General features: G+C 50.3%; 5 protein-coding genes and 1 long non-coding RNA gene across 16 annotated transcripts; 1 reads left to right on the top strand and 5 right to left on the bottom strand.

Moving 5' to 3' along the window:
- The first annotated feature begins 784 nt into the window (after positions 1-784).
- On the top strand, positions 785-18,798 carry ZNF12 (zinc finger protein 12). Its single transcript, XM_066273421.1, has 6 exons — positions 785-912; positions 7,822-7,886; positions 10,027-10,153; positions 10,411-10,506; positions 13,952-14,056; positions 14,162-18,798. Exons 2-6 carry the CDS (start codon positions 7,872-7,874, stop codon positions 15,799-15,801), a joined length of 1,983 nt encoding a protein of 660 aa, XP_066129518.1. The 5' UTR covers positions 785-912; positions 7,822-7,871; the 3' UTR covers positions 15,802-18,798.
- Positions 18,799-23,312: 4,514 nt separating this feature from the next.
- Positions 23,313-30,317, bottom strand: LOC136333786 (uncharacterized). 2 transcript variants are annotated; one of them, XR_010731089.1, is made up of 3 exons: positions 30,122-30,317; positions 24,468-24,608; positions 23,313-24,167 (listed from the first exon to the last, which is right to left on the bottom strand). It is a non-coding gene; the product is annotated as an uncharacterized lncRNA (long non-coding RNA). The 2 variants fall into 2 exon arrangements; XR_010731088.1 differs by lacking the exon at positions 30,122-30,317 and adding an exon at positions 29,407-29,531.
- Positions 30,318-34,342: 4,025 nt separating this feature from the next.
- ZNF316 (zinc finger protein 316) lies at positions 34,343-48,941 on the bottom strand. Of its 2 annotated transcripts, none has more exons than XM_066273416.1 (6): positions 48,741-48,941; positions 43,277-43,680; positions 42,924-43,042; positions 41,991-42,117; positions 41,355-41,468; positions 34,343-38,446 (listed from the first exon to the last, which is right to left on the bottom strand). In XM_066273416.1, the coding sequence occupies exons 2-6, from the start codon at positions 43,650-43,652 to the stop codon at positions 36,114-36,116; spliced, it is 3,069 nt and encodes a 1,022-aa protein (XP_066129513.1). In that variant the 5' UTR covers positions 43,653-43,680; positions 48,741-48,941; the 3' UTR covers positions 34,343-36,113. The 2 variants fall into 2 exon arrangements, with proteins under 2 accessions (XP_066129513.1, XP_066129512.1); XM_066273415.1 differs by lacking the exon at positions 48,741-48,941 and adding an exon at positions 47,957-48,095.
- A 5,741-nt stretch (positions 48,942-54,682) lies between these two features.
- Positions 54,683-60,598, bottom strand: ZNF853 (zinc finger protein 853). Of its 2 annotated transcripts, none has more exons than XM_066273414.1 (3): positions 59,965-60,598; positions 59,067-59,189; positions 54,683-57,032 (listed from the first exon to the last, which is right to left on the bottom strand). In XM_066273414.1, exons 2-3 carry the CDS (start codon positions 59,149-59,151, stop codon positions 55,165-55,167), a joined length of 1,953 nt encoding a protein of 650 aa, XP_066129511.1. In that variant the 5' UTR covers positions 59,152-59,189; positions 59,965-60,598; the 3' UTR covers positions 54,683-55,164. The 2 variants fall into 2 exon arrangements, with proteins under 2 accessions (XP_066129511.1, XP_066129510.1); XM_066273413.1 differs by having other exon boundaries at positions 59,067-59,184.
- A 6,985-nt stretch (positions 60,599-67,583) lies between these two features.
- Positions 67,584-80,282, bottom strand: INTS15 (integrator complex subunit 15). 2 transcript variants are annotated; one of them, XM_066273397.1, is made up of 6 exons: positions 79,757-80,282; positions 79,022-79,243; positions 77,585-77,750; positions 71,781-72,305; positions 70,574-70,613; positions 67,584-68,386 (listed from the first exon to the last, which is right to left on the bottom strand). In XM_066273397.1, exons 1-6 carry the CDS (start codon positions 79,946-79,948, stop codon positions 68,185-68,187), a joined length of 1,347 nt encoding a protein of 448 aa, XP_066129494.1. In that variant the 5' UTR covers positions 79,949-80,282; the 3' UTR covers positions 67,584-68,184. The 2 variants fall into 2 exon arrangements, with proteins under 2 accessions (XP_066129494.1, XP_066129496.1); XM_066273399.1 differs by having other exon boundaries at positions 79,787-80,282.
- Positions 80,283-81,244: 962 nt separating this feature from the next.
- Positions 81,245-93,697, bottom strand: ZDHHC4 (zinc finger DHHC-type palmitoyltransferase 4). Of its 7 annotated transcripts, none has more exons than XM_066273390.1 (8): positions 93,627-93,697; positions 92,980-93,084; positions 92,261-92,384; positions 90,646-90,719; positions 89,766-89,944; positions 87,087-87,212; positions 84,627-84,871; positions 81,245-81,694 (listed from the first exon to the last, which is right to left on the bottom strand). In XM_066273390.1, exons 2-8 carry the CDS (start codon positions 93,036-93,038, stop codon positions 81,404-81,406), a joined length of 1,098 nt encoding a protein of 365 aa, XP_066129487.1. In that variant the 5' UTR covers positions 93,039-93,084; positions 93,627-93,697; the 3' UTR covers positions 81,245-81,403. The 7 variants fall into 7 exon arrangements, with proteins under 7 accessions (XP_066129487.1, XP_066129491.1, XP_066129489.1 ...); XM_066273394.1 differs by having other exon boundaries at positions 84,627-84,760; XM_066273392.1 differs by having other exon boundaries at positions 92,954-93,084; positions 93,627-93,679.
- Positions 93,698-117,595: the final 23,898 nt, after the last annotated feature.

Genomic DNA, 117,595 nt, shown 5'->3' with positions numbered 1-117,595 from the left:
GGAGACGGGAGAAACCGAAGAAGTGAGGAGTGACATCATGGGGTACTCCCAGGCCACTGGAATAGTTCAGGAGATGCAGACATTCAGGAGCTGGAAACAGCTCTGTACACGTAACTGAGTGGAGAGAAGCCAGAGAGGAAACCTGTCTGTATTCGGGGATAGGTTTCTTTTTCCCAACAGGGGGAAGGAAGGCATCCCAGAATAACATTCTAGGATGTTACCACAGGACTCTACTTACTAATACTTAATTAAATGTCGCACTTACGAGCATGATACACCCCTTTCTCTAATTTATCAGGGTTGTCTGTGGTCACTGTATGCCTAAAGCTCTCAAGGTAAGAAACTGGGGCTGCGGGACACCAGGCTCAGGGTGAAGTTACAGACGTTCCTTTAAGACGAAATTGGAGTCCCCATCCCAGCGCGAGTTCCTTCTGCACAGCGTCTCTTACCAGCCGAAAGAGGGTCCTAATTTGACGTTCCCTAACTTGACGGCACATAGACTCATGGGAAATAGAGTCCTGGTATTCGTCCCGTTATCCCGGGCGGGCCCTGGTAAAACGATTTCTGGCGGCCTCGCGCGCATGTGCACCTCAGCCTGTGCGCGTGTGGGCGCAGGCGCAGTGCCGCCGCGCTGCTGTCGCTTCCTGTCCGTGCCCAGGTCACCGTTGGCCGTGCTTCCCAGGCTTTGGCCTCTGTTGGGCGAGGATCGCGGGGCCTACGGGGCTGGACGCTGTCCGGTGTGGCCGCCACCCAGCGTGCGCGGGGCTGTGCGGGCAAGGGTTCGCGCGGGCGGGCGGATCTCGAGCGGGGACCGCCGAGGCGACCCCGGAGCCCGCGGGCCAAGCCCAAGGAGCTGGGCGGCGGCGGCGGGGTCCGGAACCGGCCCGTCTGCATCGCGGCGAGCTGGCCGAGGTGCGCGGACGGGAGGCCCCGGGAGGGACGTTCTCCTGCGTGGGTTTGCCCTGTAGTGCAGAGCCGGCCCCTCGGGGACGCGGCCTTGGGAGGCGCAGCGGCGGGGACCCCGGGAGGGAAGAGCCGGAGGAGCAGCGGGGCCCCGGAGCCTCGAGAGCCTTGGGGCGGATCAGCGAGTCCCGCCGGGGTAGGTCGTGCGTGTGCAGCCCCTGGGCCGTTCTGGGTCATCCCGCCCGCGGTGAGCAGGACTAGGGGACTCGCCCCGACCGAGGACACGAGCGAGTGCACGGGGTGTTGACCGCTTCCCGAGGTCCGCGTGTCTGGGCTGGCGGGCAGCGGCAGGCTGCCCCGGAGGGGACGCTTCCCTGGGACTTGTGCATTCTCGGTCTCCGGGGAGAGTCGGGGAGAGGGGGTGGTCACAGCCTGGGCTGCGGACGTGCGTGTTCCCACCTCCCGACACACTCAGCACCCCTTTCTCCGCCTCTCGCCTTCCCCAGGTTCCACACGTGTCTCTAAATGTCCGTCAGGACCTTTGTTCTCTGAGCTAAGTGTGTGCCTATTCCCCTCGGCTCTGCCCTGTGCAGTCACAGTGCAGCTCAGGATAAGGCTGCAAGGTTCTGTCCTGTGGCCTCGGTGACCGAGATTGAGCCTGAGAAGGTGGTGGCTTGTCCCGGGTGTCTGGGTCAGTAGTTGGGATTTCTAACAGGGCTCAGAGTCCTAGGCCAAGCGTTGTGTCCACTGTATTACAATCGAGTCAAAGTCTCTGAATAAACCATCCTTTGGGCTGCACACTCAATTTTGTACAAATAATTTAAAGACTCGGTCACGCTTGTGTATGTGTATGTATCCCTTTACTCAGAGCATCCTGTGGACTTCCAGACCTTAACTTGTTCAGAGAGTAGGAAATAGATGCCTATAACAAAATTCCTTTTTTATCTTTTTTGTTTAATGATGGAGGATTATGTCAATAGGTTTCTTTTTTTTTTAATTAATTAATTTATTTATTTTTTAATAAATTTTTATTAATGGTAATGGGATGACATTAATAAATCAGGGTACATATATTCAAAGAAAACATGTCTAGGTTATTTTGTCATCAAATTATTTTGCAAACCCCTCGCCCAAAGTCAGATTGTCCTCCGTCACCCTCTATCTAGTTCTCTGTGCCCCTCCCCCTCCCCCTAACTCTCTCCCTCCCTCCCTCCCATGTCCTCCCTCCCCCCCCACCCTTGGTAACCACCACACTCTTGTCCATGTCTCTTAGTCTCATTTTTATGTTCCACCAATGTATGGAATCATGTAGTTCTTGTTTTTTTCTGATTTACTTATTTCACTCCTTATAATGTTATCAAGATCCCACCATTTTGCTGTAAATGATCTGATGTCATAATTTCTTATGGCTGAGTAGTATTCCATAGTGTATATGTGCCACATCTTCTTTATCCAGTCTTCTATTGAAGGGCTTTTTGGTTGTTTCCATGTCTTGGCCACTGTGAACAGTGCTGCAATGAACATGGGGCTACATGTGTCTTCACGTATCAATGTTTCTGAGGTTTTGGGGTATATACCCAGTAGAGGGATTGCTGGGTCATAAGGTAGTTCTATTTGCAGTTTTTTGAGGAACCACCATACTTTCCTCCATAATGGTTGTACTACTTTACAGTCCCACCAACAGTGAATGAGGGTTCCTTTTTCTCCACAGCCTCTCCAACATTTGCTATTACCGTCTTGTTGATAATAGCTAATCTAACAGGAGTGAGGTGGTATCTCATTGTAGTTTTGATTTGCATTTCTCTAATAACTAATGAAGCTGAGCATCTTTTCATATATCTGTTGGCCATTTGTATCTCTTCCTGGGAGAAGTGTCTGTTCATGTCCTCTTCCCATTTTTTTATTGGATTGTTTGTTTGTTTGTTGTTGAGTTTTATGAGTTCTTTGTAAATTTTGGATATTAGGCCCTTATCTGAGCTGTCGTTTGAAAATATCAGTTCCCATATAGTTGGCTGTCTGTTTATTTTGATATCAGTTTCTCTTGCTGAACAAAAACTTTTAATTCTGATGTAGTCCCATTCATTTATCTTTGCCTTCACTTCTCTTGCCATTGGAGTCAAGTTCATAAAATGTTCTTTAAAACCCAGGTCCATGATTTTAGTACCTATGTCTTCTTCTATGTACTTTATTGTTTCAGGTCTTATATTTAGGTCTTTGATCCATTTTGAATTAATTTTAGTACACGGGGACAGGCTGTAGTCGAGTTTCATTCTTTTGCATGTGGCTTTCCAGTTTTCCCAACACCATTTGTTGAAGAGGCTTTCTTTTCTCCATTGTGTGTTGTTGGCCCCTTTATCAAAGATTATTTGACCATATATATGTGGTTTTATTTCTGGGCTTTCTATTCTGTTCCATTGGTCTGAGTGTCTATTTTTTTGCCAATACCATGCTGTTTTGATTATCGTGGCCCTATAATATAGTTTAAAGTCAGGTATTGTAATGCCCCCAGCTTCATTCTTTTTCCTTAGGATTGTTTTGGCTATTCGGGGTTTTTTATAGTTCCATATAAATCTGATGATTTTTTGTTCCATTTCTTTAAAAAATCTCATAGGGATTTTGATGGGAATTGCATTAAATTTGTATATTGCTTTGGGTAATATGGCCATTTTGATTATATTTATTCTTCCTATCCAAGAACAAGGAATATTTTTCCATCTCATTGTATCTTTTTCGATTTCCCTTAACAATGCTTTGTAATTTTCATTATATAGGTCCTTTACGTTCTTTGTTATGTTTATTCCTAGGTATTTTATTTTTTTTGTTGCAATCGTGAAGGGGATTATTTTTTTGAGTTCATTTTCTAATATTTCATTGTTGGCATATAGAAAGGCTATGGACTTTTGTATGTTAATTTTGTATCCTGTGACCTTACTGTATTGGTTTATTGTTTCTAATAATCTTTTTGTGGAGTCCTTCAGGTTTTCGATGTATAGGATCATATCATCAGCAAAAAGTGATAGCTTTACTTCTTCTTTTCCGATATGGATGCCTTTTATTTCTTTGTCTTGTCTGATTGCTCTGGCCAGAACTTCTAGCACCACGTTGAATAAGAGTGGAGAGAGTGGACAACCCTGTCTTGTTCCTGATTTAAGGTAGAAAGTCCTCAGTTTTATGCCGTTTAATAGGATGTTGGCTGATGGTTTATCATATATGGCCTTTATCATGTTGAGATATTTTCCTTCTATACCCATTTTGTTGAGAGTCTTAAACATAAAATTGTGTTGTATTTAATCAAAAGCCTTTTCTGCATCTATTGATAAGATCATGTGGTTTTTGTTCTTTGTTTTGTTGATATGGTGTATTACGTTAACCGTTTTGTGTATGTTGAACCATCCTTGAGATTCTGGGATGAATCCCACTTGATCATGATGTATTATTTTTTTAATATGTTGTTGTATTCGGTTTGCCAGTATTTTGTTTAGTATTTTAGCATCTGTATTCATTAGAGATATTGGTCTGTAGTTTTCTTTCTTTGTGCCATCCTTGCCAGGTTTTGGTATGAGGGTTATGTTGGCCTCATAAAATGTGTTTGGAAGTATTGCTTCTTCTTCAATTTTTTGGAAGACTTTGAGTAGAATAGGAACCAAGTCTTCTTTGAATGTTTGATAGAATTCACTAGTATAACCGTCTGGGCCTGGACTTTTATTTTTGGGGAGATTTTTAATAGTTTTTTCTATTTCCTCCCTGCTGATTGGTCTGTTTAGGCTTTCTGCTTCTTCATGACTCAGTCTAGGAAGGTTGTATTGTTCTAGGAATTTATCCATTTCTTCTAGATTGTTGTATTTGGTGGCATATAATTTTTCATAGTATTCTACAATAATTCTTTGTATATCTATGATGTCTGTGGTGATCTCTCCTCTTTCATTTTGGATTTTATTTATTTGAGTCCTGTGCCTTTTTTCCTTGGTGAGTCTTGCCAAGGGTTTGTCAATTTTGTTGATCTTTTCAAAGAACCAGCTCCTTGTTTTATTGATTTTTTCTATAGTTTTTCTGTTCTCTATTTCATTTATTTCTGCTCTGATTTTTATTATCTCCTTTCTTCGGCTGGTTTTGGGTTGTCTTTGTTCTTCTTTTTCTAGTTCCTTAAGGTGTGAAGTTAAGTGGTTTACTTCGGCTCTCTCTTGTTTGTTCATATAGGCCTGAAGTGATATGAACTTTCCTCTTATTACTGCTTTTGCTGCATCCCAGAGATTCTGATATGTCGTATTTTCATTTTCATTTGTCTGTATATATCTTTTGATTTCTGCGCTTATTTCTTCTTTGACCCATTCATTTTTTAGAAGTATGTTGTTTAGTTTCCACATTTTTGTGGGTTTTTCCCCCTCTTTTTTGCAGTTGAATTCTAGTTTCAAGGCTTTATGATCAGAAAATATGCTTGGTACAATTTCAATTTTTCTAAATTTGCTGATATTGTCTTTGTGGCCCAACATATGGTCAATTCTTGAGAATGTTCCATGTACACTAGAGAAAAATGTATACTTTGTCGCTTTGGGATGAAGTGTCCTGTAGATGTCTATCATATCCAGGTGTTCTAATATTTCGTTTAAGGCCACTATATCTTTATTGATTCTCTGTTTGGATGACCGATCTAGAGCCATCAGCGGTGTATTGAGGTCTCCAAGTATGATTGTATTTTTGTTAGTTTTTGTTTTAAGGTCAATAAGTAGCTGTCTTATATATTTTGGTGCTCCTTGGTTTGGTGCATATATATTAAGGATTGTTATGTCTTCTTGATTCAACTTCCCCTTAATCATTATGAAATGACCATTTTTGTCTCTGAGTACTTTTTCTGTCTTGTAGTCAGCATTATTAGATATGAGTATTGCTACGCCTGCTTTTTTTTGGGTGTTGTTTGCTTGGAGTATTGTTTTCCAGCCTTTCACTTTGAATTTGTTTTTATCCTTGTTGCTTAGATGTGTTTCTTGTAGGCAGCATATAGTTGGATTTTCTTTTTTAATCCATTCTGCTACTCTGTGTCTTTTTATTGGTAAGTTTAATCCATTTACATTTAGTGTAATTATTGACACTTGTGGGTTCCCTACTGCCATTTTATAAATTGCTTTCTGTTAGTTTTGTATCTAGTTTGATTCTTCTCTTTTGTTTTTCTATCATTTGTTTTTGTTTGTTTGTGTTCCATACTTCTTTCCTCTGTTGCTACCTTTTTTAAGTCAAGTGTTTTTGTGGTGGTTTTTTTAAAGGTGGTTACCATTAAGTAATGAAAAGGGTACCTACCATATTCATTGTAGTACCCTATCTTATAAGTATTTCTGCACTTCATCATCCTTTGCTACTGTTAATCTCCATCCTCTCCCCCCTTTTTTTCCTTTGTTGTCACAGTTTAAGTTTGGTTTTATTGTGTTCTTGGTGGAGCTGTTACTTGTGGTGTTGTTTTCTTTTGTTCTTTGAATCTGGTTGGAAAACCCCCTTTAGTATTTCCTGGAGTGGGGGCTTTCTGTTGATAAATTCTCTCATCTTTTCTGTATTTGTGAATGTTTTTATATCTCCTTCCTACTTGAAGGATAGCTTTGATGGGTATAGTATTCTTGGCTGAAAGTTCCTCTCTTTCAGGGCTTTAAATATTGGGGTCCACTCTCTTCTAGCTTGTAGAGTTTCTGCTGAGAAATCTGATGATAATCTAATAGGCCTTCCTTTATATGTTGTACTCTTCTTTTCCCTGGCTGCCTTGAGAATTTTTTCTTTGTCATTGGTTTGTGTCATCTTTATTATGATGTGCCTTGGAGTGGGTTTGTTGGGGTTAAGAAAACTTGGTGTTCTGTTTTCTTCTTGAATTTGAGGCTTTAGTTCCTTCCACAGGCTTGGGAAGTTCTCGTCTATTATTTGTTTGAGTATATTCTCCATTCCATTTTCTTTCTCTTCTCCCTCTGATATACCTATTATTCTTATGTTATTCTTTCTGATGGAGTCAGACAATTCCTGTAGGGCTTTCTCGTTTTTTATTATTTTTGAGTCTCTTTCTTCTTCTCTCTGTTGTGCCTCAAGTTGTCTTCTATTTCACTAATCCTATCTTCAATCTGGGCTGTTCTGTTAGCTAAGCTTGTTACCTTGTTTTTCAGCTCGTGAATTGAGTTTTTCATTTCTGTTTGATTTGTTTTTATAGTTTCGATTTCCTTGGTAATATATTCTTTGTGTTCATTGAGTTGTTTTCTGATCTCCCTATATTGCCTTTCTGTGTTTTCTTGTATATCTCTGAGTATTTTTAAGATTTCTATTTTAAATTCTCTGTCATTTAGCTCCAAGGCTTCCAATATGTTAAGTCTTTTCTCCATAGATTTTTCCACATCTATTTGTGTTACCTCTCTTTCTTTTGTATCCATAATATTCGATTTCCTCTTTCTTATCGGCATCTGAGGGTGGTCTTATTGATAGCACACAGGCGCACTTCCTTGCGGTTTGAAAGAACGTCCCTGTGGTAGCTTCCTCCACACCCTCGTCTCTCAGATTCAAGTGATAACAGTCCTTTCGCTATCAGTTTGTGTGGAACTCCGGAATGCTCCGAGGATAAATTTTTCTGTTTCTAGTTGATAAATTTGTTGTGATTTAGGGGAGAGCTGTCGGACGCGCTGCTCACGGCGCCATTTCCGTGACGTCACTCCGTCAATAGGTTTCAATGTTCATTCACTAATGAGAAATGTATCCCCTCAGTCACCATATAATTGTGTGGGAGTTAATACAGGTGGGTGTGGCTACCTTCTTATCATCTTCCTGTCACTGCTGATTGTTTAAAGGGATAGCCTCCCATAGGTGTCTTTCATGGAACTTTGGCTGAGTTCTTATCAAGAATGCTTCCTTAGCAGGCCAGATCACTCATGACTTCATTGCCTCCTTCTCCTTCTCCAGGTCTGCCTCCACTTTCACAGTCCTCCACTCTTTTCCAAGAGCAGCAGAAAATGAATAAATCTCTGGTAAGTTCTTCTGGTTATGTATTTATTACCTAGTTTATTTTATAATACACCTTAGGAGATGACTAGTTCAAACTTTAAAATGTGAAAGTAGACCAGATAAAAGACATACTCAGACAAAACACAGAGCAGCAGATCTGCACAGGGCATTTCTGTCACGTTCATATGTGTAGATGGCATGACCCTGTAGAGTTCTTAAAGCCAAAGTACAAGTATGTCTCGTGTTGACATTCATTGTAAAAAAATGACAAATACCATCCATTTCTTGACTTATGCTGACCAGCCGAAACTTCTGTTTTCTCATGGGTTTTAAACACTTCCTTGACAATCTCACTGTAATTGTGACTAGCCTCCCTAAATGACAAGCCCTAAGTTATTACTTCTGGTGCTTTGTACCTCTTGTAAGCCAAGGGCACACTGCCCAGGAAGCACGCGGTGCTTATAACTTTGTTGGTGATTCAAACATTGTTGTCCCGTAAACATATTGCTTTTACTCCTTGATTCAGGGGGTAAACTTGGACCATCTGGAGGAATGGCTATTTCACTCTTCAAATAATTCTACCCAAATTTCTCTCCATTCGTTTGTTGGTCTTGCACAGCAGACTGTGTAATGATGTCTCTGGCAAAGATTCCTTATTTCCTATTCACATTTTATCCTTCACCCTACAGTCTTGGTTCTGCTTTCCCATTTCCTGAACCTGACATGGTAGAAGTCCCCTGTGACCTAGCATACAAACCCGGGGAGATTTGCCAGGCCTAGCCTCAGACCACTACTGCCCTGCCATCTGCAGTCTCCTGTTGGTTTCTGTGACAGATCTCTCCTTGGATGTGATTTTAAGAGGCAATTCTTTTTCCCAAGGAACTTCTATTCTCCTTGGAATAGGTAACTCATAGAAGTAATTGTGGGGACCCCTTCCCTGCGGTCAATACAAGGGGAGCTAATGCAGTGATGGTGAGCACAGTCTGGCTGTAACTGTCCTGTTGGAGTATGTGGCTCAGTCACTTAGCAAAGGGGGAGGTGGAGGTTGGATGAGACAGTTTATGAGTGTCCTAAAATGGCCAGAGGGGAGATAGAGAGACAGGCTCCTGCAAGCACTCCAACTGGGATCCACCCAGCAACCGCCATGTGGGGCTGATGTTCCAATCAACCAAACTATCCTCAGCACCTGGAGTTGACACTTGGACCAACCGAGCTATCCTTAGTGCCTGGGGCCAGTGCTAGAACCAATCGAGCCACTGGCTGTGAGAGGGGAAGAGAGTAAGAAGAGGGAGAGGGAGGGGGAGAGAAGCAGATGGTTGCTTCTCATGTGTGCCTTGACCAGGGATCAAACCTGGGACATCTGTACACTCTGTCCACTAAGCCAACGGGCCAGGACCTAGTCTTCCCCTTTCTTGTGCTGGAATGCCACGTCAGTCACTGTTTTGGGGAAGGCCACACAGGGAGTGAACTCTCCCCTGAATCGGGAGGTTTTGCATGTCTGAGAACGTCTGTCATTTTCCCTGATGTGCAGAAGGACTCTTGCTGGGCTGAGGACCCTTGGATTGCAGTCTTTGGCCCCAGTAGGCTCTCACTCCCAGGGATGCGTGTGAGGTCTCTGACACACGGAGCCCATGTGTTAAACTCCTCTTGGGTCTTTGTCACTGACAGTCCTCTGCAGGGTTCTTCTTCTCTCAGTCTTTATTCAGTGGCATTCCAGTGCTTCCTTCCTTTCCCAGCCAGTCATGCAAGGCCTCTCAGGAGGGAGAGGAGCCGGTGTTCTCGCTCTCCCGACTGCAGGAGAGTCAGCCAGCACTGAGCAGGGCAAGCCCGGGAGCAAGAGCAGAACCAACTCTGTTCATGTTCCGGAAGCAAAATTGTGTGTGTGTGCATGCTTCTCAGGGGCAGGGGTGGGTCTGCCCATCTTTGTGTCCCCAAGAGCCAGAATTGTTCCCTGCTTGCAGTGCCAGATGGCATTTCTGGTTCTGGTGTATACCGAGTGAGTGAGCCCCTCTCAGTGTCTGTCTGGTAGCTTTGTTTTCCTTCCGCAACCAGTAACATAAAAGGGTGCGCAGTGTTCGTAGTTGACTTTACCAGGGAGCTCGGCAAACTCTTGTCCCCAGATGCCTTATCTGCGTCACCCAGTCCTCATCACTGCTGTTACAGGGGCCAGTGTCATTCAAGGACGTGGCCGTGGACTTCACCCAGGAGGAGTGGCAGCAGCTGGACCCTGAGCAGAAGACGACCTACAGGGACGTGATGCTGGAGAACTACAGCCACCTCATCTCTGTGGGTGAGGAGAGCTGCTTTCTGAGCCGCTAAGATGTATGGGATCCCCCTCTCATGTTGACTTTGAATTTGAGGTGACAAATGTGAGTAACGTGTGTTGGGCACCAGGCAGGACATTCGGGCCTTTACTTCCCCGGCGAACGGTCCTAATTTTGACACAACTCCGATGGGCTGTGTTACTCGTAAGGCAGCACCTTCCTCAGACGGCAGAGACCTGGAAGCCCGCAGCCAGGCTCAGTCCTCTTTCATTTCTGTTAACAGGGTATCACATTATCAAACCGGAAGTTATCACCAAGTTGGAGCAAGGAGAAGAGCCATGGATAGTAGAAGGAGAATTCCTACTGCACAGTTACCCAGGTGTGTTAGTGGAGGCAGCGAGGAGCCTGTTGGGAACTTGGCAGTGTTTCTCCCAGAAATTTCTAATGGTCCAAACCTTTAGGAGTGACTGGGGAGTCACCGTATGCTTCCGCTGCCCGACTCCCCCAGCAACGCCTTTGTCCCCACAGAAACTTACGTTCGCAGAGCTTTCCCTGCTTCCCTCCCGGAACAAAAGCCAGCCCTTCCTTCTCCTCTTCAATCTTGGGTTTTGCATGCTCTTGTGGCATTTTCAGTAACCCCTTGTCCTAAATTCTTTTTGTTTTTAGGCATTCATAAGTCTATTATTAACAAATAACTTACGTGACCCTTATGTGCTTAGCACCCTCCTTTCTTGTTTACTGTGAGATGCCTCAGTTTCTGCCCCCGTTTCATTCTTCACTTCTCTTTGAGGTGAGATTCCAAACACCCGCCTGTGCTCAGCCAGTACGTTCTGTCCACCTGTGTTGTGGCGTGACCTTTGCTGGTCATTATTCCCCGGCTCCAGCCCTTCTTAAGTTCGGTGGCAGCAGGAACTGGGTCTCTCTCTCTTCCCAAATGCTGCTTCCTCTTGTCTCTCTTATTCACCGTCTGTCCCGTGCCTTCAGCAATGTCCTGTCATAGCAGGTGCTCGATCAGTGTGATGTACAGAAGGAAGTGTGACTTACGCACCCTCCTGCACCCTCCACACGTGGGTCTGGTGGGTTGCCTCCTCCTCCAGCGGTTTGTTCTGTGAAGGGCTCCTCCCGTCCCAGGGCTCTGGGCTATCGTGCCTCTGGTTTACGTGTCCTGCCCGCCTTGTCCTCCAGCCAGTCCCTCCCAGCACAGCACCCCTTCGCTCTCCGTGGATCTGCACGCTGGGTCCACCTGAAGTTCCAGTTGGTCGTATCCCTCATCTCGCAGCATAATCCTGCAGCAATTCCGTTAGCTCTGAAAGGGAGCTTACATTCCTTGTCATTTAAGAATCATAAGATCAGCCCTGGATTGCCTGGAAAAGTTAATTTTTGGTTGTTTCCCAAAATGCTGCTAAAACCTCTCTAGTCCTTGTTCCTAAAGGCGTTCTTTTCACGTGACTGTTGTCCTCACAGCTTCGCATGTCAGTGAGGTGTGCTTCATCTGGCCGGATTCTTTAAATCTGAGCTCAAATTCTCAAACCCTTCCATCCTTGAAGTTTCCCCTCCAACTTTTATCCTTATTTTAATCTCATCTTTCTCTCAACCTTGCCCCCATTCATGGTGATATCTTAGAAAATGTTAGGTCTGATCAGGAATCTATTATTTGATAGTATATATATTTTTACTTTAATTTCTTTCCTCCCCTGGATTGTAACACTATAAAGAGCATGCTCTTCCTCGCTGTAGTAACGTGTAGTACACATTTATCTGATTATCTGAGGAGCCAGGCAGGTGGCAGATCTTTCTTGTCCATCATTCAGAAACAATTTACAGGTAGTTCTTTCTGAGTATGCATGTCTAGGTCACATCCCCATCTATTCTGCAGGTGCTTGAAAGATACCCACATGGTTCAGATTAAGAACAGCTTCTCTGATTTATGTTTAGGGAATCAAAAGAAATAGAAACTAGTCATACTTTCTAAGAGGTGAGGTTTGGGGAGGACAGAACAGCCGCCTGGAGTGATAGGAAACCCAGCACTGCACACGGGATGTTCAGGCCCCAGGAGTGCCCCAGTGCAAGGCCAGATCACTCGGCGCTAAAATGATTGGTTAAATGGAACGTAATTCGTTTCAACCTTTAAAGGAAAATGGAGCTACTTGAGATCAGAAAGGATTTGAGAAGTGTTTTGTTAAATAACCGAACCCCCCGAAGAGGTCGGTTTTGAGTAGATCAGGGAAACTGGGAGGGCAGAAGCAGGAGTTGGGGCAGAAAGGAGCTGGGTGTCTCGGGCTGAGCTGGTGGGCCATGCCTCAGACCGTCCTCCGTCTCTCAGATCTGACATGAGTGTGCGGTCTAGAGTGCTGACCACCGCCTCCAAAACTGGCCACTCTGGCACCGTATCTCACCGTCCTCTCTGTCCAGCAGAGGTTGACTTTCCTGGAGCAGGGGTCCCTGGAGCAGATGAACATGCTCCTAGTTTGCATTCTCCTTGTAAACCCAGGGGGTGAACAATGTTCTTTACCAGATTTTCTTCCTGTCATTCTATCTGTTGTTGTATTGACTGGGCTCATAGGTTTTGATGCGGGTGGCAGCAAGTGTCAAGTTCATCTAAAAATTTGTAAGATAAGTAAAAATAAAAATAAATGTCCAAATTTAGGAGCAGGTTGAGGAACCTAATTTTTACTGTGTGGATACTCAATGAAACTCAAGAGTAGAGAAGTGCTATCCATGTTTTGGATTAAGTGACAGTGGTATGTCAAAGACCGGACGACAAGTTTAAGGAAAATGTCAGGAGATTGAAAATGGAAAAAATAACCGCTAAACTTATTGAGCATGTATTTTGTGCCAAATGCTGTCCTGAGCACATTATATTTATTAACGTAAATAATCCCACAACAACCCAATGAAGCAGTTACTGTTGTCTCCATGTTACCAGTACATGATGCTGAGTCAGAGGACGGTTAAGTAACTTGCCCCGGGTCACCTAACTAGAGTTCATACTACATTGTCCAGAGTTTCATGGTCAGAATGAGTTCGGTTTAAATCATATCATCATTAGAATAATTAAGAAATCTAAAACCTTTGAAAGGATGACATGCTGTGTGGTCTATTCTGTACTTCCTGTTGGACATATCTGCTCCTGGGACTCTCCTTTCAAGAGGAACAGAATTAAAGTTAGAGCCCTGGTTACAGGACTGTCACTGTAAACACGAGTTAAGTGTCAGTTTCCTTTGCAATACCGTGTGGCATGTGAAAAAGAATAAAAGGCAAAACAGTTTGGAGGTATCTAGACTAGTCAGACTGCTTCCACAAGAACCCGAGCATAAGGTGACAGACAGCATCTCAGACTCTCCCAAGTTGATAATGTGTGATGTTCTGCCCTTCCTCCTCCAAAAGCAGTCTGTTCTTGGGGAGATCTTACGCCCCTCCATCCAGCAGTACTCCTTGTCCCTGTCACTTCACCCCATTTGCTGTGAGTCCTCATGTCTAGCTTGTCAGTCAGTCACTTGGCATCCTGTCTTCGGATCATTGCTCTGTTTCTGTTTTACCGTCTACATCCAGTTTGAACAAGATCAAGTAGTAAAGATGAAAGGTACTTGTGTTTTTGTCAGTTTATTTCCCCCTTTTGTCACCACTGGATAAAAAGAGAGAGAAAGAGTGTGTGTGTGTGTGTTTATTCCAAACCAAAGAATAAGTGGGGAAATTATGCCTGAAATTGTTTTCATCTGTCTGTGAAGCTAGCTTCTAAGCCAAATGAAGTACTTGTGTGTGTCTCATTCCATGTATTATGTAGGAAGACATACAAAATTTGGTTAACTTTGCCTCTTTTTTAGAAGAAGTCTGGAAAGTCAGTCTGACGGAGCGAGTCCAGGAGAGTGAAGACAGACATGCGAGGCATGTTGTGTCCATCAACAACAAAACCCCTGCTGAAGAGAGAGGTAATGTTCTCGGTAAGATTTTTAATGTAGAGACAAACCCTCTTCCTTCAAGAAAAATATCCTATAAATGTGACTCATGTGAAAAGAGTTTAAAATCCGTTTCAGAATATATTAGTAGTGACGGCAGCTATGCAAGAATGAAGCCGGATGAATGTAGTGCATGTGGGAAATCCCTTCTCCATGTGAAGCTCGAGAAGACTCGCCCAGGAGAGAAAGCCTACGAATTTAATCAAAGTGGGGAAGCTTGTGCCCTCAGTGAAGCAAGTATTTATCAGAACATTCATATTTTGGAGAAACCCTTTGAATATATTGAATGCCAGAAAGCCTTTCAAAAAGACACGGTTTTTGTTAATCCTATGGAGGAGAAGCCCTGTAAGTGGAACGAATCTGAAATAGCCTTTCTCCAAATGTCAAACCTCAGTGTACACCCACCGTCTCAAATGGAAATGAAGCCCTATGAATGCACTGCATGTGGAAAATCCTTCTGTAAAAAGTCAAAGTTCATTATACACCAGAGGACTCATACAGGAGAGAAACCTTATGAATGTAATCAGTGTGGGAAATCCTTCTGCCAAAAGGGGACCCTCACTGTGCATCAGAGAACACACACAGGGGAAAAGCCCTATGAATGTAATGAATGCGGGAAAACCTTCTACCAGAAGTTGCACCTCATTCAGCATCAGAGAACTCACTCAGGAGAGAAGCCCTATGAATGTAGTTATTGTGGGAAATCATTTTGCCAGAAGACACACCTCACACAACACCAGAGAACACATTCAGGAGAGAGACCCTATGTTTGTCATGACTGTGGAAAAACCTTCTCCCAGAAGTCAGCACTTAACGACCATCATAAAATTCACACAGGTGTGAAACTCTATAAGTGTAATGACTGTGGGAAATGCTTCTGCCGCAAGTCCACTCTCACCACACATCAGAGGACACACACAGGAGAGAAGCCCTATGAATGTAACGAGTGTGGAAAATTTTTCTCTCGGTTGTCATATCTCACTGTGCATTACAGAACTCATTCAGGAGAGAAACCCTATGAATGTAACGAATGTGGGAAAACCTTCTACCTGAATTCAGCCCTCATGAGACATCAGAGAGTACACACCGGAGAGAAACCATATGAATGTAATGAATGTGGAAAATTATTCTCCCAGTTGTCATACCTCACTATACATCACAGAACTCATTCAGGAGTGAAACCCTATGAATGTAACGAATGTGGGAAAACCTTCTACCAGAATTCAGCCCTTTGTAGACATCGAAGAATACATAAAGGAGAGAAGCCCTATGAATGCTATATATGTGGAAAATTCTTCTCGCAGATGTCATACCTCACTATACATCATAGAATCCATTCAGGAGAGAAACCCTATGAATGTAATGAATGTGGGAAAACATTCTGCCAGAATTCAGCCCTTAATAGACATCAGAGAACGCACACTGGAGAGAAAGCCTATGAGTGCTATGAATGTGGCAAATTCTTCTCTCAGATGTCATATCTCACTATACATCATCGGATTCATTCAGGAGAGAAACCTTTTGAATGTAACGAATGTGGAAAAGCCTTCTCTCGAATGTCATACCTCACTGTGCATTACAGAACTCATTCAGGAGAGAAACCCTATGAATGTAATGAATGTGGGAAAAAATTCTACCACAAATCAGCCTTCAATAGCCATCAGAGGATCCATAGGAGAGGGAACATGAATGTACTGGATGTGGGGAGGCTTCTCTGAAGTCAGACCTCATTCTGCATCGAAGAACCCTTTCAATGTAACGTATGAGAAACTCCTACCATTGTTGAGTCAGCCCACACAGGGAAATGTGGACTAGCCTCTGTGTGTTAGTTAGACTCGCAATCTGAAAATTCACAGGGTAGAAACCACAACTGCAACAAGACTTGTTGGATACCAGACCATACAGGAGTAAAATTTGTTAAACATGTAGAATGTATATACATTTCTTTGGGTTCAAACTGTTTTACATATCAGGGAATTCATATCAAGGGGAACCTGTCATTTTAAGGAATGTAGAAAACATACTCTTTTGCAAGTTATTACTAAAAGTTACATTTCTGATATATCAAGCTTTTTGTTAAAACATATATATATATCTGTTGTGAATAAATGTACTCCTTGTGTAAATAGGAGCTGTAAAATCAGACAGCTCATCAAGATAGCAACACAGCCACACTGAACTCATTTGAGTGTTTCCTGAGAATGCAGGACTCTGCTTGCTTTTTAGTGTAGTATGTTAAGAAATTGTATGTTCATTCTGAATCATTTGAAAAAGCAGCGTATCCTTATTGGAATAATGTGTTAGACATCTGGTAAGGTTGCACATTTTGAGTAGTTCCACCATGAAAGTACTTAATATGCATTGCCAGTGAACTAATATTTGATTGGTATAAGGTATGCTTCTTCTTGTACTCTTCCCTGGCACTTATAAATGTATCTCACCATTAATGAACTAAATCTTCCATAGATAAATCGATGTGTTCTATGTTTTCAACAGTATCTGAGTCAGCAAGAGATAGAAATGTATGCATAAAATAGAAAATTGCATAGGTAATTTTAAATTGTTAATGCCAGAAGTCTCCAGTAGTATGAAACAACTGTAGTATTCATTGAACTCTATACCGTTTGAAGATGTACTTAGAATAGTCCCATTTTTATCTAATTTTTTCACCTATGATCTTTATTTGGATGCCTACACAAATATAAGTGTACAGACCACCATACTATTTAACTTTGGAAGTATCTGTATTTTTATTTGAATGATGGATATTTTTAAACTTTGTGCTCTACTCCTTCCTGTTCCTGAGGGACTGAAGAGCACGGTCACATGGGTTTGTGGCAGACATGTTGAGTAGCCACCTTTATCACTTGCTCCTTACTGTTGGCTGGCAGAGTGGGTATCCATTTCTCATTATGAATGAGAGATAAATCCTGATCACTTTCAACCAATAGTGATAATACTCCCTTCCTCATTACCAGCAATGGAGTGACCACAGGGCCCAATTCTAGACACATATACAAAGGAGATATGTGACAGGTTATTTCTGGAAAAGGTTTCCTCAGAGATTCAAGGAATCCTGTAGGGGGACGTGGAATCCTGTTTCAGCATTTCCTTGTCGGGCTGTGGTGCCTGTTACGTGTTTCACCAGTGAAGTGGGATTTAAACGCGGCAGAGCAGAAACGCTGATGAGCCCAGCCTGTGGGGCGCTGGGCCCCTTCACCGCAGGACCGTTTCTTCTGTGAAAGACTCAAGTTATTTTGAAGCCCTGGGTTTAGGTTGCTCTGTCAGTGATAATTGTAGGTACTAAGTTATATTCTTACAGGAGTTAACCAATTGAGAAGTGGACTTGAGGTAAATCATTTATTTCGAGATGTTTGACATAGAGATTTATGTTATTCTCTGTAAAGTTTGATATAAGTAGTTTGAACATTAGCAACAATTAAATGTACATTTTCTTGAATGATCACTTCATTGATGTAAGAACCTTTGGAACATGATACAATCTTCCTTTTTATAATGCATGACAAATTTTGTTTAGGTTAATTGCTATTTTTCATGGATCGCTGCTACAATGTTAGTTGACAACATATGGTATAAGGTAAGGACTTCTGTTTGCTCCCCAGGGATGAGCCTGCTGCCTGTGTTACCTGAGGGATTTTCCCCTCACTCCTGAGATGAACGGCCCGATTTTTCATGTTTCCTCCACTTGGGCGCCTGTTGGTTGCTCTGCGCTTTCCTCTGTTTCCTTCCAGGCGACTGTGAGAATGCCACCTAACAGGACCTGAGGTTCTGGTGGGTTATAGAGTTTTGTGCCGGAACCCTGTGGTCACAGTATATTTGTGGAAACGATATCTGCAAGGGCTTCCCACACTCGTGTCTCGTTGTAGCGTAAATGCACAGTGTGCATTTTAAGTAAAATATTTGGAAAGTTTAAATGGTTTACCACATTCTCACATTCCTTTCCTCTCACGGAGAGCCTGCACATACAGGGCTGGTGAATGGGAGTGTCCTAAACCGCCTCGTCAGGGACCTAGGCAGGGAATTTGTTCCGTTTCCCAGATGTCAGTGTTGTCATGTTATTACAGCTCTGAAATGGCCCTGTTGTAATTTAACTGGTCCTGTTTTCCCTCTTCCTTAAGGTACTGAAAAGAATGACTTGTCTTAGATTTGATGGAATGCCATGTTTGAAAAGTTTTTCACTATTCTGGCAAGCCAGAAAGATACGCAGGCCTGAGTTAATGACAGAAAGCACCATGTGGTCCGGGTCAGTGTACCCGTTGGTGCAGCGAGAAAGGAGAACAGACTGAGACACAACATGAGTCCTTACTTGCCTTGTAGGCACAGGGGCCTCATAATTCGCGCTGAGCAGATTAGCCTGAGAGGGATTTTCAAGGCCTGAGCAGGTTGACACTTCCTAGCAAGTAGAGATGAGAGTCCCCCATTTAAAACAATCATCTTTGGGTTAGGGAAGTGTTGGTTCAGTTGTTGCTTCCATGGCCTCTCAGAAAGGTCAGAATGAAGGCACGGGCCACATTCTGTCTGAGGACAGTCATCGTCTCTTCTTTATTCCATCTCGGGACGCCTGGCTGGGCCGTCCAGTCAGGCTCCTTAAAGACACTTATAAGAAAGAATAGCCACATGATTGCAGCCCTGATGATTGCCAGCTTTGTAGAATGCTTCCCATTAAAAAACAAGGAAATATATTTTTAAAATTATATTGCTTCTTTTTTTCTCAGCACAGAGATAACTGTCACAAACTGCTTTCCTTCCTTGAGTTAGAGCGTGTGACCCCTGCCAAAGCAAGGAGCAGGCCCAGGCTGCTGACCTGTTTCCACAGCCCAACGCTGAGACACCCAGCAGGAGGAGCAGGTCACGGGAGGCGCCAGACTGACTGGGAGACGGCTCTGGGCAGACGGGGTCCAGTGGGGGGGCACTGACAGCCAGGTACTGCCCGGGCAGGAGAAAACTCGGATTAGAAGCGTTTTCTCCACTGGACACCTTCGTGCCCACCGCGGTGCCTCCACGAGGCAGGAGAGCAAGGCTCCGTGAGAGCAGCCCTCCGTCCAGCTGAGATGGTGGACACACCAGGCACAGGGCGTGTCAGCCAGGGTTCAGTCCCCAGTCAGTGCACACACGGGAACAGGTCAGTCTCTTTCTCACCCCTTTATAAAAAGAACCCACAAGCCTGACCAGGTGGTGGCGCAGTGGATGGAGCATCAGACTGGGATGCGGAGGACCCAGGTTCAAGACCCCAAGGTCGCCAGCTTGAGCGCGGGCTCATCTGGTTTGAGCAAAGCTCACCAGATTGGACCCAAGGTCGCTGGCTCGAGCAAGGGGTTACTCGGTCTGCTGAAGGCCCATGGTCAGGGCACATATGAGAAAGCAATCAATAAACAACTAAGGTGTCACAACGAAAAACTGATGATTGATGCTTCTCATCTCTCTCCGTTCCTGTCTGTCTGTCCCTGTCTATCCCTCTCTCTGACTCTCTTGTCTCTGTTAAAAAAAAAAAAAAAGGACCCACAATGAATAAAATCCTGGGGTGGGGGCAATCTGATATCCATTGTTGCCACATTATATTTAAAATGTCCATTTTTCAACAAAAAAAAGTTTACAAAACATGCAAGGAAACAAGAAAGTAAGGCCCGTGCACAGAGAAAAGAGAATTCATAGATACCAACTGCATTTGCCCTCAGTGTCTGGTCACTGGCACTGCCCCCACCTGCTGGGCGGAGTATGCCACTGTCGGGCAGTTACTGCGATGGATTTAAATACAAATCCGGTCAGCATTCCAAAGGCTCTGCAGAAACGCCTGCCAACTGCATTCTGCAGGACTAATGTGGGAGAAGAGGAGGAAGGTTTGATTAATAGAATGAAGAGGGCCTTTCTCTTCAGTACATGGAGAAGCACTCAAAGCAAGAGCAATGAAGACACGATCTTGTTAGCACAATTATAAAATAGTTCGGTAAAACAGAAAAATACCCGGGGGGGGGGGGAGGGGAAATAATATGTATACAAGCTATGAGACCAAATAAGAGAAAAGCCAGCAGAACCAAGCTGCTTGCAGGGTCGAAACCAACCCCAGTCCACAGCTATCTGCTGTTACAAAAACGCTAGCAAGCCATCGCCTGGATCCTCACTGACATCTTCGATGTGTCCCTCCCAGGGACAGCTTCCTCTCTCTCAAATCAATAAAATAAACACTCAAACAAGACCCAGAAGGCAGCCTGATACATCGTTTTCTCTACTTTGCTTTTCTCACTAAGATGCTGTGACATAGGACTTCAAATTGGCCAAATATGTCACTTATACTGTATGCTGTACTGTCAAAATACAGAGAAACACTGGTGGCATTTAGTGTGAGAAATCTGTCACAGTGTTTATGGAACTGCGTGGAGCTACTTCCTACCGGCAACTGCTTTGACATCCACTACATAAACACACACAACATACGTATGTTTGTGCTAACACACCTGAGCCTTGCTCACCTCCAGGGCTCAAGTCTAATGCTGTCACCTTTGATTTGTCGGTAGATACTAAAATCCAGGATGTTCTCAGGGATCACTGCATCGAGTTCTCTGATCTTTAGTAAGGTGTGACATAGGTTTTTCTAATGTCCGTTTCGTTCACGGGAAGCCGTGCAACCTCTGCCCTTGTGTGTGTTCTGGCGTCACCTAAAGACGGAATTTGCACAGAAGGGAGTCTCCGTGTGTTCTGTATGGTGGACACAGCTAGACTCCACACAGGATTTTCCACATTTGTTGCAATTTAGGGTCAGTCTCTTCTGTGAATTTCCTGATGTTTAGTGAGTTGACTTGCAGGATTTCCCACACTCATCACACTCATCACACTCATAGGTTTCTCCACTGTGTGCACTGGATGCGAGGGGTGACTTCATACAGAAGGGTTTCCCACATCTCATATTCTTTGATGATTAGTGAAATTGGGCTTCACATAAAAAGTTTTCTGACATTCATTACATTTGAAACATTCTTCCCTGTGTGTCCTCTGGTGTACAGTGAGGTGTAATTTCATACAGGAAAAATTTCTCGCATTTATTACATTTATAGGGTTTCTCTTTTGCGTGTGTTATAACAGAAAGATTTCCCACCCACATTCATAGTTTCTCCCCTGAGTGTCTTCTCTGGTGTTGACTGAGGGCTTACTTTATATGGAAGGGTTTCCCACAATCATTCCATTTATAGGGTCCCTCCCCTGTATGAGTTCTCTGGTGTACAGTTAGGGGTGACTTACGGCGAAAGGGTTTCTGACATTCATCACATTCATAGGGTTTCTCTTCTGAATGTGTCCTCTGATGATCAGTGAGGTTTGATTTCAAAGATTCATTACATACCTGGGGTTTCCTGTGTGATCTCTGAATATTAAGAAATGACTTCACATAGAATGAGTTTTCACATTTATTACATTTAAAGGGTTTTTCGCTGGTGTGAGTTCTCTGGTATATAATTAGGGTTGATTACATATGGAAGGCTCTCCCACCTTCATTACATTCATGTGGTTTCTCCCCTGTGTGTTCTCTGATGGTCAGCAAAGCATGACTTCCGTGAAAAAGTTTTCCCACACATTGCATTTGAAAGGTTTCTCCTGTTTGTGAGTTTTCTGATGTTTAGTTAGGTTTGAATGCACACAAGATTTCCCACAATCCTCACATTCACATGATTTCTCCCCATGTGAGTTCTCTGGTGATGACTGAAGTTTGAGATTTTGCATAGAAGGATTTTCCACACTCATAACATTGATAGGGCTTCTCTCCCATGAGAACTCTGTGACGGACTTTTAGGGCTATGTTCTGTTGAAAATATTTCTTACACTCTTTGCACACATAAAGCTTTTCTGACACTTCATTCTCTGCTGATCAATTAGTGCTGACTTCTCAGGGGCTTTTACCATATTCATTGGGTTTTTCTTCTGGGTGATTTCTCTGAGGGTCAGTGGGTTGTGATTTCTGGAAGGTCCTCCCACATTAATTACTTTCCCATGGTTTCTGTCTGATGTGTGTCTTCCGATGCTCAATGAAGTGGGAAGCCTGGTTAAAAGACTTCTGACAATGACTAATTCCAAGGTTTTCTCTCCTGTGTGAGTGTTATGAGGTTAAATGAGATGTGTCTTGTTGAAATTATTCTCATTTTCATTAGCTTCATGGGTTTTCTCCTCCAGATTAACTTTCTGCTTTTTAGAGAGGCTGACTTCTCACACTCCGTAATGATTTTTCCTTGTGTGCATTTCCTGATGGAGTTTAAGGGTTGACCCGTCACTCTTTTCCCCAGGTTCCTATAACCACAGGATTCTCCCTTTGTTTGAGTCCTCTTAGGTGTAAGGATGGCTGCTTTATTGAGGAAGGCTTCTCCACATTCACTGTCTTCAAATGATGGTCCTAATGTGTGAATTTCCTGCTGTTCAGTAAGGTTCTCATTATGTCTCAGGGATTTCTCATCTTGGTTATATTCATCAGAGTCCTTTCCAGTGTGTTTTCTTGCTTATTTTCAATAAGAAACTTCCAACATACATTAATTCCATCACAGTTCTTCCTTGACTGATTTTAATCAATAGTAATTAACTCTGAAACATTTCTCAGCCCTGGCTAGCTGGCTCAGCAGTAGAGTGCCGGCCTGGTGTGTAGATGCCACAGGTTCGATTCCTGGTCAGGAAAAATAACCATCTGCTTCTCCCCCCTTCCCCTCCTGCAGCCTTGTCCTGATTGGAGCCTCAGCTTCAGGTGCTAAAAATAGCTCAGTTGCAAGCATAGCCCTAGGTGGGCAGAGCATCGCCCCCTGGTGGGCATGCTGGGTGGATCCTGGTCGGGGTGCATGCCGGAGTCTGATTGTCTGCCTCCCTGCTTCTCACTTCAGAAAAACACACACACAAAAAAACAACAACAACAAAAACCAAATCTGCTCTGGTGAGGTTTATATCTAGTGGGAGGAAGCAGAAATTAAGTAAAATGAATCATGTAAAACACCTTATTTCCGTTTCTACTTGAGAACAGCCGTGAATGTACTTTAGCTATTAGGCCTTTGCTGATTCTATGTATTGTAAGTAATTCTCTCACGGCATGCCATGTCTTTTGAATTTTTCATGGTGTTTTGTGATAAGTGAATGTTCTTAACATAATTAATCTATTTTTTTCTTCTATAAACAGTATCTGTGTGCTGTTGGGGAAATCCCTTCCTAAGGAGTGTACATATATGATGACATATATATACATATATCAAGATCGTAATATTTTCGATTTTATATAATTGCAAACATACTCCACTGTACTTCCTTCCAGAGGTTTTACATAGTTCACTTTGCATTTCTGCATAATGGTAAAGGCACAAAGTTCTCCCCCGTCGGTATAAATGCTTTTGTCAGCATCACTCACTGAATAATCTCCGCTTTGCCTGCTCTCTCACAAGCCCCAGTTCCGTCTGTGTGGAGCTGGTTCTGGGACCTTCTTTCAGTTCCATTTGTTTTCACAGCAATAGCACACTCTCAACAAGAACACATTCCTTCTGCCTGGAACCCCCAAACTCACAATCCTTACTTCACTCAACTACCTGCTCTAAAGCTGGCCTCATCAGAAAGGCAGTCAGACCTTTCAAAAGAGTGCACCCCACAAGAGCCTGAGTGGCACACAGTAGAAATAGACGCAGAATGGATAAATAAATTAATGCGGGGGGGGGTATTTAAAAAAGTCCATGGACATGGAGGGAAACGAGGAGTGAGAGAGAACCCAGGGGCAAGCGTGTAAGATGGGTGGCGGGTTAGGAACGGGCAGCCGTCAGGAAAGGAGAGACTGTGTCTGAGTGACGAACGGAAGTCAGTTCAGGTTGTCTGAGGCATGCGGGTCCGCTGTTCGGTTGCTTCCAAGGTTGGGGGCCCTAAGCAGAATTACTGGGACACAGACCAGAGGTCCCAGACTCCGCACCAACCGTCAGGGGCCTGATTTCCACTGGCTTCTTTTCTTCGCCTGGTAATGACCGACTCACCTGGATCACTGGGAAGCCTCCCTCTCATGGCCATGGCTCCTCTTCCTGCTCCTCCAGCTCGAAGATCACCTCTGGTTTGGGGACGCGATACCCTAGGAGTGAGATACGGGGCAAGACTACTGAAAAGCTGCTTGGCCATTGGGGGCCCTGAAGGCTGAGAAAGGTGCAACTTCCAGAGTCACATGATAAAGGTACGCCCATCTGAGTCTTTCCTTAGGAAGGTGAGAACACCAGCATTCTTTCTGTGCCCAGTGGGAGCAATCATCCTTGGCCATGAGACGTACACATAAATGTTATCAAACTTCACTAGGAGCCCACAGATCTTGGCAGCTAAGAAGAGGGAAGGGGAAGAAATGCATGTTGTCAAGCATTATGCAGGGAAAGCTCCTCACCCACTGAGACCAGGTAGCTGAAATTCTCCAACGTCATGTCCTGGTACAGGGTCCTCTGCACACTGGTCAGTTGCAGCCACTTGTCCGGGTGAAGTCCACAGTAACATCCTTGAGTGACTCAGATCCCTGACCAGCACATTCCTGTTCAAACCAGAGATCGTTACTGGGTAGCAAGAAAGAGATACCTGGGACTGATGAAAGCATAAATAAGTGGAACAACAAATAAACATTTCTCTCCAGAAATCAATAAATTAAAAAAACTAAAGCGAGTTCTCTTAAAAAAAGGGGGGGTTACCTAGAAAATAATTCTTAACATGTTTATGTTGAGAGCTTATCATAAATATCATACAGGTGGCGTATTCTATACCGTGTTTTACTTTATGGGATAAAGTGGCATTGTGACAGGAAAACCCAGACTGTGTATTAACTTATTAATTCAAACAACAAAAGAAATTAAAGTTCCTACCATGTGTCTGAAACTGTCCTAGCTAGTTGGGAAAATTAAGCTAAATCAATCCCTTTTTTCTGTTCTGAGGAACTTAAATCTTAGTAACTAGACAAATCCTGTTTATGAACATTTATCCGGTAATAAGGTATTGTGAGAGCTATGCTAGAATCGTTATAACTGGTGTTAAAAGATGGTAGAAAATACGCTTCTATTTTGTATTGTCAGGTGAGGCTTCTCTGGGGCACCCGTGCATAAGCAAAGTCAGAGGCATGAAAACCACACAGCAGTGTAACAGGAGAACGGGGCATAGGGCTCTGAGCGGATAAAGGCACTCAGAGTACACTGGGGAGTAATTCTGGACTTACTCCTTTAGTTTATTGGTCTCCAAAATATTTCATCACCACCCTAGCAATAAAGTTTTGAGCCCCCCCCCCAATTTTATTTACTCTTCAGTAAAGTAAGATATACATCCTGTCAATGTCCACAGGCGGGAGGTGTGCCATTGAGGAAAACCAGGAGCCAGCGAAGACATGCAGGCCATCACCGTTACCGCTGTAATGTGTACCTTAAGTAACAAGAAAGGTCTTAGATCAGTAATGTCACTTTACGACTTAAGGAACTGAAAAAAAGAAAAGAACAAATGAAACCCAAACTACTAGAAGGAAGGAAACTACGAAGAGTCGAGCAGATGTAAACAGAATAGAAAAACAACAGAGAAAACTGGAACCAAAGACTGGCTTTTTTTTTTTTTTGAAAGATGGAACAGAACTGACAAGCTTTTACCTGGCTGGACTAAGAAATAAAAAGCCTCTGATTACTAAAATCAGGAATGGAAACAAGGACATTACTATCAATTCTGCTCAAATAAAAAGAGTTATAAGAGAGGACTGTGAAACACTGTGCCATCAAATTGGATAATCAAGATGAAACGGACAAATTCCTAGAAACAAAAAGCCCACCAAGACCAAATCATGCAGAAAACAATCTGAACTGAATTATATACCTAGTAAGGAGATAGAAATAAAAACAATCTGAACTGAATTATATACCTAGTAAGGAGATAGAAATAAAACACAGCCCAACAAATAAAAGTCCTGGACCTCACGGCTTCACTGGCTCTTCCTACCAAACACTTAAAGAAAAGCTAATACCAATCCTTCTCGAACTTTTCCAAAATACTGAGGAACCAAACACACCCTCTCTCATTCTATGGAGCCCGCATTCCTCTGATACCAAAACCAGAAAAAGACGTGCAAGGAAACTACAGATCAATACCCCTTACGAACACGGATGCAAAAGTCCTCAGCAAACTAGGTTCAGCATGTATGAAAAGGGTTACATGACTAGAATCTGAGGACGGCTGGAAATATAAAAACCAATCAACATAATCCACCACACATTAACAACAACAACAAAAAAAAACACGTGATCATCTCAACTGATGTAGAAAAAGCATTTGACAAATTCAACACTTATTCATGATTTAAAAAGAAACAACAATGCTCAACAAAGCAGGGATAGTAGGAAACTACCTCAACATAATAAAAGCTGTGTATGAAAAACCCACAGCTAACATCGTAGCTGATGGCGAAAGACTAAGAGCTTCTCCTCTAAGACCAGGAACAAGACAAGGACACCCGATTTCACCACTTCTATTCAATACAGTATTGGAAGTTTTAGCCAGAGCAATTATGCAAGAAAAAGAAATAAAATACATTTTTAATTTTTATTCATTCATTTTTAGAGAGAAAAAGAGAGAGGGAGAGAAAATGGGGGGAGGAGCAGGCAGCATCAACTCCCATATGTGCCTTAACCAGACAAGCCCAGGGTTTTGAACTAGTGATCTCAATGTTCCCAGGTCAGCGCTTTATCCACTGCGCCACCACAGGTCAGGCAGAAATAAAGTACTTTTGAATTGGAAAGAAAGAAGTATCTATTCACAAATGATATGATCTCCTATGTAGAAAACCCTAAAGAGCCCAAAATAAAAACTTTTAGTGTTAATAAATGAATTCAGCAAAGTAGCAGGATACAAAGTCAACATAAAAACAGCTGCAATTCTATTTACTAACAATCTAAAAAGGAATTATAAAGTCAAGTCATTTATAATACAATCAAAAAGAATGAGCCTGACCAGGTGGTGGCGCAGTGAATAGAGCGTCGGACTGGGATGCGGAAGGACCCAGGTTCGAGACCCGGAGGTCGCCAGCTTGAGCGCAGACTCATCTGGCTTGAGCAAAGAGCTCACCAGCTTGGACCCAAGGTCGCTGGCTCCAGCAGGGGGTTACTCGGTCTGCTGAAGGCCCACGGTCAAGGCACATGTGAGAAAGCAATCAATGAACAACTAAGAAGTCGCAACGCGCAACGAGAAACTGATGATTGATGCTTCTCATCTCTCTCCATTCCTGTCTGTCTGTCCCTGTCTATCTCTGCCTCTGTAAAAAAAAAAAAAAAAAAAAAAAAAAAAAAGATTAAAAAAAAGAATGAAATGAATTTTTAAAAAAGGTGAAAGACTTATACAATGAAGACCTCAAAAGATTGCTGAAAGAAATTAAAGACATAACCAACTGGGAACTCATCCATATTACAGATTGGAAGACAATGTTGTAGAGATGTCAACATTACAGATTCAGTGCAATCCCTTTTAAAATCACAATGCCTTTTTTATTTAAAGAAACAGAAAAACCAGCCCTGGCCGGATGGCTCAGCAGTAGAGCATTGGCCCAGCGTGTGGAAGTCCCAGGTTCGATTCCTGGTCAGGGCACATAGGAGAAGTGCCCATCTGCTTCTCCCGCCCCCCCCCCCCTACATTCCCTCCCACAGTCATGGCTCAAACAGTTTGTGCAAGTTAACCCCGGACACTGAGGATGGCTCCATGGCCTCAGCCTCAGGCACTAAAATAGTTCAGTTGCTGAGCAGCAAAGCAGGACCCCAGATGGGCAGAGCATCACCCAGTAGGGGGCTTACTGGGTGAATCCTGGTTGAGGTGCATACAGGAGTCTGTCTCTCTGCCTCCCTGCTTCTCACTTAAGAAAAAAAAAAAAGGAAACAGAAAAACCCATCCTAAAACTCAATGAATGTCAAGAAACTCCACATACTCAACACAATCTTATAAAAGAACAGAGCTGGAGGACTCACATCTCCTAATTACAAAGCTACAATAATAAAATATACATATACTTTTATTTTGGCGTTTTGGTATTGGCGTAAAGATAGACAAATGGACCAATGGAACAGAATAGAGAGCCCAAAAATAAACATTTGCATATATGGTCAAATGATTTCTGATAAGACCATTCAAAGGGGAAAGGACAGTCTTTCCAAAAACTGGTGCTGAGAATATTGGATATCCATACGCAAACAACAACAACAAAACCATGAAGTTGGACCCTTACTTAGAACCATATGCAAAAATTAACTCAAAATGGACCAAAGACCTAAATGCAAGACTTAAAAATATAAAACTCTTAGAAAAAAACATAAAGCAAATGTTTCGTAACAATAGATCTGGCTACAATTTCTTGAATCTGCAGACAACAAAAGAAAAAACACAAACTAGACTTCCTGAAAATTAAAAAAAAATTTTTTGCATAGAAAGACTATATTAACATAGTAAAATGAAACCCACAGCACGGCAGAAATACATTCAAATCATAAATCTGATAATGGATTAATATCCAGAATATATAGAGAACTCCTAAAACTAAACAACAACAAAAAACCCAAGCACCCAATTCAAAAATGGGCAAAGGACTTGAATAGATATCTTCCCAAAGAAAACACACTGACGGCCCATAAGCACATGAAAAGATACTCAACATCACTGATCATTAGGGAAATGTAAATGAAAACTACAGTGAGATAGCACCTCACACCCATTAGGATGGCTATAACAAAACAACAACACAAAATAACAAATGTTGGAGAGGATGTTGAAAAACTCGAAGCCCTCTGCACTGTTGGTGGGAATGTGAAATGGCACAGAAATGAGTAGCAGTTCCTAAAAAAATTAAAAACAATTATTATATGACCTAGCAATCCCATTTCTGGGTATATACCCAAAAGAACTGAAAACAGCATCCTGAAGAAACATTTATACACCCATGTTTATAGTAGCATTAATCACAATAACTAAAATGTGAAAACAACCCTAGTGTTCATCGACAGATGGATAAACAAAATGTGGTGTGTGTGTGTATGTGTATATATAAATACATACACACACAATGGAATATTATTCAGTCATTAAAAGGAAGGAGATTTTCACATATGATTCAAGATGGATAAGCTAATTGAAATCAGTTACAAAAGGACAAATACTGTATGATACTACACACAGAGGTACTTGGAATAGTCAAGTACAGTTTAAGGACATGCAGTCCATTTCTTTCATTCATCCAGACAGTCTTAGGGTTCGTCCCTAGTTCAAAGCATACATTCAGAAAGCTCTTAGAGAAGTCCACAAAGCTTTGGTCCCCAATAAAACCTCACCAAGTTCTGCCCTCCACTTCCAATGAAGAACATCTACTGGTTCTTGACTACTGAAGAATTGCAAAGGCCTTTTCCCCAGATTCCAGTGCCAGGAAGTCTTTCTGTCTCAGGAATACCTGGCTGACTTCTCTTTGTGGTCACTGAAAAGGGAAATGTGGAGAGAAGGAAGGGTTTCTTTCCTGTGAGATTCCTGCTCTTGAAGCCCCTTCCTTCTGGCTGCAGTAGAGTTGCTCTGTCCCAGCAGAGCCTAGGGGACAAATTCACTTCAGCGGGAACCTTCATCAGGGGCCCCAGACCCGCCTCTCTAAGAGGACGCAGCCGCCAGAGCAAAGCAGGAGGAGGTTGAGGACAAAGGCAACTGGCACAGCGAAGGGCGCACGCCCCGTGGACAGCGCAGGTGCGGGGCTTTGCGCTCACGGCGGGCAGCTCCGCTGAACAGCACCGCGGACAGGGGCAGGGCAGGGTCGACGCAGAGCGCTCTGCTGGGCAGAACCATCCAGAGCCGCTAAGGAGACTCGAAGGAGTCCCAGGATTCAAACCGCCGCCGGCAAGCCTCGGGCACACACACACACACACACACACACACACACACACACACACTTCAGCTGTGTATCCGGAGCCTTGGGAATGGTCGTCACCCCAAGCGCCACGCAGAAGGCAGAAGGGTCTGGACGCGGGGCTCCACAGGCAGCGCGCACACCCGCACCCACCTCACCTCCCTAATCCGCGGGCCGAGGCGGTCTGCCGCTCCGCCCTCCGGGCCGCGTTCCAGCCGCTTCGCAGCTAGGAGGATGGGGACGCCAAGGCTAGCGCGGCCTCTGCCCGAAGCGCTGCACTTCCGGCGCGTTCATGCGGGTCCCTCATTCAGTGCCCACGCGACCCCGCAGCCTAAGGCTGCACGACGCGCAGGCCCCACACCGGTCCTACGCGCGCCTGCGCACAGAGGCCGACCCGGCACCCGGGCCTTGCGAGCCCCAGACCCAGCGGGAGGCTCCGCCCACACTGGGTGCGGGGCCTGCGCGGGATCCTCCCTGTATCCCCCAACTCCGCATCACCCAGCCTCTCCATAACCAACTTAACCTCGCTCCCCTCTCCTGTCACTCCTCCTTACCCCCACGCTATCCCACCCCTGTCCCGGTCCTGGGGACTTCAGTTCCTGGGATGAGAGGCCTCCTTACAGCTGTCAAATAAAGGAGAGAGATTCAGGGAATATAGATGAAAAATGTAATCAAAATAGCACAACCAATTTTTTAAAACCGGCCCTGGCTAGTTTGCTCAGTGGATACAGTGTTGGCCCCACGTGCAGACCTAGGGGGGTTCAACCCCTGGTCAGGGCACACTTGAGAAGCGACCATGACTATCTGCTTCCCCTCCCTCTCCCCCTTCTCTCTTTCCCTCTTGCAGTCAGTGGCTCGATTGGTCCAAGTGATCCTGGTGGCTGAGGGTAGCTTGGTTTACTGAAGATTACTGGGGATGGAGCCAAGTAGGGCTCATGAGGGAGTCTATCTCCCCTCCTCTCACTTAGAAAAAAAAAATGGAGAAATGCAAACCATTCACCTCTCTGAACTGAATCAAGATTAAAACAATTGTTGATGTCCTGTGTTGGTAAGACAATGGACCAATACCACCTCCTCACTGCACTGGAGTTTGCTTTTCTTGGTGGCAATGTGGTTATAGCCAAAAAATTAAATATGCATGCCCTTTGACCCAACATAAATAGGTATATTAAAAACCTGCAGGCCCTGGCCGGTTGGCTCAGTGGTAGAGCATCGGCCCAGTATGTAGATGTCCTGGGTTCAATTCCCAGCCAGGGCACACAGAAGCACCCATCTGCTTCTCCACGCTTCCCCCTCTTCTTTCTCTCTATCTCTTCCCCTCCCACAGCCAAGGCTCCATTGGAGTAAAGTTGGCCTGGGCGCTGAGGATGGCTCCATGGCCTCCGCCTCAGGTGCTAGAATGGCTCCCTTTGCAACAGAGCAATGCCCAGATCGGCAGATCATCGCCCCCTAGTGGGCTTGCTGGGTAGATCCTGGTTGGGCACATGTGGGAGTCTCTCTGCCTTCTTGCTTCTCCAGAAAAAATAAATAAATAATCTGCAGACCCTGCCTGGTTAGTTCAATTGGTGCAGTGGTAGTCAACCTGGTCCCTACTGCCCACTAGTGGGCGTTCCAGCTTTCATGATGGGCAGTAGCGGAGCAACCAAGGTATAAATTAAAAGATAGATTTAACTAGAGTAAGTTGTTTTATAAAGATTTATTCTGCCAAACTTAGCAAAAATCTGACATAAAGTACTTGGTAATTATTATTATATGCTTTAACTTGCTGTAACTCAGCTTTATAAATTTTATAAAGTAAAGTTACTTCCCTACTTTATAAATCACCATTACTGTGGAACTGGTGGGTGGTTAGAAAATTTTACTACTAACAGAGATACAAAAGTGGGCGGTAGATATAAAAAGGTTGACTACCCTTGGTTAGAGCATCATCAGAAACACCAAGGTTGCCAGTTCAGTCTCTAGTCAGGGCACATAAGGGAAGCAACCAATGAATACACAACTAAGTGGAACAAATGAATGCTTTTTTTCCTCTTCCCCTCTCCCTTCCTATCTAAAGTCAATTTTTTCTTTTTTTTTTACAGGGACAGAGTCAGAGAGAAAGACAGACAGGGACAGACAGACAGGAACGGAGAGAGATGAGAAGCATCAATCATCAGTTTTTTGTTGTGAGACCTTAGTTGTTCATTGATTGCTTTGTCATATGTGCCTTGACAGCGAGCCTTCAGCAGACTGAGTAACCCCTTGCTCGAGCCAGCGACCTTGGGTCCACGCTGGTAAGCTTTTGCTCAAACCAGATGAGCCTGCGCTCAAGCTGGCGACCACTTGGAGTCTCAAACCTGGGTCCTCTGCATCCCAGTCCAATGCTCTATCCACCGCGCCACCGCCTGGTCAGGCTACAGTCAATTTTCTTTTTTTTTTCTTTTTTAGAGAGAGAGAGGGATAGACAGGAATGGAGAGAGATGAGAAACATCAATCATTAGTTTTTCATTGTGTGTTGCAACACCTTAGTTGTTCATTGATTGCTTTCTCATATGTGCCTTGACCGTGGGCCTTCAGTAGACCGAATAACCCCTTGCTGGAGCCAGCAACCTTGGATTCAAGCTGGTGGGCTTTTGCTCAAGCCAGATGAGCCCGCGCTCACAGATGAGCCCGTGCTCAATCTGGCAACCTCGGGGTCTCAAACCTGGGTCCTCTGCATCCCAGTCCAATGCTCTATCCACTACGCCACCGCCTGGTCAGGCTACAGTCAATTTTTTTAATCTGCATAATTTCATAGATATATATATATATATATACAAGAATCCATATAAGCACAATAATCCACATTGCAGCATTGTTCATAATAACGAGGAGCTGGAAACAACCAAATCCCCAGTGACCAGGTAGTGATATAAATTATGGCACATGCCTCGAATGAAATGCTGCGATGGTGCAGTTAAAGTAAATGAGGTAGCTCTGTCAGGTAGGAAAGAATGTCATAATATAGTATATGTTAAATGATAAAACCCAAGTTGCAAGAGACTATGTCAAGTATCTTCCTGTTTTAAAACATTTTCCACGTACGCAGAAATGTGCTCCCACATGTCCTGCAGAAATCATTACACCTGTGGTATGACTGACTCTTCAGGAGATAAAAAAAAGTGTACTGAACACATTTTTGTACTGCTGGAATTCTTATAACTAGCATGTATTTTGTCATCAGGGGAAAAAAAAGTAATGAACAAAGATCATAAAACTTTATTTAATAAATATAACCAAAGATTTCAAAATACTTTATTCCATATGTAGCCAATTAGAGAGAGGAAAAACGTTAGAAGGAAATGTCTGGAGAGATGAAGTCCAAGTGTCAGGAGACGGGAAGGAGGCTGGGGAAATGCAAGCCATAGAGAATGGGAAAATAACAAACAGGTAGAAGTGAGAGGGGTGTGCAGGGCTGCGTGACTCTCGAAGCGCCACATCTCGTGGGTCACATACAGGCACCCAGTCCTCCTTGGCAATGATGAGAGATGCTCAATTAACATTTGCGGAATGAATCAAAACTCCAGAATTTCAAAAAGTCCTCTCACAACAAGAAAGGCTGTCTCTCTTTTTTTTTTTTTTTTTCTATGCCCATTAAGTTTATTCGCCCAAAGATTAAAAAAAAAACCAATTGGCTGAACAGTGGCAAGCTCTAGCAAGGAATGATTTCATTCTTCCAAACAGACTTTGTTCTCCTGGAGGCTACCCTTTTTGACTAGGTCTTAACATCCAATCTTTACTCAAATCCTGTCTTTTTTTTTCTTCTTATCTGAAATACTGGATTCTGTTCTAATGCCTTCAAATTACATTTGAAAACAGAGTTTACTTCACAGCTCATACTTTTCAAATCTATAGAGAAAAGATGGGAGGGTCAGATCTGGTTGTGGAGACACCGTGTGCTGAGGAACCAGTAAATCAGTTCAAAGGTAGGTATTCGGGGCCCTACCTTTGGGAGGCACGCTTTGCCCTGGCACAGAGCAGGCAAGGCTGGATAAACCCAAGTGGTGTTGGGGCCTCTGAGGACGGGGTCTGTGACTCAGGCACATTTCTGGACCATCAGGAAGGGGACCTGGGGAAAGCTGGTCAAAACAATCCTAAACATAATTCTGTCCCAATATAGCTGAGTGGATTACAGGAATATGCGGCAGTGTGGAGAATGCGCTCAGGACTCCAAGAAACACCTGGTGGACACAGACAACACAAAGCTCACCCTGGGCTGACTCCTCATGGACCAATACTAGTTTCCTAAAAGAAAAACTCTTAAAAAAAACGTGTTTTCAGAAACCAGATGGGCCTGAGGCCTTGCAGAGCCTCCTCCAGGGCAGTGAGGAGCAGCAATAACAGAGAATCCAGTCAGACAGCTCGTTTCTCCAGTCTTTATTAAAGCTAGGTCCTCCTGCCGACAGCTCGGAGCAGGGCAGAAGCAGTTGGGCCCAGGTGGGGTACCGAAGGTATGCATTCGTGGGCTGTGTGAGGAGGGCCAGCACCGAGCCAGACCCCGGCCATGCGGGGCCGGCCCACCTTGCCCATGGCCCTTTCTGAGGCTCCTGTCCCACAGGGAGAGGAGAGAGACAAGGAACCAGGACCCCCGCCTTCCTGACCATCCCACCCCACCCCCGCCCCCAGCCAGACTAATTCATACCGCCACCATCCAGGCCCTTTTCCCACCCACTGACTACCGTGCCTGCTACTCCCAGCCCCCAGCAGCTCGGCTGCTGGCTCTGGGGCCCCAAGGCCATGTCTACACTAAAACAGAAGAAACTAGGTCTAAAAGGGAATGCAGTTGCCTCAAATCTTGTTTTCTGGTCCCACTCACACTGGCCAAAAAGGCATTAAAGGTGGGGGGAGGGTATCTCACACGAGCTGTGCCTCAGCAGTCTGCCCAGTGGTTCCCAATAGCCCAGCTGGAGGGTGGGGGGCGGGCCAGATGTGGGCCTTGCATAGTTGGGTGCATGGTTTGTCACTGAGCCGGGGGTTCAGGCCCACACCCCCAGAGGTGGACCACCACTGTGCAGACTGCCTGCTCTGTGAAATGGGAATCTCAACAGAAACATTGCCTGCTCTTAGTGTAGAATAAGGACAGAAGCAGAGTTAGTTAAAGGGACCTGTGGACGTCCTAGGGCCCTGACTGTGGGATGTGAAAAATGATGTCACCAACCTCGTGACTATATACTTGGTTATTAAATCTGAGTTAAGTGTCGGGCTCAGAAGGGCAGGGCCTCAGGTGTCCATTGCTCCAGGAGAGATGGCAGCCCTGGGAGTTAAAGGCTGGGGCCCAAGGCCCCAAGGATCTCTGAGCGTGTCACCTCCAGGACCAGAAGTGAGTACCAAAGGACTCAAAGGGAAGGCTGAGGCTAAAACAACGGGCGCGACTAGCACCTGGCCCATCTCCCTGCTCAAGCGGGGTGAGGAGAGTGGGCCACTCCCGAGAATAAGGCTTCAAACTCCCCTCGGGACCTGCGAACACCTGTGACCCACCCGCCAGGGCAACAGATTTGGTTTCTGGCTTTTGTTCCTCCACCCGACTCTTCAGGCCACACGAGAGATGGAAATAAATATCCACAGTCGACAAATTCAAAGCTTTCCCGGCTCCATTTCTGTCCCTCCAGTTAGAGAGGAACATCGTCCTTTGGAAACCCACAGGCTTCCCCTGCTTACCCACACGAGTACTTCCCAGAAGTACTCAAATGACCAGAAAATCCCTAAGCCTTCCACTGAGGGATGAAGCTGTCAGCAAACCCACGGAGTAGCCCATGCTCAGCCCTGCACCAGCCCCGGCCCCATGACAAAAGGGCTTCCCGGGGTTACAGACTCATCAGCCACCTGTCCCGCGGGACATCCAAGTCAGAACCCAAATAAAATAAATAACATGGCCTGATATCCCTACCGCTTGGCTTCACAGCACCGACCAGGGATGTTGCAGTGTTTCTCCGGGGTGGCCACCCAGCCCTGGCGTCCTCCGCGCGGCTCTCCTCTCTGCCTGTGACCCCCATAAGCTGGGCAGCACGGGGGGCCGGGCAGGAGGGCAGCCCGCGGCCAGGGGCTGAGGGAAGGCACCACGCCGAGACTGGGACCCTCAGCCCGGGAACAGCGGCCGGCATACCGGGCTGCCCCTGCGTCGGCCTTGGGCCCTCACAGGATGCTCTCCTCGTAGGCGCCCGAAGGCCCCGTGAACGCAGCTGCGGGCTCAGAGCCGAAGCTCGTTCCGCCCGCAAACTCGAGCAGAGTGCTGCCGAGCACCCCCGGCCCAGCGCCCGTGCCGGCGCAGGATGGCCCCTTGGCGGGCGCCTCGGCCTTGGGCACGGGGGCGGCGGCCGCAGGGCCCGCCGTGCCGGCCGCGCCGCGGTGCGTCTTCATGTGGGTGAGCAGGTGCGAGCTCTGAGAGAAGCGGCGGCCGCAGCTGGCACAGGCGTAGGGCCGCTCGCCCGTGTGCGTGCGCTGGTGCGTGACCAGCACCGAGCGTTGTGAGAAGCGCTTGCCGCACTCCGGGCACGGGAAGGGCCGCTCGCCCGTGTGGCCGCGCCGGTGCTTGGCAAGGTTGGAGCGCTGCGCGAAGCCACGACCGCAGTCGGAGCAGCGGAAGGGCTTCTCGCCCGTGTGCGTGCGCCGGTGCCGCTTGAAGTCCGAGCTGTGGCCGAAGCCCTTGCCGCAGTCAGGGCAGCGGTGCGGTTTCTCCTCGGCGTGTGCCCACTGGTGCCGCGTCAGCGCCGCGCTCTGCCCGAAGCGGCGGCCGCATTCCCCGCACGCATAGGGCCGCTCGCCTGTGTGTGCACGCCCGTGCGCCGTTAGGTGAGCGCGCCGGCTGAATCCCGCACCGCACACGCCGCACACAAACGGCTTCTCCCCAGTGTGGCCGCGCACATGCGCTGCCAGGTGTGAGCCGCGGGCAAAGCGCGCGCCACACTCGGGGCAGGGGAAAGGCCGCTCGCCTGTGTGAGTGCGCCGGTGGCGCGCCAGGTGAGAGCCGTACACGAAGCTCTTGCCGCAGTCTGCGCAGCGGTGCGGCCGCTCGCCCGCATGGTAACGTTGGTGCTTGGCAAGGGCTGAGCGGCGCCCAAAAGTCTTGCCGCAGTCAGAGCAGATCCATGGGCTCTCCTCTTCGGCCAGGGCAGCGGGCGCCGGCTCGGCCAGCAGCCCCCCGACGGCCGGCCCGAACGCCCGCAGCCCGCTGCCTCCTCCCCCTGGCCCGCCACTACTACGGAAAGGGTCGCAGGCCAGCCCTGTGCCCTCCACCAGGGAGAGCCGGCCCCCTAGGGGTCCGGGCAGGGGCCGGCCATCAGCTGGCAGTCGCTCCCGGAAGTCTGGTAGGCCCAGGATCGGGAAGCCATCAGGATGGAGCCAAGACTTGGGATGAACGGGAAAGTGAAAGCCGAGCGGGTGCGAGGAGGGGCCTTCGCCCTCACCTAAGCCGTTGCCCAGCTCTAGGAACCGCCTGTCCGGCTCAGGGTCCTCCTTGCTCCGGGTGGCAGGTACCTCTACTGCTGCGGCTGCAACGTCCTCTCTTGCCTCGGTTGTCTCAGCCTCGGCCTCTCCATCTGCCTCGCTGGCTTCAGGCCCCTCGGGCCCAACCTCAGCTTCCTCGGTCCCGGCTGTAAGCACCGTGTCGCACGGCTCCCGCTGAGGGCCATCACCGCCAGGATCAGAGCAGCCGCCGCCGCGCCTATGGCGCTGAAAGTCAACACGAAGGCGGAATGCCTGGCCGCAGTCGGGGCAGCAATGCGGCCGGTCTGCCGTGTGCACGGCCTGGTGCCGAGCCAGCGCTGAGCTCTGGCTGAAGCTGCGGCCGCAGTGCAGACACGGATAAGGCCGCTCACCCGTGTGCGTACGCTGGTGTGTGACCAGGTAGGAGCGGCGTCCGAAGCCCGCGCCACAGAAGGCGCAGCGGTAGGGCCGCTCACCGGTGTGGATGCGCCGGTGTGTAACCAAGTGAGACTTATAGACGAAGCGCTTGCCGCAGTCTGGGCACGGGAAGGGCTTCTCGCCGGTGTGCGTGCGCTGGTGGATGGCCAGGTGCGAGCGGTACACGAAGCCCTTGCCGCACTCGTCGCAGCCGAAGGGCTTGATAGCGGCATGGTACCGCTGGTGTTTGGCGAGCCTGGACCGGTGCGGGAACACTTTGCCACACACATCGCATGTGGTCTCAGGCCGCCCGCCCTGAGCAGCCATTTCGGCTGGGAATGACCAAGGCGCCAGCAGGTTCACGCCTGGCTCCTGGCCTGTCAGGAATGGTTTCACCTCTGACCCCTCGGCTAGGGCCCCAAGACCACCAGGGTCGAGCCCCCAGCCCTCTGGAGTCTGCACCGAATCCGAGTCGTCTGGGCCCCACGTCCCAGGCACGTCCCCCACACCATAGGCTGCTGACCACAACCCCGGGGGCTCGTTCTCATCCTCAGCCACCTCCGCAAGGAAGTCCTCGTCGTCTTCCTCCTCGTGGTCCTCTATGTCATCAGTCCAGAACCAGGCACCTGAAGGTGACAAGGGAAGGAGAGAAGGGAGCAGTGAGAAGAGGCTGTGACAGGAGCACCTACAGAGCAGCCACTGCTGCTGCGCCTGTGCTGCTGACAGGGCATGAAGGCCAAATGCCTGGCCGCAGCTGGGGCAGCAGTGCAGCTGGTCCTGTCCCTGGAAATCTCTGCTTCTCCCACAGAAGCTGGGACCAGCTGCCATTGTAAGCTCTGCTCAGCATTCTTCCCTCTCTGGGTTCTTCTCCATTAAGGTTGGCCAGCAACCAGGGTCTCCCTCCTATACCCAAAGCACAACCAGGAAAGGCTTCCCTGGGCCAAGGAGACTTGGGGCTCTCTGCTCTCACCCCAACGGGCTCCAGCCACTGTGTGGACACCGCCTTGGCTTCCCTGCTAAGCCCCCCCAAGCTTGGCCTTTTCCGAGCGGCTGTGCGTTTGGGAAGTGGTCCCTAGCTGGTTCAGACTGTGGGTGAGCTGCAAGCCACTTCCCATCACAAAAGGACAAGGACGCCCAAGTTCCTGCTGTTCTGTCCTCCTCCACCAGGCCGTACCTCGACCTCTCCCTCCAGTGCAGAGTATGGATATGGGGCCAGGTCTGTAGGGCTTCCCAGTTTATAAAATGGGAGTGCTGGTATGCCTGCCATCGTGACACCACCCTGGAAGGAACTAATATTGATGAAAAGCCACTAAGTCACACAGGGAAAGAGGGAAAACCTGGCCCAGGGAGCCCCAGGGGTGCCAAAACACCTGCGTGCTTTCTCCTGTACACGCTATGCTGTATGCATCCACGTGGCTGTGTGTCACGCTGTAGGCCACCTGCATGGGAGGACCTGGCCAGCATCCAAACCTTAGGTGTGGCCCAACTTGTGAAAAAGCACGAAAGGAGTATGCTTATGTTCTGTGAGGCTGCCCTCGAGAAACACAGAAACTGTCAGCTCAGACAGTTAGCATCTGTCCTGTGCAGACCCAGCAACCCTCAACTGGCTCAGCTGCACAGAACTGAAAGTGGGTTGGCGGGGGGACCATTTAGCAGACAGACTGCAGTTATGGATAAGGAGGACCTTAGATGAACTCAACCTGCAGAGCGATCCCAGCAGAGAGGTGATACACCTAACACTAGGCTTGGATTCTACTGCCTCAGGCCCTGCAGGTGGTCGGGGCCGGGGGTGAGGGGTGGGTGAGAACTTCAGGCTCCCAGCCAGCTTCACAGGCACATGTGGCTGCACCGCAGGCCCCTCCAAGAACCGTGGAGCATCGGGGCACTGCTAGACCCTGTGGCGAGAGATTGGCCAATGCCAGCTTTTCTGAGATGTGCCCACAAACAGAACACATGTCCCTCTAAGACCCTCTGAGACACATCTCTGGCAGCCCAGTCTCATCCTGGAGGCAGCAGCGATGTTTCTCACCGGACACAGCCGGGAAAGATTCCAAGAGTCTCAGAGAATGGACACCCAGGCAGAACGTCCATATTGCAAGGCAATGGGAAGTGAGGCCCAACAAGGGCAAGGCAGGTAATTGCCACTTGAAAGGTCAGTTTCCTCATGTGGAAGGTGAGACTGATACCCCACCCTGATGCTTCACAGGGCTATGATGAGCATAAAATGTATGCAGGAAAATACTCTGAAGAATACACATGCAGACAGAGCACTGCCTGTGTTATTCTGTTTTGTTTTTTTCTTTAAAACACATCTTGGGCCTTGGACGATCGGCTCAGTGGTAGAGCATCGGCCTGACATATGAAAGTCCTGGGTTCGATTCTTGGTCAGGGCACACAGGAGAAGGGCCCATCTGCTTCTCCACCCCTCACCCTCTCCCTTCTCTCTCTTTCTCTTCCTCTCCCGCAGCCAGGGCTCGGTTTGAGCAAGTTGGTACCAGGTGCTGAGGATGGCTCCATTGCCTAGCCTCAGGTGCTAAAATAGGCCTGTTGCTGAGCAACGGAGCAACGGCCCCAGATGGGCAGAGCATTGCCCAGTAGGGGGTTTGCCGGATAGATCCTAGTCCAGGTGTGTGCAGGAATCTGTCGCTCTGCCTCCCTCCTTCTCAATAACAAAAATAAAAAAAATCCACATCTTTGAGCTTCTCCAAGTCTATCCAGGCACAATTGGCATGAGACATCGAGTGACCTTCACTAGGCTGGCGTCACTCTAGCACAAAGCCCAATACACCTACTGTGCGAGGGCCTCCACTGAACCTTCTGGAACACTGAGAATAACTCCCGGGTCTCCGTGAGACACCCCCACAGAATCAACAGTCCAATGTCCTCAGGTCGGAAACTACAGATTTAGTTCAAATTCTTTCTTCTCCAGATGAGTTGAGTGAGGCTCAAGACAGCTGGAGGAACAGAACCAGAACCAGAGCCGGGTCCCAGGCCCCCGGAGACACCTGCCCCCCTGAGAGCTTCCTGTAAGAATCTCCCCCAAATCTCCTTTCTGGAGGGTCCAGAGCTGCCTGGCCGGGGCCTGCAGGGGAGGGGAGGGGAGGCTACGAGGGACCCGAGTTCAGAGAGGGCCAGCTGGGGAGAGAAAGCCGAGGACCGGCTCAAGCACTGCCAGGACCTACAGTCTGCACGGCGCCCAAAGCGAGCCCCTCTGAGCCAGTAACTTCACCATGAAAACACTCCGAGGCTCCAAAGCCAGGACAGAGGATCACTTTCACAGCCTCCTAAAAGGGACAGCCTAGGTTTCCTAAGGACCTCCCAGCCCTTGGGTCTCCACAGTCGAGGACCAAGAGGAGCCAGCCCACAAACGCAGAGGTGAGCCCATGGTGGCCACCCTGTCTCCATCAAGCCCACCCAAGGACCCAGATCGTCAACACCAGTGCGAAGCAGTGAGCTCAAGTGAAGGCTAAAGTCAGGCGAGGCTCCGAGGGGCCGTGTGGGCAGAAATCCCACGAGAGTCTGTCTCATGCTCACCTGTATAGACACCAGTGACAATGTCTCCCTCCTCAGGACGGGGGCTATCTGGGACCCAGGGTTCCTCTCCTTGCTCCAGCCGGAAGATCAGATCCGGCTTGGGGATGGGGTATCCTGCCGTGGAGAAAAACAGAGGGCAGCTGTGGCTGTGCCCACAGGCCCTGCCCTCACGCTGGACGCGCTGTCCCCTCAGCTCTCCAGTTCCTCTCCTCTCCGCCGTCCTCTCCGACACCGGCCTGCCCGCCTCTGGAAACTCCACAGTCCCTGTTCTCTGGAACCCTGCCCTGATACCCCGGCTCTCCTGCCAAGGCTCTCCACACACCTGCTGCAGGGTGCCCACCCCTCTCCTCCATCACTCCTTCAGGCCTCTGGGGAACGAACAACGAAGGCCATAGCTGACCCAGCAGTTCTCCAGAACACATCCACCTAACTCGCCGCACTGCTGGGCCACAGTGGGACCCCCAGGACACACCCCCACCCAGAGGCACAGCTGTCCCTGGGGTGTCCCCAGAGGTGGGCTGGCGCTAATACCCTTCTCCAAGGCCCTGCGGCACCAGAAGCCGCCTTCTCACAGTTAAGTGCCTGGCAGCCATTGCAGCAGGGCGCCTCTTGGGGACAGAAGGCCCCCCTGCATACCCAAGGACACCAGGATCCCATAGTTCTCCTGCATGACTTCCCGGTAGAGGTCCCGCTGGTCTGCGTCCAGCCTCTCCCACTCCTCCAGGGAGAAGTACACAGCCACATCTTCAAAGGTCACCAGCCCCTGGGAAACAAAGCACCCTGGTCACTGCTCTAAACTGGCCCAGGTGAAGGGCGAGGCCTAGAAAGGGAGCGATGGAAGACTACCTCCACAGGACAGACTGCGGACCTGCAACACGGAGCTCACGGGGACACGGCCCAACCCCATGACCAGCAGGCCTACCAAAGCCTGACAACACTGCGGGCGGGCGTCCTGGCCTTGCCACAGCCCTTCCGGGCGGGGACCCTCTTCCCGTTCGGAGAGGAACCCTCGGCTTATTGAGGGCAGAGACGATTTACACGGAGGTCAGGGGGCGCTGTCGCCCAAGCCCTCACGGCCGTGCTGCCCGGCTGCCTGGTCCTCTCCCACTTCTCTGTCTGGCTCAAGCCCGTGGTCACGTCAGCAGGGCGAGGGCTCAGACCTGGGTGGACACGTGGCACTGACTAAACCGGGTATGGGCACCGGTGCCCCATCTGACCGGGCTCAGCAGGAAATCAGAGCCGGGACAAGTGGCAGGCACTCCCGGTAAGGGGCACAGCCTGGCCTCTGATGGAACTGCACAGGGCAGGTGGGTGGGTGGCAGTCAACACGATCAGGTCATCCCAACGGTCTGGGAAGAGCTGGCGCCAGGGTAGTGGAACCCTGTCCCCTGGCCTTGGGGCTGGAGATGGCTGGCACTTTCTTCAGCCACGTCCCAGCTCACAGCCTGCGCTCGGCCTGAGGACCACAGTGCCACTGCCCTGCCAAAAGTGGTCGCCAAGACAGTGGGTGGCAAGTCCCCGGGGAGACTCTGCCTGGTTAACTGAGCTCCAGGCGAGAGGGCAGCTCACTTGAGACCCAGCTGTCAGGAAATCCTCCTCATCGTCATTGTCCTCGTCCTCCTCCTCCTCCTCCTCTTCCTCCAGATCCGCCTCCCTAAGCTTGGCTGGCATCTGGGAGGCCTGCGGGGCTGAGGGGAAAGATCTCTTAGGGGCCAGCTGCCTTTAGGCTTCGGGCCTCACTGCTCTGGCCACCTCTGCCCCTCTGGCAAGCAGGGTCAGCGGCTCCTGGCTACTCCCCATGTCAAAGCCTGGGCCCTGACGTCCCAGGTCCGGCCTCCTGGGCCACCAAAGAGCTCTCCTGGCCTGTGCACCCCAGCCCCCCCTTCCTTCCTGCCTTCCTTCCCCGGGGGCCTTGTTCTTACCCTTTTCCTGAAGCACTGGGGACTTGGCATCACCGCCACGGCTAAGGTGGTCCTGGGTCTGCAATGCTGGACTCCGCTCCTCCGCTACCACCTCCACCACGTCCTCCTCGGCCTCCTGCACCTCCACCTCCACCTGCGCCCCGGGCACTGCCTGCGCCCCGGGGGCCGCCGGCCCTGCCACCACCTCTGCCACGTCCTCATCGTCCTCTTCTTCCACTACTATCTCCTCCTCCTCCTCCTCCTCCTCTACCTCCTCCACCTCTTCCCCCTTCTCTTCTTCCTCCTCTTCCTCCTGATCGGGACCACATTCTGACCCGTCCTCTGCCCTCTCCAGCTGGGCAGCTGGGGAGTCTGGAGCCGTGCGCAGGGCTGCCATCTTCTCTGGAACGGAGCCTCAGCTCGGCCTGAAAACACAGATGGGCGGCGGTGATGAGCCACCCTCGGCCTGCTCACAGGCTCCTCCGTGGGCCCCACGCAGGCCCTGGGCGGGAGGCAGGCTTTATCTCCCACGCTGGACAGTAACGGCAAGAGATAGGACGGGACCGGGGCTCTTTCTACGATCACACAGCACAACACACATTCCGGACCCACAGAGGCTGCCCAGAGCGCCCCTCGCGGTGACCACCCATTGTGTGGTCTCAGCTCTTAAGAGCAAGTACATCAGGGGTTTATCCCAGATCTTTATGCTCAAGTGCCAAGAGAAAAAACATGTCCAGGCAACATGACCCAAGGGTGGCCCGCATTTAGCTGAAGGGTAAGTGTGGCCTGTGAGAACAGCCCACCCAATACACAGAAGGGGGTGCTCACCCAGCCCCCAACACGCACAAACTCGGCTGGCAGGGAGTGTGGGAGGGGAGGTCTAAGTGTGGGCAGGCTGCATCCATGTGCGCCGTGAGACCGGGTGGGATGCAGGGCAGAGGTGACAGGTAAGACCACATCATTCACTCCCGGAAAAGGCCCTGCGCTGCACCACCTTGGCGTTTCTCTTGCCCCTTGCTCTGTCCCGGTCATTTGGAAAAAGCTCATTAGATCATGGAGATTTGGATCCTAGCTAAGACTGGCAAAGGTAACACCGTATAAAAAGCCCTGCGACATCTCTTCAAGTTTGGAGATCAGAGAATCCTAAGAGCTGAGCTGTCAAAGTCCCAATGGCTTCCCAGGTCCTACTCTTATGACAAAGTCGCAGCCAGTTCAAGCCAGGTGCTCAGGGCAGACACAGCCAGGCAACCTATAGCCCAGAGCCTGGGGCAGTGGATCCAGGGGACAGGAGGCTTCTGGCCCTGGAGCCACTCCTCCTTCCCAGATGTGAATGCTTCACCAGCCCCACTGAAGTCCCAAGGGCAGGACAAGTCTGTTTCAACAAGCTGGTTTCTTTTTTTTGGTATTTTTCCGAAGCTGGAAACGGGGAGGCAGTCAGACTCCTGCATGCGCCCGACCGGGATCCACCCAGCACGCCCACCAGGGGGCAATGCTCTGCTCATCTTGGGGCGTCGCTCTGTTGCAACCAGAGCCATTCTAGCGCCTGAGGCGGAGGCCACAGAGTCACCCTCAGCGCCTGGGCCAACTTTTGCTCCAATGGAGCCTCGGCTGCGGGAGGGGAAGAGAAAGACAGAGAGGAAGGAGAGGAGGAGGGGTGGAGAAGCAGATGTGTACCCTGGCCAGGAATCGAACCCGGGACTCCTGTACGACAGGCCAAAGCTCTACCACTGAGCCAACCGGCCAGGGCCTCAATGAGCTAGTTTCTACGGCTCCTTTTTGAGTGTCAACCTAACATCAGTATCTCAGATCTGAACAGGTTCGTTTCCAACAGGCGCCAAGCCCACTACAAAGACAGCAGCCCAGCATCCTGGAATGAGGGCACGAACCCCAGAAGGATCCTGAAAGGTCAGGCTGCATGGGGCCACTGGGCTCGTCCAGCTCTGCCAGCAGACAGCATCTGCCACGGAGCCCCCCAGACAGCACGAGGGCACCAGCATAACGATGCCCAGGATCATGAGGACAGTTCAGACCACTGGGCACCCAGGAGAACTTCTCAGGGATTAGCTCTTACTCCATAACTCATCACTTTCCTACTAGTGAGGTCGTGTACGCTCATTTTCTGAAATGCTTTGAGTTGCTGCTTTAAAACTCACACTTTAACAGATAGGGAGCTCGGAGAAGGCCCAGGTCCAGGGGCTGGGCTCGCCAGCACCTAGAACCCACATGTATCCCCACATGCTCCCCCTGCTGGTTCCGGTACCATTCTAGATTTACAATAACTGAGCCCAAGGTCGCAGGTGAAGAACTGTGCTTCGGAGGACCCCCCCAGCCTCCAGCCTCTAGCCTCTCCCAAAGGAATCTCACAGCCCTCTGGGTGTGTGATGGTGCTGGAAGTGTAGACTCAGGTGTGCCGGTCACCCTGAGGATGATGGCAATAAACCAATGGCCACCTCCAGGAGGATGCAGTCCTGCCCAGCACTTCGGGCAATAAGAGTGCCAGGAGAGGTTTCCCAACTGCCACTCACCTCGGGCTCAGAGGAGGGCTTTCCTCACTCAGACCTCAGGCTGCAAATTCAGGCCGAGCCCAGACGCCATGCCAAGCCTGGCAGAGACCCGCCCGCGTGGCCACCACTCAGAGCCGACTCCCAAAGGCCAGGCTGTGGTGTCCAGGGACCCACACTCAAGAGAAAACGCCATGGTCTTGGAATAAATTGACCCCGTGCCCCTCCTGCCTCAGGACCTGGCCACGTGCCCTGTGCCCTCCCTGGAACTCTCCTGCCCTCTTCCTTGCTCGTCCCCCCAAGGTGTCCCCGGAACCCCACCACGCAGCGCCCGGCCTCTGCCCTGACAGCACCCATGTATTTACACACTTCAGGAATGTCTGCTCACCGCCGGACTCCCAACCACATCGTCAACTCTAAGAAGGTGGAAGTTCCCTTTGCTCATCTCCGAAATCCCCAGCGCTGGACAGAGTAAGTGCTCAAATATTTATTGAAAAAACGACTCAACTCTGTAGTCAATGTGATGAACATGAACTTTTTGAAAACTCAGCATTTTGACCCCACTGTCACACCGCAGAACAGACTGACTGCTGTTCAAGATCCCACCCCAGAGGCATTGGAGAGTCTCCGCCTCCACAGAGGTTTGGCCTCAAGTTCCTTCTCCCAAGAACCGCACCTGCTGGAGCCCAGACAAGGGAAAGGCCCAGCAGCCATGGAAGTCGGCAGTCACGCTGCAGATGGGACGGGGGGGGGGTAGCGCACCCAATATCCCATATATCCCGGCCCAGAATCCAGAATAGAACGGTTGAAAAATGGACCTCGGTAGCTTGAGCACTACATTCGTTTTGATTCCCTGGGCCAGGTGCGTAGGTGCGTGCCCGGCATGCGCCCCAGACCTGCACCCTGTCTTCTCTGTCCAGCCTGTCAGCCCACCGGAACCTCCCTTTGCTTCCTGCCCAGCACCCGACTCCAGGTCAGCAGCCACAGAGGGTCAGGGGAGCAGCATCACCAACACAAACCAAAGGCCATCCAGGCCCGCATTTCCGCTGGATCCCTGCGCCCCAGCGTACAGTGCTGTAGCCAATTAGAACTGGGGTGACAAGACACCTTACACGGGGAGAACGGAGGACCCCAAAGACAGAAAGAAGTGGCAAAGTTTGCAAACTGTTAGAAATGTTCCACAAAAGTCAGTAAGTAGACACAGAGAAGTACGGGAAGTGTGGGGGTGTCAGTAAACCCACCCAGGAAGCCCTATGGGTAAGCTTACTGACCATACACCCCTGTTGTTCAAGGCTCTCCAGAATTCACCTCCTTCAAGAAGCCTTCCTTCCCTGACTACCAGGGTCCTCACTGTCTGACCATGGATTTGGGTGCCCCTGTTCTCCTGGGTTTGCTCCTGGTGCGGGTATATCCATGGACCATCCTGGCTGCTTCACCACCAGGCCTGCCAACACTTGTTGAATCAAACCAACGCCAAAGTCTCCCGACACAGACGCAGTCAGGAGTCTGTCCTCTCCTTCCCCTGGCCCACCGGGTCGACCACCAAAGGCCAGCCCCTCTCCCACTTCTGCAGCCACACGGGGCAGCCCAGGCCTCATCCAACTTCGGTCCTGGCAGCAGAGACTTAGCATAACAGCCCACGAGGGCCTCCATTTACAGACGAGGGAGGACCCAGACAAGGCCCCCGAGGTCACTAGGCAAGCTCACGGGGGTCAGGCCAAGCCCCCTCCATGCCTCCAAGAGCTCATCGGTCTCAGCCTCCCACGGATGTGCCCTGGCGGTGACAGCTCCTCCTGGATGGGTGTGTCCCCGGGGCGGCCACAGGCCAATCCCCTTCCCAGGCAGAGGCGAGCACCTCCCGAGGAGTCGAGGAGTCGTGCGTGTCCTCCCCAGCCTGCCTCCTCCGCGCTGCCCTCCTGGACAGGCGCTGGGGGTCGGAGCCCACCCCATCGCGCAGGCTCGGGCGAGGGGTCGCAAGTTGCAATGGGCGGGGACGCGGCCTTCGAAGGCCCGGCCAGCGCGCTGCCCTGGCCTGGCCATGCACAGGCCTAGGCTGGTGGCCCCGCCGCGCGCCGCGGCCTCCCCACCGCCACCCGGGCCAGCGCCGAGGGACGGCCGGGCCTCGGCCCCACGCCCGCGCCCGCGCCCACGCCGCACCTGCCGCGCGCGCCGCCGCCCGCCGGCCCCGCCACCCACTCACCGCGCGCGCCGGGCCGGCCGAGCCGCCGCCGGACGCCGGGGCCGGGCAGGGCCTGCGCGCCCCGCGCTACACAAAGTGACGGCCCCGGAGCTGCGCGGCGGCGGCGCGTGGGCACCGGAAGTGCCGCCGCCGGCCCCGCCCCGCCCGCGCTCACGGGGGGGCACATCCGGTCACGCGGGGTCGAGCGCAGCTTCCCGAGGGGGCGTGCGTGGAGCGAGAGGAAGCGCCCAGCGTCCGACGGCGCGTTCTGTCGTGGGCTGCTGCGCTCGTGCGCACCCGCAACTCCACACCTGGGGAGCCCGGCGCCCCCCGCCCCGTGATCCCCGTCCTAACCCTGAAGACTCCAGACCCCCACCTTGAGACCCTGGCTCACCCCTGCAGACCCCGCCGCCCTCGAACTGCCCCGAGACCCCAACCCCATCCCCGGGGACCCCCGCGAGGTCCCGCGGCTCCGAGCGCACCCCCTCCCCAAACTCATTCAACCGTGACTTGGGGACCCTGCGAATGTCAGACCTGTGCTAGGCCCACCCAGGCCTCGGGACCCTCTCCGGGACCCATGATGGTAGAGGGAGGTGAGAACCCCTATGGGGGCCTCGTGGGGGCACCCTTCCAGCGCGGTCAGGCCTGGATGTGGTGGTGGGCGGGGCGATCCCTTGCGGGTGAGGGACAAACGGGACTGAAGCGGGTAGATCGGGTTCCCACAGCTCTCCAGCCCGGCTTCCGGGTGCACTAGTGCATGTTGGGCCAAAGAAGGGTAAACGCAGGTGGGGGTGGGGTGACTTACCCAGAATCGACGAAGACCATTACTCAGGGTCAGGAGCTGGAGCAGGGACAGCTGAATAAATGCAATAAAGGTCTCAGATCGAGAAGGGACCCTTGATCAGAACCATGGGGAGGGACCGCCCCTGGAAAGGGAGGGGTTCTCCAAGCAGAGGGAGGCAGAGTGATAGGTGGCCTTGAGCTCTGTGATAAGGTGAGAGCGGTGGACTTCACCTGGCCACCCGGAGCCCTCTTCAAAAACTGTCTGCATCCACCCACAGGGGACGCAGCTGAGGTCAGACGGTGAGCTCTTGTGCCACAGAGGATAGGGCCCCTTTCAGCCTGGCAGAAGCCCCGGTCAGGAATTGTGTGGCCTGAAATAACAGCTTCTCCCCTCCAGAGCCTCAGGCTAGGCTCAAGCCCATTGAGGGCTCAAACCTCTAACAAAGGGGTTGCAGACCCTGCCCAAAAGCACCAGCTGGCCACTCTCTAGCTGAATGTCACCCCTCACAATGATTGTGTTTGGCTCATGGCAGTTTAAATGTTTTAAATTTAATAACTAAGACTTAAAAAGTGAGGGTCTCTTGCCTGACCGGTGGTGGCACAGTGCATAGAGCATCCACTTGGGATGCTGAGGTCCCAGGTTCAAAACCCCAAGGTCACAACCTTGAGCACGGTCTCATCAGGCTTGAGCGTAGCTCGCTGGCTTGAGCGTGGGATCATCTGGTCGTTGGCTTGAAGCCCAAGGTCACTGGCTTGAGCAAGGGGTCACTGGCTTGCCTTGAGCCCCCCAGTCAAGGCATGTATGAGTTGTTCAGTCAATGAACAACTAAAGTGACACAACTATGAGTTGATGCTTCTCATCTCTCTCCCTATCTCTAAAAAAGAGAAAGAAAGAAAAGAAAAAAAAAATTGAAGGTCTCTTGTAAAAAGATTGAAAAAGTCAGAAGTTCTGCCAACAGAAAGCTCCCGGTTTGCAGGGCGTCCGTGGGGAGGGGGGCCGCCAAGAGACCACAGGGGCCTGCCTCAGAATCCCCAGCCTTGTCAGGCAGGGGCCCTGTGTCGCCCCACCATCTCCTCAGAACTCCTCTTGGCCTGTCCCCACCTGGTACTTCACCCAAGACCAGAATTTCAAGGGCGTGGAGCCCGCTCGCCTCTCTCCACTCAACAAGCCTGCGCTCTGTGAAGTCTGGTCCCCGCCTGAATCTCTTCCCTCTGCTGACAGCCCTGCTCCAGAGGCTGCTGCCTCGAGGCCCCTCTGTCCCCTCCCCTCTCTGAGGGTCTCCTCCCCACTGTCCCCAGGAGCCTCACCTTCCTCCTGCCCTGTGCCAGGCAGAGTTCCCACAGCCTGTCCCCGCCAGGACATTGAGCGATGCAGTCACACACAGGACTCAGTCTGCCACGTTCAGAGTGTCCTGGGTCAGTTAGGCGTATCCCTCCCCTGCCCCACACCTGTGAGTCAGGAGCAAGATGTGCTCAAGTGGACCGCCCACTACTCTGTGAGAATAAAAGCTAAGCCACTTGATAGGAGCCTTAGTATCTGCGTTTATTTTAGAGTAAAAAAAAAAAGAAAATTCCCACTCTTATGACCAGAACAAACCCTGTTCCTTTCAGGTCTGCCCTCCACCGAACCCGGATCATCTGATGGAGGCCTCGCCAACAGCCTCAGACCGGCTTCTGCAGATGACCCTCCCTCCTCTGGGCCCCATTTCACCTTTATGCCTACTCAGGGCAGTACTAGGCTGTTCCAAATGGGCCATGCTTGAGCCTCTCATATCCTAAAGCCGCCTGGCCTTGACCCTTCCAGCTGCCTAAGTCTGGAGCTGCCAGGGACGGGACTGGCTACCCCAGGAGCCCAGAGGCATGGACCCTGGACATGACCATGGGGCAGGTCTATGGCAGGGGGGTCTCTCATCTGTCACAGGGGTGCTGGAGAGCAGGAAACCCAGGGTCCAACCTTGAGTCTTTCGCCTCCTCTTGGCTCCATCTTGCAGGATGTTCCTGAAAGCACCACGTGGCCCCTCTGCATGGGCTTCTCACAGTCCCAGACAAGTTCTGACCCTGGGTCCTCTCTGGACACCCCTTCCTGTGGGTTCCCTGGTATTCAACAGAATCCTCACTCCCCATGAGGCTCCCAGCTTGGTCCCTGCTTTTCCTTCCTCTCCAGGGAATTCTTTTCCTGGTTACACTCAGCCCACAGGCCTTGTACACCCCGTGAGTGTTGGCCCTGTGCTCAGTGCAGGGGTTCTCTGAAGGGTTCAGGTCCCTGTGGCCCACCAGGCCCTGAGAATCACGTGCAGAGGCTGTGAGGTCCTGCTGGGGGCAGAAGGTGTGAGAGCTGGTGGGTTTCCCTGGGCAGTGGGGGGAGACTGGTCAGAGGGGTGGGGACAGCCAAGAGCAAAATCGAGAAGGCGGTGGAGGGGGGAGATGTTGAGGGGAATATGGGGGAGGGAGGGTGCACTCGGGGTGACACTAGAAGCTATGTAAACAATAAATTAAAATCAATAATAAAAGAAAAAAATCGAGAAAGCCTGCAGGGCTTACCACATTCCCTGGACAGCCTGTGGGGCCTGACACAGGAGTCCAGATTTAGCGAAGGTGCTGACCCCACCCACAGGGAGATGGTAGGTGAAGCCATCTGAATTGACTGTGTGGGGGGGACTCTCAACTCAAAATGACAATCCTGCCCAGCAGTGACAGAAAACCCCTTGATAACAGTTATAAACGTAAGCAAGGGGTGGCATTCTCTGTTTGAGTAATTGGGAATTGGGAGAGGGTCTGACAGCGTTTTTTGACATGAGGGACGAGGAGTTAGTTTGCCCAAGTCTTGCTAATTGCCTGCCTTTTTCAAGGGCAGCTGATGGGCTGGGAACCAGACCCTCAGAGGAAGGGGTCCAGTCCCGCTCGAGGCCTCTGCCAACACGAGGTGGCCCTGGGCGAGAGGGAGGGTGAGCAGGCCTGTATCGGGGGCTGGTGCACCCTCCGCCAAACTGCTTAGGAGCCGGAAGGAGAGAGGGGAGAGGTGGTTGGTGGTGTGTCTCAGGGGCAGGGCCTGCCTGGGCCTGTGTACCCCAAAAGAGAAGGGAACAGAAAGAACAAGAAAGACAGACCCAACCTGGACCCTGACACTTAGCCCAGCCAGTGAGTGACTGGCCTGTTAGCAGCTCTTTTCCCTGGAGGGTGCTGGGAAGGGGCTGACAGAGGGAACTGGGTCGGGGCAGGGGGGTGGGGGAGAGTGGCAGCCCCTCCCAGGCACAGAGCTAGCCTCAGTTTGAGCTCCTCCTACACGATGACACCTGGGCCGATCTGGAGGTGGGGACAGCAGTGAAGGACGAAGGGCCTGGAGGAGGGAAAGTCCCAAGTGTGTGGTACAAACTGAGAGCCACGGGTCAGGAGGAAAGCAGAGGGGAAGAGAGGTCCCTATGCTTTCATTGGGACAGGTGACATTTCAGCCACGCCTGAAGGGCAGCTGGAGACTGGCATGCAGTGGGGCGGGGGGTGACCTGGCTTGAACAAGAGCCGGCCGGTGGGGTGTGTGAGGCAAGGACCTTGGGAGGCCGAGGTCATCTCATGGCTGGAGCCTCACAGCTCTGGTCCTGTGGACCTTGACACCATTGTGAAGGATGCTGCTCATCACCCTTCCAGAGGAAGCTCTCCCTGCCCCTTGCAGGTGTCCACACCTGCCCAGGCCTGGAGTCCATCCCAGCCTCCTTTCTGGCAGCGCAGAGCAGGCTGGGAGAGCGTGGCCGCCGGGGGCTGGGGATTGTCAGAGCACAAAGGAGGCACAGGCAGAGAGGACAGAAGCGTCCACCAAAGAGACACAGAGGGTCAAGTCCAGGCCCCCAGACCCCTGCAGTGAAGCGGAGAGAAGCAGGCAGGGGCAGGGTGTGGACCACAGACAGCGGAGGGGATATGACAGATTGTCTCCTTGACCAAATTTCAGTCTGAGCCTTATCTCAATTAGGCCCCCATGCTTGGGCTTCTGTGTCTGTCTTTGCAGCACCCAGTTTTAGCAAAAATCCTGTCGAGTTGGTTCAGCCAGAATCCCCACCCTGAATATCTGATCACCTTTCATATTTGACCCAAGTCCTCACCCCATCAACCCCCAGATGGTGACTGATCGTCTCAGCCTGCCTTCAGCAAGAATTCTGTCGGGTATGTTTCACCACAACCCCCCCCCCATCTCTCCTATTAGTAATTTTCCATCCACCGCCCCCCCCCCTCCACACACACACCCTGCTCCTTAGCTGTAAATCCCCATTTGTCCTTACCAAATTCAGAATTGAGCCCCGTTTCTATCCTGAGGTCTTTCTTCCTATTGCATTATTAGGTCCCGAATAAAATGTTTTTACCGCCTTTAACTACTGTCTAGTTCTGGACCTCTTTAACAATGGCACTTCTGCTCTTTCCCCAAGCTGGGTACAGGGGGGCTGGGTGGGGACACCAATCATCACCCCTTCTATGCCAGGTTCTTTGCCAGCCCCCGACCCCATGTGAGAGCTCAGGAGGAGCCCAGGAGAGCTTCCTGTAGGAGGAGACAGCTGAAAGGAGAGTGGAGTGAACTCTGTCCAGCTAGCAGAGCAGTCCCTGAAGGCAGCGCACACCTGCAGGTGGTCTGTGTGTGTGTGTGTGGGGGGGGGCGATGGACCCCTCCCTAACAGAGATGTCCTGGACCTCAGAGCCCTACATGCACCCTGAGGCCTCGCCTCCCACATCCCTGTGTCCCTGCTGCTGAGCCACAGGAAGGCTGACCCGGAGAATGGGCTTCCTGACAATGACTGGGTGGGCTGACAGTCTCCTCACCCCCGGCCCCCACCACCTCCACCAGGGAGGGCACAGAAGAAAGTAGGCAGATGGCCAGTGAACTCTTACTTCATGAATACATTTTCACATGCCTCCGCAAACTGTTGATAGATACCTTACAGTGACCCGGAAGTTGTCTTGACTGGATGGGATTGATTCAAACCTTGTCCTCAGGAGATGCCAAAACTGGCCCTCCTCAAGCAACGATCCTCCGGTCCCCACCTCTCCCACGAGGGTCTCCCAGAACAAGCCCGTCCCCAGCCAAGGGGTCTCGAGCTAGAAAGAAGGGACTGGGTAAGGAGCACCGGGTGGTATGAACCTGTGTACTAAGTTCCCGTCTTCTGGAGCAACCAGGACAACGTTCCACAGGAACAAGAAGCACCCCAACCTTCACAGGTGAAAACAGGACAGGACAGTGTGTTTCTCCATTTAAGTTTATTTTTCATCTTTTTTGTTTCTCATTTACCAACACATTTGTAAAACGTGTAGCAGGTTGTGTCAGTAACGGAGAAGCAGGGAGGAAAGAGACGGGCAGGCCTAGACGGCCGCGCACCCGGGAGGCCGGGAGCAGGACGCACTGGAGGGCAGAGGGGCGGGCTTCGTCCTCCACCCGCCTGCCTTCCCACGGCATCAGCCACCCCCAGATGATTGTGCAAATACAAAGAGCATTTCTGATGTCTCCATTGCTTGTTCCCAGCGTTCTCCCCCTGACGCTCCTACAGAGCCCCCCCCCCCGGGTCTCCAGGGCACAACCCCATAGTCTCAGTTGCTGGGCAAGCACCTGAGAAACCTAGGGCTGGAGGGTGGCAGGGAATGTCCCAAAGCGGGGATATCCCAAGGCTCCTTTCCACGATGATCACTCCCTTGGGCCTTGGACAGTACTCCCAGAGTGCCACGGGATTCTATTCTATTCAAGAGGACTTCACGCCTGCCTCCCATGCTTGTCAAGGCCCCGGGTGACCCTGGGGGGGAATGTTTTACCTTCCACCCAGAGCAGGACTTCCTGGCATTTGCACATTGACCCAGCGGACCCTCTGATCCCGTGTTTATTATGAACACAAACATTTCAATCACGAGTATAGTCACCCTGAAGAATTTTCAGTCGAGAAAGTATTTTCAGGGCAAATGCCATTGAGGACAGTTTAATGACTGATCAGTTTTCTAACATAGTGCAGATGTGTCGCCTCTTCCCCCATTTTTCCTTGAAATAATTCTCAGCAGGATCAAATCCTTTTCCTGTGCATTTGTTTTATCAGGTCTATTTGGTTCCCTGGTTAGTGTTTGATCCTTCCGCAATGTCACCAACTGTCCCATCTGTCATTGGAAGTTTTCTCGGGTGGCCCTCATTTCAAGCGAGTCCAGTTTGCCCCGGGGAGGCGCTCCAGCGGACTTCTCACCAAAGTGGTACCCAGTAACGAGTGTGTACCATGTGCTGTTTGTACAGATGTGCAACATCTGGGCTGCTTCGGGCAACACCGGGTTTTCTCTCGCAGAGTGTTTCTGAGGGTGAACGTCCCACGCCGCCAGTGACGGAAGTCTATATTCCAAGAGAGGATTCCAGGATGTCTGAAAAGATCACAGAGCCGGGTCAAGACTTCCCCGCAGGCGCGGTGCCTAACAAATCAGAGGAGCCGGTCCCCGGCTTGTCACGGAGCCTGCTCGGGGCGTGGCGGCCCAGCCGAGGCCGCACGCGTGCCGCGGAGCAGACCCAGGCCCCGGGAGCGGCCAGCCCCGTGCAGCTGGCGCTCGTGGCGGCGGATCTGCACCTTGTGGCGGAAGCGCTCGCCGCAGTCCTCGCAGACGAAGGGCCGCTCGCCCGAGTGCGTGCGCCGATGGCGCAGCAGGTTGGACGAGACGCTGAAGCGCTTGCCGCAGTCCCCGCAGGCGTAGGGCCGCTCGCCCGTGTGCGTGCGCTGGTGCTGCACGAGCGCCGAGCTCTCGCTGAAGCGCTTGGAGCAGTAGGAGCAGGCGTAGGGCTTCTCCCCCGTGTGGATGCGCTGGTGCGTCACCAGGTTCGAGTGCTGCGAGAAACCCTTGCCGCACTCGCCGCAGCGGTGGGGCCGCTCGCCCGTGTGCGTGGCCTGGTGCCGCACCAGGTCGGTGCTGCGGCTGAAGCCCTTGCCGCACTCCCCGCAGATGGTCGGCCGGTCCCGCGCGCGCCGCCGTCGCCGCTGCCGGGCTGGCGTCAGGGCCGCGCTGCCGGCGGGGCCTGAAATGGGCACCACCGCCGGCGGGGCCACGGCCGGCAGTACCATGAGCTCCTGCAGCACCACGTAGCCCGGGGGGGCCACCATGACCGCGGCTGCAGCCCCTGGGCCCGAAGTGCCGCCGGCCCCCGCGGCGGGTACCAGCTCCAGCTGCAGCTCCGGCTGCACAGGGGTCAGCTCCAGCTGGACCTCCTGCTGCTGGGCCCCCAGCTCCACCGGGGTCAGTTCCAGCTGGACCTCCTGTTGCTGCTCCAGCTGCTGCTGCTGCTGCTCCAGCTGCTGCTCCAGCTGCTGCAGCTGCTCCTGCAGTTTAAGCTGCAACTGCCGCTGTTCCTGTTGTCTCTCCAGCTCCTGCTGCCGCTCGAGCTCCTGCCGCTGCTGTTCTAGTTCCTGCTCCGCACTCAGGTCCACTGGCATGAGCTCCAGCTCCACCTCCTCCTCCTCTTCCCCCTGCTCCAGCGGCTGGGGCTGCAGCTGCTGCTGGTGTACCTGTTCTTGCTGCTGCTGCAACAGCTGCTGCTGCAACTGTTGCTGCAACAGCTGCTGTTGGAACTGTTCTTGCTGCTGTTGTAACTGTTGCTGCTGCAACTGTTGTTGCTGCAACAGCTGCTGCTGTAACTGTTCTTGCTGCTGCTGTAACTGTTGCTGCTCCTGTAACTGTTTTTGCTTCTGCTGCTCCTGTTGTTCCCGCTGTTGCTGCTGCTGTAACTGGGCCTGCTGTAACAGTTCCTGCTGCTGTAACAGTTCCTGCTGTTGTAACAGTTCCTGCTGTTGCAGCTGCTGCTGCTGTGGTTGCAGCTGTTCCTGCTGTTGCTCTTGCACTTGCTGTGCCTGTAACTCTCCCTTCTGTTGCATGGTCTGCAGTTGCAGCTTCGGTTGCTCATGTTGCACAGATTGGGGTTCTTCCCGGACTTCCTGCTGTTGCTCTTGCACTGGCTGTTCTTGCACTTGTTGCATTAGTGGCAGTCGTGGTTTCAGCTGCTGATGTTGCCAGGGTTGCTGTTTTTCTTGTAGTTCCTGCTGTTGTGGAGGCAGCTGTTCTTGTCCATCTTGCTGCTGCTGCTGCAGTTCTGGCTGATGTCCTGGGAGCTGGTCTTGTGGCTGCTGCTGCTGCCGCTGTTCCTGCTGTGACCGTTGTTGCGGCTCTGGCTGCTGTTTGAGCTGCTGCAGTTGTGCCTCCTGCTCTCCTGGCTGGGTTTCCTCAGCGCTCTCCCTGGCTCCCTGGGGCGCCGAGATCGCTGGCCGTGGGGGGCTGCTGCTCCTCTCCTGAGCCTCTTCTTCCTGACTGTCGCTCCCACCGCTGCCACCTGGAGAGGACATGGCCGAAAGCCAGGAGAGAAAGATCTACAGGCGGCTCTCCCGTCTGGCCCTCAGGACCTCCCCATGCATAGCCGCTCTAGGAGACACGACTGAGCTCTCAGGAGGGACCCGAAAACACGGGTCAACAGACAAGGGCAGAGTGGCACAAACGGAAATGCCCAGAGGTGTGGGGTTGGCTTAGAAATGAGCCCAAGAGACTGCTGCTGCTCATGTCACTCTGGACCCCAGCTCCCTGACCCCTTCTCTGGGCTGTCCCCAATTTATGCTTAGAACTTAGCAGTGACACCAGCATGGGCCAGGGCTCCCCCAAAACCATTTCCTGAGAAGTCCCTTCTGCCTAGTCACCATCCAGTGGGAATCAGTGGACCAGACACTCCAAGCTACATAGCCCGTGCTACACTCTGACCTCAGTTGGGCTCACACCTTAAAATAAATGAAACTTGCTTCCTCTGTCAATAAGAAAGAATTTCTGTAGAGCTGCCTGGACATGTTACCACAAGTGGTTTCTACCAGTCACCCAAGTTTCAGAGAGAACACGGGGTTTCCAGTGGGAAGCCCTCAGTTCAGAAGACTCTACTCTGTCCTCCACCCTACCAGTTAGCATCTGTCCAACCTCCTGCAGGCTCAGAGCCCGCCTTGTCTATAAAATAGCTGAACAATAACCACCCTGCTAGCTTCCTGAGCAAAGTGGCCCTGGCACATCCCTTAGAACCTGGTAGATCAGGTGTCCCAAAACTTTTTACACAGGGGGGCCAGTTCACTGTCCCTCAGACCGTTGGAGGGCCACCACATACAGTGCTCCTCTCACTGACCACCAATAAAAGAGGTACCCCTTCCGGAAGTGCGGCGGGGGCCGGATAAATAGCCTCAGGGGGCCGCATGCGGCCCACGCCGTAGTTTGGGGACGCCTGTTAGATGCTGGAAGAGTCCCTCTTCCTGTGGGTGAGAAATTAGTGTTCAAACTAACAAACAGTTTGGAAACGCCAAGGATACAACTAGCTCCGTCTGAAACAGCCTGAAGACGGGAAGTGCTGGAGATGGTTATTTTGGAATGGAAAGAATTAACTCAAAGTCCCATGTGAGCCTGACCAGGCGGTGGCGCAGTGGATAGAGCGTCAGACTGGGATGCGGAGGACCCAGGTTCGAGACCCCGAAGTCGCCAGCTTGAGCGCGGGCTCATCTGGTTTGAGCAAAAAGCTCACCAGCTTGAACCCAAGATCGCTGGCTCCAGCAACGGGTTACTCGGTCTGCTGAAGGCCCGCAGTCAAGGCACGTTTGAGAAGGCAATCAATCAACAACTAAGGTGTTGCAACGCACAATGAAAAACTAATGATTGATGCTTCTCATCTCTCTCCGTTCCTGTCTGTCTGTCCCTGTCTATCCCTCTCTCTGACTCACTCTCTGTCTCTGTAAAAAATTAAAAAAAAAAAAAGTCCCATGTGAACATGTCCACTGGCCACTTTCTTGACCTCTGGGAACCTGAGTTTCTCCGTCTACAAGGGACAAACCCTTCCTGGGGACCCTGAGAACTGGAGAGGATACATGCACAATCCCAGCCTGGTGCAGGCCCAGAGGAAGCCCCGCTAACGGGAGCCACTCTCTGTTGCTAAGTGTCACCGTCTGCACAGCCTCCTGGAGAGTCACTACTGGGTTAGCAGAAACACTAAGAGGCGTTCTCCACCACCAGGTCTGATGTCAACGTTGGTTCTTCCTACAGCACCGTATTTTCAATTTTGCAATGAAAAGCAGAGGTTTGGCTTGTAAAATTTTGCTCTCTGATTCCTTTTCCAGAGATATATTGATTTCAAAAAAATCAAGGGACATCTACATGGAAATAATTTCCTTTTAGAAAATGATTCCTAATAATTAAGGAGTCTGCACTTCCAAACAGCGAGCTGCGCACCCCCCCATCAGTCCCCTCGCTCCACCACGGCCGGCCTGGGGCTGTGCCAAAGGGTCGTCGCTGGGGGCCTGAGGACTGTCTCCTAGTTCTGGAAGTCAGAGGCCCCCCAGCCCCTCACCTGAGAGGGTGTCAGGCCCTGGGCCCCCATCTTCAAGACACCGGAGCTCCAGCACAAAGGTCTCAGTCGCCGGCCCCAGCTCCATCCTGGCGGTCAGACCAAGATTCCAGGGAGCCGGCTGTGCTGAGAGGAAGGAAGATGGGGAGTGGTGCTGTGAGCCCCCAGCCCATGGCACTGACTGCCAGGGGACCCCCAAATCTGCCTCAGACCCCCCCAAGAGCAGGCAGCTACACCCCTGTCAGAAAGGAGAGCGGAGCAGTTCACAGCTGGGAAAGGGAGGAGTGCGCACACCCTGGAGGCCCAGTTCCCAGGCCCGGTCCCCGGCACAGAGACAGTCTGTCTCCTGACTTTCTGCAGGGCCCCCATTCAGCCCCATGCCAAAGGGCAGCGCTGCAGCTCATTCTCTCTGAGAAGACTGGGGGAAATGAGACCCTCGCTAGATGTCCTCCCCGATGGACATCTGGGAAGTCTGCAGAAAAAAGACGTGTCCATCTCAGGTTCCCCTGCCCTGTTCAAAGCACTGACAAGGCCGTTCACTCTGGTCCCCTGCCTCCCAGACTGGGGGATCATCTCGCCTTCCCAGGCCAACAGCAAGCCAGGCCACCATGTGTGTGCCGGTGCCAGCTCAGCTCTGTGGGGAGGCAGGCTTCCAGAGCATGACACCCCCTGTAACACACCAGCTGCTGGCCTGGCCCAGTGCCCAGGCCCTCTGAGGTCTGGAGGGCTCCCAGCCTGTCCGTGTGTGCCCTGGCCTCCGCAGAGGTGTCCCCACGTCCGGTCCTCCCTCTCCTCCTAACAGGAGGACTCCGGGTCCCTCTCTAGCCTTTTAGAACCCAGTTCAGAACCTCGTAAGGGAAGCGTCCAGGGTTTGCCCAGCTCTCCTCCCACTGGGCCTCACCTGGTCCAGCATTCCCTCCTTCTCACCGCAGCCTCTGCACTAGGGGAGTGTGGTCAGCGGGGACTGGACGGGGAAGGCCGGAGCCTTCAGCCAGCTCCTTCTTGAAGCGTCTCCATCCAGAAGGCACCAGGCAGGCGCTGGGCCACCCGGGCACCTTTCTGGGCACTCGGGAGGGTCGGCCGCTGTCAGGGCTGCCGAGGTCGCCCTAGGCCAAAGAAGGGACAGAGCTGAATTCGCGAGCAGAAGTTGGGGTCGATTCCCTCGAGCGGGGGCCGAGAGGAGATAGAGCCCCAATCCAGCGCCCGGCTCAGAGCTGGCCCGGCGGGATCAGCGCGCGCGCCACGGGCTCCGAGGATGGCCAGGCTGGGTAGCCCGGGCCGAGGCCAGCAGGGGCTGGGCGACACCGCTCTCGGCTCAGTCCGGAGAAGTCTGGGTCTGGCTGGGGTCCGCCGGCGGCCACAGGTGCCTGGAGCCCGTGGGCCTCGGGCGGGGGGCGGGCGGCGCGGCCGGGCGGGGGTCCCCGTTCGCTCGCTCGCCCGCCCGCCCGAGCATGCATCCGGCCAGCCTGCGTTGGGGCGGGCAGTGGCCGGGCCGGGGCGGGGGCGGCGGGGGCCGGCACAGGAAGTACCCCCGGCATCCGCATCCTGTCCCCCGCCCGCCGCCTGCGCGCCCCCCGCGCCCCTGCGCCCGGGCCCCCGCCGCCGCCGCCGCCACTCTAGGCAGCCGCGAGCTCGGTGGGCTTAACCCTTCTCGGCCCGGCCGCTCCCCCGCGGCGCGGGGCGCCAGGCAGGGTACCTGTGGTACGGGGAGCAGTGCGCTCTGCTGCATCCCCGGGTGCGCGCGTCTGCGCGCAGGGCCCGGCGACCTGGACAGTCCACCGCTGTCGCGGGGGACTCCCAGGCTCAGGGAGCCTCTGGCCTGGGTACGAGTTATGGTCAATTAGCTCTCAATTGGATGACAGTGAGCTAATGAGGCCGCATTCCGGGCCCGGCAGGCTCTGAGGGGGCTTTTGCCCTCCACAACACGGACCCCTCCTGGTGGATCCCGGAATGCGAAGGCAGGCCTGCCTGGCGGGGAGTTCGTGCCAGCCAGGACGGTGGACTGGGAAAAGACCAAAGGGGGCCACCCGGGCCACCCTCGTTAACTGGAGAGCTGAGCTTGTCCCTCTCCAGACCCCTTGCTCTTTCCACCGTGCCCAGGGCCCAGTGGTCAGACCCCCCTCCTCTGCTCTTCCCTCTGCCCTCTCCAGGGCCCTGCTTCCTGCCTGCGTCCTGGCTCTCTTCCAGGAGGCCTTACCTGGCCTGCTCGCTCGGTATCCCATCACTTTGCTGTACAGCCCTCAGTTAGACCTTTCTAATCCAGAGACTTCTCGTTAAAATCGGGATACTCAGAATCTCGGGGAGGTGGGGGGTACCCAAAGATCTGGGGTGAAGGGTGGGAATGCCTCACGGTGGAGGGGCGGGGGCGGGGAATAGGGGCCGTCAAGTGGTCACAGCCCCCCCCCCCCCCCCCCCCCGACACACGTGTGGCCTCTGAGTTCCACCTTTTGACTCTTCCTGACCTCACCGGCACTGGAGTGCGGGGCCGCCCCTCTGGCCCTCTTTGAAAGGCTTGCACTCTGTGTGGCGACCTCAGCAGCAGAGCAGGAGCTCTGGAGAGGAGAGGGCTCATCTGCCTCGCGGGGAAAGGGGGATCCGGGCAGCAACAAGAACCTAGCTTTGGAGGTAGAAACATCCAGGGTCACGGGCCTCTTCCAGCCACGTAACCCGAGGAAAATTATTATGGTCTGTGTGTGGGATGGGGACAGCACTACGGCAGCCAGGAAGCCAGGAGCTTAAGGATAAGTGAGCATCTCCCTCCTGCTTGCGACAGGTGTGCACCTTCCCCGCCCTGGGAGAGCTGTGAGCAGAGCTCTTCTGTCTGCATCCCCCTCTGCTCGCCCTCCTTCCCCCTCTCCAACCTGGCCTCCACCCCACCCCTCCACTGGGCGGCTCCTTCATGGTCACCGGTGACCTCCATGTCACTAAGCCCTTCGTCTTCCTACACCTCTAGGCAGCATCGGACACTTCTCTGGCAGCTACCGTAAGTTCCAGAATGCCCTTGGTTCCCCTCCCTCCCTCCTTCCTGGTCAGCTCCCTCCCTGACTCCAGTGCGGGCTCTGCTCCCCCCACCTGGCTGCCTGCTCACCTTTCCAGGATGCACATCGCAGTAAGGTATCTTCTGAAACCTCAAGTTTCCCTGGGAGTCTCTGCTGCCCAGACCTGGACACCAAACTCAGACAACAGCCACCCTGTCTCCTCTTTTTCCCTTTAGTGTTTTTTTCCCCCCAAGGTAACACATGTAGAGTTGAATAAGCCCAACACTTTTATGTGACTTTAGCAGCAACAGAAATAGCTCCTCACTTCCGAGTCCCTCCTATTTCTTCTGGTAAGTCCTGCCACATCTCTAAAGAACGTGCTAATTATGCTATGCTAATGATGCACTTGGTTTTCCTTTGTGGAGTAGTACCTATTGACATCCCACTCGGAAAGGTGCAGAGGGATACCAGACGGAAGTTTGGAACTTCAGGAATGGAAGAAAAAGCAACAGAAATGATGAATATATGCATAAATGTAACAGACTTTTTCTCCTCTTAAGTTCTTTAAATATGTATCATGTTGGAAGGTAAATATTATGACATTATCTGTGGGGGGGGTTCAGTGTATCAGATGTAACAATATGACAACAGTAACATAAAAGGGAGAGGGTGCAAATTGTAAGGCTTATAGACTTTACTTGAAGTGTTAAATTATCAAGTCTAAGTAGACTGCTAAATTAGAAATGTATCATGATTCCTACAGAAACACACAAAACAACAACAAACCACATTCCAAAAACACAAAACAAAACCAGACAATAGAGTCAAAGCATCAAAAGATAAAATAAAGCAGAATATTAAAACTAAAGAGTTGAAGTTAGTGAAAATAGTGGAACTCCACAAGTCTATCCTTTCATAAAGGCAACAGTGTTAAACATTTCTATACTTTTCCTTATCTGATTACAAAGTTAATACTGAACGTTGCAAATATTTTAAATGTCCTCACTGGACAACTATTTACAGGCTCACTGTCTTATGCTCTGTCAGCCCTACTAGAAATATAAGACAAGCCTTTAACACAACCATAAAAAATTTAGTTGCCACATTTAGAAGAGTAAAAGGAAATAGGTGAATTTAATTTTAGCAATATATATTGTTTAACCCAATATATCCAAAATAGTATCATTTCTATTCTTCTGTCATTTCTATTCCTATCTCTCTCACCTCCTTTCTTCTGAGAAAGGTAGCACCCCGTAAACACTTTCTTCGGGTCTTGCTTTTTTTCTTTGTACTCAGTAAATCTTAGCTATCACTCCATAGCTTACTTAATGTCTTTTTTTTTTTAATAGTACCAGTCTGACCTGTGGTGGCACAGTGGATAAAGTATCAGCCTCAAATGCTGAGGTCGCCGGTTCAAAACCCTGGGCTTGCCTGGGCAAGGCACATAGGGGAGTTGATGCTTCCTGTTTCTCCCTCCTTCTCTCTCTTTCCTTTCTAACATGAATAAATAAAATCTAAAAAACAAAACAAAAAAACATTACTGCAATACTCTACAGTGTGGATAAAATATCTGTTGATAGGCTGGTGGGAAGCTTTTGATGTTTTGCTATTACACGCAATGCTGCGATGAAAAGCCGTGTACATGTATTTTGTACTTTGCCATTGATCTAGAAGTATGTTCCTAGATAAAGGGCCAATGCACATGTAAGGACAAATGTCTTTTTTCCAGAGGACGTGCCTTTGCTCCACCAAGCATGTGGGAGGACAAGTCTAAGGGACCCTCATGCACTGAGCTCGCAAGGGAAGGATGACCCGTGCTGTCAGCTCGTGCTCTGCGTGGGGCTAGAGAACCTTCCCCGTGATTCTTACTGAGGGGATGGCCCTTGGGGCTCTAGCAAAATGGAGAGGGTCTCTCGAGTAGACCCCCACCCTGACCCTGAATCCCTCAGGCCCTCAGGGCAAAAGTCCCTTAGGGCCTTACCTGACTCTAGGTTGCTGCTTCCCCAGCGTCTAACCTGGAAGTTCTTTATAACCTGTTGGAAAAGAGATTCTAAAATGCACTTAAAAAAACATGCCAAAAACAAACAAACACAACTTTTAATTATACAAGTAAACACGTGTGTATAGCATCCTTATGTCAAAGTCACACACAGGCGGCCCTGGCTAATATGTATGCCAAGAGGGGCTGCTCTTAACAGTTGCCAGGGGCAAATCGAGTCTTGTCGGCTTTTATCACGACTCAGAACGGACTGGGCTTCTAATTGAAAGTTTAAAAACGAAATGGAAACTTGAAAAGTAGAGCGATAATGCCAGGCGCCCTTTGTCCAGCGCCCCGTTTCCGGTACCACCTCCAGAGGCATCCCCGGTTCTCAGCGTGGTGTGCGTCACTTCTAACATGTTTATGTATGTACACATCCATGCACCCGTGGGAAAGCTGTAGTGTCCTCTTGACTGGTTTGCTTTCCAAACGTGATATTGCATTCTCTTGAACGCCATGCAAGTTTTCACTTAGTGATATTTCTGGAGGCTCCTCCCAGAACGGCAGCCCAAGGATCAAACACGGGAAGCCTGGCCCTGGCCGGTTGGCTCAGCGGTAGAGTGTCGGCCTGGCGTGCGGGGGACCTGGGTTCGATTCCCGGCCAGGGCACATAGGAGAAGCGCCCATTTGCTTCTCCACCCCCTCCCTCCTTTCTCTCTGTCTCTCTCTTCCCCTCCCGCAGCCAAGGCTCCATTGGAGCAAAGATGGCCCGGGCGCTGGGGATGGCTCCTCGGCCTCTGCCCCAGGCGCTAGAGTGGCTCTGGTCGCGGCAGAGCAACGCCCAGGATGGGCAGAGCATTGCCCCTGGTGGGCATGCCAGGTGGATCCCGGTCGGGCGCATGTGGGAGTCTGTCTGACTGTCTCTCCCCGTTTCCAGCTTCAGAAAAAAACAAACAAACAAACAAAAAAAAACATGGGAAGCCTACCAGGGCGAATCTGGTTAGTGAACATGTTCAGGTTAGCCCAAACGGTGTTGCGAGGTGTTTGTTTGTTTGTTTGTTTTTGTTCTTTTATGGACATAGCCTCAAAAATGGGGAGGGAGAAGAGCACATCAGAGTACGACTTGAACTTGAACAAATGCCAAGAAAACCGCTTACCGTTATTCCCCGTTCTCTATCACCCTCTTGACATCTAACTCAAGCGTGTTTTTCTTTTTTAATTCAGAAAAGACAGCATAAAATATATATATATATTTCCATCTTCTCTTGGAAACCCAGAATTCCTGGCGGCATTCACCTTGGTCCAGGTGCGCAGGTAGAGCAACCCTCAGCTCCAGGTGCTCTCCGGTTTAGCCGTTTTCCAGCGCCCCCTGGCGTCCAATTCAAGAAGCCTCACTCATTGACATGACCTGCCTGGAAGGTCGGTGGGTGACGTTTTATTGATTTTTACTGATTAAAATAAACATTAAAAAAAAACACTGTTTATCTTTAGTGGACTGGATCAGCAGATATGAAACCTACAGATGTGGAGGACCCGCGGCATGCTTTGTTCTACACCATTTTTTAGGGGAACTTGAGCATCCTGAGGATGTGGTAGCCGGGGGGGGGGCTGCAAGCTGTCCCCCACAGACACCGAGGGAATGGACTCATAAAATACACAAGACTGCTGGGATCGCCTGCAACGTCCCTTTTTGTTTCCGGAACTGCTGGCTCACAGAGTCAGTTCATCTTCTCATTTTTCCGGAGCGCCTAAACGAGTCCCTCAACCACAGTGTGACCACTGCTCCCTCACGTCCTGCTGTGTTTTCTCTTCTCCCAGTCTATCAGGCAAGTGGAAAAGTGGCATCTCATTTTAATTTACATTTCTCTGGTCACCTGTTTCAGAGTCATTTTATACTTACTGGCCATTTGTATTTTCTCTTCTATGAATTTTCTGTTCACGTCCTTCACCTATTTCACTACTGGAATGTCTTGATTAATGTTTTTTACACATTCTGTCTAGATGTACTTTATTTTATATACATGTTTTCTCACGGATCAATTTTTTTTCATGTTTATTTTACTGATTTTTTTAGAGAGAGAGGAAGGGAGAGAGCAGGAGACAGGAACATCAGCTCCTGTCTGCGCCCTGACTGGGGATAGAACCAGCAATCTCTGCGCTTCAGGACGACACACTGTAGTCCAGTGGTCAGCAAACTCATGAGTCAACAGAGCCAAATATCAACAGTACACGATTGAAATTTCTTTTGAGAGCCAAATTTTTTTAACTGAAACTATATAGGTAGGTACATTCTTTATCGAGGTAGCACCCACACGTGGTATTTTGTGGAAGAGCCACACTCAAGGGGCCAAAGAGCCGCATGTGACTCGTGAGCTGCAGTTTTCCGACCAGGGCCCTAGACTAACCAACCGAGCGATCCAGCCAGGACTGATGGGTCAATTTTTAATGTATGTAAGATGCTTGGCAAGCACACCATTTTTAATAGGTCGACTTCAGTGCTTACGTACTGTTAAAATCCCACCACAGGAAGTCTCTGCTCTACCGGCCTGGCCTGCTGCCCCTTCCTTTCCCGGTATCCCTGGAGTGGTCTACCGGAGGGCTCCCTTTGGGGACAGAGCTGTGCTCAGAGACCTCCTCTGATGACAAAACCAGGGGAGAGCTGTTTTGCAGTCCTCTTCAGACACCCTTGGTACCGGAGTGAAATACTAGAAACCAGCGCACAGTAGTGGGTGCACCCCACCGAGAGCAGGTGTTTTCCTCCAGTCCTGATCTGACATCGGGGTGTACACATAAACAAAAAAAGCAGGGACAGCGAAATGGAAAGAACAAGTCAAAGGAAAGAACAGGTCCTTCCTCTAGTTCATGGCTCTCAAAAGCTATTTAACAAGCGGTTCCAGAGAGGCGTCACCTGCAAGCTCGTCCCTCCTGACAAGCCGACAGTGGCTATGGGGCCCCAGGACCCTGGGAAAGGCCCGTGCTCCAGGTTCAGGCTGCGCGAGGAGGACCCGTAGGGGGTACCTGCCTCCTTATCTGGAGGGATGCTTTAAACTGTAGACTTAAGACACAAACACAACCCCCACCCCCAAGAATATCAGGCAATCTGGTTTGGTCCCATCTTCAAGCAATAGAAGGGGAAAAGCCACGAGGCTCAATGTCACCCCTAGGAGTTAACCTTAGTCCCTTGATGCTCATCATTTGCTGTAACCATCTCTCACTCCTTCCTGCGGCCTAGGGGAGCCCATGGTCACTGTTACCTTCCTTTCCTCCCAAATGAATAAGACAACTCAAAGCATGCACCTGCTAATCAGGTACTAAAAAAGATGCCTGAGGGCTGTTTCGTACCTGAGGGCAAGAAGAACGGCACCTGAAGCAAACAGCCCAGCAGCGCCCTGATGGCCGCCCGGAGGCCCTGCGCAGGGTGCGGATGCTGTCTGCCCCGGGCCTGCCGAAAGCTGTGGCTAACGTGGTATCCAGTCTTCTCACCACGATCATGGCAGACAGGGCGGAAGCCACTGCAGCTCACACTTAGTAAGTTCTCAAAATACATTCCATAAAGTCTATAAAACTGTTTAGAAAAAAAAATTTATTTCAACATATGAAAGAAAATCTGAGAGGCCCTAGTGGAAGGGAGACGGGCTCTCCTGGGGGCGGGGCAATCGCGGTGTCCTGGGCGGGGCCCAGTGCTGCGGGGAAGCCCCAGGTCACCGGCTTCGGCGTGGAGCTCACAGAGCTCTCGGAGTGGCCTGAGTCTATGGCAGGAACACATCCCATTCCCGAGGGAAGAAGCCAGACAAGTGGACGTGCAAATGCTGCTGCGCACACTCATGTTCCCGACAGCACAGGTGCAGAGCGTGTGCGCCTGAAATGACACGAGACGACAGGCTCACAGAACTGACATCTTCTCAAGATGCCCGCATCGCTCTGCAGAGGACTAGACACGTTTCCTTTCTGTCCATCCGAGCTGGACTCGCGGATATCACCAGGCAGGAGGCACCCGGACTACGACGTCACAGCGCTTCCGCCCCGAGACCTTCATGCTGGTGAGGAGGGGCCGCCTGGCTGCCCCCTGGAGGTCCTCTTCTGTGGGGTCGGTCCCCATCTCCGGAAGGCTTTCCCGACCCGGGCGCTGAAGGCACAGTGCCACTCGGCAGTAGGTGGGGCCGGCCTAGCGGATGGGCCTGAACGGGAACGTCATGCCCGACAGGAAGGTATGCCCGGGGTGTGTGGGCAGGGCGGGGTGGGCGGCAGGGTGGGCCGGCACGGCCCCATAGCCCAGCGGGGGCGTGTGGATGTGAGGGTAGAAGCCAGGGGGGAGCGCTGCATGCGGCGACTGCGGCACGGGGCCCGAGATCACCAGCTGCAGCAGGCTGCAAACACAAGGAAAAGGGTTAGGATGCGGCCTCCAACAACGATGGTCATGACACACGGTACCAGGTGGGCTCCATTCCCTCAACTGCCGTCGGGGGAGACAGGAGGGCCTGGGCACAGGCAGCCCTCACGCAGAGCCAAGAGGCACTGGGTGCAGGTCCAGGACACGCCAGCGTCCAGGTGGGGAGCCTGAGAGAAGGGGGCTCGGTGGGTGGCCTGTAGCCAGGGAAGAGCAGGAGGTGACAGGATTCGCACTAGGACCAGGAAACACTAAAAAGAGTATTGCAAGAAGGATAAAAGGTCCCAATGTCTACTAACAATGTCCTCCAGATGCCAGGGAACATTTATTCTGGAAGCCCAGAGAAAAGAAAGGAAACAGGGTGGGTCCTGAGGGAAAGGGGGCCCTCTGGACAAGCAGTCCACGCCACTAACAGAATCTCAGACACGGTCGTTTTCTTCCACCATGAACCCCCGTGTTCCCCCTTCTCCGTTTCCCAGGCTACCTGGACACCTGCCCAAGCCTCCCGTGCACAGCCGACCTGGAGACACCCCTCCCATACACATGGGCACGAGAACGCGGTCCCCCAGCTGCCGCTACCTCACCAGTGGCCTGTGAATTAGCATCTGGCTGATCCTTTGGCATCGAATTATTCCTATTTCTGTTTCTGCCGGCCAGCCTCGTGCAGACAGGCCGGCCCTGGCCCACACAGCGTACACAGTGCTGGCCTGCTCGCCCTCTGTCCACACTGCCTGCCCACGCCAGCTCTGGTGCCTCACCACCCCTTAAAGCCCAAGGCGACCATCCGAACATCAGCCAACCTACCCCCGTTTCATTTATTTAAGCCCCGCGTGTGTGCACGAAAGGGCACAGGGGAGTTCTTCCTTTAACCACTGACATTTCCCTTGCCAGCAGCCTCACTGACTACTTTTAGTGGATACATTGTTCTGTCCTCATGTAGCACCACCAACTTACTAAGCATGCCTGCCTGCGGGACAGTTAGATTGCCTCCTGGTTTTTGCTGATAATACTGTATTAGCACAGAGTTTTTCAACTGCTGGTAAGCAGACGGATGGTGGCCTGCAATAGACCTTCTCATCTGCACACATCAGGGTGGTCAACTCTTTCACAGACTGGCACAGAATTTCTGGCAGACCGGCACCTGTCTGCAGACTGGCGGTTGAAATCCACTGTGTTGGCGTGAAACATTTTTGTGCACATAGCTTTTTGCTTCTTGGAGTCAGTGGAATTAATCAGATTAAGTAGAATTCCTAAATTAGGGAAATGGCAGTAAAAGTAACAGCAGCTAACACCTCGCAGCTACTTACAACATAACAAGTACTGTTCTAAGTGCTTCCTGTGCTCTTACTCCCTTAATCCTCACAACACTCTTCCGGCAGGAGGACAGTAGGACCGGACGAACAAGGACAGGAGGCAGGCACTGTTTTCTTCTCAATTTTACAGAGAGAGATTTACAGAGAGAGAATGGAGGCAGCAGGAGGTAAGGAACTCGACTCAGGCCACACAGAGCCAAAGAAGCAAGGCTGGAATTCTTCCCAGAAGCTGTGTGGCCACAGTGTTCCTGCTGTCACCACCATGACCACAGCTTCCCCCAAATTAGGACAATAGCCACCCGTTACGGAGAGTCCCCTTTGCTCGCATTAGGCAAAGAATTTATAAGGGTCACCCCATTTAATCCTTACTACAACCCCGGGAAGCAGGCGAATCAATGCTCCTACTTTATCAAGGGCCCGGGCCTCACAGGAAACCGCAGAGAGACCTGTGTTCAGAACCTGGTCAGTGCCACCCGATGCCAAGGTGCAGGCCTGACCTACTCACTATGCCCTCGGGCTGTGGCTCGGCCATATTTCCCAGAGGGCTACAGCGCTCACAGTGTCACTACAACACCTAAGCATGCACCAGCGCTCGGTGAGCATACCACTCTCAAGTTGGTTCTGGTTTCTTTCCTTGACTCCAACAAAATGACTTTCTTTTCATTGTTGATTTACCCTCTACTGGGCCTTCCTCTCGTGGGGGTTATGCGGCTGTGTCTGTCCCCACTTATCACCAGTCCTTGAGGGGCTCCTTATATACAGCTCTCGACCCTACAGACCAGAACGATGCCCCCCCCCACCTGGCATCCCACCTGCACTGCACACCCAGCTAGAAGCCTTGAGAGGGCACTTACTTATTGTGGGGCAGCCTGGAGCACAAGGTCCTCAGGTCGTCTGAAATCAAGGAGATACACAATTAAGGGAGACAGGAGGAAATAAGGTGAAAGGCTCACTGACCTTTTTCAAGGATGTTAGTGAGATAGTAATATTACCTGATTCTACGTTTCCCCAGCATTATAGGAGCTGTATTCTCTTTCTTTTTGATTTTTGCTCTAACAAACTAGGACCCAAACTGTATCTTTTTATCCTTTTTTTTTTTTTTTGTATTTTTCCAAAGTGAGAAGCAGGGAAGCAGAGAGACAGACTCCGCATGCGCCCGACCAGGATCCACAGGGCAAGCCCACCAGGGGGAGATGCTCTGCCCATGTGGGCCATTGCTCCGTTGCAACCGGTGCCATTCTAGCACCTGAGGTAGAGGTCATGGAGCCATAATCAGCGCCCAGGCCAACATTGCTCCAATGGAGCCTTGGTTGTGGGAGGAGAAGAGAGAGATAAAGGAGAGGGGGAGGGGTAGAGAAGCAGATGGGTGCTTCTCCTGTGTGCCCTGACCAGGAATCGAACCCGGGACTTCCACAGGCTGGGCCGACGCTCTACTGCTGAGCCAACTGGCCAGGGCTAAACTAGGCCCCAAATAGAATACATCACTTAGGGAAGGGGCAGCTCTAACTGGCAAGTGGTCAGAAGCTGGGAATGGGCCCTAAGGCAGGGCTCTCGCTGGGCAGATCAGACGCCCAAGATATTCAGATTCTGAGAAAAAGGGAAACCCCTCACCAGCGACCACAGCTTGGGGCGACAGGCAGCTTCTGGGAGCCAACACTGAAAAGGAGAAGTCAAGCACATAAAATGAAATGCAGGAGAATTAAGGAACTCTAAGAACAGGTGATGGGCATGTCTTATGCATTTAAACCTATGCATTTTGCTGCGTGTAAACTATGTCTCAATAAAAAAAGGGCTGCAGAAAAAGATGCCCTAAGAGGAAAGACATTAAGCTACTACACCTCTCGAGGAGTCAGTCCCTAGTCCTGGCAGGAGACACCCCAAGATCATGGTCACAGTGCTCTGCTTGGGTTTGTCCTGGGACATGTCCCTACTTCTCCCATGTTCACTAAGAGGAAGGAGTCCAAAAAGAGGCAGAAAACAGTCTTCCAGGAGCCCCTGTGTTCCTCTGGACGGGTGGTGGCTTCCCCAACCCCAGGAAGGCCGAGGCAGGAAGTCACCCACCTCTGGTGCACAGCAGCGCTCCGGAGGCCATGGCCACCTGCAAAGCCTGGGCAAGGCGGTCCAGAGAGAGCTCGATCTCCTGGGAGGCATTGAGGGGGTTCAGTTCATCCGCCAATCTGTTGATCTCCTCTACCAGGGGGACCATGTGGTCGAAGAGGATCAGCCCCAGGCGCCCGTAAAGATTCTTCTCGGTCAGGTGCACCTGGAGCACCATGAGCACCTGCAGGATGCTGAGATGCAGTTTTGAGTACAAGAGGTGCGAGTCTCTGTCCATCCCCCCTGAGTCCTGGGCATCTTTGGTGGGGACATGGCCATTGGGTAAGGAGGGCTTCTTCTTCCTTTTATAAGCCAGAGGGGCCTTCACACACCAGCGAATCAATCCAGTGAGTGGGGTGAGCTCTAAAAATCCTATTGGGAGATTGGCTGCAATCGGAGTATTCAAGAAAGTGATAAGAATCAACCTCGAGTCCTCAAAAATCCAGGTGACAATCATTTCAAGCAAGTCCAGCGGTGGGATGAGGTCATCTGCAAAGACACATTAAGTCAGGAGGGTTTCCAGCCCCAGTGACAGAAGTGGGCGGAGGGGAGACGGACCCCTAAGTTCTCAGTACTCACCACCTGACACTCAGATTACCCGCTTCTTTGCTCATCTATCTCTGTCTCTTTCGCTAGAACACCCCCTCCATGAGGGCTGGGACTCTCGTTTTATTCAGTGAGAGTCCCAGCCCTCACTGACAGGACTGTCTGGCCAAGGCAGCGCTCAAGAAATATTATACACTCAGTAATTCCCTTGAACTCCATGATGCCTTGAAGAAAACCCATCCTGTGTGTCACTTTAAATAAAATCTCACGGTTTTTTGGGGGTTGTTTTTTTTTGTATTTTTCTGAAGTTGGAAACGGGGAGGCAGTCAGACAGACTCCCGCATGCGCCTGACCGGGATCCACCCGGCATGCCCACCAGGGGGCGATGCTCTGCCCATCTGGGGCATCACTCTGTTGCAACCAGAGCCATTCTAGTGCCTGAGGCAGAGGCCATGGAGCCATCCTCAGCCCTGGGCCAACTTTGCTCCAATGGAGCCTTGGCTGCGGGAGGGGAAGAGAGAGACAGAGAGGGAGGAGAGGGGGAGGGGTGGAGAAGCAGATGGGCGCTTCTCTTGTGTGCCTTGGCCGGGAATCGAACCCGGGACTCCTGCATGCCAGGCCGACACTCTACCACTGAGCCAACCGGCCAGGGACAAAATCTCACGGTTTTTGATCTGTGGTAGCACAGTGGAGATAGAATACCAACCCGGACGCTGAGGTCCCCAGTTCAAAACCCTGAGGTCCCAGCTTGAGCGCAGGTTTGCCAGCTTGAGCACAGGGTCACTGGCTAGAACGCGGGATCACTGACCTGATCCCAAGATCACTGGCTTGAGCCCAAGGTCCCTAGCTTAAGCAAGGAGTCTCTGGTTTGGCTTGAGCCCCCAGTCAAGACACGTATGAGAAGCAATCAATGAACAATAAATTGGCATAACTACAAGTTGATACTGCTCATCTCTCTCTTCCCTTTCTCTCTCTTTAAAAAATAAATAATAAAATAAATAAAACTCCACACTTTTTATGTCCAAAACTACCACCGCACTGCACCCCTTGCCTTGTGAGGTTTTCTGTGTGTTTGGTGTCCCCTCCAGGGTACAGGACAGTTTCATGGGCCTTGAGGGAGCAGCTCCGAGTTTAGTCAACGATGGGTCAGCTGCGGAGGGCCACCCCTGCCTCTCGTCTTAGTAACCACGGCCTGACCTCCTGGGACCCTAGAAACTGGCACCTTCTACAGCCCAGACAGAGACAATAATAATAAAAACAAATGCTGACATTCATTTTGGGCTTACTATGTCCCAGGCACAGATTAACACATAAACCCCAGAGGAAGCTGAGGCACAGTGATGTGATGTTAAGTAGTTTTCCCAGGACGCATCAAAAGTGCGTGGTGAACCCAGGTCTGCCCCCGGTGGTCTGGCTCTTACCCATGAGGCTACACGGTCTTTCTTGGAGTCGCCACGCAACACCCTTGGGTAGCCGTGCGTGGGAGCGGGTCCCGGGCCTCCCATCTCTGGGGCTATGCATCCCTCAGCTCATGACTGAGCCCCGGCCAGGGCCACACGTGACAAAGGAGAGTGTGGGGTGAGTCACAGGTTGGTGTGAGGTTCCCAAGTGCTCTTTCTCAGGAGACGCTGGCCTTTTCCCCTACGAGTTTACCTAAAGTCTGAGTGTTAAACACCCCCTGCCCTTCTGTTATGAAATGATGGCAGCAGCAGAAAGTTTACATGGCAAAGTAAATGGCAGGCGACCCTATGTCTGGCCCCTGACTCCCCAAGACAATTCTGACTGGGAAACGCAGTCTCACACCCACGCCTCTGGCATAACCCCCCCAATCTATGCCGAGTGGTGCCAAGAACCAGAAGGCAGGGTGTGTGTGAGTGCCCCACGTGTACACGTGAGTATGTACCTGAGAGTGAATAATTCCTATCACCTTCCTACTCGGAGACCCAAGTTCCCTGCACTATTCAGGCCACAGGAAGTCCTGCTGGATTCGGGGAGCTGCTTCCTTTGTGTGGTTTGGAAGGCATAGACTCCCCAGAAATGCTGCCCTGTCACCAGACGTGCCCAAGAGCAGCAGCGTCCCCACTCTGACAGTGGACTCCAGGCCCAGCCCCCAGGGCCACTGCTGTGTGCCCACCGGTGTCTGTTTCTCCCAACTCGTCAAGTTGTGTCCACCAAAGATGTACAGCTTTTCACATGCCAATCATACCTCAATAAAGTGGTTTAAGAAAATCACTGATACATCAGACTGGCAAACTGGCTTGAGAGAAAACACCACATCCCACATCCATTCCAGAACGTTAGTGGGATTCTCTGAACACTATTTCTTTTTCCATACATAGGTTAACTCTTTCCAACGTTAAGGCCAATTTTGGTCCTTGCTGGCCTGGAGTAACTGAAGACTGAAAGGGCTACTGGGATGCTGTAAACGAGGTCTAATTAAATCTTTCCTATTGGAGAACAAGAGGCCTGAACACTGTTCCCAGCTCTGCGTGGCTGCCAGGAAGCCTCAGGAAAGCGCAAGGGGCAACGCCACTCCAGCAGCGGGCTCCGTCCACGGGCCCCACCCACGAGCCCTGCCCCCACCCTGGAGGGAAACCGCTATGGGTAGAAGAGTCTGAAACCAGCAGGTGAGAACGACAGGCACGCGAATGTTCACACTGTGTCCCGACACGAACTTTCTCAAGAAGACGAACAAGTGACAAGTCAGAGGGGAATCAGACAGAACCGGGCAGCCGCTGGGAGGCCCACGCTGGACTGAACACAAGTGGAAAATGCCACTGAAGGCTCGGAGCTGCTAGGTTAGCGACCAAATCCGGGTCAGAAAGAGACTGTGTGTCAGCCCCCGAGCGGCCAGCGCTGAGGGTGGACAGAGGAACCTGATGCAGAAAAGCACGCTCGGGAGGCGCTGCAGAGGAAGCTGGTCGCCAGGGCGAGGCCCCTCACTGCCCCTGGTGGGAACCACGGGCCACAGCCCCTGCCCCAACCCAACCAGGGCTGCTCAGCTTCCACTGCTGTTCTCTAGCGGGAGTCTGCAATAAAAAAAGTGATCTGAGCTGAGGGCTCTGCTGCAGGAGAGAGGCGAGGGCTCCTACCAGCTGAGATCAAACGCCATCTACTGGCCACTTGAGGACCTCTCCCGGCTTCCTGCTGAGGAAGTCGCACACCCATTGCCAAGAGCAGACACGGTGCGTGCCCCCGAGGGCGATGCACCCAGGACAATCACTAAGAGGAACTCCTGCTGCCGGAAACGTTTCCCTCGAATCTTCTCATAAACAATCACAGGGATCCAAATTGAGGGTCATTCTGCAAAACAGCAGGCCTGAGCTCTTTAAAATGTCAATCTCACAAGACATATATTTTTAAATGCTGGGAGCTGTTCTAGATTTAAAGACCAAAGTGACGTTGACAGCTCTGTGCAATGTAGGACTCCTGATCTGAATCCTGAATTCTCCTGATCCCCCAAAGCAGGGACGAAGAGGAGGCTATAAAAGACATGATTGAGCCTGACTAGGCGGTGGCAGAGTGGATAGAGCATCAGACTGGGACGTGGAGGACCCAGGTTCGAGACCCCAAGGTCGCCAGCTTGAGCACGGGCTCATCTGATTGGAGCAATGCTCACCAGCTTGAGGCCAAAGTCACTGGCTAAGCAAGGGGTCACTCGGTCTGCTGTAGCCCCCCAGTCAAGGCACATATGAGAAATTAATCAATGAACTAAGGTACCGCAACAAAGAATTGATGCTTCTCATCTCTCTCCCTTCCTGTCTGTCTGTCCCTATCTGTCCCTCTCTCTGACTCTGTCTCTGTCACACACACAAGACATGATTGAGGCAATCAGGGAAATCTGAATACAGGTTATATGTAGGATAATAAATAGTATCCTCTCCCCTGGCCAGTTGGCTCAGTGGTCGAGCATTGGCCTGGCATGCGGGAGTCCCGGGTTCGATTTCCGGTCAGGGCACACAGGAAAAGCACTCATCTGCTTCTCCACCCCTCCCCCTCTCCTTTCTCCCTATCTCTCTCTTCCCCTCCCACAGTGAATCAGTGCGGGAGCAAATTGGAGCAAAGTTGGCCTGGGTGCTGAGGATGGCTCTATGGCCTCCGACTCAGGCACTAAAATGGCTCATATTGCAGCAGAGCAACATCCCAGATGGGCAGAGCATCGTCCCCTAGTGGGCATGCTGGGTGGATCCTGGTCCACCGCGTACAGGAGTCTGTCTGTCTGCTCCCCCTCAACCCAGTTTCTCACATCAGAAAACTAGAAAAAAAATAGTCTCCTCCCAATGTTGAATTTCTTAGGTGTGATAATGATACCATGATCATATAAGGGAATTGTCTTATTCTTAGGAAACACATGCTTAAATACCTGATATTAGCAACAAACTCAAAAGTTCAGGAAAAAATTGTGTGTGTGTGTGTGTGTGTGTGTACAGAAAAGAAGGGCAGGAGAGAGCAAGTATGGCAAACGTTAACAATGGTGCATCTAGGTGAGCTATATGGGTGCTTGCTGTAATACTCTTACAACTTTCCTGAAGTTCACAATTTTCTTCAAAAAAATGAGAAATAAAAAGCAGGTCAGCCTGACTGGGCGGTGGTACAGTGGATAGAGCATCAGACTGGGATGCGTAAGACCCAGGTTTGAGACCCCCGAGGTTGCCAGCTTGAGTGAGGGCTCATCTGGTTTGAGCAAAAGCCCACCAGCTTGAACCCAAGGTCGCTGGCTTGAGCAAGGGGTTACTCGGTCTGCTGAAGGCCCATGGTCAAGGCATGTATGAAAAAGCAATCAATGAACAACTAAGGTGTTGCAATGTGCAACGAAAAACTAATGATTGATGCTTCTCATCTCTCCGTTCCTGTCTGTCTGTCCCTGTCTATCCCTCTCTCTGACACTCTGTCTCTGTAAAAACAAACAAACAAACAAACAAAAAGCAGGTCAATTCTAGGGAGAAAGCCACGTCTCTCCCAGACACACCGGACTCTAGCTTTTCAAGCTGTTTGCCATTTGGACCATTCTGAGCCAGGCAACTGGATGTCACTAAAGAAAGCTCCCAGTTAGCAAATTCCAGAAGTCCAGGTGGCCCACTCCTGTAGCTTTTAGCCTAAATACAACACATAATTCAGACAAAAAAAAAAAACACCACCAACACATTCACCGAACATTCCACCTGGGTGTTAGTGGAATCGGCTGAAGCGTCTCTAAGGGCAGCAACCCGTTCAGTGTTTACCTGACGACATGTCGTAAAGCGCAGTGACGGACGTGATGAACTGGCAGCAGAAGCGGGGGCTGGCGCTGAAGATCTGCTTCAGTGTCTGGACGGAGCCGGGCACCAGACAGCAGTAGTCATCCACGAGGGCCCTGGCCAGCCTCACACAGTAGACCACAGGCGTCCGCTGCAAAGAAGCCACAGTCCGCATGACCACAGATGTCGTGAGACAGGGGAGGAGTGGCTATGTGCACCTGGTGAAGACCTCCCGCACGGGCAGAACCCCTCCAGGAGGGGTAAGGATGGTAACAGCTTACTCTGAAACAGGTTGGCGAACCAGAGCCCGCAGACCAAATCCATCCCGCCACCTGCTTTTGTGAATGCAGTTTTTACTGACACAGCCCTCATGTCCGTCTATTGTCTGTGGCTGTTACTGCATTACTAGGGCAGAGCTAAATCGTTGTAACTAAATATAGGCTATCTGGCCCTTGCGTGGTCAAGGCACATACAAGAAGCAATTAATGTGAGTTGACGCTTCCCACTCTTCCCTTCACCTCTTTCTCTCCTCTAAAATCAGTGGATAATGTCTTTAAAAAAAAAAACAAAAAGAACCTGCCGATCCTTGCTTTGAGGTTTCCTTAGGAAAGATGATGCCTGACAACTTCTGTAACAATGTAACTGAGACTCAAACAGTAAAAATTAACAGTTGCTAGCATTTTAAAAAGCTTTAGGCCCTGGCTGGATAGCTCAGTTGGTTAATGTCATCCCAATATGCATAGGTTGCTGGTTCAATTTCCTGTCAGGGCACATACAGGAACAGAGAGATGTCTCTTTTTCTTCCTCCCCTCTCTCTTATTACTCTCTCTAGAAAATCAATAATTAAAAAAACTTTAGTAGGAGAATTTGTGAACTATCACAAAATTTAGAGCAGTATTCTCCCCATTTCTCTTCCAGTTCTATCCTCTTACAGGTTTCCGTAATACTTTCAAAGTCCTACATCATCACCCTCCCTGGCTGTTTGTCCTCACTCAGATGCCGATCTGTACCTACTGCCACGATGGACAGCTGCTCAGGATGCTACAGTTTCAGGGCCCCAAGGTGGCCTCCAGAAGAAAGAGCAAGGAGACAGGCTGACTGTCCAGTCAGGCTGAGCTATTGTTTTCAAAATCCTCCCTATCACATTCCATAAGAAAAATGGTTTTTCGCTTGTTCTGAAGATGGAGCCTTTCTTTCATTCTTTTTAAAATTAATTTACTATTACAAACTACTGTTTTCTCAAGAATAGTTACTACCCGTGTATACATAAATAGAGGTCTAGAGTATCAGCACACAAGATGGTGACAGCAAAACAATAATGTGGTAAATAAAGGCCTCTCAAGAAATCCAATTAATTGAACATTCCTGACATGAAGCTCCTCTTCGGAGACCCTCAGGAGAAAGCTATTTCTAAAGAACTACCTGGAGCCAGGAAGCTGCACACTCCAACACTGGGATTCGACACACAGCCACTGCCATGGAGACCAGTTTTCCCAGCAAGCTCATCCGGCTGTCATCGGCTTTGTTCCCTTGGGGGCTGAAAAGGGATGAGAAAATAATCTGCCGAACAGAGTCCTTGGTTTGCTCCTGGAAATAATTGCACATGATTTCAAGAAGTTGGAGCTCCTGAAGTGAATTCAATCTCTATAAAACAAACCCAGGAGAAGCAATGAGAAATTTAGTTGGAACGTGCAGATGAAATCCGACCATAATAACCCAGGAAGTATATACTCTTTTCCCCAGGGAACTTTTCACCCCCGTCTAAAGCCCAGGTGCCAGGGAGTAGTAGCTCTCTCCTGTTAATTCCAGGAACTGTCATTAGATATCATTATGCATCGTCCCGGGGGTGGGGGTTGGGGGGAGGCTCAGAATGAACCACGGAGGTTCGAGACTCTCGATCAGAGGCCCTCAACACCACCGGAGCGTGGCTTTCACGCGTCCCGCAAAGAGGAGCACAGCTGAGCAACGCTCAGGACTCCCGAGGAGGCAGGCTTCGGGCTACTGCTCAAACAGCAGGGCCACGGGCGAGAAGGGAGCCGGGACAGAAGGGTTTCCGGTCTGGCTAACACTTGTCACCGAGACCGGGGACGAGGCGCAGGCGCGCGCTGCTCCCGGCGCGGGGGCCGCCGGCCGCTCCGCCCGCTCCGCCCGCCGCACCTTGGGCTGCGCGCCGCGCTCCTTGGGCACCTGGAACACGAACTCCTCCAGCAGCTCCACGGGGCCCTTGTCCACAATGGGCAGCGGCGCGCTCTGCAGCTGGCTGCTGAAGTAGATGTCCAGGTGGTACAGCACCTCCTTGGCGGCGCTGAGCGCGTCGCGGCGCAGCAGCGAGTGGCGGATGTCGCTCATGGCGCGGCCGCTGCGGCCCGGGGCCCCCGGAGCGCGCCGGGACTTCCGCCCCGAGCCCCGCGGACGCGCCCGCCGCCCTGGAGACAAAGAGGCCGCGACCGGGCCGCCGCCCGCCCCGCCGACCCGGGCCTGGGCCGCGGCGCCCGGCCCGCCCGCCGCACCCCGCTTGGGCTCGCTTAGGGCGCCATCTCCGCCGCCAGCCAGCGGGAAACCGGCTGTGCGACTGCGGCGCCACAGAGAGCCTCGGGAGCCCGACGCCGCGGAACCGAACAGCAGGGAAATGCCGAGCGCGGCGACGGAGGCCCGCAGGGGTCAAGCACGGTCCGCGGCGGCGAGCGCCCGCTCTCGGACGGCGCCCCCTGGCGGCTCGGCCCGGACACGCCGCGGCCGGAGGCACGTCCCGCTCCGTAGGACCCGCCCCCGCCCCACGAGACCGCCCTCGGTCCCGGGGCCCAGCGGGTGCAGAGCCCAGCCCCGCTGCCACAGCCACCGGTGAACGCTCATCCTCATCGGGGCTTGCGCTCCCCACACTCCGCCCCGCCCCCGCAAGCCGGGCTGAGGCTCCTTTCTCTGCTTCCTTTGCTGGGGTTCCAAGCCTACATGTTCAACTTCACCCTGCTTTCCCCTCAGTAAGGACAGGGTGGTGCCCCAGGGCGCAGGCTCAGACCTCAGCAATTCATCTGAAAGAGTCCATCTACTCTGGATTCAAAGGGCTGCGATGACAAATGCTGCCTCCCTACCTGACTCCCAGTTCCTGTCCCCAGAGTCCCTAGTCCCCAATTCCTTCAAGAGTGGCCTGGGAGGGCCGTGGGAATCCTAGGTATCCGGCTCCTATAAACCCTCAGCACTTACCAGGCATCTCTTTTTCAGCATTCATCTCTCAGTACTGAGTTAAGTGGAGTTAGTTTGGAATTTTAAAAATAGGGCAGAAAAAACTTGACAGTGGCCACAAGTACAGAAGTGTGCCCTGTGTAAAAGGCCTACACTGACCACACAGCAGGACTGGCTGAGGATGCTGGTTATGGGTAAGGAGATGGGGGTGGGGGCAAGGCCTTTCCCTGGGAGGGATGGAAGGGAATCAAGAAGGCATAGCCAGGCACAACTCCCAGCCGCGGAAACCCTCCTGCACAGCAGGGGACACGGCCACAAGGCCCCTCCTGTCCAGAAGCCTAGAGTCTAAGTCTAGAGCAGGAGACCAAGGTCAACTGGAACCTCTGAGAAGTCACCAGGATTTCAGAGAAGCGTAGCTCCAACAGGCTGAATGAACAGAGGAAAACGGGGGATTTCTACCAGGCACTCGGTAAACCTTACTTTTATCTTCCCTTCTTTGACCACCGTGAGCAGATTTATAAATACAGAGCAGAAAACAGAAACAAAAACAATGCTTAGAAAGTAAGTATCCATGTGCATAAATAAATCTTCATTTTGTTTAAAAAACAGTATCACTTTCCATTCTCATTTCTTCTTTCTCTCATAATGTGCAGTAGCAGGTAGAAAGATCTCCCTGAGGTTGCTCCAAAGCCCGTGGGAGTAAATGTTCCTGTGGACTGGGGGCTCTGCTGACCGGGCCCCAGCCACATGGGGACACTGCTGGCACCAGGCACGGTCACCTCTGTACCACTCGTTCGTAGTCTGGTTGGTGGCAGCCAGGTAGAGAGCAAAGCACAGAAAGCCGCCCAGGAGGAAGCTCAGCACCAGGACGAAGCCCAGCAAGAAGACAATCCTTGGGAAGGTCAGGAACAGGTACTGGGGGCAAAGAAGAAGAAGTACATTCGTCAGTGGGGCGCTTACACAAGTAAGGGTCAGTACTCGCCAGCGCTGGTCTTGTTCACAAGACTCTCAGCTGCCTCCCCGGCACACCCATCTCCACGCACATCTGACCTACTGAATACAAATCAGAACCACACACAGCACTTGGCCAACAGCCCAGCGAGAAATCCTAGGATATACAAGAGCTCGCATGGGATAAACGAAGTGTGTACACTGGAGGAAAAGGGAAAGGGTACTCAGGAGATGGTGCTATGCCAGTTAGCGACTTCTAAAAGAAACAAAGAAATAAATTCAGATCTTAGTTCATGTATCAAAATAAAGTCTCTCTCAAAACAAAAGAGGCACAGAGATACAGGTACCAGGGTACACACTATGCAGTGGCACTGATTTTAACAGTCCCTCTTCCCAAAATGCACAAGTGAAATGTCCATCCATGAGGAAGAGTAAGACTCTGGGACGAACTGTGGAATAATAAGGAGCTGCTAAAATGAGGTCAATTTCTATGGAAAAGATGTTGGTAATATATTGCCCAGTGAGAAAGACAAGATGCAAGGATCAGAGTGGGACCTTATTTGTACAGACACCAAGATGACTGTGTGGGGAAAAAAGACTCTGTGGATATGTATGGCAATATAAACAAACATAGGAAAAGCCTGAAATATACACATCAAACTACAGAAACAGTTGCCTCTAGGATGAGAGAAATGTAAATTGTCATTTCATTTAATTGTCAAGATGTTTTAAATTTTCTTCTGTTCCTGCCCAGCTTTGAGCTATAACTGAAATATAACATTGTAAAAGTTTAAGGTGAGCAACAGTAATGTTAACATATCCAGCACCTCATAGTTACAATTGCTCTTTGTGGTGAGAACTTTGAAGAGGTAGTCTCTTAGCAACTTTAAAATATACAACACAGTATTGTTAACTATAGTTACTATAGTTAACTATACTGCACATTACATCCCCAGGGCTTAATCATCTGTGGTCTGGAAGTTTATACCCTTTCATCAATTTGATCAATTTGACTCATTTCCAACCTCTCCCTCTTTTTTTTTTTTTTTAATTTATTTTTTACAGAGACAGAGAGTGAGCCAGAGAGAGGGATAGACAGGGACAGACAGACAGGAATGGAGAGATGAGAAGCATCAATCATTAGATTTTCATCGCGTGTTGCAACACTTTAGTTGTTCATTGATTGCTTTCTCATATGTGCCTTGACTGCGGGTTTTCAGCAGACCGAGTAACCCCTTGCTGGAGCCAGCAACCTTGGGCTCAAGCTGGTGGAATTTTGCTCAAACCAGATGAGCCTGCGCTCAAGCTGGCGACCTTGGGGTCTCGAACCTGGGTCCTCTGCATCCCAGTCTGACGCTCTATCCATTGCGCCACCGCCTGGTCAGGCAACCTCTCCCTCTTTTCATTTTAAACACCTCTGACTGCTTAAATTTTTATACATTATTTTTTTATACTAAACAAAATAAAGAATTCCTAGAGTTCTGCATTTTAGAAAATTAGGAAAAAAGAGAAGCAAATGATTATCAAACTTAACGGGAGAATTTCTAAGTGAAGTTACAAAGAAAATATTTAACAATAAAGACTAAACATTTTTTATAAAAAAGAATACAAAAACAGAAAGCAAATACTTGCCTGACCGGTGGTGACAGAGTGGATAGAGCAGCCACCTGGGACACTGAGGGCCCAGGTTCAAAACTCTGAGGTCGCTGGCTTGAGCGCAGGCTCACCAGCTTGGGCGTGGGGACACCGGCTTGAGCATGGGATCATGTCGATGATCCCATGGTGGCTGACTGGATGCCCAAGATCACTGGCTTGAGCAAGGGGTCACTGGCTTGGATTGAGCACCTCCCCCTACTCTGGTCAAGGCATGTATGAGAGGAAATCAATGAACGATTAAACTGACACACTACAAGTTGATGCTTCTCATCATCTCTCTCCTGTCCTGCCTGTCTCTCTCTCACTTAAAATAAATAAATAAAATAAAATAAAATAAAATAAAATAAAAGGATGAACCTTAAAAACGTTATGATCGGTGAACCCAGCCAGTCCAGAAGGCCACATATTGTATGACTTCATTTATATGGAACGTCCAGAAGAGGCAAGTCCATAGTCAGAAAGCAGACTAGTGGTTGCCATGGTTGGAGGGAGAATGGAATGCAAGTGACTGCTAATAGGTGTGGGTTTCTTTTGGGGTGATAAAGTATTCTGAAATTAGTGGTGATGGCTACACAATTCTGCTTATACTAACACCACTGAATTGTATACTTTAAAATGGTGAATTTTATGGTATGTGATTTACTAATTTTAATAAATTATATATCAATTTTTTAAAAGTGACCCTGATTGGTTATCTCAGTCAGAGTGTTGTCCCGAGAAACCAAGGTTGCAGGTTCAATCCCTGGTCAGGATACGTACAGGAAAACGACCAATAAATTCACAAGTAAGTGGAACAAATGAATGCTTCTCCCTCTCCCCCCCTTCCTCTGTCTAAAATCAATCAAAAAATTAAAAATAAAGTTAGCCTGACCAGTGGTGGCACAGTGGATAAGAGTGCTGACCTGGGACACTGAGGTCCCAGGTTTGAAACCCCAAGGTCTCTGGCTTGAGTGTGGGATCATTGATGTGATCCCATGGTCACTGGCTTGAGCAAGGGATTACTGGTTCGGCTAGAGCCCCCAGTCAAGGCACGGATGAAAAGCAATCAGTGAACAACTAAAGTGCTGCAACTATGAGTTGATGCTTCTCATCTCTCTCCATTCTTCCTGTCTTTCGCTCTAATAAATAAAGTTAAAACTAAAAAAAAGGGAATGGCTTTATATTTTTACTGGGAAAACAAAAATCCTTTTTCCTATTTTGAAACCAGGAGTTAGAAACACACAACCCACAACATAATTACCTGAACAAGAAAAACAGTGTCAATAGCCTGGGAGTGTCCAAGGTCATCAACGTAAGTCCCCAGGTACAAGTCCGACACCATCACCAACTGGACCAGAAACACGGCGCTCACAGTGGCCATGGCGGCTGCTGATGCTGTCAAAGTCAGGAGGTAGATGAAGAAGTACTTGGCATTCCAGGCCCCAATGCAGTTGTTCACCCAAACACAGTGATGGTCAAAGCGGTGGACACACCAGTTACACACACCTGCACAGAAACGGAGAGCCACAACACCACCATGCACGCCGACTGACATTTCTACAAACTGGCTGCTGGCTGTATGAGGTGCGGAAAATGGCAGCTACTGTCACCAAGCTTGTTAGGACTACAGTGTCCAGTACAGCAGCCATTAGCCTAGCCACACTTGAGTACTAAGCACTTGATATGGGGCTAAGAGATACATTTGAAAAAATACTTCGTTGACATCAGTAAATTTACAGTTGTTTTTCGATTTGTGCGATATTCCTTTTGAGTTCAGTAATAATAATGACATAAGAAGCAGTGAATTCACTTAGGCAGTTTTAAAACTAATGCTTTCACTTTGAAGTCAAATCAGTTCTTCTAATAAAGATAAACCATTATGTCAATGTTGATGTGGATATTAAAAGAAATGACATTTGGTACCGATTCAGTTACTGAAAAACTTTTAAGAGTGTTTGGAATAGCTTGGATAAGTGAATCTGCTCTTCCAATTATAAATTTTATGAAAACTAAACACAGATCCAGTATTTCCAAAGGAAATTTAGTGTTTGGATGAGAGATGCTTTAACAGAAAATACAGATCAGATACAAAGACTTAACATAAAAAAAAGAATATAGGCCTTGGTCGGTTGGCTCAGTGGTAGAGCGTCAGCCTGGCGTGCAGGACTTCCGGGTCCGATTCCCGGCCAGGGCACACAGGAGAAGCGCCCATCTGCTTCTCCACCCCTCCCCGTCTCCTTCCTCTCTGTCTCTCTCTTCCCCTCCCACAGCAAAGGCTCCATTGGAGCAAAGTTGGCCTGGGCGCTGAGGACGGCTCTATGGCCTCTGCCTCAGGTGCTAGAATGGCTCTGGTTGTGACAGAGCAGCACCCCAGATGGGCAGAGCATCGCCCCCTGGTGGGCATGCCGGGTGGATCCCGGCCGGGCGCATGCAGGAGTCTGACTGCCTCCCCATTTCCAACTTCAGAAAAATACAAAAAAAAAAAAAAGAGAGAATATAAACTATCCCATGAATGATTTTTTCAATATTGATTACATGTTAAAATAGTATTTTAAATAAGTCAGGTTGAATAAATTATATGATTAAAATTAATTTCACGGCCCTGGCTGGTTGGCTCATTGGTAGTGTGTCGGCTCAGCATGTGGATATCCTGGGTTTGATTCCCGGCCAGGGCACACAGGAGAAGCTCCCATCTGCTTCTCCACCCCTCCCCCTATCCCTTCTCTCTCTCTCTTCTCCTCCTGCAGCCATGGCTCAATTGCAGCAAGTTGGCCCTGGGTGCTGAGGATGGCTCCATGGCCTTCACCTCAGGAGCTAAGAAGAGCTTGGTTGCTGAGCAACGGAGCAACACTCCAGATGGGCAGAGCATTGCGGCGGGGCGCATGCGGGAGTCTGTCTCTGCCTCCCCTCCTCTCACTAAATAAAAAAATTTTTTTTTTCTTTTTATAGAGACAGAGAGAGTCAGAGAGAAGGATAGATAGGGACAGACAGACAGGAACGAAGAGAGATGAGAAGCATCAACCATCAGTTTTTCATTGTGACACCTTAGTTGTTCATTGATTGCTTTCCCATATGTGCCCTGACTGCGGGCCTTCAGCAGACCAATAACCTCTTGCTTGAGCCAGTGACCTTGGGTCCAAGCTGGTGAGCTCTTTCTTTGCTCAAGCCAGATCAGTCTGCACTCAAGCTGGTGACCTTGGGGTCTTGAACCTGGGTCCTCTGCATCCCAGTCCGACGCTCCATCCACTGTGCCACCGCCTGGTCAGGCAATTTTTTTTTTAATTAATTTCTCCTATTCCTTATTACTTTTGTCATGTGCCTACTAGAAAATTTAAGATTATATATGTGGCTCACATATTTCTCTTGGCCAGCACTCGTCAAGGGTGTAGTAACTCCCCAGAAGAACAGACTCTGCCAGGACTGAGCTCTGCAAGCACCACATCCCGCAGAAGCAGCCTTTGGCCAGCATGCGCTGCCACGTGGCACAGGAAGGGCTGTCATGCCCAGGACCGAGGGCTGCCCACATACAAGAACATAAGACCTCCACTCTGGTCATCTGAAAGAAACCACTGTGCGGTCTCTACCACCAGGGGCTGTCCCCTGTCTGGGAGTCAACTGGCTCTGGTTTCCGACCTCTGCAATAACCCCCTTACGGACGGACGGAAGGAGCCCCCTGGTCCCCCTGGTCCGCTTGGTCCCCTGCTGCCCCAGCCACACTTACTGCAGTGCTTGGACCGCGCTGGTTTCCGCACGCCACAAGTAGAGCACCTCCTGTTCTTTGGGAACATGGCTTCGCTGAATTCATAGACTTGAAGAAACGATAATTCGTTTGCTTTTGTTACAGTACCTGAAGAAAGTAAGGAAGAACCTCAGTTCCAAGCGACACAGTGGACGGGACAGTCGCAAAACTGGTCCTGACATAGCACAAATAAAACTGCTATATTTAATTTACTGCTCACAAAAATTAGGGGATATTTCAAAATGAATATGAAGTGATAAAATATCCCTTAATTTTTGTGAGCAGTGTATTTTAAATAATTTTTATAATTTTAAACAGCTTTAATAAGATACAAATAAAAAATCCAAGTTATCCATGTAAAATGTACAATTTGATGGTTTTTAGTATATTCACACAGTTGTGCAGGGACTATCACAATTTTAACAATTCTCATCACTCCCAAAATGACAGAGCATGAAAGAAACCCTTTAGCCCTGGCCGGTTGGCTCAGCGGTAGAGCGTTGGCCTGGCGTGCAGGGGACCCGGGTTTGATTCCCGGCCAGGGCACATAGGAGAAGCGCCCATTTGCTTCTCCACCCCTCCCCCTCTCCTTCCTCTCTGTCTCTCTCTTCCCCTCCCACAGCCAAGGCTCCATTGGAGCAAAGATGGCTCCTTGGCCTCTGCCCCAGGCGCTTGAGTGGCTCTGGTCGCAGCAGAGCGACGCCCCGGAGGGGCAGAGCATCGCCCCCCGGTAGGCAGAGCGTCGCCCCTGGTGGGCGTGCCGGGTGGATCCCGGTCGGGCGCACGCGGGAGTCTGTCTGACCGTCTTTTCCCGTTTCCAGCTTCAGAAAAATACAAAAAAAAAAAAAGAAACCCTTTAGCAGTCACTCCCTATTTCACTCAAATCCCTTAACCTCTCTGGCAACCACTAATCAGTACATCTGTCTCCATGAATTTGCCTCTTTTGGATATTTCATATAAAGAGAATCACACACTATGTGGTCTTTTGTATCTGGCTTCTTTCACTAACATAGTATTTCCAAGATTCACCCATGTTGTAGGAGGTATAAGTACTTCATTCCTTCTTACTGCTGAATAATGGTCCATTGTATAGGCATACCATATTTATTATTCACTAGTTGATGGACATTTAATACTTCAAGTATAGGAAAGGTTAATAGTTCAAAGAATGGGGGAAAACAAGCAAATATCAATAAAAAATATAGTGTAATAATATTAATATCAGACAAAAGAGCCTTGAAAAAATTAATGCTGACAGAAGCTCATATATTGAAAAAGATTCAAAGAAGAGCCTGACCAGGCAGTGGTGTAGTAGATAGAGCATCATCCTGGGACACAGAGGACCCAGGCTTGAAACCCCAAGGTCACCAGCTTGAGTGCATGGTCACTGGCTTAAACGTGGGATCATATACATGACCCCATGGTACTGGCTTGACCCCAAAAGTCACTGGCTTGAAGCCCAAGGTTGCTGACTTGAGCCCAAGGTTGCTGGCTTGAGCAAGGGGTCACTGGCTTGGCTGCAGTCCCCGGGTCAAGGCCCATATGAAAAAGCAATCAATGAACCACTAAGAAGACTCCGCAATGAAGATGCTTCTTATCTCTCTCTTTTCCTGTCTGTCTGTCTCTATCTGTCCCTCTATCTCTTTCTCTATAAAAAAAAATGATTCAAAGAACAGATAATACTGACTCTTAAGTTGAATGCATCCAATAAGAATATATATAAGTAGTACACATACACACATACAAATACACTAATTTCAAAATATGTGAAGCAAAAACTTAGAAGAGGCCCTGGTCGGTTGGCTCAGTGGTAGAGCGTTGGCCCAGCGTGTGGAAGTCCCGGGGTTGATTCCCGATTAGGACACACAGGAGAAGCAGATGGGTGCTTCTCCTTCCTCTCTGTCTCTTTCTTCCCCTCCCGCAGCCAAGGCTCCATTGGAGCAAAGTTGGCCTGGGCGCTGAGGATGGCTCCATGGCCTCTGCCTCATGTGCTAGAATGGCTCCAGCTGAAATGGAGCAACGCCCCAGATGGGCAGAGGATCGTCTCCTGGTGGGCTTGCCAGGTGGATCCTGGTTGGGCACATGCTGAAGTCTGTCTGCCTCCCTGCTTTTAACTTTGAAAAAATATGAAGAAAAAAAAAAACTTAGAAGAAATCTGTCAAATTTACCATCAGAATGAGATAACCTACCTCTCTTAGTAACTGATCAAACAAAAAAAAAATTAGTATGAATATAAAAGATTTGGACATAATTAAAGCTGATGTAATGAACTTACACAGTTCTCTACATCCAAGAACAAATTCTTTTCAATCACACATGGGCCACTTACAAAAACCCATGGTTTTTGTCCAGGCATAAGGCAAATATCAATAAAATTTTCAAAATAAATAGTATCCTACAGACCACAGCTCACTATAAAATACAAGTGGAAATATCAAAAAAATTAAGCTAAAAAATTTATATGGAAAATTTTAAACTGTTCTAAATAACCCATGGGTCAAAGAAGGAAGCAAAAAAAATTAGAAAACACTCAAAACTGAAAGATCATGCAAACCCTAAATAGCAATACTTTTGCAAAGTCCTTCTAGGGATCACTACCTGTATGCAGCACTATTACTAAGATTGACAGTAGAACTGTCTAGACTAAGAGCCTCAACTTACCAGGGTCAGTTACACAACTCAGGGTGAAAAAAACCAGGTTTACAATCAGCAGCAGATAGGGCAGAAGAAGGTAACACATAGAGAAGTCCAGCTCTTGACAGTAGCCAAATATTTCGCAGGTGTATTCTGTATAAACCAGTCCTTGCAAGATGAGGTGCAGGATGACGAAGGCGTAGTTTCTGAAAGGAAATAGGCATGTGGCTTGTTCCTGCGGCTTCTTCATGAAGAAATTATACAGTGCTGAGGCAAGTTGAACCAAGGGCCAACTACTTCCTTTGGCCTTAAGATGACAGCAAGAATTACATAAGAAACTAGGCGAAACATTTGGCATAGCGCCCAGCACATAGTAAGTACTCAGTAAATGCTACCCATTATTATTATCATCCGTATTGGGAACTGAGAGCTCAGTATCAGGATGTATTCATTTTTACAGAAGTTCCTATCACTATTTTCCCATTCTCTAAACACTACTCTTTAAAAACAAACCCATCGCATGACCGGAGGTGGCGCAGTGGATAAAGTGTCGACCTGGAATGCTGAGGGCGCTGGTTTGAAACCCTGGACTGGCCTGGTCAGGGCACATATTAGAAGAAACTAAAAGTTGCTGCTTCTTGGCTTCTCCCCATCCTCCTCCTTTCTCTAAAATCAATTACAAAAAAAAAAAAAACCCCACCATGGAATACAAGTAAACATGTCAACTCTCAGAGAGAAGAGCAGATTATCTATAAGTAAAGGTTTGGAATCCAGGATTCCCATCCTTTGTACCATCCTTCTCGGTACCATGCTAGAAACCACAAAGAGCTTCCTGACGCTACAGGATAGCAACAAATTAACAATCAAAACAGAAAAGAAGATACTTTTTACACCCAAATATAACTACCGTGTATGAAAGAGGTAATGAAGCAATCCTAGCATGGCTCTCTGAAGGCATCCTGGAATCATATAGGAAAATGCCTGAAACAAAAGAACAGAGAAACTTTCCATTTCATTTTCATTCTCCTCCCTGCCACCCAAATTAGCTGCTTCGTGTTCAGCTGGCAATACTGGTGATATTGTGTTTCTGCATACAGGCAGAGGAGAGATTTACGAGGAATAAGGCTTCCCCCAGTGGGCCTTTCTTTGAAAGCCTGCTCCTCCATTTTCCAACCCAACCCTAAAAGAAGGTCCATGTTAGGGAGGTGAGCAGAGCGGATGGATTGGGTAATGCTCAATGTAACTGCCACTCCTTTCCCTACCTTGGGTTCCATCCTACACTCCAAAGCCCACCTCCAGATTCCTGGCCATTATCCCAGGTCCTTCCCAAGTGAAAGTGAACCCTTCCCAATGGCTGCTCACCCCAATTTTGCTCCCTTTGCTCCCTGAAGGAGTGTCAGCAGCCCAATGATCAGTTTTCTGCTCCGATCCCCCCTCCCCCAGTTTCACCATCAGGTCCTTCCAGGCAGCACTGCTGCCAACTCCATGCCCAATTACAGGCATCAAATCCAGAGAGAAAGAGCCAGCCTTAAAAATGGTACCTTGCCCTGGCCGGTTGGCTCAGTGGTAGAGCGTCGGCCTGGCGTGCAGGAGTCCTGGGTTCGATTCCCGCCCAGGGCACACAGGAGAAGCGCCCATCTGCTTCTCCACCCCTCCCCCTCTCCTTCCTCTCTGTCTCTCTCTTCCCCTCCCACAGCCAAGGCTCCATTGGAGCAAAGTTTGCCCAGGCGCTGAGGATGGCTCTGTGGCCTCTGCCTCAGGCGCTAGAATGGCTCTGATTGCAGCAGAGCAACGCCTCAAGATGGGCAGAGCATTGCGCCCTGGTGGGCGTGCCGGGTGGATCCTGGTCAGGCGCATGCAGGAGTCTGTCTGACTGCCTCCTCGTTTCTGGCTTCGGAAAAATACAAAAAAAAAAAAAAAAAGGTACCTTGTTGGCCCTGGCCGATTAGCTCAGCGGTAGAGCATTGGCCCATTGTATGGAAGTCCAGGGTTCGATTCACGGCCAGGGCACACAGGAGAAGCGCCCATCTGCTTCTCCACCCCTCCCCCTCTCCTTCCTCTCTGTCTCTCCCTTCCCCTCCCACAGCCAAGGCTCCATTGGAGCAAAGTTGGCCCGGGCGCTGAGGATGGCTCCATGGCCTCTGCCTCAGGTGCTAGAATGGCTCCAGTTGCAATGGAGCAACACCACAGATGGGTAGAGCATCACTCTCTGGTGGGCATGCCGGGTGGATCCCGGTAGGGCGCATGCAGGAGTCTGACTGCCTTCCTGCTTCTAACTTCGGAGAAAAAAAAATGTACCTTATCTATCTCAAAGCATCAATACAAAAAATTACTTTCAACAATAATAAGGAGAAAACAAACACACACACACACACTTTGGAATATACTACAATTGCCATAAATGAAAGAACAGGAGAATAGTTGAATTAAAATGGCATCTTTTTCCCATTCTGTCAGGAAACTGATGAGCCTTTCAGACTGGTGATAGTCAAAATCCAGTGGTCTCAAAGCATCATTGTCACCTGTGCACCTCCCTTGACCAGGCCTTTCAGGTATTGGGTTTTTGAGCAGATGCAGGTCATAACGCCACCAATCAGCACTAAAGCCACATAGAACAAGAAGAGAATCAGAAAGTCCATCCTGGGGCTACAAGAAAACAGAGAGAGTATGACTATACTGAGGGAGTCATCCCATGGCTCGTATTCTCAGACATCAATTTCCTAAATGACTCCTCCCCCCCAAAATTTATCAGCTCATAAACACACACTACCTCTTCAGTCAGGCCTCCCAGAAGGCCTGAGATCTCTCTCTCCTTCAAAAGTTATCTAGTCAAACCACTGTGGTTTACTGTGGGGCCTTTCCTATCTGCAATTTCAAAATAAAGTGGGGAAGAATATGCAAAACGCATCCACCTTTCACCTCCCCCCAACAGCAAATCATTCTTTCACTTCCTTAAATATAAATATTCACACAGATAAGTAGTCAAACGGATCTGTTGACAATGCAATTGGAACAAGCATCCCCTGGAGACCCTCAAAGGCCGGGATCAGGCATCCTGTCTACAAAGGGATCTATGGATATAAGCCTGCATTAAGAAGCCGGAGATGGTTACTTTCGGCCTTAGTAAATATGATTCTGGGCCAGGTTTCCAACTGAGATAACCAAACTGGAAACTCTTCATGAGATCAAAGTAAACAAAGAACAGCAATTCTCACGAGGTGATTCAGGGTCCCCAGCCTACATATTCCTCTTGTTTAGGTAATTCTCAGCAGGCAGCTCTGGCATTCCTCCTTCCAACATTCACAGAGAATTCAGACGGCATCTCCTCTCGTGCAGAGGTCAACGCCTGGAACAAGAGGTGACACCCAACGATGGCAGAGGCGTGGTTCCTCCAGGAGGCCAAACCTGGCTGCAGCCACACATCAACACTCACATAAGACGACTCACGTAACAGGAGTCAGGGGTTGGAATACACTATGGGAAAGAATTTGGAAGTCGGGGGACGTGGAGACCCCGCAGGGTGAACGGGCTTATGAGGCTTCGGGAGAAAAAGCTAACTGGGAAGCAATGAACTGGGAGGCTTAGATACCTATTCCTGAGGTGCCCATGCTGGGGGACCCGACAGAAGGGTCTCCCCGAAACTACTCTCTATCCTAGGGTCCCGGAGGGGGGGCCCCGCCGCGGGAGCTTTCCCCCGGGGGGGGGGGGCCGGAACTAGGGTGGGTGGCAGGGTGCAGAAGGCTCGAAGGGAACACTGTGAGCGTCCCGGAGCTAGGCGGGGTGGAAGTGGGCTGCGCCTCCCCACATACACAAGTGGGAGGGCGGTCTGAAGGACGGCCAGCCCCGGCACAGCTCCGGCATCAAAGCGTCCAGGGGAGGACGCCTTACCTCCAAGGGCGACCAACCCCCAAACCAGGTTACCATACACCGGCGCCTCCAGGGCCCGCCCCCTGACTTCCGTCGGGTGCATGACGTCACACGCGACGCTTGCGTGCCAGCCGGACTTCCGGCAGAAGTGGGGCAGCCGCGACGGGCTGTATAGAGTGCGGTGGGTGTGCAGGGGTGTCTGTGGTCGTGTGGTTCGGCGCCTGCGGACGGTAGTTGAGTCTGACCGCTGGTAAATCGGAGTTGAGAGCGCTGTTGCCAGAAATCTTGCAAGAAGACCGCCCCGGGCGCCGGTGTTGTGAAGCGGACCGAACCGCCCAGTGAGGGCTCGGCTTCCAAGCCGAGCAGCGGCCCCGGGCAGCCCAGGACAGGCACACTTAGGGGTTCATACACTGTGTCTTCGTGCTGGACAGTTGGCTTTGCTTTCTGCTAGCCACACCGTTGGGATCTTTACCCCTGCTGTTTCGGAACAGCTCTGAACATTCAGCCCCTGGGAGCAGTGACAATTGCTTGACAACAAACCTGGAGGATGAGACGGAAAGCTGTTTAATGACAGTTTAACCTGGGGTGAGAAGAGCTGCTTCCAAACATAGCACTGAGAAGGCCCCTGTGGGGTGTTCTTTGCTCTGAACGCTTCTGAACCGGCCGAGACCAATCTATTCTTGACACCTCTGAAGACCTAACTGAGCCAGACCTATCCCTTTGAGGGAAAATGTCTGATCTCCATACACTGACTTTAAACTCTTACTTTTTCTACCTGGCTTTGCTGCCTACCCCAAAAGAAAAAGCTTTTTCCTTTTGAAAAAAATTTATGGAGCTGGGCACCTTCTGATACATTGTATGCAAGGGCTTTATGAACTTATAGACACGGAATTGGAAAAAAAAAATCAGAAGATGGAATGTCACCGGAGAAGACTGTGGTTATGGATGAAGCCTCATCACATCCGGAGTGGGCTGGATCATCAGTGCCTCCAGCTCACTGGTCACCCTGCTGGTTAATTCTGAGCTGGAGGTTAAATATTTTGAGTTAGCTTTTTTGGCTCAAATGCAGAACTTTATTTTTATCCCCATTCATTTGTTTCTGGATGACTTCAGTTGAGACTAACTGAATCATGGTTTGGTCGCCTATGTGCTGAGTTGCCTTTTATTATTTTTTCTTTAATTTGTGAAAGTAATACAATATTATGTTCTTATAAAAGAATCAAAAACAATCTCCCCTTGTCTACTACCTCTCCCAAATTCCAGTTCCTTGACAGAATCACTTATGTAGTGTGTATCCTCCAAAGTCTAGTACAATTATACATAAATGTTTATCCAACAAGAATGTATTAACAGTGGATAGAGCATCGGACTGGGACGCGAAAGACCCAGTTTGGAAACCCCGAGGTTGCCGTCTTGAGCGTGGGCTCATGTGGCTTGAGCACGGGGTCACCAGCGTGAGCATGAGGTCACTGGCTTGAGCGTGGGATCATAGACCTGACCACATGGTTGCTGGCTTGAAGCCCAAGGTCACTGGCTTGAGCAAGGGTTATTTGCTCTGCTGTAGCCCCCAGGTCAAAGCACATATAAGAAAGCAATCAATGAACAACTAAGGTGCCACGACAAAGAATTGATGCTTCTCATCTCTCTTTCTGTCTGTTTACCTAACTGTCCCTCTCTCTGACCCTCTCTGTCTCCGTCAAAAAAAAAAATGTATTGAGTTTCCAATATATGGCAGGCGCTGTGCTAGGCACTAGGAACATAGCAATAAAACATAAAAATCCCTGAACTTTATAGTTCACATTCTAGTGTATATATACTAATATATTATTTGTTGTTTATAAAAATTGAATCATCTTATAAGTAAGAGTTCTCTATCTGGCTTTTTTTTTTCTTTACTCAACAGTACAGGTATGTGTATGATCTTTCCACGCTACAACATGTATATCTACTCCACTGTATTTACCGCACTATATGCATTTCATTACCTAGCTGACCCGTACTCCTCTGCCAGGGTCCCAAACTCCAGTGCCAACAGGGGCAATGCAGGTAACGACAAATCAGTCAAGTGACAAAGTGGAGCAGGTATGTTTTGTTCCAAGCAAAAGTTGCTACTTACACTGACCAATGGATTGTTAACTTGAATTCCAGTGCTATATGAGTGTTTGAAAATGCAGATTTTAAAATAAATCCCCTAATTTTTTAGTGTTGGAAACTAAGTGGTTTTTTTGTTTGTTTGTTTTTGCATTTTTCTGAAGCTGGAAACAGGGAGAGACAGTCAGACAGACTCCCGAATGCGCCGGACCGAGATCCACCCGGCACGCCCACCATGGGGCGACGCTCTGCCCACCAGGGGGCGACGCTCTGCCCATCCTGGGCGTCGCCATGTTGCGACCAGAGCCACTCTAGCTCCTGGGGCAGAGGCCACAGAGCCATCCCCAGCGCCCGGGCCATCTTTGCTCCAATGGAGCCTTGGCTGCGGGAGGGGAAGAGAGAGACAGAGAGGAAGGAGAGGGAGAGGGGTGGAGAAGCAAATGGGCACTTCTCCTATGTGCCCTGGCCGGGAATCGAACCCGGGTCCTCCACACGCTAGGCCGATGCTCTACTGCTGAGCCAACCGGCCAGGGCCTGGAAACTAAGAATTTTAAAACACTGTTCAGGCTGAGCACAACACACCTGCAAAACAAATTCTGCTCAATGGCGATCACTTTGCAACCTCTAACACAACCATTCTATTAGGAACTAAACATTCAGGTTAATTTCAGTTCCTGTTACAAACAATGCTGCCGTGGTCATGAGCTTCATTACACAAGTAGACGTATTTTTCTAGGTAGAATTTCTGGGCCAAAAGAACATGTAGGCAATTTTAATTTTAATAAATACTACTAAATTGATCTGCAGCTACAAACGTCTGTGAGAGCCTGTTTCTCCAAATCCTTGCCAACATTTAATAGATCAATTCCTTTAATATTTACCATTCTGTTGGATGAAATGGCTTTTAAAAAATTTATTTACTTAACCAACACTTACAACACTTACTGTGTTTTAGGTAATGTTCTAAGCACTTTAAATCTTGCGTCCCTTATTTTGAATAAAGTTCATAAGGAGGAAGCCTGTGGCTTCACTGTCCTTATGTTGGGACTATGAGGAAAGCCAGATGGAGGTTGACACCTGCACACTGGGGAGCAGAGGGTTGGACACGGGAGGCACAGAGAAAGGAAATCAGAGCCCTGCGTGAGCAGTGTCTGAAGCCTGCACACTTCTGCACTTCAGAGCTGGATGAGCCGGAAGTCCTCTTATATTTTCAAGCCCATATGAATTACATTTTCTGTAACTTGCAACTGCAAACACCCTCTCCCTGATGGAAACATGTAGTCACCCAGCTCTTCCTCCACCTCATATTTTTTTAACTCACTAAAATCCTATAGAAATATATAAATAACAGCAAAGAAAAAGACTACATTTTACTCTGTTAACTTGCTATTGTCTATTTACATAAACATAAAAAATGTAAACTTTATTTTTATTTTTTTGAGTGAGAGAGGGACAGATAGATAGGAAGGGAGAGGGAAGAGAGATGAGAAGCATCAATTCTTTGTTGCGGCACCTTCTTTGTGCGTTGATTGCTTTCTCATATGTACCTTGACCGGGGGGCTACAGCAGAGTGAGTGACCCATTGCTCAAGCCAGCGACCTTGGACTCAAGCCAGCGACCATGACATCATATCTATATAGGATCCTAGGCTCGAGCCAGTGACCCCACGCTCAAGCTGATGACCCTGTCCTCAAGCTGGTGAGCCACGCTCAAGCCAGCTACCTTGGGGTTTCAGACCTGGGTCCTCAGCATCCCAAGCTGATGCTTTATCCACTGTGCCACTGCCTGGTCAGGCTATATTCAATTTAAAAGTTTATATAGCCTGGCCTGTGGTGGCACAGTGGATAGAATATTGACCTGGAACATTGAAGTTGCCAGTTCAAAACCCTGGGCTTGTCCGGTCAAGGTACGTTGCCAAATAATCAAGGAACAATTAAGTGAAGCAACTGTTATCTGTCTCTCAAATCAATAAAATAAAAGGTTTACATAGCTGTAATCAGACAATCTAGACAATTTTTAAATTTTGCTTCTTTTATTTAGTTTATCTTAAGTGCTTTTCTTCTAAATAGTTTTGATTTTTATTCCGGGATAGTATATAATGAACTTAATATTATCTTGTTGTTAGACATTTGCATAATTTTCTACTTTTTAATAGTATAAATAGTTTTGCAAGTCACATACTCATAACTTTTATTTTTTTCAGTTGAGATATTTTCTCAGGATAAATCAGTAATCAATCAGTTCCTGAAACTCATGTGTTTCTGGTATTTTATTTTTTTCCCTTTGTTCTTCAAAGTATCTGAGTATGAACCTTGACACTTGTATTTTATAAATCACATAAGCAAAAAAAACACACTATTAAGTCCAAAACCAAAAATTGAATTCAATCTTGCCAGACAGGACTGTGTCACCTGTGAAACATGTAGCAAAGAATTCCTCTTTGGAGCATTCCTAAGCACGCCTGTTGGCCCCTGAAACTGGACCTCTGGTATCAGTTTTTTACCAGCTCCAAGATCGGTTGACAGGATTAACCACCTTTTATACCACGGTCTCTTGTCCCCAAGGGAATGACTGAAGCAATACTTCAGAAATGGGATACAGGACTTCATATTTCTCCTTGCAACAGTCAAATAGCACATGATGCTTGTTTGAAATCAGTGATTTTATTTTTGATCAAGAGTAATTTTACAATGGAGAAAAATTTAAAGTAACAAAAGTATTTTTGTTGGTGGGCATGAATTTTGTCTGTGTTTTGTTTTATTTTGTTTGTTTATTTGTGGCAGAGACAGGGAGAGTCAGAGAGAGGGACAGATAGGGACAGACAGACAGGAAGGGAGAGAGATGAGAAACATCAATTCTTCGTTGCGGTTCCTTAGTTGTTCATTGATTGCTTTCTCATATGTGCCTTGACCAGGGGGCTATAGCAGAACGAGTGACCCCTTGCTCGAACCAGTGACCTTGGGCTCTAGCTGGTGAGCCTTGCTCAAACCAGATGAGCCCATGCTCAAGCTGGCAACCTCGGGGTCTTGAACCTGCATCCTCCACATCCCAGTCCAACGCTGTATCCACTGCGCCACTGCCTGGTCAGGCTGTGTTTTTTACTATTGTATCAGTAGCAACTACATTAGCGACTAGCTTATAGTAGATGCTCAATAAAATATGTTGAATGAATGGAAGAAAAAGGATGAACTGTACCCAAAAGAACTCTATATCCTGATATCACCAAAACAAAATTCCTCTTGCCAGTAGGTGGGGCCACAGTGTGGCACATAATGTAGGTGTGGCCAACTTACACTTCCGAATTTACACTTGGCCTTTATTACCCTGATTTCTACCCCTTAAAGCAACTATGTTCAGCTACCAGGTCAAAGGGGGGTTATCAGGGCAGAATCTCCATTTTCTGATAAATTTTCAACTGGTCTTAACTGGTCTTTTTGTTGTTGTTGTTTTGACAGAGACAGCAGGAGAGTCAGAGAGAGGGACAGACAGACAGGAAGGGAGAGAGATGAGAAGCATCAATTCTTTGTTGCAGCTCCTTAGTTGTTTATTGATTGCTTTCTCATATGTGACTTGACTGGGGGGCTACAGTAGAGCAAGTGACCCCTTGCTCAGGCCAGTGACCTTGGGCTCAAGCCAGCGCCCCCATGCTCAAGTTAGTGAGCCTGCGCTCAAGCTGGATGAGCCCACACTTGAGCCGGCGACCTTGGGGTTTCGAACCTGGACCCTCCATGTCCCTGTCCAACACTCTAACCACTGCACCACAGCCTGGTCAAGCTGGTCTTAACTGTTTAGCTCTCCTCACCCCAAATGCACTGTTACTCTGGTCACCAATACTGCAGTTCACCACTGGCAGTGGTACGTTTCAAATGAGCATATAAGTATAAGAAGAAACGGTCTTTTATCTGTCTGAAGTTTAAATTTCCCTGTGTATCACGTATTTTTATTTGCTAAATCTGGAGATCCTATTTCCAGCCACCATCATAATGCCTCTCATCAGAGAGTCTAGTTTTCTACCCTAATTGGAACCAGAAATTAGTCTTGAGGTTGGAATTGGTCATCTCTTGGCTAGCAATACTGACAGAAAGGAGCATCCAGACCTGGACCCTGAGTTAGGGCTGAGCTGTCTCAGGAGGGCCTCTGAGATATCTTCAGAAGAGAAGCCACCTGGCAACCTGGAGAAAAGGCAGACAAGCAAGAGGGTACAGTCTGACAAGTGTAGAATCGTCTATCCCTGCACATAAAGTATACCATTTGTGCTCTGCTTGCTTTATTTGTACATTACTTAGAAAGATGCTAAAGGAAGACAGGGGACGATATTGTGAATGCTGTCTCAGAATGGTGGGGACAAAAGGGACGACTTGGTTAATGTCCCAGAGTCATGCTTTTCTTATTAACACTCTTGACACAAAGCAACCAGGACTGGAGCTGGGCTCTGTGCAGAGCAGACATGAATGATAATTCCAGGAAGAAATTCAGAATGAACGTCTTGGTTGGGAAGCCATGTAGGGGTTGAGAGTGTGAGCTCAAGAATCAGGCTTCTTGGGTTCCAGTCTGGGATCTATCTCACCCAGCTGTAGGGGCTTAGATCAGTTACTTAACCCTGCTGAGTCTTGGTTTCCTCATCTGTAAAGTAAGGATGGAAGCACTCGCCTCAAAGGATGTTGTAAGGATTAAATGGACTAATGCATGTAAAGCACCATCAATCAATGTTGGCCGCTGATGTCAGAGATGCAATTCTCAACGTTAACAAATGTGATCAAAGCAGAAGAACAAAGGGGGAAGGAAGTATTTCCGATACAAGAGGTTTGGGGTATCAGGGTTCTTTATGTTGCAAGTCATCGTAAGCCCAACTCAAACTGGATTAAACAACAAAGGAGACTCCTTGGCTTCTGCCACTGGGATGTCTAGCAACGGGCAGGCTTCAGGAATGACTTGAATCAGTGGCTCAATGACTTCACCAAGCATGGATGTTCTCTTTGTCCCTCATCCTGCCACCCCCCAGAATCAGCTTTGTCCCCAGACCAGCTTTCCTCCTGGTGATGGGATGGCTTCCAGCCACACTTGGGGCTTCACGCTTCCACATTCACTTAACATGAGGGATAGTGGGAGGTTGTTCCCTGGCATTCCAAGTGCGAGTGCTGAAGGAGTCAGAGGTTTGCCCCTGAACCAATGATGCAGCCAAGAAAAACGGAGTGTGCCATTTCCTGAGTTAAACGAGTCCCCCTACTGCAGCTGCAGGGGCAGATCAATCTCTCCCAGATCACATACGCCGCTCAGGGGAGAGGCAGACTCTAGATGGAGACCTGGCTAATACTAGAAAGGGGCATGGATGTTGGGTAGGCACTTCTATGTTGTAATATCTGGAATGATGGGAGGAATATGTCAAAAATATCCCTCAAAGTTAAGATGAAGCCCAGGTTGAATGAGGGTGCAACAGTGAAAACATGGGATCCTTGGGACGTGGCAGGAGCTTGTGGAGGATGTCCTTTGCTTCCCAGACTGAAAGGCAAATCTATTAATAAAATTCCTTCCTGGCAGCCGTCTCCTGGTGTAGGTTCAAGGAAATGTATATTCAAAGGAAGGGGAGGAAATTTTAGCCACAGAGCTGCAGTAGCACAGTTCTGCAAGGTCACCCAGAACAGATGCAGTTCCTTCAGAGGAGCAAGAAGGTGTAAAGGGAGAAGAAGCAGAGGCTGTCCAATGTCACGGGGCCAGCAGAAAAAAAAAGAGGAGCTGGCAAAGGAGGCCAAATTAGGATGGTCCACCTAATTCAAGAACCAAGAAAGAACGCCACCAGGGAAGCCAAAAAAGAGGGTTTTTGCTAGTCTCTCCAGGGAGGACTCAGACAGGGGAGCCAATGGGAGTGGCCTGGACTGAGTGTCCCACAGAATCCACGAAATGTCCCTAGGGAAGCGCGGAGCCCCGTCCTGGCTCAGTACTGACAGTGGACTAGCCCACCAGGTTCTGACGGCCTCTCTGGACCAGCAAACCATCGGGGCCACTCCTCTTCAGAGCCCACGACAGACGGCACAAAGCTGCCCAGAGAGCTCTCTCCCCATCCAGGAAAGCCACTCAACCCACACCAGACTGTGATGTAGGTCCGTGGTTTTCAACCTTTTTACACTTGGGGGACCAGTGAAAATAGGAGAATTTTTTCCAGGACCGCTAAGGCAGAAATCACCCTGAGTATAAACGAATTCAACTAAGATCATTGAGTCGACTATAATCTTCATACAACATCAGGGTGGTTAACTCTTTCCCAGACTGGCAGGAGGTTTCTGGCAGACTGGTCCACAGACCGAGAATTGAAAAGCACTGCTGTAGGTGATAAATGAAACTTAGAGGTCATTTGTTACGGCAGCTAGTATTAATCACCCTGAAAGGCACAGCATGGCCCCATCCCAGTCATCAAGCGTGCCCTGAAAATGCCATTATGTCGTTGATCATCTTCAGCTCTCTTGTCATGAGGATGGACAATGACCCCCCGGGCAGGTGGTCTTTAGGACACACTACGTATATACTCAGAGGCTCTGGGTAAGAGTACATGACCTGACCGCAAGGAAGCATTGCCCAGTTTGGACTCTTGGCAGTCCAGAGTGGCTGGGTGTGTCCGATAGACCTGGCATGGAGAGAGGGAGATGCCAGCCAAGTTTACCCCGATGTCTGGGTTTTCCCAGTCAATTCCTGTCTGCCCACATTTGCTCCCCACAACATACTCTTGACAGAGTGCCATGGTTGGGCTGGATGTTTTCCAGAGTGTGCTAGAAGAAATAAAACTAGGAAAATCATCTATACAACCTTGTGTTTGCTGGTGAGTTTCTGAATACAACACCAAAAGGCATACCCCCCCCCAATGTTGAAGAAACTGGACTTTATTAAAATTAAAGACTTTGCTCTGTGGCCTGACCAGGTGGTGGCGCAGTGGATAGAGCGTCAGACTGGGATGCGGAAGGACCCAGGTTCGAGACCCCGAGGTCGCCAGCTTGAGCGCTGGCTCATCTGGCTTGAGCAAAGAAATCACCAGCTTGGACCCAAGGTCGCTGGCTCCAGCAGGGGGTTACTCAGTCTGCTGAAGGCCCACGGTCAAGGCACATGTGAGAAAGCAATCAATGAACAACTAAGAAGTCGCAACACGCAACGAGAAACTGATGATTGATGCTTCTCATCTCTCTCCGTTCCTGTCTGTCTGTCCCTGTCTATCTCTGCCTCTGTAAAAAAAAAAAAAAAAAAAAAAAAAAAAAAGACTTTGCTCTGTGAATAACGCTGCTAAGAGATGAAAATACAAGTTACACCCTGGGGGAAAGGATTTATAACTCATACCTCAGATTGAGAACTTGTATCCAAAGTATACAAAAAAAAACCCTGTTAAATTTCAACAATTACCAAAAAAAAAGTGTTTAACTATCTAAACAGACACCTCTCACCGAAGGGGATGCACAGATGTCAAAATAACCATATGAAAAGATGCTCAACACCATTTAACATTAGGAAAAAGCAAATTAAAATGTCAACCACATACCTACTAGTGCTAAAACCCAAAACAGCCTTTACAATACCAGTTGCCTACAGGAATGTGCAGCAACAGGAACCTTCATTCATCGCTGGTGGGAGTGCAGAATGAGACAGACACTCCAGACCGTTTGACAGCTTAACAAACCTAAACTTTGTGTTACCATCTAAGACAGCAATCATATTCCTAGATATTTATCCAACTGATTGAGAGTTATATCTACACAAAAACCTACTGCAGATGTATTTACATAGATTTATTCATAAGCCTCCCCTGCCACCGCCCCCCCCCCAAAAACTGGAAACAACCAAGGTGTCCTTCAATAGATGAATGGATAAAGAAACTGTGATACAAGCTCTGGCCTGTTGGCTCAGTGGTGGAGCGTCGGCCTGGCATGCAGGAGTCTCGGGTTCGATTCCCAGCCAGGGCACACAGGAGAGGCGCCCATCTGCTTCTCCACTCATCCCCCTCTCCTTCCTCTCTGTCTCTCTCTTCCCCTCCCTCAGCCGAGGCTCCATCAGAGCAAGGATGGCCCAGGTGCTGGGGATGGCTCTGTGGCCTCTGCCTCAGGTGCTAGAATGGCTCTGGTCATGACGGAGCGACGCCCCAAGTGGGCAGAGCATCGCCCTCTGGTGGGCGGAGCATCGCCCCCTGGTGGGCGTGCCGGGTGGATCCCGGTCGGGCACATGCAGGAGTCTGTCTGTCTCCCCGTTTCCAGCTTCAGAAAAGTACAAAAAAAAAAAAAAGAAACTGTGATACAGACAATGGAATGATATACAAAAATAAAAGGAGGTCTTGGTCGGTTGGCTCAGTGGTAGAGCATCAGCCTGAAATGTGGAAGTCCCGGGTTCGATTCACGGCCACGGCACACAGGAGAAGCACCCATCTGCTTCTCCCCCCTCCCTCCTCTCCTTCCTCTCTATCTCTCTCTTCCCCTCCCACAGCCAAGGCTCCATTGGAACAAAGTTGGCCCGGACACTGAGGATGGCTCCATGGCCTCTGCCTCAGGTGCTAGAATGGCTCCAGTTGCAACGGAACAAGGGCCCCAGATGGGCAGAGCATGGCCCCCTGGTGGGCATGCCAGGTGGATCCCAGTCAGGCACATGCGGGAGTCTGTCTGTCTGCCTCCCTGATTCTCATTTCAGAACAATAAAAAACTAAAAAAAAAGAAAAGAAATGAGCTAAAAAAATAAACAAACACAAAAACATGGGTGAATTTTAAATGCATATTGCTAAGTGACAAAAGCCAGTCTGAAACGGTGACACACTGTATGATTCCATTTATATGACAATCTGGAACAGGCAAAACTAGAGAGACAATAAAGAGGTCAGCGGTGGCCACAGGACTGGGGAAGCAGAGACGGAATGATGAAACAGAGGATATTTTCTGTGGTGAAACTCCCCTGTATGATGTAGCCATTGCTGGACACATGACGTCTCATTTGTCAGAATCCATAGAAAGTAACAGCACACAGTGTGAACCTTGATCTATGCAAACGTACAAAAGCATTGGGGAAGTCACAGCATCTGAAGGTGAAAGACAGAATGTGATCCCCTCCAGAATCTAACCCTATGACATCACCTTAATAAAAGGGTCAAGGGAGAAAGAGCCTGACCTAACTAAATTTGGAAATGAATGCAGACTGTGACTAAAGGCTTGCTCTGTCAGCTGAAAGGGGCCCAGAGGCAAAGACACCCCCCAGTAGCAATGAGCACATCCAGTGCCCAGAGCTTAGCTTCTAATATCATCCTCCAATAAAAGAAACCAGAGCTCCTTGGAGAGATGGCTGTTGCTAGGGCTGGGAAGAGCTTGCACCACCTCGTAGTGCCAGAAAATAAGGCAGAGGAGTGACATGATGTGACTTTGGTTTTAACAGGTTTTTTTTTAACAGGCTGTTATGCTGACAATGGGCTGCAAGAGCCCAGGGAAGACCAACGAGGAGGCTGAGGAATCAGTCCAGGAGAGGAATGGTGGGGGCCGTGGAACTGGAGAGAAGCAGGCGAGTTCTGGTTATAATTTGAAAGTAAAAGGCATAGTCCATTGGATGCTCTGGTGTTGGGAGTTGGGATGGAAAATAGAGGAGTCAAGGATGCCAGCCCTTCTGAGCGGCACCTTGTCCAAGAGTCCCCAGGGGTTCTTTATTTTCGGTACCTGCAGACTCCTCCCTGTCCCCAGGGAAACCCCAGGAAACCTGGGCCTCCTCCCTCCACCTGCTGGTATCCCTGGGACCTGGCTGGCTCGATGTACTGAGACTGGGGGGGGGGGGATGCCCAGGACACATTTTGAGCACCCTGGGGCGGCCTTCGAGATGGAACATGGAGCATGGACGAAGGATCCCGCGGGCTGCAGAGATGCGGATTCTGTGGTCGGTTCTGGAGTCCTGACCTTGGAGTCCTCCCCTGAGGGCTCAGAGAGAGGGGAGCAGAGATAGACAGACACCGACCACCTCAGGCACTCCTAAACCTGGATGGCCCTGGACAGGTCCCCTTGTCTCTCTGAAACTGTTTTCTCCTCTCTAAATCGGGGCTAACAATTCTGAATTTGTGGGAAGATTGTGACAACCCAACGACAGCCAGCAGGCACGGGATCAGGTCTGGCTCCGGATACACCCCCTTCCCGGTCACACTTAAATTACAGGGCTTAGGAGTGCCCCCCTCAAGCAATTCAAGTTTTAAAAAACGACTTGAAAAAAAAAACACGACTTGATTGAGGCATGATATGTACTCACAATAAACTGCATACACTTGAGGCAATTCATTGCAAAATTAGCATCACAGTCAAAATACAGACCGTTTCCAGTTTCCATCGGCCCCAGAAGTTTTCTCATGCCCCTCTGAAGTTCACCCCTCCCTCTGCCTGGGCCCCTGGAATCACTGATCTGCTTCCTGATATTATAGGTAACGCTTGCACGTTATGGATTCTTTTTTTTTTTTTTTTTTCATTTTTCTGAAGCTGGAAATGGGGAGAGAGAGTCAGACAGACTCCCTCCCGCATGCGCCCGACCGGGATCCACCTGGCACGCCCACCAGGGGCTAAGCTCTGCCCATCAGGGGGCGATAATCTGCCCATCCTGGGCGTCACCATGTTGCGACCAGAGCCACTCTAGCGCCTGAGGCAGAGGCCACAGAGCCATCCCCAGCGCCCGGGCCATCTTTGCTCCAATGGAGCCTTGGCTGCGGGAGGGGAAGAGAGAGACAGAGAGGAAAGCGCGGCCGAGGGGTGGAGAAGCAAATGGGCGCTTCTCCTGTGTCCCCTGGCCGGGAATCGAACCCGGGTCCTCCGCACGCTAGGCCGACGCTCTACCGCTGAGCCAACCGGCCAGGGCCTACGTTATGGATTCTAACATGAACAAAATCATGAGCACTTGTTGCTGGCTTCCTTCACTCAGCATAATGCTTCTGGGGCTCACCCACATTGTTGCGTGTTATCGGTAGTTCATTTCCTTTTATTACCCATTAGCGTTCCATTTGTAGAGGTGTTTATCCATTCGCCAATAGATGGATATCTGGATTGTTTCCAGTTTGCGGCTACCGGAAAAAGCGCTGTTCTAAAATTCATGTCCGAGTCTTTGTGTGCACCTAGATGCTTTCATTTCTCTTAGGTAAATAAACACCTAGATGTGAGATGGGGGTCCTATGATAAGTGTATATTCAACCTTTTAAGAAACTGCCACAGTGTTTCATCATGGTTGCAACATTTTACGTTCCCATCAGTAGTGTCAGGTAATTCCATTTTTTACCATCTAGAGAAACATCAGTTTGTTAACACAAGAAGACCAAAGGGCCGGCCAGGAGTCACCCACACGACCATCGCAGTTTATGTCCAATTATCACGCAGCACAACAGTTCTGCAGCCCGTTAAGTGCTTGGTTTTGTGCTCGAAGACATATTCTGTTACATCAGGGACTGCTCTCCCAAGCTCCAGGGACACTCTCATTCACTCATGGTTATATATAAATATATATATTTTAAATATGAGGATACACTGTAAGCTCCCTAGCAGAATTTATAACATGCATGAGTCTAGAGAACACCAATGGACACATCTCTCTCTCTCTCTCTCTCTCTCTCTCTTTCTCTCTCTCTCTCACACTCACACACACACACACACACACACACACACACACACACTAACTTGAGAGCACCTCTGGGTAAAGCAAACTCTGGAAAACATCCAACTCAATCATGGTGACCTATTAAAAATATCTCTTCTGGTCTATCTGGTCCTTAGCCCCCCACATCCTAAGGAAAGGGTTTAAAAATAAACTTTTAATTTTAGAATAGCTTTAGATTTGCAGACGAGTCATGAGGATAGTGCAGGGCTCCCCCTTACCACACACCCAATGCCCCCCCCCACCGCTGACATCTTACATGACTAGAGCACATTTGCCATCACCAAGGAACTGATGTCGATCCATTATTACTAGCCAATGCAGAGTTCTTTAGTTCTTTGCCCAGACTTCTCTCTCCGTCCCCAGGACCCCATACGGGATCCCACATTGCATTTAGTCATTAGGTCTCCTTAGGCTCCTGTAACCTACGCCAGCCTCTCAGACTTTCCTCGTTGTTGATGACCTTGACGGTTTTGAAGAGTCAGGTATTTCCAGCATGTCCTCAATTTGGGCCGTCTCGGTGTTGTCCTCATAGTTAGACTGGTTATGGGTTATTGGGAGGAAGACCATGGAAGCAAAGTGCCATTCTCCTCGCACCAAATAAAGGGAACCTGTCATCCACCTGATTCATCCCTGCTGATGCTGAGCTTAGTCATCCGACTGAGGTCACGTCTGACTGGTTTGTCCACTGTAAAGTTACTCTCTCCCCCACCCCTTCATGCTGTCCCCTTTGGAAGGATGTCAGCATGTGCGGCCCACACCTAAGGGTGGGGGAGTGATGCTCTACCTCCTCTAGCTGTGTAAATTATTTGGAACTCTTCTGTACAGTGGTTTGTCTCTTTTCCTATTTATATAATCAGTTGTCTGTTTCTATCGGTATGCTCTGGTGGATATCTATTTTATGCTTCGGGTTATAATCTGATACTATGTTATTCTTTTTGCTCTAAGTATTGCAACATTGGCCACTGGAAGCGTTTTCAGTTCACTGAGGTGTCCCTTTGATCCTGTGTGTGTGTGTGTGCATGTGCACACCCGAGCATGCAAGTTTAGCACTTCCTTACTCTCTGGCCCTAGAAGATGCTCCATGCTCGTCTCGTGTATTTCCTGCTCAAGCCCCAGAATCAGTATTTCTCCAGCTTTCACTGGGGGACGCTGTGGAGATGAAGATGTGGCGCTGGGTGTGCCCATTGCTGCCTGGGTGTCCTTGATTCTAGGCCCTTGCTGCTGACAGAGCAAGCGAACGTGTACGTTCAGATACCAACATATATACATATATATATACCTCTCTATAAATACTTCTGCATGAATCCATCTGCAGCTGTAGGAAGCTAATCCAGGACCGCCTGCATCATTCTAGCTTTCCCCTCTGCTTGTCTGTAACCCCCTGCTCCAACAGAGAGAAACATGGCTCCCACGATCCACTTACGTGATTGAACAATCCCAGTATGCGCGTGTGGTGTGATTTCAGAGTCGTTAACCTGTTTCCCGGGGAAATAACTAACAACTAGAGTGCAGCGCTATGTGCAGTTCCTTTTGCCTTTTGTTTTACAGACTCCATTTTCAAAATGACTTATATCAGTATTGTTTCTTCCACCCAGACCTTTTTATCCTGGCCTGGCTCTCCCCTTTCCTCTGCCAATAAAACCTGGTTTGTGGGCTCCTATTGTGGTGTTCTCTGTGGGGACTGAATTGCCACGCCTTGCTGAATCTCATCAGTCCCTTCCTGCCATCATTAGATCTGATGACAATCCTTAACCCCCCAAAAAACTCAGTTGAATCTTCTCAATCACCTGCCCAAGCTCTGTGACCTCTTGGGTGGACCTGGCCCCGGGCCTGGCTCTAGAAACTTCATTCCTGCCTGAGGACCATTGTTCATCCCCCCCAGGACCAGGCAGCAGGGACAGGCCACTCTGGGCCCTGGCCAAGCTGTCCAGCCATCCTGCTGGTCTACCTGGTAACTGGGGCCTTCTCAGGTTACTCAGAGGATCACTTTGCCTTAGAAAGTCCAGCTGTCACTGCAGGAGCATCAGTAACTGATGCCAAGGCCCTGAGCAGCAGAGGGCCAGCAACAAGCAAGTGTCCCTGGCTGTTCCACAGGCACTGCGTTCTGTCACTGTGGCCACCGCAGTCAGCGGTCAGGAAGGTGAGCAAACCTGGGGGGAGGTGCAGCATTCAGTATTCTGGGGTGGGGAGCCCTGGGATGCCTCCTTCTTGTGCCCTGAGGTAGCCGGGTCAGCCCTGCCTGGAGCCTGCATTTCTGTTTCCAGGAGAAGGTGAGGGGGAAGAGAGAGGGACCCCCTGTGTTCAGGGCTGGGGACACACTGGACGGCGCAACATGGGTCAAGCCAAGGGTCTCCTAGTGCTGGCAGCCTCTCTGGCCCTGTGGGCTGGGTGTGGAGGTGTTAGGACTTGCCGGCTCTGGCCTTTGACAGGTGGCCCTGAGGCCGGTGTGCTGGTCAGAACAGGTGTGCCCCTGGAGGGGAAGCATTTGCCCGGGCCCCAAATCTACAGTGTCCAGCCAGCTCCTCCCTGATTGTGGTACAAGCTCCTCTAGAACGTGTGATGCCCAGTGGACCTGGTGCTGCTACCAAGCAACAGAGGAAATGTCCCTGAGGCGCCTGGCAGGGGAGGACAAGGGCCCCTGGGGTGTGAGGGACTCCACCCCAACCAGTGTGAGGAGTTCTCACATTGTGCTCTCTGGTGGTCCTGTGACACAGATTCTCACTGGATGCCACTCAAGGGTATTTTCTTTTAGTGCACACGCTGTTGTGGAACCCTGGGTCTCCTCCCTGCCAGCAAGTCTCCGGCTTCCAAGAAGCGTTTCCCAGGCATGGGGGGGGGGGGGGCTCCTGAGACAGGGAACCAAAAGGCCGCAGACAAGGCCCCAAGAAATCCCAAGTGTCGTCTCTCTCCAGGAGCACAGCCCCCGCCGCCATGCCAACCACCAACCAGGGCTGGCCTGAGGACTTCGGCTTCCGGCTGGGCGGCTCCGGCCCCTGCTTCGTCCTGGAGGTGACCGAAGGGAGCAGCGCGCACGCGGGGGGCCTGCGGCCGGGGGACCAGATCCTGGAGGTGGAGGGACTGGCGGTGGGCGGCCTGAGCCGCGAGCGCCTCGTGCGCCTGGCCCGGCGCTGCCCGCGGGTGCCGCCCAGCCTGGGCGTGCTCCCGGGCCCCGACGGCGGCGCCAGCGCGGGCTCTGGCTCCGCGCCCCCGGCCGCAGCCCTGAGGCCTCCGCGCCCAGGCCGCGGCCTCTCCCTGGGCCGTGAGCTGCTGCTCCTGGCGGGCCGCAGGCGCCCCGACGCGGTGCACCGGGAACGCAGGCGCAAGGCCCAGGAGTTCAGCCGCAAGGTAGGGGGTGCGGGGGTTTGGCTCGTGTGAGCGGGGCACGTCGGGGGGCCCCCAGCCCTGCTAGAGCCTCGAATGGGCCTGGCGCTTGAGGCTCCCACGACCTGGGGCCCAGACAGGTTTTAGGGACAGATTTACGGGAAATACGTAGAATGACGCTCAAGCCTCAAGGTCCTGTACCTTATTTTGTAGTTGTGCTTGCCTGATTCGTGGGGTTGCTTTTCTTTTCTCTTTTTATTAAGAGATATAGACAGGTGATTTAGGTATACGGTAAAGTGCATTGAGTGTACAGCTCAATAATTTTTATATGTGGGTGTGTCCTTGGAACCGCCACCCTGATCAAAAATATAGACTAATAGCATACAGATAATAGAATGTAGACTATAGAATGATTCTTTCACCCTGGAAAGGTTCCTATGCACCCCTTTCCTTGTCTCTCCGCCCGATCAAGAGGTAGCTGGTATTCTGACGTCCATCATTATAGACGACTTTGCATCTGTGAACCTCATATAAGTGGAATCATGCAGCGTACGTACTCTTTGGTGCCGGGCTTCTTATGCTCAACATTATATCTGTGACTTGAATCCCCGTGTGTGTAGCAATCATTCTTCCTATTGTCTGCATGACTAACATAGTGTCTTAGGCCACTTGGGCTGCTGTAACAAAATACCAAAGACCAGGTGGCTTATAAACAACAGGAATTTAGTCCTGAAGGACAGAAGTCAGAGATCAGTGTGCCAACATGGTAGAGTTAGTTCCCTTTTCTGGATTCTCTCTCATAAAGGCACTAATCCCATTCGTGAAGGCCCCACCCTCAGGACCTAATCACCTCCCAAAGACCCCACCTCCTAATATCATCACATTGGATATTAGGTTTTCTTTTTTTTTTCTTTTTTGTATTTTTCTGAACCTGGAAACGGGGAGGCAGTCAGACAGACTCCCTCATGCACCCGACCGGGATCCACTCGGCACACCCACCAGGGGGCGATGCTCTACCCATCCGGGGCATTACTCTGTCGTGACCAGAGCCACCCTAGCGCCTGGGGCAGAGGCCAAGGAGCCATCCCCAGCGCCCGGGCCATCTTTTGCTCCAATGGAGCCTTGGCTGCAGGAGGAGAAGAGAGAGACAGAGAGGAAGGAGAGGGGGAGGGGTGGAGAGGCAGATGGACGCTTCTCCTGTGTGCCCTGGCTGGGAATCGAACCCGGGACTTCCGCACGCCAGGCCAACGCTCTACCACTGAGCCAACCGGCCAAGGCCAGGTTTTCTTTTTTTTAAAAAAATTATTAATTTTTAGAGACACACACACACATTATTTTTTTGTTCCACTTATTTATGCATTCATTGGCTAATTCTTGTATGTGCCCCAACCAGGACATGAACCTGCAACCTTGACATATTGGGACAATGCTCTAACTGACCTACCTGGTCAGGACAGGTTTTTCAAAATACGAATTTTTTTTGGTGAGGGGGGGGACACACAAACATTTAGACCGTAGCGACTAGTCATGTCGGCTCTCATCACAGATGGCCTGCTATAGACCCAAAGGCCTGTCCCAGACTCCATCCAATTCCTAGAAAGTGAGAAAGGGATATGATCAAAGCCTCCCAGACAGGCAGGTGAACGTGCAGACATGGTCTGGAAGCTGGACCTGGGTGGCCGCCAGCAGAGGGGGGAATCTGACCGGCTGCCCAGGCCAGCTGCAGTGTGTTTCCTGGCAAGGGGAGGCTCAGAAAGTGGTAGAATCTGGTTAGAGCTCACCAAACACCTCCAAAAGATGAGAACCAATCCCTCCCAAAATAAACTGCCTCAAGAAGATTGGGGGCACCTGCGGAGCCCCCCAAGTGTTTCCCAACAGTCGGCTCCTGGGTTACGGCCGGCTCTCTGCCTGCCCCAGATACTTCTTCCTTGAAGACTCCGCTGTTTAATAGGAAATCCGTCGGCGTCCCGTGATGGCGTCTCATGCTTAGATGTAGGTTGAGAGCATCTGGATAATAACTGACACCAAAAACTGCACTGTGGCACAGGCCCCAGGAGGGAGGAACTATTTTTTCCTCTTTCTTACATAAAACACCTTTCCAGCTAGCCATGTTCTCCTTTGAATTGAGGCTGCAGCAGACTTTGACTTCAAAACCACCCATGTTCCTCGGCGTGGTGGGTGCACGCGGAGGGGCTGTCTGGTGCCGCAGCCTGCCCCGCTCACCGTGAGGGAGACTGGGGTCGGCTGGGGGACGGCAGGGAATGCAACAGGAGGACGGCTTGCCACTTACAGATCTTCGCTGTGGTTCCGTACACATTCCCGGAGTGCCTACTCAGCCAGGCCCTGTGCTTGGGGACTGGGCAGGCGTAAGAACTCAGGTCTGGGTCCTAGGCCATCAGATCTGGAGGAGGAGACAGACGGTAATGTAGGCTGTGGTGTGCAGGTGCTTAGGTAGGACACGGCCACACCCAGAAAGTGGCCCCTGACTGATGGCCTTGAACCCCCTGCTTCTGTGGTGTCATCACCTCTAGAAAGTCCTCCTCAACGTCCTTGGGTCCCTTGTAGGAAGCAGTTGGATACTCAGTCCTGAGGTTGAGAGGAAAGCTCTGGACTGACGTCTCGATGTAGGAGGCATCATGTGGGTGGGGTCCCTGGCCAGAGCACTGTCAGGGTGCTGCAAATGGGGCGGACTGTGGTGGGGGAGGGGCAGCTGAGGGGAAGGGGCAGATGTGGGCAGCGCCAGGCCAGGAAAACCAAAGGATGACTAGATTGTGCAGAAAGGGGGACTTTGTTACCTTATTTATGTATACGTCGGGAGAGACTCGAGCATTTGTAGAAGGTGAAGGGAAGGAAGCTATAGAGACACGTAGGCCCATGCGTGTAGTGATTGTTGATTATGGACCGTGATGCACAAGAACCCAGGGAACAGCTGTGAACAGGAGAGACAGGGAGCCTGCTCTCATGCCGCCGACATTCCTGTGGGCAAAGAGACGAGGAGGAAGTAGACACATCAAAAAACAAGCTATTTGGCCCTGGCCGGTTGGCTCAGTGGTAGAACGTCGGCCTGGCCTGCAGGAGTCCCGGGTTCGATTCCAGGCCAGGGCACACAGGAGAAGTGCCCATCTGCTTCTCCACCCCTCCCCCTCTCCTTCCTCTCTGTCTCTTTCTTCCCCTCCCGCAGCCAAGGCTCCATTGGAGCAAAGTTGGCCTGGGCACTAGGGATGGCTCCATGGCCTCTGCCTCAGGCGCTAGAATGGCTATGGTTGCAACAGAGCAATGCCCCAGATGGGCAGAGCATCGCCCCCTGGTGGGCATGCCAGGTGGATCCCGGTTGGGGACATGCGGGAATCTGTCTGACTGCCTCCCCGTTTCCAACTTCAGAAAAATACAAAACAAACAAACAAACAAAAAACAAGCTATTTCAGGTCATGATCAATGAAGTGAAGAAGTAAACGAGGGGGGTGGTGGAGATAAGACAGTGATGGCGGCCACTTGGACAGCGTGGTCAGGAAAGGCTCCTTGAAGAGTGACTTTTCGGCTCTTCATCTGCTTGAGGGCTGAGAGTGGAGGGGAAGGATGCGGTGTCTGTCCCGAAGTTTGGAGGTGGATGGAAGGCGGATGAGCTGGTACTGGACAGCCTTGGTCTGGCTGAAGATGCATCCCAGAGAGAGAGAGATGCATGGCAAACAAACATGCTGACTCAGCCACCCAGCCTCCCACCTCTGCTTCTGGGGTAGCTCAGGATGTCAGTGCCCAGAGGCACCCCCAGACTCTCGGCTAACAAGGAAGGTCTCTCACGGAGTATGGATAAACAGACAAAGGTTAACTGCTGCATTAAACAAGTAAAAGCGCCAGACAAAGCCCTCGTGTTGTGTGAGTCCATTGCCTGTCTCCAGTCTAGGCACATCCATAGAGACAGTAAGATAGATTAGTGGTTTCCAGGGGCCTGGGGAGAAAGGAATGGGGCACAACTGCTCCATGGGTTTCCATTTGGGGCTGAAAAATTCTGGGACCACATAGTGGTCATGGTTACACAACAGTGAATGCACACTTGATGCCACTGGATTGTACACATTAAAATGACTACAATAATACATTTTATTTTGTAAGAATTTTTTTTTTTTTTTTTGTATTTTTCTGAAGCTGGAAACGGGGAGAGACAGTCAGACAGACTCCCGCATGCGCCCGACTGGGATCCACCTGGCACGCCCACCAGGGGCAACGCTCTGCCCACCAGGGGGCGATGCTCTGCCCCTCCGGGGCGTCGCTCTGCCACAACCAGAGCCACTCTAGTGCCTGGGGCAGAGGCCAAGGAGCCATCCCCAGCGCCCGGGCCATCTTTGCTCCAATGGAGCCTTGGCTGCGGGAGGGGAAGAGAGAGACAGAGAGGAAGGAGGGGAGGGGGGGTGGAGAAGCAAATGGGCGCTTCTCCTGTGTGCCCTGGCCGGGAATCGAACCCGGGTCCCCCGCACGCCAGGCCGACGCTCTACTGCTGAGCCAACCGGCCAGGGCCAAGAATTTTTGTTTTTTAATTGAGAGGAAGGGAGATAGAAAGACAGACTCCTGCAAGCGCCCTGACTGGAATGCACCCAGCAGCCCCCATCTGGGACTGATGCTTGCTCAACTTAATCAATTTTAGCACCTGAGTCTGATGTGCTTGGACCAGCCGAGCCATCATCCAGGGCCAACGCTAAAATCAATCAAGCCATTGGCTGTGGGAGGGGAAATGGAAGAGGAGGGGGAGAGGCAAAGGGAAGGGGAGGGAAGCAGATGATTGCCTCTCCTGTGTGTCCTGACTAGGAATCAAACCTGGGACATCCATACATTGGACTGACACTCTAGCCACTGTGCCAACTGGCCAGGGCCTGTAAGATTTTTTTAACACAATAAGAAAAGGAACAGTGATAAAATGTATTCCACTCAATTATTTAAAAAATCCAAATTACTATATATTTGCTATACACAGACTTATGTATAATTATATACAATAAAAATGCAATGCTGGCCCTGGCCGGTTGGCTCAGCGGTAGAGCGTCGGCCTAGCGTGCGGAGGACCCGGGTTCGATTCCCGGCCAGGGCACACAGGAGAAGCGCCCATTTGCTTCTCCACCCCTCCGCCGCGCCTTCCTCTCTGTCTCTCTCTTCCCCTCCCGCAGCCAAGGCTCCATTGGAGCAAAGATGGCCCAGGCGCTGGGGATGGCTCTGTGGCCTCTGCCTCAGGCGCTAGAGTGGCTCTGGTCGCAACATGGCGACGCCCAGGATGGGCAGAGCATCGCCCCCTGGTGGGCAGAGCATCGCCCCTGGTGGGCGTGCCGGGTGGATCCCGGTCGGGCGCATGCGGGAGTCTGTCTGACTGTCTCTCCCTGTTTCCAGCTTCAGAAAAATGAAAAAAAAAAAAATGCAATGCTGTGTGTTCCATTTGATAACCTGCCTTTTTTCACTTGCTCATTTATCACACTTTTCCCATGTCTTTTATAACAGCTTACTGGGATATAATTCACATCCCATACAATTTACTCATCTAAAGTGTACAATTCCATGGTTTGCAGTATAGTCACAGAGTTGTGCCACTGTCACCACAGTCCATTTTAAAACATTTTAATCAGCTCCCAAAGATACCCTGCACCTCTTAGCTGTCACTGTCCATTTCATGCTTTTAAATAAAAACTGATAGCAGCATTCTCACTGGCCAACTAGTACCACATTGCATCAAATCAAAACACCATCAATTGCAAGATGCACCATTGTTTTATTTTCTGCTAAGAAAGAACAATCCCTGACAATTAATCCATGACACACACATCCTTATCACTTTCTTGTCATTTAGTAGTTATTGAAAGAGGACTTTTAGTCTTATTTGGACATATTTCTTTCTTTTTTCTTTTTTTTTTTTTGTATTTTTTCTGAAGCTGAAAACGGGGAGAGACAGTCAGACAGACTCCCACATGCCTCCGACCGGGATCCACCCGGCACGCCCACCAGGGGGCGATGCTCTGCGCCTCTGGGGTGTTGCTCTGTTGCGACCAGAGCCACTCTAGCGTCTGGGGCAGAGGCCAAGGAGCCATCCCCAGCGCCTGGGCCATCTCTGCTCCAATGGAGCCTCGGCTGCGGGAGGGGAAGAGAGAGACAGAGAGGAAGGAGAGGGGGAGGGGTGGAGAAGCAGATGGGCGCTTCTCCTGTGTGCCCTGGCCGGGAGTCAAACCCGGGATTTCTGCATGCCAGGCCAACGCTCTACCACTGAGCCAACCGGCCAGGGTTTTTTTTTTCTTTTTTTCGCGAGAGAGACAGAGAGGGACAGACAGGAAGGGAGAGAGATGAGAAGTATCAATTCTTCGTTGCTGCACCTTGATTGTTCATTGATTGCTTTCTCATATGTGCCTTGACTGGAGTTCACACTGTGCCACTTTCCTTGATCAACCAAACCAATTTTAGCACCTGAGGTTGACTGAGCCAGTGACCCCTTGCTCAAGCCAGAAACCTTGGGCTCAAGCCAGCAACCATGAGGTCATGTCTATGATCCCATGCTCAAGCCAGTGATCCTGTGTTCAAGCTGGTGAACCTGTGCTCAAGCTGGCAACCTCAAGGTTTCGAACCTGGGTCCTCTGCATCCCAGGCCAATGCTTTATCCACTGTATCACCGCCTGGTCAGGCTGGATATATTTCTTACCAGCATTGCACATAAATAACTCAGTGGATGTAACAGTATGAACACCCATGACCAAATTCACATAGGCACAAGAATGACAGTTATGCATAAGACATATCCTGATCTCAAGGATCTTAAGACATTAAAAAATACTCACCCTGGCCCTGGCCGGTTGGCTCAGCGGTAGAGCGTCGGCCTAGCGTGCGGAGGACCCGGGTTCGATTCCCGGCCAGGGCACATAGGAGAAGCGCCCATTTGCTTCTCCACCCCTCCGCCGCGCCTTCCTCTCTGTCTCTCTCTTCCCCTC

Source organism: Saccopteryx bilineata, chromosome 4, assembly GCF_036850765.1.
Source record: "Saccopteryx bilineata isolate mSacBil1 chromosome 4, mSacBil1_pri_phased_curated, whole genome shotgun sequence".
NCBI classification, from domain to species: Eukaryota; Metazoa; Chordata; class Mammalia; order Chiroptera; family Emballonuridae; genus Saccopteryx; species Saccopteryx bilineata.
This window is presented reverse-complemented; position numbering and strand designations above follow the sequence as displayed.

Coding starts and splice junctions, on each gene's coding strand:
- ZNF12 (XM_066273421.1), top strand. Junction 10,154..10,410: donor CAGCCACCTCATCTCTGTGG/GTGAGGAGAGCT, acceptor TTCTGTTAACAG/GGTATCACATTATCAAACCG. Junction 14,057..14,161: donor AACCCCTGCTGAAGAGAGAG/GTAATGTTCTCG, acceptor AATCCGTTTCAG/AATATATTAGTAGTGACGGC.
- ZNF316 (XM_066273416.1), bottom strand. CDS start 43,652: ATGGCAGCCCTGCGCACGGCTCCAGACTCCCCAGCTGCCCAGCTGGAG. Junction 43,043..43,276: donor CCCAGTGCTTCAGGAAAAGG/GTAAGAACAAGG, acceptor CTTTCCCCTCAG/CCCCGCAGGCCTCCCAGATG. Junction 42,118..42,923: donor TCCTGACAGCTGGGTCTCAA/GTGAGCTGCCCT, acceptor TTTGTTTCCCAG/GGGCTGGTGACCTTTGAAGA.
- ZNF853 (XM_066273413.1), bottom strand. Junction 57,033..59,066: donor AGGGCCTGACACCCTCTCAG/GTGAGGGGCTGG, acceptor TGTCCTCTCCAG/GTGGCAGCGGTGGGAGCGAC.
- INTS15 (XM_066273397.1), bottom strand. CDS start 79,948: ATGAGCGACATCCGCCACTCGCTGCTGCGCCGCGACGCGCTCAGCGCC. Junction 77,751..79,021: donor GTGCAGCTTCCTGGCTCCAG/GTAGTTCTTTAG, acceptor GCTTCTTTGCAG/CGGACGCCTGTGGTCTACTG. Junction 72,306..77,584: donor GCTTTACGACATGTCGTCAG/GTAAACACTGAA, acceptor GTGTCTTTGCAG/ATGACCTCATCCCACCGCTG.
- ZDHHC4 (XM_066273390.1), bottom strand. CDS start 93,038: ATGTTGGAAGGAGGAATGCCAGAGCTGCCTGCTGAGAATTACCTAAAC. Junction 92,385..92,979: donor TACCTAAACAAGAGGAATAT/GTAGGCTGGGGA, acceptor GTTTTCTTGTAG/CCCCAGGATGGACTTTCTGA. Junction 90,720..92,260: donor TGGTCAAGGGAGGTGCACAG/GTGACAATGATG, acceptor CTTTTGTTTCAG/GCATTTTCCTATATGATTCC.